This window comes from Diospyros lotus, chromosome 12 (genome assembly GCF_014633365.1).
Source record: "Diospyros lotus cultivar Yz01 chromosome 12, ASM1463336v1, whole genome shotgun sequence".
Taxonomy (NCBI): Eukaryota; Viridiplantae; Streptophyta; class Magnoliopsida; order Ericales; family Ebenaceae; genus Diospyros; species Diospyros lotus.
In genome coordinates this window covers 5579284-5723462 of record NC_068349.1, presented here as the reverse complement: position 1 = coordinate 5723462, position 144179 = coordinate 5579284, and the positions used below count along the sequence as shown (strand labels likewise).

The window sequence follows — 144179 nt, the reverse complement described above, 5'->3', positions numbered from 1 at the left end:
CTATAACTTGGTGTTCCACCTCTATTTGGGTTCCTCCTGAGTTGATGAAATTATCTGTGTCACTATGTTAATTGGATTCATCAATTTTAGATAATTTGCAAGGGAAGACTACTTCATTAAATATAACATCTCGGCTGATGATAATTTTAACACCCTTAGATTGTCTTTCCCATAGCCTATAACCCTTAGTTCCTTCCTGATACCCAATAAAAACACACTTTATGGATCTTGGTTCCAGTTTTCCTTTTGACTGGTGAGCATAGGCTTCATAGCCAAAAGTTTTTAAGTAGTTGAAGTTTAATTTTCTTCTAGTCCACTTTTCTTCAGGGCATTTAAAATTAAGGGCAGTTGAAGGACTTCTATTTACTAGATGTGAAGCTGTTGCTAAGGCCTCTCCCCAAAAGGATTTAGGCAAACCAGATGTGAACAAAAGGCACCTCACTTTTTCAAGGAGGGTTCGGTTCATCCTTTCAGCCACCCCATTTTATTGGGGTGTGTTCCTAACAGTCTTATGCCTATTTATTCCTTGGGAGTTACAATATTCATCAAACTCTTTATTACAGAATTCTAACCCATTGTCTGTTCTAAGAGTTTTGATTTTCCTATCAGCTTGGTTTTCTATTAAGATTTTCCATGTTTTAAACTTCTCTAAGGTTTAATCTTTAATTTTTAACAGAAAAAGCCACACCTTCCTAGTAAAATCATCAATGATAGAGAGAAAATACCTGTTGCCACCATGGGTGGGAACCTGGGAAGGTCCCCAGAGATCTACATGTAAGTACTCAAGGCATGCCTTTGCCAGGTGAGTTCCCTTATGGAAACTGATCATGTGTTGCTTACCTAGCACACATGGTTCACAGAAACCGATTGTCTCAGCAGACACTAGACCAAGGTATCCTTGGTTTGACAGTGCTTGCAAACCTTTCAGGCTCATGTGACCAAGCCTCAAGTGCCATAGATCTGTCTTATTAGTGTTAACATAGCATGCAGAGTTTGATATAACAGAGGAATGAAAGCAACCATTTAAAACATATAAGCCATTTCTCTTTAAACTGGTTAGGATTAACTCTTCTCCTTTAAAAACATTCATAGAACCATTTTCAGCTATGTATGAGAATCCTAATTCATCAAGAGTACCGAGAGAAATTAAATTTCTTTTAAAGTCTGGTACATATGGTACATTAGTGAGTGTTCTTACTTTGTTGTCATGCAACTTAAGAGTTATGTGACATTTACCCTGAACACTACATGAATGGTTGTTTCTCATATATACTATTCCACTTTCTCTGTTATTAAAATTGTGAAACCAGTCAATATTATGACACATATGAAAAGAACAGCCAGAATTCATAATTCATTCATTTTTAACAGAATTAACAGATATATTAAGCACCTCAGCTAAACAATTAGAACTACTAGATGCTACTGTTACATTGCCCCCTTGCTTTTATTTTTTCAAAAAATCATAACAGTATTTCTTTATATGTCCCTCTTTCCCACAGTGGTAATACTTCCATTTTTGTTTTTGCTTTTCCTTCTTATCTTTCTTTTTTCCCTTCTCTGCCCTAACCCATTAAGTTGTTCAGTATTCACAGTATAATTTCTTTTATCAGCATTTTCTTTTATAAACAAATTGTTTCCCGTTTTCTTAGATGTGCTAAGTTCTAGTTCTCTAGCCTTTATACCAGAAATAACAAGTTCCATACTAGGGACTATACTAGTATAACGTAAAGCATGCTTCACTACATCATAATCATTAGGTAGAGAGTTTAACAAAATCATGGCTTTACTAGTATCACCTAAAGCCTGATCAGTACCTCTTATTAACAAAGTAAGTTTAGTAAATTCATCTATGTTTTCATCCATAGATTTAGAGATATTCATCTTAAAGTTAAACGGCATGCCTTTTAAGTAAACCAAATTTGGAGCAGACATAACAGAATATAGAGATTCTAATCTATTCCAAAGATCAAGGGATAGAGATATACTGTCAACCTTATGGATTAGAGAATCACCAAGATGAAGAAATATCAAATTAAACGCCTTTTCTCTGATTTCATCAGTTCGAGCTAGCTGCTCAAGTGACTATTTTCGGTCGTCTGGCTGGAGTGCTATAAGCACTTTGTGATGAGAGAGAAAAATCCTCATCTTCTTTTTCCAACTTCCGAAATCCTATTTTCCATCGAATGTACCGATTTCAAATCAGGTTGTTATCATTTTCATGATGCACGAAAAATACCCAAAAAATAAACCCTAGATTACTGACTGAGACCTGTACAGCAAACTCACTACAAAAAAACTGGCATTTAGCGGCGGTTTTCAAAACTGCCGCTAAATCAGCCGTCGCGGAGCATTTAGCAGCGGTTTTGACCAACCTCTGGAATAACCGCAGCAAATCATATTTTTTGCAGCGATTTTAAAACTGCCGCAAAATTAGTGATTTAGCGGTGATTTTTAAAATATATAGCGGCGGTTTTTCAACCGCAACAAAAATTAAAAAAATAATTAAAATTTTAAATTTTAGCGGCGGTTTTAGAAATCTCCGCTAAAATTAAAAAATTAAAAAAAAATTAAAATTTTTAATTTTAGCGGTTGTTTCTAAAACCGCCGCTAAAATTAAAACAAAATTAAAAATTTTAATTTCTCTCACCCGCCTGCGCCCACTTGGTTGGACCCGCCCACCCGCCTAGCCACGTGGCTGTATGTCCACGCGCCACGTGGTGAGGCCCTTCCCCAATTTCGAACTCACAACTTCCCCTATGCACATACATGCTTGTAACCGCCTGATGTGCCAACCTCCCTTGTTATATAAACACATATATAAATTATATACCACTATTTTTTAGAATTATATTTTATATTTTTTAATTTAGAAAGAAAAATATTAATTAATTAATTATTTTTTAAAAAAGTAAAGGAATAAATTAAAATAAATTAATTGAATTAAATTAACTAAATTAATGTATTAAAAATAAAAAAATTATATATTTTTTAAAATTATTAAAATTTTGTTAAATTTATTTTTATTTTTATTTTTTAAATTAAATTTTTAGTTAACTAGTGGTGAACCCCGTGATATATGGGAGAGTTTAATTTAAAAATAAAAAAATAAATTTATTATTTTAAATAATTTTAACAAAATTGAGAATTATAATTTTTTTAATCTTTAATCATGTTAAAAAAATTTAAGTTTACTTAATTATTCACTATTCAATATGCTAATGGAGAACACTTTTAATTCAATATACTTATAAATTTTTTTTATTATATTTTATTTATTTATAAATAAATATTATAAAATCTATAATATTTCCACTTAATTATGTTTGTTATTTTCTATTTATTATATTATAATTATAAATATAAATTAAAACTCTTAAATATGAGTAAGAATAAGTTTTTTCAATAATAACAAAATTTTTAAAAAATGAATTTTGATTTCTTCCATAGTCTTAAAAATGTGATACCTTAAATATTAATAAGCATTGAAAAACCCTAGTATTTGACAACCTTAAATAATTTTTTATGAATTTGTTAAGACATCACATTTTAAAGACTATAATATAATTACTAAAGTAATTAATAATTAATTAATCACTATATTTGATTTAATGCAAATTTTTTAGGGAAAAAATCCACCATTGATTGGCACTCGGCAAAATACTTTATTTGACTATCATATTTTAATATTATATAAATATACATAGAATAAAGATATAAAAATAATATTTTCAATAAATAGATAATTTTCTATGACTTAATTAATAGTTTAAGTTGTCTATTATTATTTCTCATAAAACTCATACAAATTTAATACAAAACAATTAGCATTGAAAAACTCGTATATTTAAAATTTATTATTAATTTTATAATAATTAGTACATATTATTTCAAAACAATTGAAAGATTTAAATTATTAATGAAATTACAAAATGTAAATTATTAATGCAATAAGTATTAAACGCAAATCATTAATGCAAGTTTTTGGGGAAAATTTTATTACTACTTATTATTTCAAAGCAATTGAAAGATTTAAATTATTAATGCAAATTATAAAATACAAATTCTTAATGCAATCAGTATTAATTGTAAATTATTAATGCAAGTTTTGGAGGAAAATTTCTTTTTTCAAGACTATCTTACTTTTATATATATAAAGATGCAAATTACAAAATGTAAATTATTAGTGCAATAAGTACTAAACGCAAATAATTAATGCAAGTTTTGAGAGAAAATTTTATTACTACTTATTATTTCAAAGCAATTGAAAATTTTAAATTATTAATGCAAATTACAAAATATAAATTATTAATACAATAAGTATTAATTGCAAATCATTAATGCAAGTTTTGGGGAAAATTTCTTTTTCAAAGCTGTCCTACTTTTATATATATAAAGATTTTGTAATTAATTTAAATTAAATTTTAAATTTATTTAAAATATTTTATATTTCTTTTTGTTAATTTAATTCAATTTAATTTTAATTTTAAATTATTTAATTATTTTTGAATTTAGCGGCCATTTTTCAAAATCGCCGTTAAATTAAATTTTTTGATGAATTTTGCAGTGGTTTTCAAAATCGCCGCAAATATTAATTTAATTTTAATTATAAATTATTTAATTATTTTTGAATTTAGCGACGATTTTTCAAAAACCGCTGCTAAATTAAATTTTTTAATGAATTTTGCGGCGGTTTTGAAAAATCGCAGCAAATATTAATGTAATTTTAATTTTAAATTATTTAATTATTTTTGCATTTAGCGGCGATTTTAAAAAACTGCCGTTAGATTAAATTTTTTGATGAATTTTGCAATGGTTTTGAAAATCGCCACAAATATTAATTTAATTTTAATTTTGAATTATTTAATTATTTTTGAATTTAACGGCGGTTTTTCAAAAATCGCCGCTAAATTAAATTTTTTAATAAATTTTGTGACGGTTTCGAAAACCATCGCAAATATTAATTTAATTTTAAATTTTAAATTATTTAATTATTTTTGAATTTAGCGACGATTTTTCAAAAACTGCCGCTAAATTAATTTTTTTAATAAATTTTGTGGGTGTTTCGAAAATCGCCACAAATATTAATTTAATTTTAAATTTTAAATTATTTAATTATTTTTAATTTTGCGACGGTTTTCAAAAAATCGATTTTAAATTTTATTTTATTTTTTAATTATTTAATTATTTTCTAAATTTAGCGGCGATTTTTTGAAAACTGCCACAAAATTGAATGTTTTAATGAATTTTGCGACGATTTTTCAAAATTGTCGCAAAATCTTAAAAAAGCCGCCGCTAAAATAGTATTTTGCGGCGGTTTTAGAAACCGCCACAAAAAAATCGCCGCTAAAAATTAATTTTTTTGTAGTGACTCCCGCTAACAAGGTCTCTTCAGAAAACCCTAGGATTTTTTAAAACAACATCGACACAGAGAAAAGAAATGAAACCCTAGATTTCAAAGAAAAGGAATTGAACACGATTTTGACCCAAAACTTTTGATACGTAAACCAGAGACTCTAATACTACTGTTACAAACAAACAGAGATAGCAAATCTCCACACACACACAATCAAAATCGGCACTGATGAAATTAAAGACATAAACGAAATAGGAGACAAAAGATTTATAGTGGTTCACTCCAAACAGGGGCTACGTCCACTTGAGCTCTAGTGAGAAGAGATCACTCCACTAAATATATTCAATCCGATTACAATAAAATTGAAACCCAAAAACAACCCTGATTTTCTATATAACATACTCAGAATCACTGACAGATTAAGAGCTTACCTTCAATCGAAAACAAAACCAGAGAACACAAAGGGGAAGACGAACTGTACAAGATTTACAAAGAGAGAGAAAGAAAACCCTAAAATGATAACACTCTCGGCCACCCCTTTATTCTTTTGTCTTCACCACCGAATCATCAATCTCGAGACGTGATAAATAATGCGACTGAATGGCTGGGATTGCACACAATAAAGCAGCACAGACGACCTGGATGAGATCGTGCAGAAGGAACGGTTATAGGCTATGTGACAAAAGCCAAAAGCCATAGGGCTTGGGCTGGCCCAAAGGCGGCTACAAATTTGCCCTCTAGTGGGCGCCCAAAAGGAGCAGCCCACGGTTGCTGAAAATGCCCCGCCTTTGGGCCTCATTTGAAGTTTCACAAAAAAAATATAACGCTCAATTTATGGGTTCTTCAATCATCTAGTACTTGAAAGATTATTACTCTCATTTGGAACTTAAGCTACTGATAAGGCTCTATGTTCTGAAGTGTGGTGGCGAATCACATTCCCATTGTCATTCGGCATGCTAAAGTGATCCATATTCCAGGTAGCATTAGACTTCTTGGAACCTACAAAACCAAATATATGACCTGTACTTGGAATAGAAATTATTTTTTATACCTCCAATTCTTGTTTTCCCCTGTTGTAATTTGTATATCAAATATTTATGGAACTGGTTCTGTGGAATATTCCTGAGCTTCAATGCCCGGTTGTGACATGCTCTGCTTACCTTCTACCCAAGTTTTTGGTCTGTTTTATTTGACTTTCTCAACCTCCAATTTTTATTTTAATTTTATATTTTCAGTAGGGATATAGCATGCAAAGTTGGATTAACATCTGTGGAGCAGAAAATTGTTTCAAAAGCTTGATTGAGATATGTCAAATATTAAGTACATCATTATCCTGGTACATGTTTGATTGAGTCATTGAGTTTATTGTCTCTGATACGTTGAACCATTTAATATGGAAAAAAGTGGGTGTACTCAATTTATGACTGCAGTTCACTTTTGGTCTCGTGGAAGTTTTCTGTTTCTTTATCTACGACTAGAGATTCTAACTTCCCTAACAGTCTCCATTTTGTGTTCTCTGTTTGGTGCAAATACAGACAAGAATCCGGAGAGGCAGAATTTTTGCTCATGTTCCATCATCTGAACTGGGAGGCAGCTTTGTGGCTTTCATGCAAATGGGAAAGCATTTCACATTTTTGGCCTTCCATTATATTGTAATTGCTATGTAACATTCTAAATGGCACCCATGATTCGCAGTTTGAGTTTCCTACCTGTAAATTGTTTCTGCTGCTGCTGATATTGTAATCATTTTTCTATAGGCCAAACCAAAATTCGTACCGTGACTATTCTTTTTCCCGTCATAGAGTTGGTTGACTTTTCCTCTTTGGCTGTGGTGTTGTAAGTTGTGCAGATGGGGTGTGTGTGTGAGAGATAGAGAGCACTGTGGGTTAATTGTAACTATGATAAATGGACTGAAGTTGTATTGTGTGAATAAATAGGCAAGGAAACTGTGATAATATCCTTTGGATGATTTAATTTTCGAACTCTCTGGACCTAGTCTAACATGCTGAAGGACAAAGTTTCTAGTATTATCCGTTAAGTTTCGGAGGTAACTGTGCCCGACAAAATTTTGACTTCTTCAGCTGGCCAAATATGTACGATTATGTTATTGGTATTTCTTGAATTGCATTTTAGATCATACAATGTGATAAAAATCTCTCATGCCTCATCACTTTGTCTCACTGTGTTTTACTATTTTTGATGAGTGATATTTTAATTATGTATTTCATCACTTTGGGTGAGAAATATTTTAAATATTTTAGTTATATTGTGTAATTTAAGATGTAAGTTATGATATATCAATAGTATTTTTTACATGCCCGTAACTCTAGATTTATTAAGGTAGGATTTGTTAAAAGGAGTAAGATAAATTTATATCAAGGTAAAATAGAATGTTTTTTAAACTAAGATATAAAATGATCAAGAAATATTTTAAATTTTTTATTAAATTATTTTTAATTTTTTAGAATGTATTAGAGGATATGTGTTTATTTATTTATTTTTTATAAGATCTAAGATAAATATATTTGGAAGTGAATGAGAGGTAAATTTATTTGAAAATTTTAAAATAAAAAATTACGTGATTTTTTTTTTAAGAGTCGTCAAATAAGTTTAATAAATATAATAGAAAACACTTTTATGTAAAATACTTTTTATCTCATTTTTTCTTATCTATGTCTTGATTAATAAATATTACGATGAAAATGAAAACCATAAAAGATAAATGATTAGTTTGGCAAACTTGCATACTTCTTTACGTAAAAATTGTTAGAAATTATAACCCATTATCAAGTAAATCATCTTGTGTCGGTTTGCTTGAATTTTCTTCTCCTATTTTTAGGCTCGTTTTCTTTTCTTTTCCATTTTAAATGATGAGCTAGAATTTATATAATTGATCCTATGCGTTGAAATAAAAACTTGATATATTTGCTATATTTAGTGGGATTCCAATTTGTGTTGCAGAATTTGGGAGAAATGGTGGGAAGGTTTCTTGCACCAAACCCACGATGCAAGTGAAGGTTAGTCAAAAAGAGTCACTTGTGTGGGTTGGGGTGAGCTTGGAGACTAGTTAAGGTGAAAATTCAAGATACTCAGGTTAATCAAAAAAAAAAAAAAGAAAAGAAAAGAAAAAGAAGAGAGCCTTCTGTTCCTTCTTGGTTTGGTTTGGTTAAAGAGGAGTCATGTCTGGGGCAGTGGCCCTTGTTGACAAGTAGTTTGGTTATTTTACCATCTATCCTTGATTAAAATCTACTCTTGCCTTTTGCTGGTTTTCTTTAATTTTCTAGGCTGAGAAGCTTGGCGTATTTGTTGGGATAGAGATGCAGCACAAGGAATTCTTGATGAATCAGAAACCCTAACAGCTAACAGAATTAATGATTTGATGTGGGTGCATATTGTGGTTAAGGGTTCCACCCTTTTATATTTTATAATTAATTATTAATTTTTTATTATTAAACTACTCGGACAATTTTATTTTTAATCGAATCGAGAAATCTTCAAACCGCAAACCTCACGGTTTGAGGATTTCTCAAACCATTTCCCCAAAAAATTGTACAATGTGGTGCAGTTGGTTTTCGCGGTTTGTTAATTTTTTTTAACACCGCTAGTTTAAGTTAATAATGTGTTTGAATACAATTATGTGTTTGGTTTTAAAAGTTAATAAATTATCAGAATTTAATAAAAAAATTAAAATGAAAATAATATAAATAAAATTTATAAAAATACTAATTTTTAACAAAAATGAATTATAAATTGATGTCCATAAAATTTTTATCATTAGATGATAAATTATATATAATTATTAAAAAATATATTAATATAGTATTTTATATTTAAATTTAAGTTTATTCATAAAAAGGTTAAATATATATGTTGAGACATTAAAATATATATATGTTAAATATATATATATATACAAACGCACATATAGAGAAGGGCAGGGAATAGGAGGCGACAACTACGATGGAGGCAATAATGGAGTTGGCAGCCGCAATGGAGATGGAGTCAACAATAATGATAAGGTGACGACGACAACAAACAGAGATGGAGAAGGCAACGATGGAGGCGATGATAATGGGGATGGGGCTAGAGGCAGCGGCTACCATGGGGGGAAAGAGGTGGTGATAATTAAGAAGGAGATAGAGAGAGGCAACAACGAGAAAGAGATGGGGGTAAAGATATTTTTGTAATGTTTTAAGGTTGGAAATAAGATCATTGTTAGAAGATAAAATTGTAAAATATTTAATCAACTAAATAAGTTATGGACAACGTTCTAAGAAAAGAAAATTTTATTTTTATATTTATATTTATATTTATAAAAAATTACCTATTGTATTTAAGATCTATGTATATGACACAACATTATTAGACAAAGACCAATGACACCAGATCACTAAAATGAAGTGCATCATATATTTACATTAGAGAAAATTCTATTTGTAGCCACCCATTTTACTCTTCGCAGCCATCTTTTTTAACATACCTAAAATACCTTTATTTGAAAATTCATTTTTATCCTTTCTATTGCAACCACTTTCCTTCTCAATAAATTGGCCGTCAACTGTCATATGCGGCAACCCATTCATAATGGGGCGAAGATAAAAAAAAAAAAAGAAGAAGATGAAAATACAGCCATAGAATAGAAGGCGATGTATCCAAACACACACATATATATACACAATCAGACACACATATATATATACACATATGCAGACACACACACACGTATATATAGATAAAGAGAGAGACACATACACACACACACATATATATATACATGTGTGTACACACAGACACAAGCACACAATTGGCGGTGACCATACCCACCGATGGCGACCGCCTCTATGCCCTCCCAAGAAGGCCCCCAAATCCCAAGGTTCGAGGGCGCCTCGAAGCACCCTGAACCCTAGGGTTCGGGGGGTCATAATGGGGTACCGCTGGCGAGTAAGGTTGCCGCCATGCCCAATGTTTCTGTGTGTATATATATATATATGTACGTGTGCGTGTATATATATGTGTATCTGTGTGTGTATCTATCGTGATGGGCCGCAATGCTGCCTTGGATTTTGTAGAGGCGGCCCATACCCACACAGCTAGTCTCCAAACACCAACTGACGATTTGAGTTGGTGGGGTTTAAGGATGTGTTTAGGGAGGACTGTGTGTGAATGATTGTGGCTATATGCGATGGTGATAGAAGAGTATAAAAACTCATAATTAAATAGGTATGATTAGTCGTTTGATATCTAAAATAAATTAGGTCACAAGCCAATGCACTAAATTATTATAATTAGGTTTATAAGCTTTTGCATAAGATTGTCAATTTATTGGTTTTTAAATTAACTTTTGGTATTAATCAATATGTTATTTTAGTTATAAATTAAACTGCAAAAAATAAACACAAGTCTGCAGGCCCATGGCCCACTTGACCCATGGGTCGTGTATGGTCGACCATTAACCATTAAAACATGTCCAAAAAAAAAAATTAAATTGGATAACCAAAGTTTAAAATAGTACAGTAGAGCACAAAATTTCTTATCAATGCGTAATCAAGAATGTCAATTTCAACCTCCCCTCTTGGTTTTGTTTGACTTTTAATTTGACCCTTTATTGAATTGAGTGAAATGTTTGGTGAATTTTAATTTAATTCACATTAAATGCGTTAAAAGACTTAAACTCAGCTGGAGTGCTTTAGATGGGTTCACATTAAACAATCATACCTGAAGTTCAATACAATTTGATCAATTTATCAAACAGTTTTATATAATTAAACTGTGATAATATCTGTTAAAGCGTGGGGGCCTTTGTAGGCATCATTAAGTCCATAATATCTGTTACCATTTACCACTTACCACTTACCAGTCAAAACTTACAGCGCACACAGCAGCTAGGAGAAGGCAGCAGAAGGAGAGAGACATGAATTGCTTACATCGCCTTGCTCATTATGCTGTCTGCGCAGCCACTAGGCAGCAGCAACCAATCGGAGTCCAATTCAAAGCTTGCTGCGTGCCCATCCACTTCAAACTTACAATCCGGAGTCACGCTGGCTAAAGCCTTGAAAAACTGCATTATAGCAGCCTGTCTAAAAACAATAGGCCTCGCAGGTTGGTTTTGTTTATTTCACAGCTATGGTATAGATGAAAGGGACACAGAAAAAAAGTAGTCCAAATTACAAAACATAGACTAAGAATTAGTCTCAATACGCTCTACTTTGATGAGAATGTGCTTTCGTTTTTAGGGTTTTGCTTTTACTTCTAAATTACTTCTGTTTGATTACATATATTGTTATTATTATTGCTTTCAGAAGGTTCCAAATTCTTGAAAACACGCGAAACAAACTAAAACAATACATGCAACTAATAAACTAAAACAAAACAATATAAAACAAAGAAAAGGCAAATTAGAGAAAGCACATAAATAAACGTGGTAATAACGAAGAAAAGGCAAGGCTATAAGCAGGTGGGTGAAGCTTATTTAAAGCTTCAACTGTCTTTTGTCTTTCTTTCTTTTTTTGGTTTGGTTGAAGTTATTAACCTAAAGAAACAATATGGGACGGTTAACCTACAAATGAGCTGACCTTTTTGATTTTTACTTTTGGTTGTTTTTTTGACCTTAAACAAATATATTTATGAAAATGTATCCTAATTCCTAAGGTGGTCTGGTTGAGTATGATTTTCGTAGCATAAGGAGGTCCCAATTGTAATTTAAGGGTTGGGGTTGCTCCTTTGTCGTAGCCTTTGTTTGAGGTTTGGCGGCTCCGTCATGCTATTGCTAGCGTCGTCATCAATCCTGTTTTTATTAGGCACGTTGACATACATTTGTGGCCGCACGTAGGTATTTGGTATCTGTTTTCTAATTAAGATCCCAACTTTTTTAACCAATTTTACGTTTAAGTTTTTGGGCACTTATTTAATTAATTACAAGTAATTTATAAATTATCATATGTATCTAAAATTATACTAAAAATGTAATATGATTGGTTATTAAGAACTTTTGAAAGTCGCCCAAATCGTGCACCGATGACAAATAGATACAAAGTCGATACATCCCCAAAATAGTATTTGTTAACTAAAATATAAGATAGAAAAAGTGAAATACGACACATATTTTAGATAAAAATATTTTTTATTATATTTATTAAATTTTTTTAACAGCCCACTAAAAATAAGTCACGTTACTTCATACTTGGGATTGTTCAGATAAATTTAATTTTTTTCTCTCTAAATAAATTTATTTTGAACTTTATAAAAAAAAAATGACCCATATGCCCCCTAATATATTCTAAAAAATTTAACAAATAATCTGATAAAAATTTTAAAATACTTCTCAATCTTATCTTAATTATTTTATATTTTAATTCATAAAATATTTTAACAATTGCCTAATGTAATATTGATCATGAGATAGAGAGGCAGAGAGCATGGATGGGTTCAAGGGCATAGCCAAGCGAGGCTTCCCGGGCCAGATCTTAATTTTTTTATATTATTTTTAATCTAAATTCAACTCTCAAAATTAATCCAAAATTATTGTATTAAAACTTAACTTAAATAGGCCAATGGTTCAAATCCACTAACTCTTTAAGTCTTAATCTGTTTCATTTTTAAATTTATCCAATTTCTTGCTTTCTTTCCCAATTCTCACTCAATTTTCTTTCTTCCGAACACTACTGTTAAGGCGCGTTTGATTGCCTATATTTTTCATGAAAAATGATTGTTTCTATAAATTCTCACTTTTGTAATATTTGATTAGCTAAATTTTCCAGAGAAAGTAAGTTCTAGTTTTCGGTCACGTGATGTAAATTTCTTGCTTTTGCTGGAAATGGTTTTTCAGGGGGGCTAGTTTTACATTTCCAGGGAATTCACTCATCGTGACACAGCACCAGCACCCAAATACATTGCTTGTCCACCTTAATTTCTCTAGAGTTTTCGTCTCTCATTCAAGCAGGCTTCGTCCCATTTTTCTTCGTCTCCATCCATCGCCGAAGTCGAGCCTCAACTCGAGCTTCGTCGCCATCTCCAACTTCCTATAAGTCATCATCCACCGCCGAAGACGAGCTCCGTACTGGGCTTCGTCACCATCTCCACAGAAGACCAGCTCTGACTTCGTTTTCGTGGCCATCTCCGCAGAAGACCATCTCCGATTTCAAGTTTCAGAGTGGTGTATTCACACTGACGGAGCGAGAGAGTGAAATAGCGAGAAAGAGAGAGAGAGACTCATAGTGACGATGGTGCGACAGCATTAGCGGTGGTGAGGACCTCGTCACCGACGGCAACGGTGGAGATGAGCGTGTCGGGGTAGTAGGCGGCAACGTTGCAGCTGACCCAGATGGCGATGGTAAGGTTGGAGGAGCCGATGGCGAGGATCTGGTTATTGGGCACGCTGACGACGACTCGCCGTCGTAGAGTCGGACATCGCTGATCTTCTGCACCTTTAGAAACGCCAAGCAACAGTGATGGCGGGAGAGAAACGCAGGAGGGAGACAAAGCGGTGAGAGAGTGGGTTTGGGTTTATTTTTATTTTATTGCTATTCTTCATCACAAATTAATAAACAGAGGGTGTTTATTGTTATTTTTAATTTTTTGTGATAAATACAAATGTATAGAAATAAAAAATAAAAAATCATAAATCATGTATAAATTAATAAATTTGGAAAATGAAAAAAAAAATTAATTTTGGGGATTTATTTTTTTGAGAAAACGATTTAGTAAACTTAAAATATATTATTATTTTGATTTTTCTATACAAGATTCAGTGCTTTTCAATACATTTTCACTATTGAATTTTATGAAAAATAATACATTTACTATAAAAAATAATGCCTATTAAACACGAAATGCCAAGAAAATAACCAAATTCTATAGAAAATATTATCAATCAAACACAGAAAATGGAAAATAACATCATTTTCTAGGAAGAAAATTATACCAATCAAACACCTTAAAATTTTAATTTCCAAGAATTATTTTCCCTAAAATTTATTTTCTTTCCACCCAAATTTCACCCTTGTAATCAAATGCACCCATATAGTTGAAAGAGTATTTTCTACAATAAACATTATAAAGAATTGATTGCTTAATAGAATTAGAGACCAATAGATGAATGATACCTTAATTGTATATGTTAAAAATAATGTATTTAATAAAATTGAATCATTATCAAACTATGAAAAGTCATAAAAAATTATTATAAAATATTTTTATATTTTAATATTATTATTATTATTTTATTTTTAAAATTATATTTTTTATATTTAAATTGGACCTAACTTAATGACAATTCTGGCCGGACCCATACCATGGGTTGGTGTCCTGGCGAAGTTGACTCATGGGGGAATCCCAGGGAAGCTTCAGTTTGGCCCTTTTTCAATAATTCTGCAATAATTTTCAAACAGAAGCTTGAGATATGATGGTTGATGTCAAAAGAAAAGGCTTCTTATTTTCCTTATTAATTTCAAAAGCATAAGCCTCTCTGGACGCCTCCCGGCCCTCCAACACACATTCTTCATACTTTCTTCCTAATCAATTCCATTCTATCAGGCGCATCAATAGAACAGAACAGAACAGAACCCCTTCCCTTCAGAATTGATGTGCTCTGTCTGAAACTAATAAAGCCTTTCAGCCTCCAAACAAAGACTTTAATTAGCTTCAATCCCACATTTTGCATATCCTGTCCAGGTGAATCTTCATTAGATTTTTTTAATCTTTTTACATATATTCTCTTCATATCTCTAGAGATAGATATTATTATTATTACATGCACGACAGGACAATGACAAGAAACATGACAGGAGGAGGCTTGACGGGTGAGGCTAAATAGGTCACCATATGTAACAGATCGAAGAAAAGCAGCCAAAATGAGGCAATGGAATCCCAGAGAAGTTTGAAAACAAAACAAAAACCAACCCGAATAAGCACAGAAATGGTCAACTGTTGGCAGCTTGTGTGTGTGTGTGTATCTTGAGATCCTCAATGCATTCCAGTACTCATTCATCAACAAGACGTCCAAAAGATTCATATACCATATATATAAATAAATTCGAGACAGCTTAAAATGGAGAAAGAACAAAACCCATCTAAAATATGTCATCAAACTAATATGGCAGCTTTACCCAATTTTTATACCAAAATTATGCCACTTTTACTAATGTAATAGTGAGATTTTCTCAAGTATATATATGAGTTTGGTTGATCCAATGAGTTTTATATCTTTATCTTATAATATATTAAAAAATAATTAACTACCCTTGGTGCAATAGTTCTTGTGATTATAAGATATGTATTTATTTAAAAGTCGTAAATTTCAATCGCACAAGTTTGCCAAAAAAAAGAAAGAAAAAAAGTGCTTAATTATTACCCTTTTGGGATTTGGCATGTACCCACCACTATGCCACCAAATATAGAATGAGATACATTGTTCGACCAGTGGGTTAATTAGCAGAAATGTAAGTAAGCAGGGAACAATCAACATGATTCTTTGATTAAGGTCTTAAGTACATGTTTATCACATGCCTTGTCCAGCTTAATTCTTTTGACTTTAATTTTGCTTGACTCCATTATTATTGACCCCCCATTCCCTCACTATTTATTTAAGTTCATGCATATTGTTCTTTTATCAATTTATTAAGTTAATATATACCCAGTAAAGACAATATTGCTTTTATTATTAACTTATGATTAGAAATCTTATTAGCATGGTAATTATCTTAACAACTTTTTTTTTTTTTGAGTTAGAGTCCTTGGCTCTAAATCCATTCGCAGTGACCTCACCTACGAACCGATCATAAGAACGTTTTGTTTTGTTAGAGATCTTGATAGACTCTCATTCTCCTAATAAATTTAGAAATCATATGATTAGAATCTCGCTAAATTACAAAAGCTAAAATAATAATTATACTAAAAGAAGTTAAAAACTCCATAGTTAATAAGATTTTACTCCAATTAATTACTCATGTTTAAACACTTGATAGATAAATTACATGTTTAAACACTTGATAGATAAATTATAACTACTGTACAAAATTTACTTGATTTAATTACTCATATTTTAAAAAATCATGATTTTTACATAAATAATTTACTGCATTGTCTCGATAAAATTTGATTTCAAGTTAAAATAAAATACAAGTAAATTTGATAAATATTTTTTATAAATTAAGGTGATACATAAAATTAATAATAATTATAATAATCTTATTTAAATTAACAATAGATATTTTATTTTTATTAATTATAAAGAAAATGATTATAAAATTGATCAAATTTATGTGTAAAAATAAAAGTTGGGGATTTCTAGGAGGCAAAGGGTTGATGCAGGAGGGAGGAGAGGGGACAGAGGACGCGTTTGGCGCTGGCGTCCAGCGAGTGGAGTCCGTTTTTAGCGAAAACGTAACTGAACTGGGACCCGGGGGCGGCCTCCTCCTCACGTACCAATTACAGGGGCGTCATCCGCGGTTCATGTCATGTCTTTCACTGCCCATGGGCCATTGCCATCCTCCTCAGTACTCACCACACCATCATCATGCGATGCTCAATCAATCATTTGCTTCACGTCATCCAACGCCTCAACCAGCTTCCTTTCCGTCAATACTCTACATCTAATTACCCGAATGATGAGCCGCTCCCTCGCTCCGCGGGGGGCCTAATTAATTAACCCATACGTACGTACCCATGTTGAATTTGAGAGTAAAAAAATCGTCCTTAAAAACATGGGCCAGCACTTGTTACCACTTCTTACCAACTAAGAAATTGGCGTGAAATGCAAAATGGGTTTGACTTAAAGACAGGACCATGGGTTGATATTTATGTTTACATACTAATTTTAAAAAAAATGAAAATGAAAGATTTATAAATAGAGAATTATGGGGGGGCAAAATGAAAAATCAATTTCAATACAATGACGTTCGCCAACCCTAGAAGAAGTAGGCAATAGTGTCTGCTAATCAACTCAACTCAACTGTATTTTTTTTTTTGTAATTACAGCTCAATTGAAGCCGAATGTCAAAAAAGGGCCGGGCGGGCGGAGGGGCGAGCCACCTCTCCAACCACCCCCCCTCTCTCTCTCTCTCTCTCTCTCTCTCCGTATAGTACCTTTGGTTGGTTGGTGGGTGCTTATATAAATGCGGGAAATGCGAAGAGTTTTTGGCAAGCTCTTGCTCTCATATCTCAACGCTCAACAGCAGCAAGCAATTGTGAAAGAGGTTGCCACCACCTTTCTCTTCACAACAAAGAGCTTCCAGCAAGAATGGCAATCCTCACCGCTGCTCACTTGGCCAGCTTCTTTGGCATTCTAGGTTTCAATTCCTTCCTTCAATATTCATTAATTCATTTCCCTCTCTCTCTCTCTCTCTCTCTCACCCCGCATAATAACCGCAGCTTCTTCTCCTTTTCTCTGAAACTTGGTTTCTTCCTTTTCTTGCAGGGAACATTCTGTCATTTTTGGTGTTCTTGGCCCCAGTGTAAGCTCTCTCTCTCTCTCTCTCTCTCTCTCTCTCTCTCTCTCTCTCTCTCTCTCTCTCTTTATCTCATGCAATGTTAATCATATATGTACATATATGGGTGGCAGGCCAACCTTCTACAAGATCTACAAGAAGAAATCGACAGAAGGGTTCCAATCACTGCCATACTCTGTAGCCCTGTTCAGCGCCTTGCTGCTTCTCTACTATGGCTTTCTCAAGACCAATGGGCTTATGATTATCACCATCAACGGCATTGGCTGCGCCATTGAATCCTTTTATCTCTTCCTCTTCATGATCTACGCTACAAAGGAGGCCAAGGTACGTACCTATCCTCTCTCTCTCTCTCTTTATATATATATATATATATATACCCAAAAAACAAAAACTATCAAAACTTTAAATATTGAATTAATTACTGGGCCTTTTCGTACATTCCTTTTTTCATTAATTAACTTCTCATTTTGTGGGTAACTTTTAATTTCAGATATACACAACGAAGCTGCTTCTCTTGTTCAACGTAGGAGCATTTGGTATCATGTTGCTTTCCACATCCCTGCTCTTTAAAGGCCATCGGCGACTTAGTATTGTGGGGTGGATTTGCGCTGTGTTTTCTGTCTGTGTTTTCGCCGCCCCTCTTAGCATTATGGTAACCAACGAGAGAACCATATATATTCATGGATTTTTTTTTTGTTTACTATAATTAATGACAGCTTTATAACTATTTTAAATTATTCTTCGTAAAAATTCTAGTTATGATTTATATATGAAACATGATAATTGTTTCATCTTATGATGTTTAGAGGAACTGGAAGTTTGTTATATAGAACAGACCATCATCCATACTGTTATGGTTGGGTGTCATCCATTAATAGAAAGCATATGTTGTTTCATGATCAGAACTTTTACGTAAATATCTGAAAATATGAATTGTTTTTTTGTCGCAAAGTGATGAAATACATAATTAAAGTTTACTGCATTGTTTAATTAATCAATACAAAATTATAATCAAATGCTCTTATTTATGTGCAGAGACGAGTGATAAAAACGAAGAGCGTAGAGTACATGCCATTTCCGCTGTCATTTTGCCTGACACTATCTGCCATCATGTGGTTCTTCTATGGATTTTTGATGAAGGACTTCTACATAGCAGTAAGTTTCCAAACCCTCAAAATAATAACCACCCATCTCAAGATGACCATCATTCTTAATTTTCTATCTAATTATTTTCTTAAAAATGATGTTTTCCATCAGCAGATCAACCCATTCCATTTTAAATAAGAACTTCAGTTTTTGTTTTTAATTGGGATCGATTTTGTGCTTGTTTGTCTGCAAATCATTATGCAATATCCTAACTGATATATATCACTGCTTTTTTCTTTGTTATTTCTGTGTGAGCAGACACCAAATATTCTAGGGTTTGTGTTTGGTATAGTACAAATGGTCCTGTACATCATCTACAAGGACAGCAAAAAGGCAGCTGCGCCAGATGCCAAGCTTCAGGATTCAACGACAGTTATAGACTTGCAAGTAGTGGAGATGCAAGAGAACGTCAAGCCAGAAGGAACTAAGGCACTGGTAGCAAATAATGATACAGCCAACAAGCCCATTCAACCAAGTGAAGCCAATGTGTGATACACACATACATATATATAGGAGATATATCTATCAATCTATCTATCTAGATATATATCTATATATATCTATATATTTGTGTGTGTAGGTGGACTGTGGACAAGAAAATTTTGGTTCAATTTAGGGTGGTCACATGTCTACCATGTTTTTTTTTTTTTTTTTGGGTCACTAATGTAACATGTCTTGTCATGTTTTATGATAAATAAATTAACATTCAGGGTAGATTACATATATGTGCTATCTCATTACATGTGAAATAATGCAATGTTGTTAAAGACATATTATAAGTGTTATCGATTATTATCTCTTATTAAGCCGAGATGGTTATTGAATAAATTTGTAATGATATTTTTTAGAAATTGAGATAATAAAATGAGAGAGATATATAGATATTTTGAGTATCTATATAATTGAAATACTTGGCATATCATGTAAATGAAAGTATATAAAATTATTGGTATTTTTAAAATATATTAGATGGCAATTATATTAATTATCAACTAATATCATGAAGAAGTCTTAAATGCACTTTTTTTTTTTTTTTTTTTTTTGGGGGGGGGGGGGGGGGGGCGCTAAGAGAAGAAGAGTTTTAATTGCACAATTTTATTATTGTTATGTTATGGTAAAACCCATTAGAAGAATTTGAGTTTCTTAGAAATAAAAAATAGAATTGTTTTCAATTTGATTAAAATTATTCTAATAAAAAAAATTTTTTAACAAAATTATTTCCTATGAAATAAAAAATTTATAATAATACCAAACATGAGATTAATTTCCTAATGGTGAAGTGAATTTTATAAGAATTCAATTTTGGGAAACTTTAAAAGATTAACCTCAAAAACGTCAGTTTTAGATAAAAACAAGAAACCATTTTCACTAATTTTTGAAATTATTACCATAATGAAAGTGAAAGCTTAAACTTGAAAATTAAAATAGAATTATTTGATTGATAATTTGTGTAAAAATAACCCCTCCACAAATCCCACGAACCCCAACTCCAAAATAAATAAATAACTTGAGCCCCCAAACATAACCAACTTTAGGGTTGGACCCCACTGGTTTGGGTTTTTGATGATGCCTCCAGGCCTTGTAGCCCTGATGTTTGATCGATCTCTCTCTCTCTCTCTCCCCCTCTCCCTAGAGATTTAAGTGGTGTGTGATGGTATTTAATTAATTTTATTTAATTTTTAATTATAAAATATAAAAATTCATAATTAAAGAATATAAAAATGAAATTTATTTAAACACTAAATAAAAATAAATATATAAATAAAATTAATTAGTAAACCCATTTCCATCCTATACCCATCAATCAGCAATAAGAAATTAGGGTTTCGGACAAGAGTAATGGTCACTTCAATTGGGTTGCACCAGTCTAGTCTTACTAATTTCACATCAACGCCATCCCCAAGCACAGAATCCTAAGTAAAAATTGCCGCTATTAAGGTAGATCAAGTGGTTGTTGAATCATGATAAATTAAAATTTATATTAATAAATCATAGGTTCAATTCTTTGTCTTGCGTAATGAGACAAAGTCTTCACCTACGATTTATCTCATCTATTAAAATTGAGAATACAAGTAACGAAAAACAGCATAGAATCCCAATTAAGTAAAAATTGGTGGCACAACTAATGTCTATTTTTTAAATTGCTAAATACATTGACAAATAATGAGATAAAATTTTAACATTATTTTTGTATTAAAATCTTATGAAATAACGGCACAATAAAAGCAATGAATATAATTATGTTTTACCATATGATTAATATTGTGAAATAAATTAACATGTAAAACGTAAAAGCAAGGCTTAATTAGTGCTGCCACACAGAAGCAATTAAATTATATTTGGTTAGAAAGAGAAAGAGAGAAGAGAAGCTGCCCAAGCAACTCCAATGGAATGGGGCAATCAGTTTGTTACAACTTTGCATCACTCACTTCCAGATATTCTCACATCCCAACAAACGGCCTACAGAGTCATCAACATTCAGTGCCCCCCTTGGATATATATATCAAATTTTTGCTGTATATATATATATATATATATATATATTAAAAAATAATAAAGCTAATTTAATTTTTTTAAAAAATCTACGAGTCACCATTAACACCTCCAAAATCTTCGACTCCTGGTAAATCCTCCACAAATATACAGACGTAGTTATCCCTTTCTTTTATAAATGAATAAACACATTGTTTCTATTTTTTAATTATTTCCTAGAACTTAAAAAGTGTTCATAGGACAAATTTGCTCAAAACAAGCTTTCCAGGCCAATTCACAAACGGGATGTCTTCCGCTTCACGCAGATAAGTTCCAAAATAAAAAGGTCAAATAACAACAATAATTTTTAAAATACTAACCAAACAGACCACAATTCTCAATTCAATCCAAGGCTGTGAACTCCATCAAAATTCCAAGGTGTAGGGCATCCATTTCGACAACTTTCACTGATCAGAGAAAAATAATAGCATCCAACCCTGAAATGTTAAAGCTGGCACAGCGTGAAGTAACAAAGTAACGCTCCGCAATTTTTCACTTACAACTAACAACTTCCGAAACAATCAAAACTTTGAATAAGATATACATCTCATTGCAATCCCAATAAAAGAGTGACCTCAATGTTTCCCTACCAGATGAGCTTACTTGTACTTCCTTTGGTGACGATTTCAAAACTAAGAGCTGGTATTTGAAACACAATTTGATTCTGTTGATCGAACCATTTCTTCAAGGCCTGCCATGTCGATTCTCATGTTGTCATCAGCGTCAGCTTCTTCTACTTCCGCCATTACTTCATCCCTGTCGCCTGTTTGATGTTCAACCCCATTCTGTACTGAATCAGAGTTTGCCTGAGGTTCCTCCGCTCTTTCCTGAGGTTCCTCACCTCTTTTGTCAATTTCCTCGGGTTTTTGCATTAATGCAGGTGGATACGGATCAGATGAAATCGTCAGAGTAGATGTCACCAGTAAATTCTACCAAGCAGGGAAGGAACAAGGAATGAGCCATCATCAGTAAAGTTTTTTCCACTTACCAGGTTTTGACATGTTTAAAAAGAATGGTACTTGAAACGCAACTAATTTGAGAGATTTCAATTTGTTCTGTGATCGTGTCACCTTCCCAGGATAGAAAGGTAACCAATTTGGACAGCTAATGCACAATACAACCATTATTTCGGAGAAACTTCAAAACTTGTCATCATGTGATCGTGTAACGAATTCCAGACAAAAATCAAATTGATGCCCATTTTCTAACTGAAATCTCCCTTTCCATAACTCATATGCAACACTTGCAGCTGGGATACAACTTAGGATCCAGTTGGGAATCTGGTAATTAACATCTAACTTAGCCAACACCAATCAACCTTAACCTAGAAACACAATAACCTCAAATTTAATAGAGGATTTGAAACAAGAAAAGAATAAATAGATTTTTTTTAAAATTTAAATTGAACAAGTACAGGTATCCGATGGATATCCAGTATGCAATGGGGATGGGGATGGGGATGGGAATGGGGGTATGGGTATCCATATCAATACGTGTATGGAGGAAGGTGCCTCCAGTCCATACATTCCTAATGTTGGTTATGAGTGCATACATCTAATGCTCCCCTGACTCCATAACAATGGGAGTGCTGTGCACTGACTTGCTCTTTGTCAATCCATGGTTAGCTTTCAGAACTAGTAAGAACGTACACAAAATTAGATCAACTGATGTTTCCACTTACTGTACAATGTAAAGTATTATGCAGTTGACTGCAGTCCCTTTTCAAAGCCGAACATAGACATATATATATATATATATATCTTCGGATACCATTTTAAACGCACTAAAGTAAATTTTACGCTAACATACCTTCTCTAGCGCCAGGGCAAGCTTTGACAGATTTGGATAAATGCTTCTTGCACTCAAAAGTATCTGTTTGAAGAAGGTTTAGTAAAATGTCACAACCATGAAGCATGGCATGGTTAACATAAAAATATCCGGTCGGCATAAATGTATATTTCAACTTAGAGCCAATAAGAAATTGTTCTAGCCAGAACTAGTTCAACATGTAATGACCTTCGGAGTAATGATTCATTCTCTGAGCTGGAAGTTACAATTTCAGAACAAATAAAATAAAATAAAGAGGATTCTGATCTTTAAAAAACGAAGCAAATAGGATCTGAACTAGGTATCAACCAATTTCAGATTGTTAAATTATCATAAAGGGTACAATAAACTCAAAACATAACACACATCATGGACAGATATATCACCTCACAAAGCCTCTGCAGGGTGAATGGAGGACCTTCCACAAAGCTGAGAAGAGCTGTAAAGCAAATTAACATACTATGAATGCATTCAACATGTACATACTAGAGTTTTTAAAATTAGGAAGGAGATACACTGAACTAGTTAAAAATTCCATTGAAGATACAAGATCAGACAATAATCAAATCTCACTAACACATACAATCAATATCTGAAGAGTATGAAGGTATGTAATGCTATTGTGCTCAGTACCGCCAATTTGAGTATAGTTTAGTCATGCATGAATTCAATACATGGTGGCTAACAGATATATTCAAGTAGAAATTTACAAGTGACCAACCCCAATGAACTGGGTTGAGCCCATTTGACTTCAGGAATACAGACTACAATTATTTAAACTAACAAGTAAGCCAAACAACATTTTCCTGTTTCACAAATCTATATAAAGCCCTAGTAAGAACAGATACTAACAGAATGGGCTCATCCCTTTCGTCATGTTCAATGCAATAAGAAAAATCGAAACTAGACAATAAGAAAGTAAAGTAACATCTCCTCATTGTTTCGTGAGGACAAGACAAAATGAACTACTCCTTACTGGACAAAGGGCTGCTCTAGTGCTATTAAAGCATATTTTTGTATGTGATGAAAACTGTGGAAAGCCAAAATTGAATTCTTTCCACTGAAAACTCTGCTGTATAAATTTCCAGATAAGTGAGTTTTTCAATGATATCTCTATGGTGAAGGATAGCTTTGCCTTGAAAAGATGCATTATTCATACAAGAAATAAAAAAAAAATGAATAAAATAGTCTACTAAATTAAAATCTAAACCAGAAAGCTTAATGGCAATATATTAAAAGAGACATTAAAAAGAGCTACATTGCCCTAAAATTTAGGAGATGAGATAAGATATGCTATCTCCTAAATTTTAGGATACCCTATCTCCTAAATTATAGAAGCTAATTAAACTTTAAAATACAAGTTTACAACATCTAATCTACAAGACTTTAAAGTCTTATCATTATCCCAACTTTTGAGCCTCTTCAAACTTTGAATTTCTCTTCCTCGTTCAACAGTCTGCATTATGGTGGTCTATCCAACACTATCATCAATAAACCTTGAGATTCATGGCATAAAAATTTAACAGAGATGATACCATGGTTAGCAAATACCTTCATCCAATCTCTTCACCAAGTCTTGGTAAGTCTCTCCTAATGAAGAAGTTTGTTGCTCACTAGCCATCTTTGTCTCCGGATATTCAGACAAGACCTACAGGTTCAGATTGATCCAAAGGCTGGAATCTTTGAAGTAAAACTTGAACAAGATGTGGGGATACTCAAAAATAAATACGTAAATAAATAAAAGCCATAAACAATTTACAGTATCTTGAGACCCACTCGCAAGCATACCTCACCATACCTGCTTTAGCTGGAAGGACAGCAAGCTCTTCAATTTGTCCCAATCATGCCTGAGGACAACATAAACAATATGACTACTTGACAAACAACAATGGGATGGTATCATCAACCCATACAGAAGATAACCTTCAAGAATAAAAATTTTGGGAATAATTTGGCAATGTAAGCAGCCATACCAAGAAGCTAATATGAATCATACTAGAATATTTTTACACTCAAGTCATTTAAGGATCAACTTTGTATGGGTTTAGGGTTTAGGACCAACTTTGTTGTATGGCACTGACTGTTGGGCAACAAAGTGTCAACATGTACAAAATATGAATGTAAACAAGATGAGTATATTATGATGGATGTACAATTGTACCAAAAATAAAATAAAATTAGAAATAAGGTTATTCAAATAAGGCCGAAGTAGCTCCTATTGTTGATAAGATACATAAAACACGATTAAAATGGTTTAGTTATTTGAAAAGAAAACTAATAAAGGCTCTTTTGAGGAAAGTGGATGGAATGGAACAAGAAACAAAAAGAGGTAGAAAAGGCCAAGAAAAAACTTGATGGGAGATTCTTCGGTATAATATGAGTTATAAGGGTCTCACCGAAAATAAGGTGTCACGATCCCAAGGATCCCCAAGGATATAATAGTAATTATGTATTATATGTATTAGTTAGTTGTTGTACTTTGCTGTTTCAGTGATTGTACCTTTTAGTAGAGTAGCCTATAAATAGGTTTTTAGATCAATTAGAGAATGTCATATAGATGAATAATAATTGAATTTCTGATTTCTCTCTCAACATTTCAGATATCTCCCTCTCGTTTCCCTCTGACTCTCTCTTGTTTTGTTCTGTCTGCATTTCCCCCTCAATTATGTCTGTTATCTCCCTCTTTATGTTCTAATTCTCCCTCCAATCCACTCTATTCTTGGTTCTAACTCCCTCGGATTCTTCCAATTTCCCATCCAAACCCTAGGTAAACCCTAGGAACATGACAACTGGTATCACAGACAGTTGACTCCCGGCTGTGATCTAGCGAGTTGTAGCAGCTGATCAAGGTTCAGGCAAAGCAGTTAATTCCAATCCAACTCTGAAGCTAACAGAGACAGATTGTAACCGAACAGAGCCAACGGTTCTTGGCTGTTGATCCAGACCAGCAGTCCTCGGCTCCTGCAAGGTGTGATTCAGGAAGGCAATCTCAGAATAGGAAGTCAGACAATTGCTGATCAAAAGCGATCCCAGCAAAGCAGATCCAATCGATTCTCAGAAAGCTGTAATTGAGCCACTCAAGTTTAAGGAGGCTGATATTACTGGCTGTAGATCTAGGTGATTCAGATCAGATCGATTTTGTAAGGCAGTGGTTCTGACGAATTCTATGAACTGCAACTGAGCCAATGATTCATGGCTATTGATAGGCGATTAATAGCAGATTGTTTCCGATTCGATTTTGAAGGAATCAAAGACAGATTCCAAGCAGAGCAAATCGGTCTTTGGAAGCTGGTTGCAGGCGATTCTGAAAGCAGTACAGATACAGATCCAGGTGATTGGCAATTGCTGCTTTGTGATATAGGCGATTCCGTGGCACTGATTTGGAGGCAATTATCAAGAGGCTGTACAGAGCCAATTGAGTTAGAGGAAATTGAGGATTAGGTGACTCCTGGAAGCAATTTCTGAGGCAAGCAATGGACACAGGAATCAAGCAACAATTCGCCATCCTCAATCACAAGCTGGACAAATTTTTTATTCTGTTTTCACATTAGTTTCAGGATAGTATCCCAGCTGAATGTTTTTCTAAGGAATGTTCTAATTCCTTAAAAAGAGAAGTTTCGGAAAGAGAGATTCAAGATATCTATCTCGGATGTTCTGATCATGAGTTAATTGATTCAGACATTCAATCATCAGGATTCAAAGATGTTAACAGAGAAGTTCTTGAGATTGAGAAAGAGACATATGATTCTTTTAGAATGGAAACTGATCCCAGTTTTTTACGATTGAGAAAATTGCTCAATCAAATTCTACAAGCAGTGGTGTTGAAATAAATTCAGTTGCAGTTGCCAAGGAACCAGAAGAAGAGCTAATAAATCATAATTGGCATAACAAGAAGTTGCAGGAAAAAATGAGGAATTACCCGATGAAGTGACTGAGAACGCAAAATTCATTGTGTTACCCCTGCTGCCTAGTCCAATGTCTGAAGGACCCGTTGATGTCCAGGATTGTAACCTTAGGAAAGAAGGTCCTAAGGATCAGTATGACAGTCTTGCTGTCATTTCAGGTAATGCAGACCAGTTTCTCATACTGGTGTTAGTAGAGAAGGAACAATCGAAGAGGATAGAACAGAAGAACTGTTATACGGTTCAGAGGAGGAAGGAAGAGCAGGTTGCTTCCGGAATACTTATTTTTAACACTCACTGGTGCAATTACTGCAAAGAAGGTCCAGAAAATTACTGGAACTCACAGATCAATTGGAGAAGTGAGCTTTGTCATGAATCTCTTTTGAGGACTACATTTTTCATTTGCAGGAAAAGCAAAAGAGAAGAAACATAAAAATGAAGAGGAATAGGCCTAGGAGGAGGAAGAAAGAAAGAAGGATAAATCAGAAAGTGAAATCAGGGATAGGATGAAGGACAGGGCCAGTTGCCATAAGTTCTTGGGGACAAGAATGCTCTCAAGGAGGGGGGGAAATATCACGACCCCAAGGATCCCCAAGGATATAATAGTAATTACGTATTCTATATATTAGTTAGTTGTTGTACTTTGCTGGTTCGGTGATTGTACCTTTCAGTAGAGTAGCCTATAAATAAATTAGAGAATGTCATATAGATGAATGATAATTGAATTTCTGACTTCTCTCTCAACATTTCAGATCTCCCCCTTGTTTCCCCTCTGACTCTCTCTTGTTCTGTTATGTCTGCATTTCCCCCTTAATTTTGTCTGTTATCCCTCTTTTTGTTCTAATTCTCTCTCCAATCCTCTCAGTTCTCGGTTCTAACTCCCCCGGATTCTTCCAATTTCCCATCCAAAACCTAGGTAAACCCTAGGAACATGACAAAAGGTTATAGATAGAAATGATTGGCGGGATAAAATTTATATAGGCAGCCTCAAATCGAGGGATTAAGACTAGATATATTGTTGTTCAAGTCATTTAAGATAGTTGGCAAACAAGCAAACATGCTTTGAGTATAGATCAGGGAAAAACAATCAAGTATTACACTGCTTATTTGAAAGCCAAGCAATTAGAGAGACTTGGCCCAACTATTGTCATCAAAGAGTTGTTATGCCAGCCAATGAATAAAACTCTCAACCATCTAACGGACAGACATGGTTAAGGACACCCAGCGACTTCAGAATCTCACTGAAAATAACATCACTGGCAAATTTGAATAAATCCAGTTAGAACAAAAAACAATGAAAAATCATTTTTGGAAGCAACTTCGAAGTTCCCTTTTGTGCATAGGGATGAGGACAATATAATCTTTTACAGAACCCAGGGTCACAACCAGGTCCTGGCACCACATCGAGGTGAAGTTCAAAAGGTTATAGCATTTTTGAGATTTTTAGGAAAAATTATATCTTGGCTCCCAGTCCCATGTCCAAAATTGAGGAATTTTACTCCAGCCCCTCTCAACAAAAGCCACAGGCAGGGCACTGGATATCAAGCCTTAATCTCACTAGATGAGGTCCAATTACATGAATTTCTAGTTCACCAATCTCTATTGCCTAGAATTCACGATGTTTGATCCACTGAGTTATACGTTGGTTATCCACTAAATGAATTTGAGAGCAAAAGGGGCAAAAATGCCATTTGTTTAGATTCAAAACTAGATGCAGATGAACAGTTTTTCCATCTTTCTCTCCCCAAATACTGTATTGCCCACTCCTATCAGGGTCACCAAAGCCTTTGTCCCAAGCCACCATTGCAACAATAGCCTCAAAGCAAGCAATTGTGAGCTCTTTAGAACAGACAAAGCACTACATGGAACAAACTAAAGATGTAATAGGCATAGATGATGTCAATGTTGAATGTGAACAGAGAGGAAGAGAATATGGTGATAAAGCACAATTATACTTTATAACAACCATGAGATAATCTAGAATAAGGGGTCTGCATATGTTGGTTGCTGGAATAGTCGCTGTTGGATGAACATCTTATATTAACTTGTACCTAATCATAGAAGCCCTAGAAACCAAGTTACACATCATTTCCATGCTTTGATCCACACACACAAATAGACAAATGCAAAAGTAAAACCATAAAATAACCAATGAGTGGTAATTTAATTATAAGGTAGAAGCATACCAAAATTTTCCAGTAGAAGAAATAACTTCAAGAATAGTTCTAGCTTCTGCTTCACCAATCTCATGTTCACATTCCATTCCTCTGAAATTTCATGTATAACACAGGTTTAGAAAATCTAATATGGCATAAAGGCCATAAAGGAAATAGAATCAAATGCCCTTGTAAGAACCAATCGGGCACAAAGGCAGAAGCCTTGTTCATTGGGCTACTTTCCATTAATCTAGCACAACTCCAGGCATCAAGGAAGATACTATTAACCAACCCCCTCCCCCAAGTAGGAAAAATCTATATAGTATAGTGCAAACCCGAAAGAAGTAAGAAAAACAAGTAATTGTATTTATTATTCTATTTAACATTTCAAATTAAGAGAATGTGAACTTTCAAATAAACCCGTTAGATTTCTCCCTCCATGACTATGTCATCCCTATATGAATAGGGTTCTTAAAAATGCTAGAACTAACTAATAGAAGATTCACCATATAAATCATCAATCATGTCCCAATAGAAAGACTAATGTTGTTTTATTTAAAATAAAAACTAAATTAAAACAGCATTATATAGGGCAACCATTAGGTTTTCATCCAAGTAGTCCACGAAATTTATGGACATGGGGAAGTGATAGCCACAGCCTTAAAGATGCAAAAATGTTACAATTACAAATGCATGCTTCTGAATATATAAGCACCATGCGAAGGGGAACAAACAGCAAACCTTCATGTTCGGTGAGGTTTGTTCAAGTGCCATTTAAAACTAGAAAACAACTAATCCAGCATTCGTATCACATAAAAACAAAAGCACGTATTCTTAATAGCATGAGGATGAAGGCTGCTCTAGTGCATACTTTTTATAGCTTGAATGAATTATTGCAGGCATTTTAAACATCTACGTGTCCAAAGCTTTACACATATTCAAATATGTGCTTAGATAAAGATGTAACTGCAGAAGAGAAAAGAAAAATCTCAACTGGAGGAAGGGAAAAGAAGAATTTTTCAAATAGTGATGAATATTTGTTTTAACAATTCCAAACTTGGAACAATCCTCAATCTATTAGAGTCAATAATATCACATTGCCTAAAAGAAAGCAAAGATTATTGGCATCTTTGGGACTTTGATATTGACAAAAGCTGCTCAGAGCATTTCAGAAAATGGAAAGGTATGTAAAAAGCACACCTTTTTTTTACAATTTGTTGACAACCAATGTTCAAAATGGATTAGATTACCTTCCGTAAAACAATAATACCAAAGTGAAAACAATGGTTACTCATACTAAGATTTCATCATGTAAAGTGAACAATAAGATGAAGAAGCATGTACCCTTGATTCACAATGTCAGGGGAAGTATTGTTGTGGTGTTGACCAACATCATTGGAAGAAATAGTTGAATTCTGTGAAACATCATCTGCAGAGATCTCCATTAACAGTCCCCTAACTGCAGGAAGTAACAAAGACAGCAATAAGAAATACTGAACCTATAAGTAATACATCTGCAACTAAAATGTCACATACGCAATGTGTAAAACAGCAGTAAAAATGGAAGAACTTACAACAGTCATGTAGCATATTACTTTACAACATATGCAACAATATATACCAGAATCTTATCAACACTCATAAGGAACTTGAAATAAAATATTTATATTGCAGAATATAGATCAGACAAAATAACAACCTTCGCAGCAAGTTAAGTTCCGTCATTAAACTCAAGTGTTTTATTGTTAAATTTTGAGATCAGAAGCAACTTGGTCGAAACCAAATGAGATCCAACCTTATCCTATGAAACATAATAATCAAATTCCAGAGAAAAAGAAATCCAGATATCCAATCAGAGAGAGAGAGAGAGAGAGAGAGAGAGAGAGAGCCCTCCTCAGTCATGAAAAATCCTTAAATTGATACCCAATTATACTCTTCCTTTGCATCTCAACTCCGTCAGCTCAGTTCAATCCCACTAAATTACACAAAAATTGTACTTTTCCTTGCATCTACATTCTCTTCTTCTGTTTTTCTCTGTTTACTGATTCCACAGTTTTCCGCGAACAAGAGAAGGCGTTCTTATAATTTTTCGTTGCAAAACAACTTATCCAAATCCAGAATCTCGTTGTTCTTTTTCTTCTTTCGATTACCGAGTAAGCGTATCCATATCTAAAGGCAAAAGCTAAACTGCTTGAAAGCTCTGTGCACAAATATTAAGTATTCAGCAAGTTACACCATATCTACAATCTGTAAAACCCTAGCTCCGGCATTTATCCCGGAATCTGAGAATAGCTGCTTCGAACAGCACTATTTAAGCAAGAATCTAAAATTCCTTCCTCTTCTTTCCATCGATTTCTCACAATCCAGCTGAAAAAACAATCACGATCAGGACAAAAGGATTCCGAAGTCACAGACAATCGAGTATAGCAAAGAGCAAGAACAGAAGAAAAAAAGAGATATAGTGACAGAGGCAGTTGAAGAGCGGCGGATTCTTACATCAAACAGAGTTCGAATTCGGTTCTCGCGTTGTCGCCTGGATCAGTGATTCATCACTCGTTCGGACATCGGTAATGGTGACGCTCGCTATGGATCTTGCTTCTCTTCCCTTTTCTTTTGAATGCGTTTGACAGCGTCTGGTTAACAGTAAATTCTTCCAAATTCTTCTTCTCCTTCTTCCGTCTTCTTCTTCTCCTTCCTTCCTTCCTTCTCTAGCCTCTAGGTATTTGAGATGCGACCTGCGGTAGATAGAACGGAGACAAGACAGAGTAGGGAATGAAAAGATCCGTTTTCATTCAAAAAGATCCGTTTTCATTCAAAAAGATCCGTTTTCATTCTCGGATCAAAATAAACTCAAGAGGGAGTACAAATTTGTTGCTGAGTCGATTGACCATTATAACATTTTAAATCCTTAAAAAATTGTACCCAGTGACCTTTTTTATTAAATTTTTTTATAGGTTTTCTATAAATATATACATTAATTTCAAATTAGTAGTATCAATGTATTTTATTATTAAATACTAAATACTTTGATTAATTAATAATAAATATATCCTATATCTTGTTAATTAATAAATTTAGTTAAAATTTAAAAGTAAAATATAATAAATACACCCTCAAACCCATTATGAACATCAATCAATAATTTATCAAATAAGGTAAGTAATCTAAAATAATTGATCTAGTAGGTGGGTATCATAGTATTTTTTAATGTAACTTATATTTTATTTGTAGCATAACTTTTAGAAACTATAGATGGACAGTACAATTTATATTATTTCTCCTCCCTCGTGACAAATACAGAGTTGAAAATGGCATAATAATGTATCACATTCCATTATTCACAACTTAAGCTGGAGGCCCATTATTGATCTTAGTATTTGTATTTGTATTTTTATTTTATTATTTTTTTCTTATAATTTTAGGCTGGTCGGGTCCAATAGAGACATTAGAATATTAGTCCCATAGGGAATATTATATTTTTATTTTAAAATTTTAATTTGTTGTCCTTTCTTTCTTTCCGAGGCAAATTGATGTCAGGTAAAAGAAAGGAGTTAATGGAAGAGACAACTTGTGTTACCTTGTAACTCTTTAAAGTCATTTTTTTTTTTTTTTTGTTGAAGTAAAAAGTAAAAACTCGGGCGATTAGGAGACAAACAAATGTACAACCAACGCAGTAAACAGGGTAGACATTTGGAGTTTGGAGATGAAAGGGAATTAAAGAGGGTGGGGTAAGGCAAGGGGAGGGGGGTGGTACAAAGTCAGTTAGTGCACAAAATCAATGAATCCGCCCCCCACTAATAAGAAGAGGACAGAGAGAGTGGGCGTAGTTTTGGGTAAGCAAGTAGCAGTAAGGAAAAGTGAAGAGAAAACGGGTGGCAGGTGATGAAATCAGCAACGAAATCATAAGCAATAACTTTACAAATATGTCACAATAATAATAAATAATAATAATAATGCCACCATAGATATACATATGTAAGTATATAATAATAATAATAATGATAATAAATGCATCAAACGTGTGGGGGCATCATCCTCAGCCTCATCATCATCATCATCATCCAATAAAAAGCTTTCTGTTCGGAAATTGATTGCCATATTCACACATCACAGCCCCCGGAGATTGCAATCTCTTCGCTTTTTTTAATCACTCTCTACTTTCCAGCTAGTGGGTGAGGTGTCTGCCTATGTACTGTTATGTTGTTGTCTGCCTCTCTCTCTGTCCTTCCCGTCTCTCTCTGTTTTTCTTTTTTATATTTTTGGCTAAATTTTAATTCAAAGAGAGACCAGTCATCAGGTGGAGGTGGAGGAGGTGGTGTGGAAAGCAGAGCGCCTAAAAAAGCTGTGACCACTGTGCAATCTCTCACCGAATCTCTCACGTGGCGCGCCAGCCGAGGCGCCAATGCTGGGTGAGAGAAAGTTACAGTTCTTTCAAGGCCCGAGGGAAAAGCTCATTAGTTGTTTCACATCACATGCCATTGCCCCACCTATCATCTATGGGGTTCCCAACTCCTAGCAAAGAAAGAATTTTTAGAGCAAAGTCGTCGTAACAATTAACAAAATCTGAGACAACTTTTTTTTATTTCAAAACAACATATTAGGAAGAGGAGGTAGCATGCGGGCCGGATACAGGAACAACAACGTTTCAAGGTGCAATCAACAAAAGGGTCAAATGCATCAATAGGGGCGTGAAAAGGGTTTTGTTCACAACCAATAGTATACACAGCAAGAACCACAACTCTACTCAATACATGTTTCCTTTAACCTCTTTTATTAATCGCTAATCACTGCTATCCATCCAATGGGGGCACGGTCGAGTGTAAAATACTTTGGATTCGCGCTTGCGCTCTTGGGCCTCTGCACGCTGCTGCTGCAACTATACGAAGCTCCATTAAGTTCAAATGAATGGAATGAAGAAAATGAGTAGCATGACGAGCATGTACCTGCTGGTAACGATTAAGAAGACCAAAAGAAAGACTAACGGGAAAATTCGTCAAGAGAGCCTCAATGCAGCATCTTCGTCCGTAGTCCATACAAAACCAGGCATGTCGAACCTCGGCCCAGCTACTGTCCTGTAGACATAAAGCTTCTCGACAGGACAGCTTTCGGGCCTGGACTCGGGGGGTCCCCTCTCGTCGATTACTTCAACGTTAAGCCTCGGCATCTTCTGACCTAGCAATTTACATGCTCCAAAACTTACTGGGCAAGAAGACATCCAAAGGGATCGCATTGTCTCCAGCTTTGCAGCATTGGCCAAGAGAGCCTTGTGTCCAAAGGGGCAGTCTCTGATCTCCAGTTTCTTCAGGCTGTCACACCCGGACAGCACGTGATGGAGGCCCAAATCACTATCCCCAGCAAAAGCAATAGAGAGCATCTCTAGCTTCTTAGCATGGGTCCCAATGTACTCAAACACTCGATCCGTTAGAAGACCAGATAGAGAAAGACGTCGCAACTCCTTACAATGCTCAACAATGGCTCCAAACCCAGCATCCAGAGGCTCCAAGGTTATGTAATCGGGAGTGCGAGGCTCCAGGATGCAAAGACGGAAACGTGTCAGATTCGGCCGGTTCCTAGCAATGGTAACCAAGGCAGAATTTGACATTTGGCGGCAGAAATACAGGACTGACTGGAGCTTGGGGCAGCCCTCAGAAACAGAGACAAGGCCTCGCTCTGTCAATGACACATTTGGTTCTGGACCAAAGGGATCGGAAGGAAAAACCCTCAGTTCTTGCAGATCCTTGCAAGAAGCAGCAAGGGCATCAAGGCCGGTGTCTTCAATGTAATCCAGTACCTGGGGTTATACCTTTTATCAGTTCAAGAATGCAGGCCAATATTGAGCTTAAAGCAACATTTCAGAAACATAAATATGACTTCTTTCTTCAACGGTGTAAAATTTATAGACTGGATTCCAAGGGAGTCCAAATAGAAACTCACGATATCTAGAAATCCAGGCCATCTATAGAAACTCAGCCATGATTCAACACTGGTCTCAAATAAGAAAGCCTCATATATCAACTAAACATGCAGCATTCCTCTATTGAGCAAATATAGAGATTACTCAAGCATAGTGAATTAGCAATGATGAAATAGTAGACATACCAATAGGCGCTGCAAGCTGTGACACTGGCTAACCAGTTTCACAAGATCAGGGCTCTCAATAGTGGCATAGCTCAGATTCAGAGAAGTAAGCCCAGAGCAGATGGAATAGGCTGCAGGAAGATAAGTGGGAACCACATCCCAAAAACCAGATAAGCCCTTCAGCTTCTTGCACCCTGAAAAAGCTTCAGCTAGGCTTGAGAAAACATCAGAGTGAAGATCAGCTGAGTAGGCACCAGTTCCCAGCTCAATTAGCTGAGGGGCCCGGCGGAGCAGATTAGGGAGCCTCTCGAGGGGTACAGCACGGTTGAGACGAAGTGAGGAAAGGTTGGTACACCTACCCACCAGACGCTCTAAAGCAGATGAACTCACATCAGAACCTAAGCAAGAAATGTTCAAGGAGACAAGTGAGGTAAACGTATCAGGAAAATGGCTCAGCCAGTGTCCACTTAAATCATCCACCTCGCACTCCTGCAAATCCAACACTCTTAAATTCCTGCACAAGCAAATGGGGAATCAATTTTACAAAGAGCAGCCCCTATCATGATAAGAGTTACTAGAATTTGCACAAGGTCTGCAATCATGGTAATTACCTAAAGAAACTTAAAAGGAAAATTTTCACTACATTAAAGAAAATAAATCTGCTAAAATAATGAAGGCTTGATAAAATTTTGTTGTGAAGAATTAGCAATTATTGATTGTCTTTATCATTGAAAAGGACTAGACAATCCTTATCAGAGTAACTTTTCCTGATAGCAACAAATACGAGAAAAGAAAATCAATCATTCCCTACCTGTTTGATGTTCTCAACAAACCATTCTTCACACCAATACAGTTTACATCCCCGAAATATTGAATTATTGCAGCATAAAAACAACATATGCCTGAAAGGTCTGCCCAAGGATTACAAATGGACCACCAAAACTCAATTCAATAGAATCTTAACAAACAACTAAATAAATCCTTGATAATCAAAAGAAAAAAGGTCCATTCATCTTACCATAACAATGTTAAGTAAAAAAGGAAAATGGAATCTTAGACCAGATAGCGCCTACATTGTCCAAGAAGCAAAACCCAAAACTGGAAATAACCTAATTACAATAGCCTATCAAAAACAGAAGAAGAAACTAAAGGCAGTAAGTATCACCCTTGCCTAGATTTGCCATTCTTATGACAAGACTTCCAAGCTCTACCAGAAAGAAAGAGAAAGCCAGCCAAAAGAAGACAAAACCCTTCAAACTGCAGATTCCCCGTTTACAGAACCATAATCTAAAACCTTGATGAAGAAATAACATCCATGTTTCTCCAAAATAAACTCAGGAGAAGGACCAAACAGAATCGAGAGAGAAAGCAACAACACTAAAACTGAAATTCGCAAATTGATGCAAATAATACGGGAATCAACCTGGAGAAAAGAAATTGAGGGCCTACCTTGGCAGAAAATTTGGCAATTTTCGCATTAAAAAGCTGGAAGTATAACTAGGCCCCAAAACGAAGAAGAGAAAGAAAACGAGTCTAAAAGAAGAATATAGCTCTGAATCTTAGAATTTTCCACTAAAAGGATATATTAGAGCACCTCCGTTGACGAAGAACATTTCATCAGTTCATCTAATTACTTAATCCATATAATGTGTAACACTAACAGTCAAAACTCGCTTCCATTCCTAAATCTATCATCAATGAATCAGACACGATAACACCAAAGACACAGTGACCAAGATAAATCAGAAAACGGGAAAAAAAAAAAAAAGGTGAAAAGAAAAAGAGGAATGCGGGCAATCTACCACATTCTTTGCGAATCAACCAAGCACTCAACAGTCAAAAACTTTATTTTCATAGTATATACTCAACGTTAGGTCGAGGAAGGGGTAAGGATATCCGACTCAAGATTCAAACCTCCTTTTGCCTCTTCTTTTTGTGAGTAGAGTGAGAAGGCCTCACCTGCAATTGGCGGCAATGGCGGCGAGTCCATCAGTAGTGAAGCCCTCACAAGACGACATCACAAGGACCTTGAAGTTATTGAACGAACGTGAAATCAGCTCCAAGTTCTCGTCAGTGACGACCATGCGCTTGAGCCGAATCTCCTCCAACCAAGGGTAAGCCCTACCCATGGCCGCGATCCAAGGGTAAACGTACCCACCCCAACCCTCCGGCACCAGATTGTAGTCCGCGAAATGTGGCTTCCCTTTCAGCTCCACGGATCTGACCTCGGGGAACCGCCTGATCATCATCACAGGGCTCACCGCATAGCAGTTCCCGACGAAGATCCGTCGCCTGCACCACCGCTCGATCTCGTACCACGACTTGCAGACCAGAGATACCGCGTTCCGGTCCTTATCGTTCTCTATGAACGAGAACACGTGCTCCAACACCTCCTCCGGAAACGAGTACGCCATTGCCGCTTTCCCCAGAGCTCCGACTACAAACACTCAAATCTCGAAGTACGCAGGCCGAACAGGAACCTCCCAAACAGTACCGGTATTCCGAAGCTTCAGATCTGAGACGCCATTAACGAGCTTGGAGCCAAGTTCTTAGTTGCAGGAGAGAGAGATATAGAGAGGAAGCGAGGGCGAAGTGAGTACCGGAGAGGATAAGGTTTTTATGTTGAGCTCGACGAGGGTAGATTGGTAACCTAAGGTCACATGAGTTTTGTGTGAAATGATGGCAATCAACGGTTTTATCGGCCGACACGTGTAGTGGCCATGATTTAACCGTCGGATCAACGGTGGACCGGCCGCGAGACAAGCCAATCTTATCCGTTCGCGACGAAGCGCAACCGCAGAAAACGGGTGTACATTTTGAGAGGGTCGTATAAAGCCCTACTGTTGTTGCTGCTGCTGCTGCTGCTACTACTACGACGCCGCCGTGGCGAGAAATCGAGACGAATAAATGATATAAATCGCGAGACGTAAATTAAAAAAGGGGCGGGGAGCTGTACTAAAGTGCTATTATTGTATTGTAAACTGGGTTTTAGGGAATCTCATGATTCTCATTGCACGGCTGGATCTGACGGATCTGACTGAGGCGGGGACCACCGGAGCAATCTTAGGGCAACGACGGGGGGGGGAATGATCGGATGTGAAACCTTGATCCATGATGAGATCCCGGCCACCAAATCATGGCCGTCGATCATTCGCCCGAATCCAACGGTCAGAGTTCGTTTCCCGAGATCCACAGTGATAAAACGAAGAAGAAACTCAAACTCAAAAATGGTAAAAAGCAGAAGTGGACCATACGGAGACATAACATAACATCATATAGGGCTGAGAGCTGTTAGATTCTTCCCCGGCTCTCGAATGACGGAGTCGCCCCTGGTTGGGACGAGATATTGCGGGACTTACCCCGCTTCATAAGGCGGCGAAGGGAGGGGCAGCATCGTCAGTGCAATTCGATTTGGGGGGGGTGGAAGTGTCTGAGCATGGACTCCATCGACCTGTCGCTTTTTATGTGTCCGAAAGCTGATGGTCAAAGATCAACGGCCCAGATGGAAGCTGAAAAAGAAGAGATCTGGGCCGTCCGGTGGCGGGCGTCTTCATCAATCGCAACCGAAAGCCTTGTCTTTTCTTCCGCTTGGTATTGACCCGACGATTCAAAAAATAAAATAAATTAAAATGGTTGGAGATCTTAATTAGATATAATAATAATAATAATAATACAATCAAAGGGGTTTACATATATTATATAATAATATTTCTGAGAATCAATTAGATTAATTAATGAGAGGATAAGTTGTTAAGCACGAAAAGTGGGTTGTTTAATGTACGAAAGGGGAGAGGGGAGGGAAGGATTAAATAAAAGCAAGATTTTAAATGAATATGATAATTAAGCCCACGCATGGCTCTCCGGGAATCTCTCTTCCCCCCCCCCCCCCCCCTCGAGTGGGATGGATTGCTCCCAACTCACTTGCCAACTTCAATATGTTTTTCGGGAAGCGAATTTTATATTTATAATTATTAGAGAGGAAATTATTATTTTTCTCGGAGCTTGTAATATTTAATAATTTCGTCCCCCCCCCGGGTAAAAATTCCACAAATTAGCCTTTCGCCCCCCAAAGGTTCAAGGGCGTATTTGAAAGAAACGGGAATCCGAGGGGGGCGAAAAGTGTAATAGGAGGAAAAGTGGTCCATAATAATAAAGTGATGGGAGGAGTGCGTGGAATGAGAAGAGAATGAGTGAGGAGATGGGGGCACGTGACTAGGAAGGAGGGTAATGGAATGGTAATTTGTTGGTAACTGTAGGAGGAGATGGCGCCCCACTGAAGCCAATACGTTTACAATTAATTCTTAATTATTGGTCCCTAAAACATTAATTAGTCTTACCACCCACCCACCCAGCCTCCCTTTGCATCACTTTTTGATGAATTACGCCGTTCTTGCATATTCTCTCTCTCCAAGTTAAAAGATGAAAGAGACTTCCTTAATCACACTGTACAAATGTTTTTTTGCTGAAAATTAGGTGACAATATATATAAGAGATTAAAGGTGGATGATGCATGGATTGATAAGATGGGGTGGGCGGGGGGGGGTGTTTGGAAGAGGACAAAATGGTTTCCCAACAAAAAGTGTAGTTTAGTTCCAAAAGCAACGTGCTACGCTACGCATGCCAATTAAATCTTACTTTTTTGACAAACTATTGTACTTTTCTACTCGGCAGCTATTGCGTTTGGAAATTCGCAGCAAAGTTGATACCAAATATTGCCTAATAATTCCACCACTTATTATTTTTTTATTCTAATTCTAATTATATGTTCTACATCCCTCTGGGATAATTATTATACCCATAAATTTCATATGAAAAAAAACAAAGATTTTGGGTAGGGGGCATCTAAGATCTTATTGACCGTGACAGAGTCCGAGTCCAATTAATTAACAGCAACCCTCAAATTTTTGAAACATTGGTATAATAATAATGATATATATAATTTATGACTGATTTGAACTTTCATGAGTCTAATTAAAGCGAAAATCGATCGGGTCACGTCGTAATTAAGAAACGTAGCAGCGTTAAGAATGATGTATTAATTAATGAAGGACGAAGGGAGGTTTGGTGGGGGCCCATTGGCGAGACCTAACCTAATTTTGATGGGCCCAGGGGCTGTGGGCCAGCAGCCTATTACCGGCCTCGTCGAATTAGCTCTCCCTCCTCGGCTCTCTCTCTCTCTCTCTCTCTAATAAAAGAAGGCTGAAAGTGGTCTGAGACTGAACTTTCCAAAAGTCGGAGCTTTGATACGATGCCCGTCACCGACAAAAGACGCTTCTCTCTCTTGCTTGCGTGTCCGTCGTCCATTGGCCAGGCTCCTCCTCTCCCTTCCAATTATCCAAATTCGTTGACCGCTTGAATTTAACGGCCCTAAATATGAAATGACATGGCATTCACGTTAATGGTCACCCTTTGGTCTTTAAATAACATTTTGGTTTATTTTAACGTAATATATTGTCCCTTGGAAGGAGGATCCACGTGGCGAGGTGCTATTAGCGGATTAAATTGCCTGCCCCCAACGACATAAATAAGGTTTCAAATTCACCGCACGTTATCGCATGTTCGCATGGTCAAACTGGTTGACTATTTCGAGACACCAAGTATGGTCTTTTTTCACGCTAAGAAAAGAGAATCTTTAGTCGCCTCTCTTGTATTTATCATCATTAGTTTTTTTAAATAAAATATAATATATTTTTTTAAAAAAAGTCATATAAAATATATTTTATGTTTATATTTATTTTAATTTTAAATAAAAAAATTATTTAATAAAATATTATGTGTTAGATAAAATTTTAATAAACATCGATGTCTCGTTTATAATGTTATATATCTTTTTTATTAAATTTATAATATTTAAATAATAAATAAATAATAAAACAACACCACTCGTGATAATTTGAATTTGAATTTTTTTTTTTAATTTATAAATTTATTAAATAGACATAATAAGTTAAAAATTAGGTCCACTAGATAAGGACTAGAAATTTGTTTCCCTTCCCCTAAAAAATCTAAACCCTTTAACTTAAAACTAGTAGACTAACCCAAGGGGTAATTATATGTGTCTTTAGTGTGACTTATCATTGGTCTGATAAATTGATCTGCTTTGTTGGATTTGATCTGGAAAAACCTTTTGTTTTGAAGTATCAAAATTTATTGGTTTTAGAAATAAATATTAAATATCTTAGTCCCAAAGTCACTCATCTTATATTATACAACAGTCACTAATAATTTTAAAATTGTGTGCATCATCCAAGAAATACATTTCTACCCAAAAACTATTTAAAGAACTAATATATTGAAAAAAAATGTTAAAAATATATTTATGTGTTAAACTCTTGAATAGTAAAATGTAAACAATATAATTATTCTTAAATGTTAGGCAAAACTATCACCAAACATGATGGCTACACTGCTCTTGAATTAAACTTGATTGATTTAAAAGATAGGGATATGATTGAGGGGCCAATCTGAATTAGGAACAGATGGACGCATGACTTAGCCGCAAAGATGGAAAGAGTTGAAAAATAAAATAAAAAGGCACTTTGTCTTGGCCTTTGTTCGTATTTTACAAAGTGTGCTAACGAGAGCATCTCTTTTTATTTTTATTCAAAATCATTTCATCCATTATTTTAGCCAAATCAATTGCATGTACATGTACACCTCGGCATGCAATATCCGAATAGAAAAGCCCCAAAATTGTGCAATTGTCAACTTAGCTTTTACTTTTCTCTTTTTTAATGGTCATCGTGGTTACAGTACATATATGGTTGCAATCTACTTAGATTTTTAATAAATAAATTTTCACGGGTTACCTGTGATAAATTGACTGTATTAGAGTTTTAAAAATGTTTTTTATTAATAGCGTTAACTCCATTCCTAATCAAAATAATCCTATGTTATCAATAATTCAGATTCCAAAAACTCTATTTACTTGTAATTTGTATTTTTTTAAAGTAAAATAATCAATTTGATTCAAGAATCAAAATATAGTGATTTTTTTTTATACTTCATCTTTTATCTTTTTTTATTTTATTTTATGTGATAAAAATAGAGAGATATGAAATCGCTACCGTATTTGGGCCCTTAATTTTTTTTAATAATGCTAGGAGCCATGTGACGCCTCTTTATTGGAGTTCTCTATCTATCATCTCCTTCAATGAAAATTCAATACATGATTGATGACTCATGACTCGTAACGTTATTTTAATTTTTTTGAGAACTAATTATATGATAAAAATAATAATTCTTTTTTGTATAATTTATAATATTGGATAATTAAGGCTGACATATGTAAAAATGAACATAGTTTAGGTTACAATGTTATGGTAGATGTTGTTATATAACTATAAAAGAAAGAGGTAAAATAAAAAATAATATCATATTAGATTAGCTTGTTAAAGATAAGACGTGGGAGTTTACCTCGACCATGTGTGGGCCCTCCCGGTGGACCATGTGGTTTATTTTGTCAAACAATATATAAAGAGTCACTCTTCTCCTTTGATCCTCTCTATTTAAACATGGCCTAAAATGATTTTGATATGTGATAAAACAATATATATAAAAACTTATATAAGATGTGGATGAAATAGATGAAATTTCAAATTAAGAGAAAGGCAAAAGAAACTTTTGAGTCCCTGAACCAAAAAAAGTGAGCCCAATTCCTCGAATAAAAATAGCATTATCCTTTTTAGGTCTGTCTGACCACAAATATCTGCCTCTTAATTTGCTATAAAAACAAATTGAAAGCCTTTGTGTTTGAACGCTGTTTCCTTTGAAAAAAAAAAAAAAAAATTTGCAAGATTCCAACTATTAATTGATTTAACACATCTATGCTAAAATTTGTCTCATGTTGACACTGTGTTGTGTCTTTTGTTGGGTTCTATTCAAATTATGTGAGGAGAAGGTAGGGTGGGTGGCCCTATTTCTAGGGGTTTTCGTTGGCCCTTTCAAGGAATTGACTCGCAGGAAGACTAACAGAGAGAGATTCACAAGGGAGGGGGAGAGAGAGAGAGGGGGGGGGGGGAAGACATAAATGCATTGAAATGGCGGGCTTGGATTTGCAGAAACAGTTAATGGGTAACATCATTTGCAATAATGTTAAAAGTGAGAAGGGAGGGGGTGGGGCTGGGACCACTGCAGCATTGGCTCTCCATCTCTTTCTCTCTGAGAGATCAATTCCATCTGTAGTATCTGATGGGTTAACTTCATCATGGGCCTCTTCGCTTTTTGGGTTCATTCACTGTGGTCCTCAATTCCAATGGCTGCCATTCCTTTGATTGTTCTCCTTTTGGCCATTAATGGTGGACCACTTCACCCTTTCCTCCGTCCTAACTTGCCCCTCTCCGGGACCAATTTCTCATCCCTCTTTCCCTTTTCCCACCTGTGACTCTCATTCATGCAGATAATATATATATATATATACATGTAATTTTTTCTAATATTTTTGTATATAATTATATCTTCTACAATATTCTTATTAAGTTTCGCGTGATTATTCTAATATTACTCTTTAATTTATACGATGTCACCATCACACTACTCTAAATAACTTCTAATAAGAATGGATTCAAAATATCTTGAGAGATATAAGTACGATAAACTTTTATTAGTCTTATTTATCTACTAAGAAGGAGAAAATTTGTCTCATGTCACAGATCAAGTGATTAGGTCACAATAAGTTGGGATTCTCATTAGTAGGTCGTGAATTCGATTCCTTATCCTACATAATAAAACAAAGTCTTCACTTGTGATTTATTTCTTCTGTTAAAATTAATAACACGAGTGATGAAAACCGTACAAGAACGATCATTTCAAAAAAAAAATAATTAAATTTCTCATAATATTAAAATATTTTTAAAAAATCAAGGTTCTACCTGATGAGATTGGGTGGCGTGGGTATATAATATTTAAAAAAAAAATGGGAATAGGCAATCCTCATTGTGAAATTGATGCATTTGTGCATCATCAGACTCACGTCGCATCTAAAAACTTTACCAAAATTCTTCTAATCCAGTCTATTTCATTTTACTAATTAGTCATTTCATTCCATTTTCGAACTTTTTCTAAAGCATCTTATACACAAACCAAAATGTCACGCATACATTATTCCGATCACATTACTTGCACGAAATTCTGCAAGATATTAATTTGCTATGCATACGTATTTATATGTACACATAGGCATAGACCACTTGTGGGAAGTGGCCCAAGTTAAGATAGGAGCCTGCCATAGGACCCCGAGTTGGGATGCCCTTTGTGGGGTCGCAGATTTGTGGACCTGTTGTTTTGAGTAACAATGACACCTAATCCCAATTGCCCTCTTTCATCCACACATTTCCAACACAATGTCATTGTCCAAACCACAGCACATATCTTCCATCCTGACTACTGAGTACCACTAAACCATCAATCAACATGTTCATCATAGCTCTCAAACACAGAATTAACTAATTGAATCATGATATGATATGATAAGTTAAAATTTGTATCAGTACATTATATGTTTAATATTTAATTTTTTACTCTATATAATAAGATAAATTTTTCATTTATGATTTATTTTTTTTGTTAAAATTGATGACATGAACAATAAAAGACCATGTAAGAACGATAATTCTAAAATACTTATCATCAAATAACCATCTCGATAAAGTCAGTGCATTGGTGAATTTTCAGCATTTCTTGACGAAATATTCAATCAAATCAAAACTCTTTACCTTTAAACTTTATTTTTCTTCTTTAGTACCAATAATTAGTTTTATACCACTTGTGATTAATAAAAGATACCCTAAAATGATATGACAGTGTTATTATTATAATCACAAACCAAAACTCACAGCACTTTAGAAATTGAAATGTGTTACTACCAAATCGTATTGGTAGTATTTTTTTTAACTAAAAATGTTTTAACAATATAATATTTCTTTGAATACCGAGAGTTTGAGTTGCTCAAGATGAACTAGTTTGGCCATCAATCATGATCACGGTCATTGTCATGATATGATCTTTTTTCATTTTGTCGTCGTCTATTAAGATCTCGCCATAATCTATTGATTCTATTCTTTACTTGTAAGCGCCAAACTCCAAAATTCTCCGCCAAAGTCAAATGAATGCTTATCTAAATCAAACTTCGCAATCTCTCCTACTCGTTATCAGTAGATAGATAAATGCGGTAGGGTTTCATCATAATTGATTAAAAGTAGGTGTAGATCTAACCTGGTGATCGCTGGCAGAGGACAGTTGGGAGTTTGAAATTCGCCGACATTTCTGCGTTCTTTCAAGACTTTCCGGCAATCACGAGTCCATCAGTCGTAGAAAATGGAGGCCTCTCTTTCTCTCTCTCTCGATGACAGTCGGCCGAAGTATTCCTTTTATTCGAATCAAACTTTCAGTTCCGGCATTGCTGATAATAGCTGGCTGCCAGAGAGATGACTAGCTGTGTTCATCATCTCGATTCGAAGCTTCGGCTACTCTTGGCTGGTAATTAGGGTTTTTACTTAGTTTTAATCATACATAGCTGACCGAACCTGTTATTTTCGCGTTTGAAACTGAACGTTATCATCCATTCCAATCCATCCTTCGTCATAGATTGGGCCATAGAAGCCCACTCCTGCGTAAACAGCCCATGTTCTTATAAATACTTTTACAAAATTATTTAATAATTTCGCAAAAAATTGAATAACCTCACTTAAATTCTTCACCTCCTCTTCCTATTAGCACCCAGACACATGTTTGATCTTCTAATTTTTTAATGTTATTTGATAAAAAGCAGGTTTTATATTTGGTAACAATATATAACTTTTAACATAAATAAGAAACACACATTTATTAGTTTCCCCTTAAATTATACTTAAATTTGAGTATTGTTGTTGCATGGATACAATAATAAATTTATTGAATGAAAATGTCATCTTCAAGCTGTCTAAACCTACAAAAATAATAAAATAGTCAGAGGGCGCGAAGAGGTCCCCACGCAGACACTCTGACGCTTAAGTTAGACACTGAATATGATAAAAAAAATATATATTGAAATTAGTATCAAATACGTCCTCCTTTTAAGAATGAATGTCTCCTTATTTATAAAGAAATATGGAATGATTTAAAGTATAACAGAATTAGGGTTCTTGTAGATAACGCTTATCTAAATTGATCATAATTTGATTGGGACTAGGATAGTTATAGATAACATCTATCTTGGTATTCTAAAATCTATTAGAATTAAGATATAGATAACTTGTATATTTTACAGATGATATTTGTCGACGTTTGATTTCGGCCGACCGTGATTCGTTTTGGGCCGCGGTGAGTCAATCCAAAAAAATACCGAGAAGGAAGGAAGAAAACCCCCCCCCTCCCCCAAAGTTCCAAGCGTGTACACCAGAATCTTTTACGTGGTTCGGCCAGAACGATGCCTAGTCCACGGCCGCCCTCTGATTATTCTCCCAGAGTGGCGGTATCTGATTATTCTTTTTTCTGTCCCTCCTCTTTGCTCCTCATGGCCCCCTTTATTTCCATTTTTCTTGAGGGACTTTTACAATCTAGATAATATATAAAAATACAGTGTTTGTATAATGGGGGACAAATAGTTCTTACCGCCTTCGCAAGACCGGGAGTGGGATCCTCATTACGAGGGGCATGGGCTGTTACAGATAAAGTGATCGGACCCTACCTCTGACTTCTCAGCAGCTTTGCCGCTCATGCGAGCTGGAGATTTTAGGCGAGCGACCTGGATGGCCCAGCGATCTGGAGGATATTTCAGGAGCTCGTTAGTCGATTGCTCCGAGCTCGTTGGGGGATTACCGGGAGCTCGCCATACGCTCGCTTTACGAGTTCCGGGTCTTTGATGGAGGCTGGACCTTCCTTGACGAGGTCGTCCGGGCCTTCTTGGCCTTGGGTGATTGGGCCGGTCTGTCGGACCGAGTCTGGCCCATGCGGGGAGATGCGGGAAATACATATAACATAAGCCCCCCAGTTCGCGGTACGATCTTCGTGCTGGGAACTGACGCGTGCCAGCTGTTCTTCCATCCCTCCAACTTCTGTCCAATCACCTTAAGTCTCGTCGTTCCACGCAGCACGCTTTGTCGGCAGCGCATTTAATGCGCGCCCCCTCCCCATTTCTGCGCATGATTAAACTCGTGGGACCCACAAGCTGTTGTGCGGCCGCTGGATGCCGAGCATGTGATAAGTCGTCATTCGATCCGACGGTTGGGATGGATCAGGCCGTCAGTATAAATAGTGGGGAGTGTCCACCCGCTTCTTCTTTCACGCTATTTTGAAACTCCCTCAAACTTTTGCCTCCCTGCTTTCTTGTTTTTTTCTCTCTCGAGGCCTCCGTTATCGCCGTGCTTTCAGACGTCTGCCGTTCTCGTCCGGTGCTTGGTACGAGTCCCCATTCAGTCGTCAAGCGCAGCTTTTAGGTAAGTTTGTCATGTCTTTTCTTCTTCTTTTAGTGAGGCCGTCCACCGTTGGTTAGCCGTCGGTGGTTTCTCTGGCTTCGTCGATCGATGTCGTTCTCATTTTTGGAGAAACGGCACGATTCGGTTTGTCGTTTGCTGGGCCTTTGGGTCCAATGACCTTAGGATTAGCTTTTCATGGAACACCGGGCTTGCGGCTGCAGCCCCTCCGCCCTAGGCGGTACCCCTTTTTGCGAAGCGCTCGGCCTGGAAGACCTAGGGGACGTTTTAGGGTTTTTCTTCTAGTTTCTTGAGGTCTGGTTCGCGACTTGCGACCTGACTGTTCTCTCTTTTCCTTTGTAGATGTCCGACCAACACCATGGAAATTCAGGTCAAAAGCGCTGCAATTATATCGTAGGAGAAAACGACACTTCGAGCTCCGAAGATTGTCTCATTATGGAGGGCCAAAATCTTGGGGGTGCGAGCTCGGGGTGCAGGGAGGTCGCCGTCCCGACCTCTCGGGAAACCGAGCTGAAGGTTCAAGATCAGATCGCTGCTGATCTTGCGGTCTTCAAGAGATTCTCGTCCAAGGCCAAGCTTCACGAGGTGATGACTTGTGCTCAGGAGTTTCGTCTCCCCAGGACCTGCCGAGTATACATCCCTGCATCGAGCTCCCATGCAGCCTACCCGCCAGCCAATTTCGTAGCTATTAGCCCCCAACACCTCGAGTCTGGCTTTAGGTTCCCAATAGCCCCGTACCTTATCGCCCTCTTGAACGACGTCAAGCTCGCCCCCTTCCAACTAACACCGAATTCGTATGCCCAACTTACTTCTTTGGCCGTTTTATTCCTTATAAACAAACTTCCTCTCCCTTCCCCAAAACTGATAAGATTTTTATTTTCTTTCAAAAATGCCAAGGACGGGCTGTATTACCTGGCGGCCCGTCCTTCTCCGTACAAGGCCGCCCTTCCTCAGGGTAAAGCAAAGGGGAAGTCCAACGTGGGCGATTACAAGTCCAGTTGGTTCTTCGTGTCTTGCCCTTCCCTTTCTCTACTTAGGAATTGTAGCTTCGCACTGACCCCTGGTAAGAGAAGATGAGCTCTCACGAATCTTTCCTTTGTTCCGAGAGTGCTTGTTTTAACTTGCTCATGTTTTGATGCAGATTTTGGGGGAAAGAAACCGATTTTATCGGCCGAGGAGACTGATATCCTTGGCAAACTTGTGGCTGCGGAGTCGAGCTCGGAGATTCTTGAGCTTTCGGACGAGCTACTTCGCGAATACGAGCTCGCCCCTCCTCTTGGCACCGAGACTGTCGAGGGAGATCATTTCAGGGACTTGGGTGCGGAGGTTCTCTCTTCCGGCTTACAGCTCGCTGAGACGAACAGTTCAAGAGGGGAAGCCGACCAAGACGATAATATGGTTGATCTCGAGCTCCTCCAACCGAAGCGTCATAGGGCGAGGTCGAGCACTACGTCTTCCATAACCCCGAGCTATAGCTCGCGGGATGGCAGGTCGGAGCAGCCGCAGCCGCAGTCACGCCCCCAGCAGCAGCAAACCCAGCAGTCGCGGGGGGGGGCAGCAGGAGCAGCGGCAAAGAACACTGCCCCGTCAGCCCCAACAATCAAAGCAAGCTCATCTGCAGTTGGGGCATCGGCCACCTGCCTCCCGAGACCATGGTTCGAGTGGAGCCCGTGGGAAGGAGGTTGCGGTGGAGGTTCGAGACGCTCCTGCTGCCAGCTCGAAACGGAGATCGGACCAGCTGCAACAGGGGGAGGATATCAGGGCCAAACGGGTCAGGGTCCGTGAGAAGGAGCTGGCCGTGGAGGCCCTGCCAGGAGGGGTCTTTGTTGGTCCCCTCCTGGATTCCGTGCCCGATTTCCTGGGTCCGAACTCCAAGCCCCTTGACGACCCGAAGTTAAAGGGAATCCCCCTTTGTGATTTTGTCGCCCGTCACAGCCTGGTGGTAAGTAGGAATTCTTCGTACCTTGGTTTCTTAACCTACCCCTTTGGTTTTTTAATGAGCTAACATTTCTTCTTTTGCAGACTTCTCTTGCTGCCGTGAAGCTCCGAGCTCAGTACAAAGATTTTGAGGAGCAGCTTCAGTCGGTGAGCACGTCCCGTCAGGCCGAAATCGCGAAGCTTGAGGACGAGAAGAACGCCCAAAAGGCCGAAATAACGAAGCTCTCGGACGAGAAGAAAGATCTCCAGGTCGAGCTTCTTGCCACTCAAAAGGAGGTGGAGGGTTGCTTGACGCGTCTGAGGATGGAGATCCAGAAGAATAAAGATCTCGACGAGGAGCTTCGCAGATCGAAGAACATGTGGGAGCAAGCCAACTCCGGGCTCACCGGCGAGCTAAATGGAGCGAAGGCGGAGTTGCGGAGGGCTGAGGAGCGACTCAGATCAACCGAGGCCGAGCTTAGGGAGGCGAAGGAGGAGCGGACACGGGCGGATGATCGTGCCGTCCGATGCGAGGAGCTTGCCAAGAGGACCATTGACGATATAAGGGCGGAGGTCGGAGAGCGGATGGACGCGGCTCGTAGGGAGACCAGATCCGACACCTGCTCGGCATTTCTGTACACCCTTTGGGTGAACCATCCTGAGATGGATTTCTCCTTTTTCGGTGCGCAGGCTGTCGAGGAGGTGGCTCGGTATGCTGCCGAGGCCGCGGAAGATGCTGATGATGCCAATACCCTTGACTCGTTTTTGGTCGCAGCGCAAGCTCCTCAGGTCGGGGCCGAGCTATCCGGGGTCGCCGCGGCTCAACCTGGTGAGACTGCCAAGGAGCCTCCTGTGGAGGTTGCCGAGGTTTTCCCAGCCGGGATTGTCGAGGTCGATCTCCAGCCGACCATACCTACTGAAGCTCGCCCTGTCGAGGTTGATTCTGCAGAACCAAACGCCCCTCTTAGCTAGGATTCCCACATGTATATATATTTTTTTTTTATTTTTTTTTTTGTAATGTGACCTTCATCTCATAATAAAAAATTGGCATTTTGTGCACGTTGCCTCAGATTTCCTCGCGAATTCAAGTTATCTCTGATGACGATTCTTGAATCGTGACTTGAAAGTAACTTCTTCACGGTATAACTTGAAATTTCTTCAACAAAGCCCCCGTATTTTTGAAAGGTCCACTGATAAGGAACTTTTGAGTATGTAACTTGATAATAAACTGTTCGAAAATAGGTCCAGGTAGATCCGGAGTTTTATCAGCTCGTAAACTAACGCTCTTTAACCAGCTCGTTGATGATAGTTGTAATAATCAGCGCGAACACTCATACCTAGGCAATTTCCAGGAAACCCCGTTCGGCATGTTTTGACGAAATAACGAGAGCCTTCCCGAGATATATGTAAAGTCGGACGGCCTTGTGATCTTGTCTAACATGCGGTGGCTGAGAAGCTCGTTATAGGGCGTGTGCCTGATAGGTCGCGAATGCTTTATTTTTAGCCAAGTTAAGACGGACCTCAGCTGATAGGGTCCAATACGCAAAGTTTGCTAGGGTATGAGCTTATGCCATGGCCTCGGCCGGCATGTTGAGGCTTTAATAAGTTTTCAATAAATTGGGAGCGAACACTCAGGTAGGTCGCAGACCATGGCTTTAAGCCAAGATAGGAGGACCCCAGCTAGTGAAAGCGCAGCCTGTAGCACCAAGTTATATGTTCAGGCGGGTCATAGAGTGACCCCAGCTAACACACCATGGCTTGTTATTTCGTTTGACTTGTACGGCCGGGATATGTGTCCAGGTAGGTCGCGTTACGTCCTCAGCTAACACCCAGTGGCTTCTACAAGTTTTATTTGAACTGAGAGAGAACACCCAGGTAGGTCGCAGACCATGGCTTTAAGCCAAGATAAAAGGACCTCGGCTAGCGAACCCAAGCTCGGGGTTACTTGTGGAAGTGGTTGCTCAGTAGGTTCCGAACCATGACATAAAGTCAAGATGACTGGTTCTCAGCTCGCAAACCACGACCTGATGGAGGGACCGAGGTAAATGCTCGGTTAAGCCGTTGACCGTAGCGCCGTGGCTAGGTTATTTAGGCATCAGCTCGCAAACCATGGCTTCTCGACCCCTCGTTACAGGGGCATTCAATCGAATACCAATAAGAATAAAGTGTAATGAAAGTTCATAAATTCTGACCAGAATCATGAAAGTCATTCGTAATGAAAAAGACGGAGCATAGGCAAGAACGATTACATTTATCTGAAGTAAGGACGAAGATGTTCTGCGTTCCAAGCTCGTGGGAGAGGGAGACCGTCCATGTTTGCCAGATGGTATGCTCCGTTATTCAAATTTTCTTTGATGATAAATGGACCTTCCCAGTTAGGCCCTAAGGTGCCATCGCTTGCCGCCCGTGCTCCTGGTAGTACTAGGCGTAGTACCGGATCTCCGACGTTGTAACGTCGGATTCGGACCTTCCTGTTATAGTATCGTGCCACTCTTTGTTGATAAATTGCGATCCTCACGCGAGCTACATCTCTTGATTCCTCGAGCAGGTCCAGATTAGCCGCCAGTAGCTCGTTATTGCGATCTGAGCTGAAGGTGGCCCTTCGGTGGCTGGCCACTTTATTCTCAGCGGGGATCATAGCCTCCGACCCATACGCCATTGAGAATGGGGTTTCTCCAGTGCTGCTTCGGGCTGTTGTTCGATAGGTCCATAGCACTGTTTGCAGTTCATCCACCCAGGCCCCCTTTCTAGCCTCAAGCTTTGTCTTCAGGGTCTGCTTGATTATTTTGTTGACTGCTTCGACCTGCCCATTGGCCTGGGGGTGATCAACGGCGGTGAAACTCTTTTGAATCCCCATTGACTCGCAGAATTGGATGAATTGCTCGCTGGTAAATTGGGTTCCGTTGTCCGTTACTATTTGCTGTGGCACTCCAAATCTGCAGATTATGTTATCCCATGTAAAAGCTTGTGTCTTCGCACTGGTGATCTGTGCGAGCTCTTTGGCCTCTGCCCATTTGGTGAAGTAGTCAACTGCCACTATGGCATGTTTGCATCCTCCGCGAGCCGTGGGCAGCGGCCCGATTAGATCCATGCCCCAAATGGCAAAGGGCCAAGGGCTGCTCATCTGCTGCAGGTAGGCCGGCGGAGCTCGCGGAACCTTGGCGAACCTTTGGCACTTCTCGCATTTCTTGACCGTCTCTATGGCATCTTGCTTCACGGTGGGCCAATAAAACCCTTGTCGGAGGGTCTTTTGTGCCAGAGAGAGTGCCCCTGCATGATTACCGCAGTGGCCTGCATGAATTTCTTCTAGCACAGACTGGCAATCGGTGCCGTCAATGCACCTCAGGAGTGGGGCTGAGAATCCCCTCTTGTACAGTCTTTCATCGTAGATGCAATATCGGGCGGCTTGAGCTCGTAGGCGACGTGCTTCCAGCTTGTCTTCCGGTAGTTTCCCGTCTTGCAGATATTCCAAGATGGGGGTCATCCATGAGTTTTGGGGCACCGTGATCAGTAGCGTTTCATCTCGTTGTTCTGTGCTCGGGGTGGCCAAAAAATCGACAGGTATGTCCCCCAAGAATTCTGCGTCCCGGGCAGTTGCTAGGCGAGCCAGAGCGTCCGCATGAGAGTTCTGGGAACGGGGGATTTGATGCATTTCATATTTTTCGAAAGTGGCTAAAAGTTCGCGTGCCTTCTGTAAGTATGCTGCCATCTTCGTGTCTCTGGCCTGGTATTCTCCCCGCACCTGGTTGACAACTAGTTGAGAGTCGCTGAAGATCTCCAAGAATTCAGCTCGTATTTCCTTTGCCAGGCGGAGTCCTGCTAGTAAGGCTTCATACTCGGATTCATTATTGGTGGCTAAAAAACCGAACCTCAGGGCGCAGAGGATTTTGTGACCTTCGGGGCTTATTAGCATAACCCCGGCTCCCGCTCCTTGTTCGTTCGATGATCCATCGACGTATAGTTCCCAGGACGGTCCTTTCAGGTTTTCCGGCTCTTCGTCAATTGGCCCAGTAAACTCGGCAATGAAGTCTGCCAACGCTTGACCCTTTATCGCCGTCCTTGGTTTGTACTTTATGTCGAACTGAGCGAGCTCAATAGACCATTTTAGTAAACGACCTGAGGTATCCGGTTTTTGGAGGATTTGTTTCAATGGGTATTTGGTCAGGACTTCGATCTCATGAGCTTGAAAATAGGGTCGCAGCTTCCTCGACGCCACTATTAGACAGTAAGCTAATTTTTCGATTGGTGCGTACCTTGTTTCTGCATCGATTAGGCTTTTGGAGACGTAATAAATGGGGTGCTGCACCCCTTCTTCCCCCCGAACGAGGGCCGCGCTGAGAGCCTGTTGGGATACTCCTAAGTACAAGGTCAACCTCTCTCCCTCCTTAGGTTTGGCGAGCAGCGGGGCCCGTCCCATGTACTCCTTTAGTTGTTGGAATGCGAACTCGCATTCTTCTGTCCATCTGAAGTCTTTCTCCTTTTTTAGAAGCTCGAAGAAAGGGGCACACTTGTCAGTTGCCTTTGAAATGAAACGGCTCAGAGCCGCGACCTGACCATTGAGGCTTTGCACCTCCTTCTTTCTTATAGGCGACCTCATGTCGAGCAGAGCCTTAATTTTGTCTGGGTTGGCTTCAATGCCTCTGTTGTTTACCATAAACCCAAGAAATTTTCCAGAGGCTACACCGAAGGCGCACTTGAGCGGGTTGAGCTTCATCTGATATTTCCTGAGGACTCCAAACGTTTCTCTTAGATCGGAAACGTGGTCCGTCACTTGCTCGGATTTTACCAGCATGTCGTCAACGTATACTTCCATGGTTTTTCCGATCAGTGTTTCGAACATCGTATTGACCAGCCTCTGGTAGGTCGCGCCAGCATTCTTCAATCCAAAGGGCATGACCTTGTAACAATAGAGCCCCCGGTCGGTTATGAACGAGGTGTGCTCTTGGTCCGTTGGGTTCATGGGGATTTGGTTGTAGCCTGAATAGGCATCCATGAAACTGAGGAGGCGGTGACCAGCCGTTGCATCTACGAGTTGATCGATTCTGGGGAGGGGAAAGCTGTCTTTAGGACAGGCCTTGTTCAGGTCGGTGAAGTCGATGCAGGTCCTCCACTTCCCGTTTTTCTTTTTTACTAGGACCGGGTTGGCCACCCAGACCGGATAGTGGGCTTCCTTGATGAAATTATTCGCCAAGAGTTTGTCCACTTCTTCTTTAAGAGCGGTATAACGCTCCGGAGTCATTGGCCTCCTCTTCTGGCGTACTGGCCTGTAGCCTGGATCTACGTTGAGCCTGTGTGACATGACTTCTGGGGCGATTCCCACCATATCTTCGTGGTTCCATGCGAATACATCAAGGTTAGCTTTAAGGAAATCTGTAAGTTGGGATTTTACCTCGGGGGCTAGACTCTTGCCTAGCTTGAGGTGCCTTTCCTCGTCTGCCTCGCCGACTGAGATATCTTCGAGCTCTTCCATGGGACCGGTGGGCTTTTCGCAGTCGACCTCGCGTGGATCCAGGTCCTCCCATCGGCCGGTTGATCGCGGGCCGACTTTTGCGATGATATTTACTTTCTTTCCCTTTGCTCCCATTTTCAGGGCGTCCTCATAGCAACGTCTTGCGAGGTGCTGCTCGCCTCGTACACACCCTACACCGTCGGGGGTCGGGAATTTCACCGTAAGCGACCTGGTTGAGGTCACTAGATCCAGGTCGTTCATCGCCGGCCTTCCGAGTACGACGTTGTATGCTGAGGGGCAGTCAATTATGAGGAATTCTGCCAAAGTAGTGGCCTGGCGGTTCGCATCCCCGATGGTGAGGGGAAGGCTGATCCGACCGACGGGAATCACTGCGTCTCCCGTGAACCCATAGAGTGGCTCTGGGGACGAACCCAACTGTTCCGGTCCCAAACCCATCTGATCGAAGCATGCTCTGTACATTACATTTACCGAGCTGCCCATGTCCACCATTATCCTCCGCACTTCGGAGTTGCCGACCTGGGCTCGTATAACGAGTGCGTCGTTGTGCGGCCAATGGACGTCTCTGGCGTCTTCTTCCGAGAAAAACATCTTATCTGGGATTGGGTTACCCCTAGGCCGCTTCGCGGGAACCGGCTGTTCGCCCGATCTCGCTAGCAAGACATGGTTGGCCTCTCGTATGTATTTGTCGCGGGATTTGTGGGAGGAACCAGCGAGGTGGGGCCCGCCATGGATCGTGTAGATGGTTCGTACAGCCGGTGCTTGGTCGTCGTCGGTGGGAGGCTGCTGCTGTACCGGCGGCTGGCTTGGTTGATTAGTCGGCCGCACCACGTAATCTTTCAAGCGACCTCTTCTTATCAGATCTTCGATGGCGTCCCTTAGGGCCCAGCATTCCGAGGTGTTGTGACCCGCCTCGTTGTGGTACGCGCAAAATTTTTCTTTGTTTCGGAATTTGTTTGGGGTTCTTAACGGGTTGGGCTTCCCGAATTCCTCTTTGTTCCTTTCGATGGCGAAGATCCTTTCTTGGGGGTCTGACAGGGCACAGTAGCTGTCAAAGCGCTGTGATCTATGAGGTCGCTCATCTCCCTCTGCCTTCCGAGCTCGCTTGAACACTTCATTGCTCGAGCGCTCCCCCCGAGCTTCTCTTCCGGCGTCTCCGTTGTGCCTTTTCTTACTCTGGCTGGAGCCCCCAACTTCTTCTCTCGACCCGACGGGCTTCTTCGTCCCGAAGGCGTCTTCCCATCGGATTTCCTTGGAAGCTCGTTCATAGAATTCCCCCAGGTCTTTGACCGGGGTTCGGTAGATGCTCTCGTAGAGCTTTCCGTCTTTTCGGAGGCCGGCGGAGATCGCCGTTAGGATACTTTCATCCGAGGGATCCTCGACGTTGCTCACCTCGCGCCTGAACCTGTCGATGTAATCCCTTAATGGTTCGTTTGCTTTCTGGAATACGGTGGCGAGGTGGCAAGGTGGCGCGAGCTGCCTCCTTAGAGCCCTGTATTGGTTAAGGAACCTCTGTTGGCACTCCTCCCAGCTGTTGATGCTACGAGGCGGAAGGCTCCTGAACCAAGCTCGGGGGATGTCTCCTAAGATTGCTGGGAAGGCGCGACATTTAGCCAGCGAGCTGGTTGTCTGTAGATCCATTTGCACGTTGTACGCATCCAGGTAATCATAGGGGTCGCTGTCCCCATGATATTGTGGCATGCTCGGGACCTTAAACCTCCGGGGCAGGGGTTCAAGCTCAATTTCTCTGGCGAACGGCGTCCTATCTCCACGGCCATTATTCTGGCTGCGGACTCCTTGTCGTTCCTCCAGCTGTCGCACCCTCTGATACAGCTCTTCCACAGTTGAGTCCGGTCCTACTGGTTGCTGGGCTTGCGATCGCCTGCTTCTTTCTCGGACTGGGGAGCGGTGAATTGGGGACGGGTAGTTATCCCCGATATCTTCTTCCGCGGGTGGGTGTCTCTCCTCCCGCGGTTGGCGGACCCTGCGAGGCGACGCCGGTGGGTCGTGGACAGCCCGTGCTTGAGCTTGGGCCAGAATTCTGACCGCGTCAGCGAGTTGCATTACCGTATTCTCCAATGCTTCCTGGCGCTGTTGCCAGTCCCGGATCGTCCCTGTCCCGGTGATTTGGACAGTAGGCTGGACAGGGATCCGTGGTGGTATGCCGGGAGCGTCTCCGGCGGGCGGCGGCAAAGGAGTATCGGCTGTCGGGGCAATGGGTCCTCCATTTGGTGGTAAGTCTCGTGGTCGGTCGTGGTGATTTTCAGGCGGGTCTACCGCCGCCTCGGAACTTCTAGTATTCCTTCCTCTAGCCATGGCTATTGATCAGAGCGGCCCCTTCCTCTAGCGCCAAAATGTCGACGTTTGATTTCGGCCGACCGTGATTCGTTTTGGGCCGCGGTGAGTCAATCCAAAAAAATACCGAGAAGGAAGGAAGAAAACCCCCCCCTCCCCCAAAGTTCCAAGCGTGTACACCAGAATCTTTTACGTGGTTCGGCCAGAACGATGCCTAGTCCACGGCCGCCCTCTGATTATTCTCCCAGAGTGGCGGTATCTGATTATTCTTTTTTCTGTCCCTCCTCTTTGCTCCTCATGGCCCCCTTTATTTCCATTTTTCTTGAGGGACTTTTACAATCTAGATAATATATAAAAATACAGTGTTTGTATAATGGGGGACAAATAGTTCTTACCGCCTTCGCAAGACCGGGAGTGGGATCCTCATTACGAGGGGCATGGGCTGTTACAGATAAAGTGATCGGACCCTACCTCTGACTTCTCAGCAGCTTTGCCGCTCATGCGAGCTGGAGATTTTAGGCGAGCGACCTGGATGGCCCAGCGATCTGGAGGATATTTCAGGAGCTCGTTAGTCGATTGCTCCGAGCTCGTTGGGGGATTACCGGGAGCTCGCCATACGCTCGCTTTACGAGTTCCGGGTCTTTGATGGAGGCTGGACCTTCCTTGACGAGGTCGTCCGGGCCTTCTTGGCCTTGGGTGATTGGGCCGGTCTGTCGAACCGAGTCTGGCCCATGCGGGGAGATGCGGGAAATACATATAACAATATTTATCTTACCCTTTTTAGGGATGAAATTTATTAGGAATGATGCTTATCCAAATATTTCATAATCATTTTAGAATTAGAATTTGCTATGGATAATTATCTGTCACTTTTTTGGAATATTCAAAAGGATTTTTAAATGTTAAACTTATCGTGTTTGCGTGTTTTGTATGGAACCTCCCCTGGTACATAGAAAATTTATGCCTTTTAGTCCAAAAAGATATTCTAAGCTTTTGAGTTTTTTTTTTTTTTTTTTTGCCTTTCAATGAACTTTTACCTATGACACAACAATTGCTCTCCACTCTTGTCTTTGGCTGTAAAGCAAAGGGAAGAGTATACTGATTATGTCTCGTCGTTATCAAACTACTTGCAGGACAGTGGTCTTATACCTTCAGGTTGTCAAACTACTTGCGGGACAACAATTTTATTTTCTCTTCATTGATGGGCTATGTGTAGGATAATGGGCCTTTTGTTTTTCCCTCGTTATCGGGCTATATATAAACAGATTAACAGATTTGTTTTTCCCTTGTTGTCGAGCTATGAGCGGGGCAATGGGTTTTGTTTTCTCATCATTACCAAGCCATGTACGGGGTAACAGGTTTGTTGACTTCCTCGTTGCCGGGTTATGAGCAGGGCAACGGAACTTTTGTTTTTCCTTCGTTGCTGAGCTATGCGCGGGGCAATAGGCTTAGTTTTCTCCTCGTTGTCGAGCCATATGCGGGGCAACGAATTTGTTATCTTCCTCATTGCCGAGGTATGAGCAGGGCAACAGGACTTTTGTTTTTTTGCCATAATGTCGTGGCTCCCTAATTTCGTGTGTATATGCTTGCTGGAATTGTGGGCGACATTTGCAATTAGAAAGAATATCAATATTTTGTTTTCACGGTTCAGCATGACGCCTACGTTCGTAATTAAATAATATTTATATTTTATTTTCGCAGTTCGGTGAATGCCTACGTCTGCACTTAGAGAGAATACAATATTTTATTTTCACGATTCGGCATAGCGTTTACGACCGCAATCCAAAAGAATATCAATATTTTGTTTTCCCAGTTCAGCATACCGCATACGTCCCCAATCAAAGAATAACAATATTTTATTTTCGTGGTTTGACATAACGTCTACATCCGTAATTAAAGAATAACAATATTTCATTTTCGCGATTTGTTCAAGTAATATAATGATGAATAGAGTATCGTTCCCACGAGGATTAGCTTTCAATCCTTACTTTAACCACTATTAACTTTAATAAGTCACACACAATCAAAATAATACTCAATGGAAGTTCTATATTAACTAAAACCAACTCACTAAATGTAAAACACAAAATAATTCTTTAGGTTTTAAATGTAGAAATCTAATGCACTAGAGTTTATGAATCCACCGTAGTTCTTTAATTGATTTAATCTTTCAGTGATCGGGTTTTATAATTCTTGCTTGAAGCTAAAAATCAATGATCCTAAGTTAATCAAAAGCCTCTCTCGGTGGTCGATTGAATCTATGTTTACATATGAGATTAATTATCTCTAATTAATCTGTAAATATACAAACATGCATTTATCCACAATGATCATCAAAATAAGATTTCACAAGGCATAACGGTATCTCTACCTATTATTGAACCTTATGTCGTTTATTACCAAGTAATCTATATTGAATCTCTCAAAAGTAATATAAATCACAAACACGTTCTAATGGCGGCCAAGCATCAAAACGGAATTAGTGCATAACAAACGATCAACCCGAAAGACAAGAATATAATAAAACCCAAATACTTTTAGTTAAATCATCATTGAACTAGGTTTCATCAATCACTCTAGCAACAAAGTACTTAGCCTATCATAGTTTCAACCAATGAAAGAATAATAAAAACAAAGTTCATGATGTTGGAGAGAAGAAAGAATGGAAAAAATACATCCAAACCGAAGATCTTCAAGAAAATCTCCCTCTTCTTCCTAGACTTGTCGTCTTCTCCTCCTCCAAAAGCTCCTCAATCTATTAAGAATCCTTCCTTATATAGTGTTTTTTAGGTCTTCAAAGTCGTGCCCCTTGAGAGAGCCCATCTCCACTTGATTTGAAAGGAAACGGGCTCAAAACGGCCTTTTTACGAAACTTAGAGCCTTACCGCGGCCTTACCACGGAATGCATTCCGCGGTGAGGTTGTGAGCCACAGAATGAAAATCTTGTCACGGGCTTACCACAGAATGCTTTCCGTGGTAAGGTCGTGAGCCACAGAATACTTCTTCAACCACGGTTTTATCACGAAATGCTTTCCGCGATAAGACCGTGAGCCACAGAAAACAATTCTTACCACAACCCTACCACACAATGTTTTGCGTGACAACACCGTGAGCCGTTTCTCTTTGATTTCCAACACTTCACCAATGACGTCATTCATCCGACGCTTTGCGACATCATCATCCTCGACCCCGAATGGACTTTTTACCTTGCTTTTACTGCCATTTTAGCTCCAAAAATGCGACATTATCATCACTTTGTGCTCCTATTGTCTTCAACACATGCTCCATATCTACATGTCCATATATAGAACCAAATCAAGTAGAAATCATGCTCATTGAATGTATAAATGCTAAGTTTATAGACCAAAATAAGTGTATAAAAGACACTTATCATTTGACATAACGCTTACATCCATAATTTGAAAGAATATCAATATTTTATTTTCGCGTTTGGCATGACACCTAAGTCCGTAATTAAAAAATAACAATATTTTATTTTCGTGGTTCGGTATAACACCTACTTTCGCAATTTGAAAAATTATCAATATTTTGTTTTTGCGATTCGGCGTAACGTCTACATCTGTAATTAAAAAATAACAATATTTTATTTTCGTAGTTCGGCATGACGCCTACGCCCGCAATCAGAGAAAATATCCATATATATGTATTTTAACCCATATCCGTTTTTAGCAATTTAGATCTGTTTCTTCAGCAACCTAGATCTATTCCAGATTTGGGTACCTGTTTCAATCCATGCGCTTTTTGAGTATGTTTTTTAGTCTCTAGAGTTCGTGGAATAGATTCTTGAGGCATGCTTTCGCCACTCGAATTTGATTTCCTAGTGATCTTCTTCTCGTGATTTTTTGTTGTCTTTGTTAGCATTCTCCTAGAGGTTGCCAAATAATTTCCCAAAGAACTCCAGCCTTCGTCCTTGCATTATGCCCAATCGTTTTCTTGCAAATTTTTTTTTCATTGTTTCGAGCTTCCTTTGACTTTTGTTACTTCGTCTCTCCAAAACCTCACGGTTATTTGCTTAGGCCAAGATGTGTGGTCCACCACTACTGCTTGTGCTCTCTCTTAGAGTAGTGTGATGTGTTCATTGTAGAAGGCACTAACTAAAATTTGATCTTCGGAGGGGTCGTCGCAGTAGCTTGTTGATGTCCGTCATCATCGTTTGTTTGGATCCTCCACCGCCATCGTTGTTTTCCATAATCATCATACGTTATCGACCGTCATTGCCGTCTACGGTGCTTGTGCCATCGCTGTCTTCATTTCTACTGCCATCATTGACACTTAACATGGTCGTCATCTGCTACTTCTTCCTTCCTTGGCTTTCTGGGTTTACACCATTTTTTCAAGGGAAAAGCTTCCTTAGAAGCTCTCATAATAATAATATAATATGTATATTTATGTAATATAACATGCAAAGACATCTGTTCCCTAGTTTCCATGAAAAGCTTTATAATGTCTCTTTATTTTTATTTTTTTATTTTCTTTTTCTACCAAAGTTCTACACAAAACTTCTTCATACAAGACGTATATATATAGAGAGATAGATTTCTCTGTCTTTTTCTCAATTATTTTTATTTTTGAATAAAATAATAATTGAAAACCAAAATGACAACATATACAAAAATATTAACTGAAGGAACATACCATTAATGCGATTATCACATACATGTAATGCATTCTTTTTCAATTAATTTGATTTGGCTTCATGCAACTTGGTATTGTGTGAAAGCCGTTATATTATTAATAGACTTTTTGGACGCTTCTCACATATGGTGTCAATTATTGTTGCATTGATACAATAATAAATTTGTTGAATGAAAACGTCGTCTGAGCTTACAAAAATAAGAAAATAGTCAAAAGATGTAGAAAGATCCCCATACAAACACTCCGACGTTTAAATTAAATTAGACACTGAATATGATAAAAGAAATTATCTTAAAATTAGAATCAAAGACATCCTCTTATCAAGAATAAATGTCTCTTTATTTATAAAAAAATATTAAGTAATTTAAAATATAACAGAATTATGATTTTCATAAATAACGTTTACCTCGATTGATCCTAATCTGATTAAGACTAAGATAAGTATAGATAACATCTATCTTTGTATTCTAAAACTTATTAAAATTAAAATACAATATATTTTATAAATAATATTTACCTTACCCCACAATAGAATTTATTAAGAATAATATTTATTCAAATGTTTTATAATTATTTTAAAATTAAAACTCGTTATGAATAATTACCTATATTTTCTTAAAATATTCAAAAAAATTAAATATCCAACTTATTATATGAATAATTACCTATATTTTCTTAAAATATTCAAAAAAATTAAATATCCAACTTATTATATTTGCACGCTTGTGTGGGTTGTACATGAAATTTTTTTTGACTTTTAATTCAAAAAGATATTCTGAGCTTTTGAATTTTTTTTTTTTTAGAACTTTTATCTATGACACAACATGTACATTCATGAATAACACAATTATAATTATTCTCAAGAAAAAAGGTACGGAAGAATTTAAGATCATCTTATCAAAGCTCATTTTACAGCAAGTCAGAAACCCAATTCACGGAACACAATCCTGAACCGATCCCGAGCTTTTGTACACAGTTCATGCAGTCGAGGCCCAACACAACATAGCCCACTGACATATGACAACGCCAGGCAATTACAAATTGGCAAAGCTGGGAATCACATGATAAAAGCAAGAGAGCAAGGAAGCCAGCAGGTGCAAAGGAAAGAGATAAAATAAAATGACCTGAACCAGTAAGGTCAGACCGCAATTCAGGCTCATATAGGGTATAACTAGGTTAAAGCATGTCAACAAAGAACCAAAATGGCCATCCATGATACAGACAATTCTTATGTACAACAAGGCAGAAAAGAAAAGAAGGAAAAAGAAAAGAGGACTAGCACAAGCTACTCGTACAGCAATTAGGGGGAATGGTGCAAGTCTCCAACTCCCAACAAGCCTTTTGCACAGTACCCACATACCAGAAACCACAACCACCTTCCGGGACAATTTTTTGTTACACACAGCAAGATCTGCAATGTAAATTTGAAGCTTTAACAGCTAGAAGGAATCAAGATGCTATCATGTAAGGCTAGTGAAGATTTTTTATCAGATGCTTTTGATTCCTCAATAGTCTCTTATGTGGCCCACAATTATGCAAGATAGCATTGAAATCAACTTAGGTAGGGAATTATTTGGTGAGAAGTTTTTTGCCATCATTAGGACATGAATCTTGGCATTGATGAACTCTTACGGTTCTGGACAGTATAAAGACACATAAGGTCATCAAATAATTATAAAAGCAGACACTCGACATTAACATTGAGTGATGACTTGGAAAACTAAGATGCTTTGACAGATAAGGTCTATGAGAGATGGAATTTTAAATTTGAAGAAATATCATTTCAAATGTTTAAAGTAGGAAATGATTAATTTACCTGTTATCTGTAGGCACAATGGAAGCTGGCAACCAGACCTGCTTGCCAATCATTCACAAGCAATCTTGGTGTCAAAGCTGCTGAGGCAGATCCCAAACGCCTGGAATGCTGAGATTGGGTACTGATAGTCCATGGTGAACACGTCCTTTCCCACCTTCCCAAACTGGAGAATGACATTCTCTTGCTCCTGCACAGCTGCTCCCTCTTCCACTGAGGCAACGAGCTGAAAGTTCTTTACAGATGCAACAGTCACCCGTCCATTAAAGTTCAAGCACCAGCACTGGAGTTGCTCATGCCATCTAGGAGCCTTATTCTTCAAGACCAGCATATCATCTTTCTGGGTGGACAAGGGTCCACAGTGGAAATTCTCCATGCGAGTTGATTTTGATCTAAAAAATGGAAGGGATGGAGGAGTTTCCACGTTACCAAGAAGGAATTCAGTTTGAGTGGGGGCTATACCACCTGGGTTAATAGCAGAAGCAGGAATGGCATCCATAACACAGTGCATCCTTCTTGGACCCCTACTTTTCAGAATATGTCAATATCCACTGTCAAGCATACTGACATAATAACTTAACACTAACATCTCCAAACTGGTAAAAAGTAGATAGAGAAAATCCATTACAAAGTCTAAGCTGTAAATAAAACGATGTCATCTGTCTTTTCCATAAAAGGAAGGATGATATTAAGGAATTCATCTCTTACCTGGAGCCCAAGACATTCAGATCATATGAAATGTGGGCCACAGGATAGTTGCCACCTGAGAAACTGGGGGAGACTTGTTTTGTGCCAAGGAGCCTGGTTGAGTGACATTTAGAAACTTTGGCTCCAGCATTTGGAGGCTGTGCATCATAGATTGTGAACTTGGTCCCTAGAAAATTTGACCTGTCAGAGAGAAACAAAAATTGAATTAGTTTAGACTTGAAACTAGAAGAAGCAATAATACCACATACCAGCTGACCTCACCTCAACTTTCCAATATAGGTGCTGCTCCCCCTGGATACAATTTCAGGATTTAAGGAGATGATGTAGTCTGTGCATGTTGGACGACGACATTTCCGAGCAGCTAGGAGGAATTTGCCATCATCATTTGAAGCTGTGCAGAGATCAGATAAGAAGGGTGAATAATAGTTAGACTGCAACCTCTCAAACAAAAAGCTCGATTATTTTCCCAAAACCCCAGCTTGAATGCTATCAATGGTGAAATTTAAGTCTCCACTGTCATTTAGATACTAAAAAAGTTACAGAAAACAAGAACAGCGTAATGCAGAACAAAAGGTGAAACCAAGGATACAAATATGTAATGAAAAGACACGAGAATTGGTATCCTGAAACAAAAGTTTATCACCTTGACTTAAATTGAGGAAAAGGTGATATGTTTGGGAGCCCCGATTCCGTTTTATATAACATTGGATGAGGGTGTCTCTCGGGCCAGGCTGCAGGGAAAGGATACAATATAATAATTAGTTTTACTACAAGCTAGAAGAAACGACAAAGTTTTGGTGACTTATATGTTAATTTTCAAACAATCCAAAATAAGATACAAAAAAATATCACTTTAGTTTTGATGTTCCCCAAATTTAATTCACATAGTATCTCATAAAATAGAAAAGAAGAGTTTGAAGAACAAAAATAGGAAATCCACGACTGAAATAAGATAGACCCGTGAACACCATAGTTATTGGTTGTGTTCTCTGCCAGTTGTTGTAACCCTGAATATACCATTTCAGTAAATACACATACAACAGAATCTAATTTCCTTCCCAGTTAGATTTCTGGTCAATGCCAATATTTTCTGCTCATCTTGTTCAGTTTGGGTGTTTCCAAACAGTTGTCTAGATGCTAACATCAAATGTGGTATATAGAATGCGTAATTTAGACTGAATGGAAGGTCGCTATCATGGCAAAAAGGGGTACACTTATCAATCAAGACCTCCATCAAATTTTCTAGGTATTTTTAACAATATAGTCTTATTTAAAATTTCTAAATTTGAAGTATTTTGATTTGATAATTCCTAAGTCCCATAATGGGCATCCCTAGTACACGAGGCACCCTAATTTGCAAGGGTCGAGGGTGAGTAATTATTACACAGTCTTCCCCTTGCATTTTTCTGCAAAGAGGCTGTTTAAACGACTTGAACCTGTGATCTCCCGGTCACAAAAGAGCAACCTTGCCATTCCTAAGTCCTACATCTAGTTAAAATTACAGTTCAATGACATTGCACCACCAGACAAGCAACATATAAATGCTTTTAAAAAATTTTGACATGAGATTGTCTAAAAAAAAATAGAATTATTCAGAAGGATAACGAAAGGAAATTAATGGTACTTCTTTGTTGAGGGTGTGGACAAAAAACAAACGACAAATAGTAGAAAACAGCAATAATATTAACAAGGAGAACTATTTGGAAGGATAACAAAAACAAATTAGTTGAATTTATTTGCTGAGGATAAGAATGAAAAACAAACAAGGGTTATATTCCCCACATTCAGAATTAAGTAACCCCCTAATTACTATTTCTAAATAAGAGTCGCAAGTGCTTAGAATCACAACTAACAAGCCACTCTTAACTAACTAGGTAAAGATCATTGATATATGATTGTAACTTGATTGAATTTTTCTTCAGAAAAAGAAAAAAAAAATATCATTGATATCCATTACTATCCCTATTCCCCGTTCAAAGGGCATGCAGAAGCAAATTAGATGACTACAAGCATATACAATATAAATGAATCTTCAAATCAACAAGATAACATTTTTCTTTTCTTTTGATGGATAACTTAACAGGGACTCAAAACTTGAGCCTCTTTATTGGAGCAATGCATCTTAAGCTGCTGATGTCCCGAGTGACAAGAGCAAACCAATTCATGAAGAATGATTACTAAATCTTAATATCATTTCTATTTGTAACAGCTACATTAAGACATAAGTCAGTCAAATGAATTTCTCTAGATAAGCAGGTCAGTTAAATGGTCAAGAATAAATTTAACTCCAGAAAGAAACATACAATGCCAGAGTATAAGGCAACAACAATGACTAAATCAAAAAAGTACAAAAAATGCAGCTTGCATAGGCGTTACATAACTGACCTGCTTCAGGGAGATTGGGAAGGTCAACTTGCCCGAGACTTCTGGAGTGCTGACAATTTCCTTCATGATTTCTCTCCAACTCCGACAAACGCCAGCACAAGCAACCACATTCTTCCTAAGGGGCCAAGTAAACTCTGACTTCTCAATCCTCATCAAGACATCCCTCAAAAGCTCAGGGGGCATATTGGCCCAACAGCTTTGCTTCAAAGCATCAACAGCCACTGAACTATCCTGAACCACCCGGTGCGACCTCGACCTCAGCCCATACCCAAACTTCACATCAAACCCTTTTCTCCCAAACTCTCCCTTCATATCCTGAATCATACTTTTAAACGACATCCTAAAACCTCCTTTCAGTCTATGCACAAAAACTACACCCAATGCATTTACAACAATCCAGTTTTCTGTCAAACCATAGCTCACTAAACATCAAATTAATTACATGTCTATGAATAATTTCTAACAACCACCAATCAGAAACACCCCGAAACTTCCATATCCTCGGGCCGAAATTGAAACGAAATCACATCAACTTACCAAATCTCGGACACACACAGCATGAGACCAATCCACATACCTAACAATCAAGAATCGGAAACAAAATAATACACTCCAATTGAACAGAAACGCTAGAAATCCAAGATCCAAATACAACCGAATAAGCATCGTGTAACCGCTCACCGTGATTGAAATCTGCGGATCAACAGGCCTCCATTAAAGAGGTGGGGCCGATTGACGAAGAAACAAACTAGTGTTCTGAGATTAAGGTGGCAAAGCCATCTGCAATCAGAAGAAGATTTCGAGCTCGGTGGGCAGCGAAATGCGGTGTGGAGATTAGGGTTTGATCCGTGCGTGGCTTTTTGCTCACTGATGGGGCTTCAGTGCTGGGTGGGGGTCACTTGTGTAATAAATAAATATTAGTAGTTTAATAGTAATCTTATCTGCTTTGGTGTCTCCCTGAGCTGTCAAGTCGGCCGGGCCGGTCTGAGATCCGGGTTTTGGGGGCACCGCTCCATAATCGATGTCAAGTCCTTTGCCCTTTTGAAATCTACACACACCAACCCTAAGTGTGGCACCATTTAGGTTAAATTAAAATAATTGAATTGAATTAAAATACTTGAAATTGTCGGTTCACTAAGCTATAAGTCAGTTTGGTTCTTATTTTAAATTTAATAAATTTAATTATTTTGATTCAATTTAATTTTCATATTGAACAAAAACTAAAATAATCCAACCAATCAAAATATCAAATAACATCATTTTTTTACCAACAACTCATAAGAATAAAGAAATAAAATAAGTTATTCAACTTTCAAGTTTTAATCATTCCACCTTCCCATTTGGGCCTTCCTCTACAATCTAAGTTTCTGACAAACCCTAATCATTTTTCTTTATCTTTGTTTCGATCGGCAACCAATCCCGACCTCTTCATTTCTTTTTCTTATTTGCTACGATGAACTTCGACATTTCCCCTTCATCTTTGCCTCTGCTTTTCGATTATGACTAATAGATTGCCAACGACAACCCTAACTTTTTCTTCTTTACTTTGGTCAACCTTGACCTTTCATTTTCTTCTTTGCTCCAACGACCTCGACCTTTCCATTTCCTTTTTACTCTAACCGTCGTCCACGATACCTAACACCATTGTCGATCATTATCTTCTTCAATTTTTCATCATTTTCCCTTTACAACTCATAGCCATTAACCAACTTGGCCACATCTAGCTTTATCCCTCTTATTTGTAATTCAACGCTGATGAACTCTTATATGCAAATTATCTTCTTCATCCGTATTTAGCTTCAACTTTCAAACATATGTGAGTTTATAAGTCTTTGTCTTCTTCAATTTCAAATAGTTTTCAAATCGGCTTCTTTGGTTTTTTTTTTTTTTTGGGGGGGGGGGGGTGGTTTGGCCAGTTAGGTTTTTTCATGTTTTTATTTTTTTAGTTTGAGCATCTATTCAGTCTGTTTGGTTCAATTTTTAACACAAATTCAGTCAATTCATTTTGAGCAATTCAGTAAGTTTAGTAACCGAATTGAGAGAATGCTCCTCCCTAATTAAAAGATGACTATTGTGTTGTTTTACCTTTGATGATATTTTAATGATAAAAAAATTTATATATTTGATATTTGAAAATGAATTATATTTTATCTTTGAAAATGGAAAATAATAAATTCAATCAATACCAAATGATATATATATGATTTTAATGTTTACAAAATCCTCAATATTTATTTTGAAATCAAATTTTGGTATTTGTTTTGATCTCAAATGTGGTTAAAATATTTTCCTCATTATGAACACTCTATTTGAAGCCAAAAATGTTGACCATGTTAGTGGAATTGTTAACCGTTTTGGGCTTTTGATTTTTTGGTTGTTAAGCAAGGCTTTTGATGCATTTGTCGACTATTTTAAGGATTTTAGGAAAAACAGTTGACAGTCTCTATGAATTGTCGACATGCATTTTTTATGCTATCTATTGTTTTGATTTTAGTTCATTTTTAGTTGACCGTGATCATATAGTGTCAACCTTTTTAAAAAATTGTCGACTTGTTTAAAACAGTTGATCGTTTTGTTAAAGAAGTCTATCTCTTTTGTAAAAGAGTTAGACCATTTACCCAAACCCAAATGAGCTTCAAAATTGTCAATGAAAACTGTCAATCGATCTAATGAAATTGTTAACTATTTTCTTTACTAACATTATGTAATGACTAGTTTTTGTAGCCTCCAACAATTAATAACAACTAGTTTTTCAACATTTGAAGAATCTTATAAATACGACCCAAGGAAGCACGAAGAAGACTAATGGATGAGAATAAAGTAAATTGAGCTTGTAATTGTATATATATTTCTTACTAGTGCTTGAACTTTTATTTTCCTCTCAAAAAGCTAATAGATATCGTTGGTATTATATTGTTCTTAACCTTTGTTTATATATTTGAGAGCCATTGTAACTGAGAGTGTTAACTCTCAGATCTTATCGTTTGTATTTATCATTGTAGTTTCTACCTTGTGTGCTAAATAGCCTATCCAATTTGGTATGATAATTGTATTTCTAGCGGTTTATGCTATAGGGCCTAATTGATAAAGTATGAGGTTTTAGTGGATTTGAAAATTCTTAATGGAGAACTAAGATGGAGTAAGTTGAGTTCAATTAAACCACTATAAATCTCTTATGTCATTTTTTTATTCTTGTTTTATATCTTTTAAGCATTGCATTTGGTATTTTATATTTTTTATTTTAACTTACTAAAACCTCATTTAAAGTAAAGATTTTCATATTTAAAGTAATTTTTTAAAACACCCAATTCACTCCCCTCTTAAGTGTGTGGTGCCTTACATGTACTAACCCAATATAGTGTTCTCAATTCCTTAGTATGTATTATTAAAGTTTCATCGGTATAAAAGCAATATATTAGATAACTTCTAAATATATGATATTTGAATATTCTTCTTTATTATTGTTTTTATACAATTAATAACTTATTTAGTTTCTTTTCAGTTTTGTTTGGCTTTAGTATTGAATGGACTATTGAATGAGCCATGGGATAGTTCTTCGTGGTGATCATAAGCAGCCACGATTTCCAAATCCTTCATTTTAAAAATCGAAGGTCTCTTGGTTGCTTTAGGTCTTTATTCAATTATTATTAGCAATATTTGTATATGTTATTGCCAAATACAAAAATAATTTTTTTAGTGCGAAAGATCGTGTCAATCTAAGCGTTGGTGACTTGATTTTGAGTGACCAACATGTGGATAACTTGTTAGGAATAAATTAGTTAGAGGCGTAAGTGAGTGTTCTGTATAGATCCTCCGATGTTTAAGTTAGTCTCTAAATGAGTAAGTAGAATGCAAAAAAAGTAAAATTATAATATAAATATGATTTAAATGTACTTTTTACTAGAGAATGAGTCTCTTATTTATTGGGAAGATATGATTGACAAGTGGCCGCATTCTTTAACAAGTATATCAGACTGTTCCAAGATTTATAGGTGAGCATGAAGAAGGTAGGTTTGACCTATTTTTAAATATCTCATGTCTACCAGGTCTCAAGATTTATAGTATCTTATAAAAGTTTCTCTCATGGCCTGGAAATAAGCTTCCAAGCTTAGATGGCCCACTATAGCCTTATGTGCATCTTCTAGTGGCGAGTAACCTATGAAGTACTTTGGAAAAGTTTCTCGACAGTATCTCAAGAAATGCTTCTAGAGAGTCACCCAGCAAGGTCAATCATTTAACCTTAACTTTTTTATTCTCTTGCATAGTTAGTCGACTAACTTAGATAGGTTAATCGACTAATCCTCCCATTTACTCAATTAATCTTAGTTAGTCACTCAATTAACTTCATCTTTTATTCACTCAATTAACATTTCACTTACCCAGTAGTCTATCGACTAGTCCCTTGACAGACTCATGTTCCAATTTGCAGGAGACTTTTTTGGTCTTTATTATGCGATTTCTGAGAGACCGATGGTTAGTCTCTAGGAAACCTTTTTTGGTCTCCCATTATGCGGTCCTTGAGAGACTTCTCAGTCTCTAGATGACTCAAATGTCGATGCAAATTTTTCTGTTACTCAACTAACCTTTGAGGTTAGTTAATTAACATTTGTTTCTTAAACTTAGGCTTATTATCAGGTATAATAGTATCATTAACAATTTTGATATACTTTTATTTAACATATGTGATTTTGTCGTGAGTTGGTTGCATGCGTTTAAAAAATAATATGGCTAATCATAAAAATAATTTAATCTTTTTTGCGAATTTATAATTTTATCAATTTTTTTTTAATTTGGACAATTATATCCAAATCTGCTTAATTAGTTACAATTTTATCTAATTGATTTAAAGGAAATGTGTTCATTTTATTAGTTGCAATTTTATCTAATCGATTTAAAGGAAGTGTATTCATACTAACTTGGTATAACATGTGTCATATAATAATATTTGTGGGGATCTATATATATACATAAATAAAAAAATATAACATGCAAAAAAAATATAAATAAATTACGTATAATAAGTTATATATATTTTACTTATATGTATATGGGTCTCACTAATATTATTATTATACAACACCTGAAATGTTAATTTAGTATGAACACACTTCATCTAAATCAATTTTACATATTGGATAAAATTACACTTCACTACAACAAATTTTGTATTGAGAGGCATTTAAAAATGCCTTAATAGATAGTTTATTGAGGCATTTTAACTATTAGGGCATTAATAATAATGCCTCATGTAACTGTGTCCCAAAAACATATTGAGGCACTTACAAATGCCTCAAAACAACTATAAATTTAAGTTTGTTGCGACACTTAAAAATATCTCAAAAATCATTATAAATTTATTTTTCATATCCCCCACAAGGCCATCTCTTAACTCTAACTTACTTCTCCTTCAGCTCAAACCCTGAACCTTTCCTTCTTCTTGCACACGCTTGACCACCTAATCTACACATTATCTTATTAATATATGTGCCTATGTTTATTTTATAGTATATCTAAGTTTTATTAGAATTATTCTATTGAGGCACTTAAGATTTGTTTATTAAGGCACTTTATTAGAGTGTCTTGTTATAATTATTTTAATGGGGCATTTCAAAAATTATACCCTATTAGATTTATCTAATAAGACACTTATATTTGTCTATTAGGGCATTTCATTGTCGTGTCTCGTTAGAGTTGTTTTATTGGGGCACTTATTTAAATTGTGACTTAAAATGATATTTTATAGGGCATTTAATTGTTATGCCTCATTAAAGTTATTGTATTGAGGTACTTTTTTAGATTATGCCTTAAAATGGTATTTTAGAGAACACTTTCTAAAAAATACCTTAAAAAAGATGCCTCAACAAATCATTTTTGTTGTAGTGCTTAATTGAGTCAATTTAAACCTAATTATCAAAATTGAAAGAATTAGATAAAATTATAAATTTGTGAAAAGAATTGAATTATTTACATAAAAACTTCAAGTATTATTTACACAAAAACAACTATAAGCGCTCAAAGTAAATTTTTTCCCCCTTTATATGGGCTAATAGGAAGAGAACCTGCATATTATTTTAGTAAGTTCATAATTATTTTATTTAGATCCACGAGATCTTTGTGATAAAAATAAATAAATAATTAAAGACAAATTTTAAATTTTTTTATTGATAAATTTATATGAATATGGAGACCCATTTATAAGTCTCATTGATGAAGAAGATTGAAACCCAAATTAATTTGGATTTACAATTCAGTCACTTCAAATTTAAATTGAAATTAAAAAAATAATTGGAATTGCATCTGAATTAGGAGACCTAATACATATTAGCCAACACAACCTTGTAACTTGGTCACATCTTTTAATATATTAAATAAGTGCAATCCATCAACAACTATATTATAGATGCCTATTTATATAGGCAACAACTTCAAGAGTTGAATTTTCTATAGATATCCAAATCCCATTGAGTTTTATCTGACAAGCTTGATATTTATCAAAATAAAATTTAAAAAATTATCTAATTGGTAATGTTGCCAAATCCCGTGAAAAGTATCCCTAATTTCCTAAGAGCCATTGGATACTTGGGATTTTGCAAAGGTTTGGAGAGCTACTTCAATTGTTAAGGTCTTACTTTTGGCATATCTTACAAAAATCACTAAGGCCACCCAATATGTGCTTGAGAATACTTTTAAATGCACAAGTAAAAAAAAAAAAAAAAGGTAATATTTTTGTAAGAAAAAGTCATTTACATCAATTTGTGGCATATTATGTCTCTTTTGTTATTGTCGTTATTATAATTGCTAGTTAAATTTTTTTTTAACGGTCAATAAGATAAGTGTCCTACTAAAAAGTGAAAAGTTGTTACTTATATGATATATTAAAGTTGGCTACAAATATATCCATTAAAGTTGATTAATTCAATATGGTTATAACTTAATTCATGTGTGACTAAAATATCACTTATTGTTGACAAAATACAACAATAAATTTATTTAACAGGAAATCTCGTCTTCAAGTCATTTGAACCTACAAGAAAGAAAACTGTTAGAGAGTGTGGAGAGATTATCGGATAAACACTTTGATATTTAAATTAGATACTGAAAATAATGAAAATTATATCAAAACTCGATAAAAAATATTTGCACTAGTATTAGAGATGTATATTTTTTAGAATGAATGTTTGCCTGTTCGTAAAGGGATATGAAATAATTCAAATTAATCCAAAATTATGATTTTTATAAATAGTATATATCTTAGCATTTTGAAACTTATTAGAATTATGATTATTACAAATGACCTATATTTTGATTTTTCTTGACTTTGCTAAGATTAGGATTTTCTTTTGAATAACGTTTATTTTCTTGAAAAAGTTTTGAATGTTAAAATTATTTAATTTGCGTATTGTGTGAGACTAGAAAAATTTTATATCTTTTAACCTAAAAATTATTTTGAATTTTTAAAATTTTAATGCGCTTTTGCCACACAAAATATCACCTAATATTATATAATTAACAAGCAATTTTTACTCATAAGAGGGTAAAGGAAATCAAATTAAGAATAAAATATGCAAAATATAATTAAAATAATTAACACATATAATAAGAAAATAAATAGCCACCCATGTACAAGGGCTCGAGTAAGACGATATTATAAAAAGTTGTTGATACGAGGTGTGGATTTATTTAGCAAAATCCAATCATAATCCTTTGGTAGGACTGACATGCTGGGTTCGCGGTCCACGTGGCAGCGGCGCATGCAAGGGCGTAGAATCTACAACTGAAAGGTCACGCACTGGATACAGTTCTTGACCACCGCCACGCTCACTCGCCGCCGTTCTGCAGCCCCGACACGTCAGCTTCGATCAGGTCTAGGACTCCTAGACTAGGAGCCAGTTTGATTATAGACGGCGAGGATGCCGCGGTGTTGCTTGTCTTCCAAGCACCGCCATCACACGTCGGTACCGCCACCTTCACAGTCCTTTTTGGGGGTCCGTCAGGCACTTCCCTCCTCCCTCCCTCTCTCTCTCTCTCTCTCTGGGGCTCTCTCTTTTTTCCCAATCCCAGTTTCCAGAACAGTAAGTGTACGGCATTACGGCATTGAATGTTTTTGCTGATTTCTCTAAAGTCGAATGGACCTTGGTACTGAGTTTTCTCCGAGGATATTATTGCGTCACCGGCGTGGAACTTCTTTTCTTCTGCCGGCGACGGAGGAGAATTTTAAAAGTCCGATACATGTATTGGCGCTTTTATCCGCCGTCCGGTTTGAAAAGTCGGTGGAAATTGCCGAAATATCAATTTACCTGATCGGCGTAGATTAACTTGATTTAGAAACTCAGCCAAGTAGGTTTCGACTCTCCGGGGAAGAAAGCCCTCTAGTTTACTCTGAACAGCCAAACACAGAAAACAAACTGTAGAGATTACTGTCAGAAAACAAACTGCAGTGGTTTTCGACTCTCCGGCGAAGAAAGCCCTTTCGTTTACTCAGAACAACCAAACACAGAGAACGAACTCTAGAGATAACTGTCTTTCTCGTCGTAGTTAGTGTGACTGAGCTTAGGGCATACCTTTTTGGTTATTTTTATTTTCTGTTTTTCCTGCATTTTATTTTATGTTTTTGGTTTTGTTCTGGATAATGTAATGCGGGGTCTGTTCAGCGTCTGAAACTCTGCTATATGTTGAATGGAAACTCCATAATTTCAGAGGTATTGTAGTTTGTATCGATGCATCGAACTATTTTTTTTGGGGGTGTGAATTCTCATTCTGTTGGTTAATTTGCTGGAAAATTGGCAAGACGGATTTAAGATTGGGCTCTGTTTCTACGAAATTGGGAACGATGTTAACCGACACTGATCAAGTTACTGTGAATTCCATAAGCTTATTCGTGGTTCTGCTCTGTGCATGCGTTGTGATCGGCCATCTTCTTGAGGAAAACCGATGGTTTAATGAGTCAATCACTGCCCTTCTCATTGTGAGTCCCCTCAGATTATTAATCTTAACCTGAAAATTACTCTCATATTCTTACTATTGCTAATATTATGCCCACTTTTTCTTTTCTTGTGGCACATTTTGAATTGGAGTACATAATGCAAACAATTGATAGTGTGGGGGTTGGTAATTTATTGCAGGGTTTGGGTACTGGTACCATTATTCTGCTTACTTCTGGGTGGAAAAACTCTCGCCTATTAGTATTTGATGAAGAACTTTTCTTTATATACCTTCTTCCGCCTATCATATTTAATGCTGGGTAAATTCCTGTTTCCTCTGCGATTATTACGTATGATGCTTGCATGGTTATGTATATCTAGTCCCTCATGGATGTTTCTCTTAGATTTTTCTTGCTTTTTCCAGTTAAAATGATAGTTGCTTCCTAGCAATTTGTAAGATTTTGTTGTTTCTATTAAACCTTTGGCACATCCACAGCATCACCCAGTTGACATGGGGTGCATGGGGTCCAGTTGGTCTGCTATTAACACTCACTTGATAGTTCACTTGTATGGTGCATGGGCTTGAGAATTATTTGGGCAAGTAATCCTTTTTAATTATGTGTGAATCATTAAGATCTATAGTAGTTTAGTTATTAATCAGCCAATTAATTAGTAATTGCATTAATTAATTACCAAAATTAATTGTAGGTGGAGGTGCATTAAGTAGTTTGAATAATTAGAGTTATTCACATGCAAAGATCAAGGTAGGTTGTTGTACCTTGTGCTTTTTGTTACTTATCAGAAGAAAGGGAGCACAAATCATGATGCTCTGTGAAGTTTCAGTAATTGTGAGAAATTCAGCTCAAGCAAACCCAATGAGATGATGTAATAAATTTTGGAGATTAGCTAAATGACATGCCAAGAAAAAGGAAATCCAACATGGGGCACTACTCTTATCACTTGAGCTCGGTGAAAGTTGTACAATATGTATGAAGCTATTTTAGAGGTGTAGATGTTGCTCCAATTCGATAGCCACTTTTTACCCTTACTTGAACAATGTTTTTTACACAGCAAAATATAGGACAGCTTGAGAGTTTATCATGAACAAAATCTAGATCTTGGCCGGAACTTAATTAATAAATATAAACATGAGAGAACTTCTCCTTTTCCAATTAATTGAAGCACAAGAAAAACTACTTGAGGCAATTTTATGTCGTGCTTGGGTGTGGGCAGAGCAACTTAGCAGTATTTCTCATAGCATGAGTACCTGTTCTTTTCAAAGGCTAGGGAGAAGTCTTCTTTTGAGGATTAAGCACATACTTGTGGTAGGGGGTTAACTAATATTATGAGCCAGCTAGGCATATAACAACACTGTAGTTTCCAGATGATGATAAACACACATCTGCGCATACACCAAAAAATGAAGAAATAAAAAAGAAACCCGCTGTGGTTGCAATAATAGTTGTCAATACTGTATCTGTATTAGACGAGGTACAAGATGGTATGGTATGATACCACTACCAGATGGTATCAAGGCACCATTTTGGATTTATAATGACATAAAATATAAAAATATATAACTGAATATGTATGTATGTATATATTGTTTAAATAACATAAATTACCTATTCAAAATAAACAATTTTGCTTAAAGAGTCAAAAATAAAAATTAAACCCAAACAAATTGATAACAGTGGCATCTACGTAACTTCTCATAAATGCTATTTCTACAACTTTTCAATGTCTTACAGAAAATGAAACATGAAATGATGATTAGATGGGCCACAGTATTGTCTGCATGGTGCATGCAATCATCCCCACGAGGTAGAAAGGGCCCCACTTGTTTGGTTACCCTGGAAAAATGTTGTCGATGCAGGGTCTCCTCTGTCCGTCAATTTATTAGATAATATACCATAATGTGGATCCATGGACGCATAGATACCCTGCGAGGTATATTTGTTGATTGATTATTGATATTGGTTTCTTGATATAATGCTTGATTATTATGTTGACATCATTGAACATGTAGATTATTAGATACAATGTTGCTAAACCATTATATGAGAAATTTGAAATCCAACTTGTGCTTTTACTTATCTTACATATGGAAAATATTTATGTTCTAGCTATATGATACTTAATATAGAATAATTATATCTTGAGTTGTGAGCTTGCCACTCTACCAGACATTTTCAAGTAATCAAGAGTAATCACAGAATCAAACTCAAAATGGGGACTATGGGGACACTACCTTCTAGGATTGTGAACTATTTAGACATTTATGGATTCTCTTTTGATGGAGAGGATTTTTATCTGTCAAAGATGGTTACATTTGCTTGGATACTTCTGATGGATGGTATGGAATTTTCATAATATGGTTTTGGAGTATGTCACTTAGCTTCTGCCGAATGATTCAGACATCATGTTCCCTCGGGGTTCATGGTTGGTCACAGTTCCAAGGGGATGTATGTGATGGGGCTAGCCTCCTAAATTGGAGCTTCACATCTTGGGGAATTAGATTCCTGAAATCATAGATCTCTTCTAGAGGCAAACAGTGGAGCAAAAAGTTGGCTTGCTGTGTTTTAGCAGCCTTAGGAGCCTACTAAAACCCCTTTGCCTATGCTTGATTTCTTTTAATTGGGTGTGCAGGTGATGTTGGCCTTTTAAGGGTATCCCTTGTGTTGTATTTGAAGGATGGTTCAGCTCTCACTATTTATAGTCCCTTGGTTATTTCCTTTCTTGAAATAAAACCACAAAGGGGGAAACAAAGAAAAATGAAATGACAGAGAACATATACACAACTGTTATCTTTTAGAAATTTTAATTGCTCAAAATGATTGCAATTTAGGATGTATTGGTCAAATATATTTTAGCTTCATATTTATCAAACACATATGCACATATATTTGGGTTCATTTTGTGGAAGTAAGAGTAAGAAAGCTTTAAGGTCTGAGGTTCTTTTTATCTGATTTCTTAGTTCTATCCGCTTTGCTTCTGTTATTCCTTGCCTTATGATTTTGTGGGTTTTTCTGTATTGTTCCAAGCATCAACCACCATCAGTATGGCTTCATGCAGGTCACCATGAACCCTCTCTTTGAGGGTCAATCATAATTCCTTCCATGTTGGATGTCTGGCCAAATTTCTTTACTGTAAATATGGGTATCTGTTGATGAATAGGTTACAGGATACAGTCTACCTTTCGCTGTCCCAACTCTGATTCTCTGCCACCTGCTTTCCTCCCTCTCTGAATTGCTTTAACCTTTTCGCTTTCTCCCTCCAACAGTTTTGAGCAACTAATCACCCGCCGTAATTTTTAGAAGGCCATTGAATCAAGCTCAGCCTACTTGACACAATTGCTCACAGATTTCATACAAATAAGCAAAAAATTCTTCTTCCTCTCTTTTCCTCCTTTTCTTGTTCCCCATTAATATTCCCTCCAACAAATGGGATCCAAGAGAAAGAATCTTTTTATTTTTTTCCATTTTAAAATAGCATAATTTTTGTTGCAAGGAGGTACTTAAGGCTTTAGTTCTCAATTTGATTTAGTAAAATAAAAAATTCCTTATTGGTTTTTGATTTGATATGCTGAAAACTCCCAATTGACAGTTGATACCTGAACTCCTATTCCCCATTTAATGTTTCCTTGTTATGACAACATGGCCTGCATGTTTATTGTATTTTTCCCTTTTAAGTTGTATTTGTAAGCATGAATGACTGTTCCACCCAGACTTAAGTATGCCATTACCCCTCCATTTAGTTCAGCAATGGGAATCCTTTTCTTTTGAATATGTGGTACTTTGACCTTAATTTGGGTTTAAGTTGTTTACCAAAAATGTTCTGTATGCTATCATGTTAAGCTTTATTTTCTTCAAAATTTATTTCCTACGTTCTCTATCATGCACTAGCTTGCCCGTACTGGAAGTTTTCTATTTCAACTCAGTCTTATCAGCATCGCCACTAAGTTGAGCAGGGGTACCTTGTACTAAACAACTAATGGTATTTGCTTAAAAATATATTGCTTTTGTCGAGGTTGGTTTCTCATTCTTTCTTCAACTAGACAAACTGGTTTTTGTATTATTTTTCTGGAGTGTTGGTCTACAAAGAAAAATTAATAGAGCTTTACTTTATAAATTGTGGTGCGATGCATGTTTGGTGCTACTCCTCTTTATGAATAAGTTCATAACTTCTTTTAGCTAGAGGAGTGTACTAGTCACCGGAACATGCATTTTTCTGCTTCAAGTTTACCACACATTTGGTGGTTTGATGTAACAACTGTTGTGTTAGATGCATATATGACTTGACATTCATGCATGGTTCTCTTAAGTATGCCATGTTTGGCTACCACTGGGTCACCGAAACTTAAGTAGTCTCTTTTAACTTTGTTAAGGGTATCTTATGTGTGGTATATGCTTGGTCATGACAAACCTAAATGGTAGAAACACCCTTTTACCAGGACATCTAGTACTACAATTACTCTTGGAAATTTTCCCCCTAGTTAATTTCTTCACGGGTGTTTCAGCATAGTGGCCAGTTCATAACTACTACTAGTTTTTTTTCCCCATATAGAAGGCACCTCTAAATTGCTTAAAACTTAATTTTCGTTATTTACACATACATGTGTGAATGCTTAGGTGTTTGTGATTTAGATTTCTGAACATCTCGAGTTACAAATTAATGTTTCGACTATTTATCTTACCAGGTTTCAGGTCAAAAAGAAGCAATTTTTCCAGAACTTTCTTACTATCATATTATTTGGTGCTATTGGGACATTGATATCATCTGCCTTCATTGCAATTGGTATGTTTGAGAAACTTCTAGAAGCCTATGTTATAGGGAAAACTACTTATTATTCTTCTATGCTTTCTTTTTTCCTTTTTTTTTTCTTCATTTTCTGATGAGTACTATTAATTGAAGTCATGCAAAAGGCATGCGAGTTGTCCGCAACCATGAAAGATTAAATTTAGAGTGAAGATAGTGTAAAATACCCCTTGTTTTTTTGAAAAATCATGCGACACTCTTCTTGAATCTATTTTTGCATTTATTTTTTCATGTGGGTCCAAATTGTTGCATTTGGCCTCTACAAAATCAGTAAACCCTCCTTTTACAGCCATGGCGATTCACTTTGTTTAATCATTGAGGGGTGGTGGCACATCATTCGTGGACATTGACAATTGATGGTGGTGTTTATCTAAGGCAACATTATTGCACTTGCTTGTAGTGTGAGTGATAGTAGTAATTGGGATTTTAGATGATTGTTCAACTATCTACCTTGGTTATCATGATAGATCTTATGTTGAGGGAGAGAGATTGGTAATAAGTAACGAGAAAAAATGGAGGAGATATTGGAGGTAAAGGACCTTGTGATAGAACAATGTATCTTTCCCCATCATAGTTGAATAGTATGTACAACCTTTATATACATGAACTTAGACTACTAAAAATGGAAATAATATATCCTACATATATTCTTTATTTCTCAAGATATATGGTTACTATATTGTAGAAATATTATATACAAATCATATCTTAACAAGATATATGGTTACCATATTATAGAGATACTATATACAAATCAAATCTTAACACTCCCACTTAAGTTGGAGCACAGATGTCGAACATGCCTAGCTTGGTGCATATGTAGCTCACACGAGGACCTTTGAGAGATGTAATATCCTCAAATTTTGGAAATAATAATAAAAGAATAAACTAAATTAATTTAAATTAAATTAATTAATTTGTTCAATTTGTGTGGCGGTGCGCGTGTGCTGGAGAACAAGCATAAAAAAAAAATTCTGATAGTTTCCTCTCACATTGAGAGTTGTGGCCATGAAGCAGAGGAGAAAAAGAGAGAGTGAGAGTTGGAGAGGGAGAGCTCGTGAGGGAGCTGGGGGCTGAGAGATCGAGATTGAGAGAGAGGGAGAGAGATAGAAGGAGAGAGAGAAAGAGCTCGAGAGGGAGAGAGGCTGGCCGAGTGAAGCTCGGCCATGGCAGTCGAGTTCCGCAATTGAGCAAGGGAGGGAGCGACGCGAGGAAGGCCATGGCTGACGCGGAAGCAGCTCGCGTCGGAGGCAGCCATTGATGGCGGCCTTGTAGCGACGTGGAGCGGCGGTTTGCAGTGGCGCGAGGTAACAGCCAGGAGCTTCGACGATGGCTATGGCGGTTGCAGCAGGCACGGTGGAGGAAGCCAGGCGTGGTGGCGACTCTCGGCCAGCGGTTGCGGAGCATCAGGGGTGGCCGGAGGCGAGGAGCTGGCCGGAACGACAGCCGACGAGCTGGAGCTAGGCGGCGGTGACCGGCCGCTGGTGCTAGTGCGTGCGCAGGGGAGAGCCGCGGTGAAGAAGAAGAAGAATACGAAGAAAAGGAGGAGAAAAGAAAATAAAAAAAGAAAGAAAATAAAATAAAAGAAAAAGAAGGAAATATGGGAAAAATGGGGCGATTTCGGGATGGTTTTGGCACGAAAAGTGACCAGGTACGTGGGTAAAATTTATTAGAAGTGTTCTATGTTTAAGAATTTTATTCGGCTAAATTAATTATATTACACGGTAGATTTATTTAATTAAAGCTGCGATTTTATTTATTGCCAGCAAACGTTTTACTTCGCAGCGGGAATGCAAGAAAGGCAAGAAACGGCCGTGTAAAGGCAAGCTCCTAACCCTCGCCTTATGATCTTTAATTCCCGTGAAAGACTCCGTGATTTCCTATATTTTATCACCTCCCTTACTTTAATTCAGCGCCTAACCTTATTTGTTGAATTATTATTCATTTGTTTTAATTTAAATTAAATCCGTGACTTCTAGAATTCTATTCGTTGTGAGCCTATGGGGGTTTGTACCACCCCCACTCCTTTTGGGAATGATGTTGAACCAGTCTGGGGACTAGGTTCCTAGACGTGCGGGTTTATTTACGATTTTTCTCGGATTTATTTATGGTTCGGTTAGAGCTATCGAGCAGTAGGGCAGGAGTCGGTTGTTAGTGACGTTGGGGTAGACTATTGTACGGCCCTGAAGTGGACTGTCGGGTGGACACTCCTAGTCACTGGCCGTTGACCGGTGCCGGGCATTGCTGACTAGCTCTGCCAGTATGTGATTTACTGCACGTCTAAATTCATTATATTACTGTTCATGATTTGATATGCACATGGGTACGAGTTGCATGTTGGGTTTATCATGATTTGGTTATACTTGGTCACGGACATTCTAGTTTGGTTATGCTGCATCCAGTACGGGTATATGCATCGCGTGTGATTTACTATATGAGCGGAGCATGGCCTGATGCCTGGATGTACGGGCGCCTTGTATCACGTTGATGCACACTACGCCATTGCATTATTATGTGCATTGCATGGTTACTGGTAGTATTTAGTTCTCGGACGGGAGTACCGTTCCGAGGGAGTCTCTGGCTCGGGTGTCGGGAGTACCGACATGGACGGGTGCCGGGAGTACCGACCCGGGATGGCGCGCGCAGGTTTGTTTGAGATTCATGTTGCCTTTCAGGGCAGCGGTAGGTTGGTATGGGATTTGGGTGCCGTGTGTCTTGTGTGGGCCCCAGGGACCGGTATATGCTTTTATTACGCTATGCTATTGTGTTATAGCGTCTCATGACTTATGTGAACCTGGGGGTTTATTCTGGGGAGAGTTTATTGGATCTATACAGCCTTAAGCCTTTATTTCCTTATGCTTGCTGAGTCTCTCGACTCATTTTGCTTTCCATCATTCCAGGTAGTGGTAGCGTGGGCCATGGAAAGGGAGTTAGCTTTTGGCGGTAGAGTCGGTATGGTGTATAGACAGTCCCGTCAATCCCCGTCAACTCTGATGTCTGAGTAGGATTTACTCTATTATTTTTAATGTGCCAAGTCATTCCTCGAGTCTCGTGTATGTCGGCATAGGAGTTGGTATTTATTTATTTATCTTGCAACCGCGGTGCTAGTGGTGTTCCCGTAGTGCATGCATGTATATAGCTTTCTCTTCCGTTGTTTTAATTCTTGTGTATGCATGCCAGGGTGGTTCTTGTCTCGTGTTTCATTCTTTTTCCCTTCCGTAGGCGCTCCCGTTCGGGTAGTCCGGGTGTTTGGGGATATCCAGGCGGGGGTGCTTACAATAGATTTAGTGAACATATCAGCTAACTAGTCATGAGAACCCACAAATGCTATAATAATATCTCCAAAAAACAATTTTCCTCTGATAAATTGATTGTTAATTTCAATGTGCTTGATTCTTTCATGGAACATGGGGTTAGAGGCAATATATATTTCAGCATGATTGGCACACATTAACGGCATAGACTTGATCTAAATTACTCCCAATTCCCCAACTAGTTGTTTCAACCATATCAGCTCACATGTTGCTATGATCTATATTTAGACTCTGCACTAGATTTGCGACAATGCTTTGTTTCTTGCTTTTCCAAGAGACTAGGTTGCCACCAACAAATACACAATGTCTAGATGTGGACTGCCTATCATTGGGAGAGCTTGCCTAATTAGTGTCGGTGTATTCCACAATCTGACATGACCATGATCCTTATACAATATACCATGACGAAGGGCACCTTTAATATACCAAAGGATACTACTCATTGCGTCTTGGTGGCTGTCACAAGGCGAATCCAAAAATGAAATATCAAGATGAGTGATTGTAAGGTAGTTAAGCTCGCTAATTAACTGATGATGGTGCTTAGGGTAAAAAATAGGCTCCCTTGGTCTTGGTAAACATTTGATATTTGGATCCATAAGAGTATCTAATGGCTTGCATCCGAGCATCCTTGTTTCTTTAGGTATATCCAACGCATTTTTTCTCCGAGAGAGATAGATACTAGTCTTTGATTATGCCACTTAAATACCCAAAATATATTTCAGGTGACCCAAATCCTTGGCTTGAAAGTGTTGTTAGAGATGTGTTTTCAACTCAATGATGCCCACATCATCATCGTCCCTTTTCTTTTTCCGTTTTCTCTCTCTTTACATAAACCATTTCCTAGGTATCCTGGTTCTCACTCTTATACTTTTCTATCTCATCACCACATGAACCTATAGACCTATTCATTGGAATGCTTAACCTTTATCAACATTTACTTGTTTTTGTCCTCCCATACACTATAAAAATACACAAATTTCTTTCCGAAACTTTTTACATGACCATTATTTATCTCTACATCACATCCAAAGTATTTTATACGAATGCCCACCATAAGTTTTGCTTACAACACATGCACGTGCGCACATATATATAACCATCACATGGTTGATGGTACCAAAATAAATGAACTACATGGCCATGCATCCCACATGGGCCGGCCTCTAAACAAGTAAAACTTCTTGATGGTACTACTCTCTGACCACGTCATCTGTATGGTTAACATAATATGGATGAGCTATGGGAGCTCAGTAAGACCACATGTACACACAAGCTATGCAATGAAATTAGATCATTTTTCTGTCAACCAAGTACCCCATAGCTGCAAGGTTATCATCAATCATCGTGTCTCTCCATTCCCCTAGTTGAACAAACCAACACTTTGGGCAGCTCTTTCAACTTTAATTCTAATTCACTAGGATGAGCATCTCACAAACCATAGAAACATTATTGATCACCGTACAACTCCATTCCGCTAGTTGGACAAATTAAGACTTGGGCAGCTCTCTCAGTTTTAAGTCCATCTCACGAGGATGAGTTTGCAAAACCTTAGCACCATGTACATAGCCAGATTGTTTGCATACTCATATCAATGCACCACACAGTAAAACAATTTACAACACATCACATATTCACAATGCTACATACCACAAGCAAACGAGCATCATGCTCATGCTATGCACATGTAAATTGAGGGAAGGTCTGGAACGCTCCCTGCAAGCTCCTCACTACCTTTCACAGAATGCCTCCTCTTATATTGGTACACAGTAAGGTATCACCCCCACTAGCTCTCTGCAGAAAGATTCCCCACCCCACTCTCACAACCATGAGCACTACATGCACAATATCCTCATGCAAAAAACTTCAAAAAGTCCTTGTTTGGCCTTTTATAGGCGTCAACTGTGTTGGATAAAAATAGACCATTTTAACCCTCATTTAAGGTACCCCATGGTGTCACCACTCCTCTTGAGTACACTGCAGGCTGCCTCACATGCATATAGACCTGTTCAAATATTTCATTTTCTCTTATTGTCAATTTCTACAACCTCAGAAATATGATTTCCATGGCCATGCTCATTTAATGCCTTCTATGCATGTCTTTTATCCTTCCTATTCAAAAGGCTTTCGTGTTACATGCATATACTTATTCCTGTACTCTCTCTCTCTCTCTCATGTGTGCACCTACACACACACAGCACACTATAAACCTTTATGTACCAATGCAAGACCCCTACACAAGCGTCATCACCCCATCCACTTATCACCCACACACATGAACACCCTCAAATATCTATATACTAAATCTAAGACAAAATGTCCACATTTGCTGCTTTTAAGTTCCCTATTATATTTCCTCCTCAACCAAATTTTCTTATTTCTACACCACCACAATTTGATTTTTTTTCCCATTTTTATTATAATGTCATGTCATCCCTAATTTTCATTGATTAGTGTCCAAATTAAGTTTATTTATTCTAACTCGAAAAGTAGGTTTTTTGACGCCTTTGGAGCTTCAAGAATTCTAACTCTCCCAATTTTTCTAGACACCTGCCTTGGTATTCTCCTTTGAGCTTAATTTGCCAACACTGACATAAAGATTAACTGGTCTTTCAGAGTTACTGCCAATTTTAATTTAACCTTATACATCCATGTGCTAGGTAGTCTTGATCACACAAAAACTGAAATATCACTATTTACTCCATCCTTTCTAAGTTCCACGAGTGACATCAACTCCATTCTCCATTTGTATAGTTTCAATCTTGTAGCATCCCCATTCCTACCTTCTTTTTTCTTCTCATATGCTAATTATTCTTATTTTTGGATTTATGTTACCTTTCTGATACATGAATAACTTAAATATTCACTATGATAAACTAGTTGTTGAAGAGAGTAGTGATGTTCACAGGTTAGTCTTGCCCAATCATACACTTGAGTTTCTCAGACTTGTATTTATCCTTGTATATTAGCAGGATTGACTTTATTCAAATATATTGTCTTCATGTGCTTCTGCTTCTTGAAAACCTGTTTACAAGTTCAATTTTAGAGTGTGATTTTTGATTTATTGCACTAATAGAATATAAATCTTGATCCAGGTGCATCACAATTACTAAAGAAACTGGATATTGGTTTTCTGGCAATGGGCGATTATCTTGGTATTTTCATCTTCTTCCCTAAAAAATTGTTGTTATTTTTACACCATTTGTTGTCATTGTTCCTTCTTAGCTATTCTTCTTAATGTTCTCAAGTACTACTTTTTTTTTTTTTTGGCATTGGTAGGTAAGGTTATCTTTAAGTTTGTTAAAGATTGTGATTTATAGCAGCATTACCGCTAGTTTCAAAACTATGATTTTGGGTGCAATGTAATACCATATATTCTGAAGAAAACGAAATTGTGCCACCATATACAAAACTGCCTTTATATGGGAAACTGGGTTTCTACCTTGTATGTTTTCAGAGTTGCAACAATGCCATTGCTTTTAAAAATTGTGATTTCAATGCAATGAAGCACAGTTTATCTCACTCCTATTTTCTTTGTTTGGTTAAAATTCTCATCATTCATTGTGCTTTGTCCAGCAACACTGCCCCAGCCTTTTAGCTAATTAAAGCATAAAAAGAGCGGAAAGTTCAATCTCTAGGGTTCTTTTGGTCCACCTTTCCCTATCTCTTGACTTTGTTTAAGTTTGAAACTTCTATGCTTGCAGCAATTGGAGCAATTTTGTCAGCAACTGATTCTGTTTGCACCTTGCAGGTATCAATTGTCTTTTCATTTCTGTGTTTCTTTATCAAAAGAGGGGGAAAATGAAATTTGCAACTGATGTTTTGTCAATGGCAGGTGCTTAATCAGGATGAAACACCTTTTCTGTACAGTCTAGTCTTTGGAGAAGGAGTGGTAAATGATGCCACGTCTATTGTACTTTTTAATACAATCCAGAAGCTTGATGTCTCTCATGTGAAGTCAGGCATTGTCTTGCAGTTCATTGGCAATTTTTTGACTTTATTTATCACAAGTACCTTGTTAGGGATTTTAGTAAGTCTCTCTCTCTCTCTCTCCCTCTTCCTCCCTCCCACCCTCCCTTTTGTGTGCATGTACTTGGAGGAGTGGCTCACAAACAAATTAATACTACCTTCATTCAGTTCTGACTGTGCATTTTTCTGTCTTTTATTTTCTTCTCTATTGATTAAATATCTGATTCAATGTGATTATGCTGACATTCCACTCTCCTAGAGTAAGAATGTATTAAAAATTGGTGACAAAATCCTCAAGAATTCTGCTGCAATTCTTAACCATGCCTAGGGATGGCAATGAGTACCCTACCCTGTGGGGGTATCAAAAAATACCCATGGGGAGGGTATGAGTAAGGTATTTAAAATACCTACTAGGTACAGGTAGGGTGGCTGGGATAATGTATCCTACCTTAATATAATTATATATACACATTATTTTATATAATTGTATATTATAATTCATAAATCCAGAGAAACTCAAATCGGACATATTCTCACAAACTCAAAACCTAACTTAGTTATGATGTCTCGTCTCTCAACCTTGCCATCGACAAACTAACGTGGTATTTTTTTATTATTTAATATATTGGAACAATTTAAAATTATTGCAGTTGTTGCTTTTTAGCTTTTTGCTCTGATGTTAGATTTCTTTGTTATCAAATTGTTATGAAGATATTTAAACTATGAATATGAATTTGTTAGAATGATATATATTGGGTATATGGGTACCCATCAGGTACTCATTACCCTATGGGTATGGGGAGGAGGGGTTAAAAAACATACCTTGAAGGTACGGGTATGGGTACAGGGGCAAGAATGGAGATCTGGGTATGAGGATAGGTAGAGGGTTCCCTACCCATACCCTCCCCATTGCCATCCCTAACCATGACATCAAATGTCTGCCAAGTGCATAGAAGGCCGTAAAGAATCTGGAGATGCCTATTTTTATGACAATGCGGAAGATGTAGAATTCAAAGCAAGTTTAAGGAAAATTAGTAGAAGCATGAGAAGTTGAGCATAAGTAAATCCATCTGGATGGTGAATTTGTAGTCTGAAGTGCTGTTATCACTAGATCCTGTGTGAAAGTTCTAGACTGCAGGAAACGCTTGCTTTCCTTTCATTTTTTGACCATAATGCTGTAGCTCAGTGCTTTCATGGACAGGACCCAAAACCCTCCACTAGATGCTCTACAATTTGTTAGATTACATCAATCATTGTCTATTGAACTTTAAATGGTTGTGTATTTGTTAAATTTTGCCCTAAATATGAAACAAATTAGTTTGCAACAGGATTAGATAAATTGGTTTGCTGTAGGATTAGATGGATTTGGATCTTTAAAAGAATGATTAGGAAAAAAGGTCTTATGAATTTCAAGTGGTGTCTCAGATTTTGATATTATCTTTCAATTAGCATTACCTAGGCAGTGTGTGTAGACTGAGCTTTCCTTTTAACATACATTAAGAGTTTTTGCAGCAAATTAGCTGTCCTCTCTGCTACACTATTTGTTAAAAATTAAATTAAATTAAACAATATTTATGTTCTTTACTCCAAGTGTTGTATATTATGCCTCCCATCATCTTTTGGTTTATATATTCCAGGTCTGCCTAGTGACTTACCATAAGTACGAATAGTAGTTGCTAGACATATATTTAAGTTTAGTTTCTAATGATTCCCGTATTTCTAATTGTCCTATCCTTCTATTGGACACCTTTAACACTCACACGACTCTGTTTTAGTCTCCTGGCAAAGATAATTGAATGAGACCAATTTCAGTATCATTTGACAGATAGCTTCACAGCCACAATGATGGCGGTGAGGAAAAAGTTCTATGAATGGTGAATTATAGAAATTTTGTGCCAAAAATGGGTATGAGCTTTAAAAGTCTGTATTTGCATGAAAATGATGTCAGAGCTATAGAGATCAGCCAAAAAAGAAAAAAAGAAAAAAAATGTCAGAGCTATTCTAGGTTCTTGAATAGAGAGAAAAAAAAACTTCTCAAATTTGTAATATTTTTAAGTTAGAGTTGGAACTTTGAGTTGGCTAGTGTACCCATAGCACTCTCTCTGTCACTCTTAGTTTGAATTAATCTTAGCCTCCCTGTCTGTTGAGAACAATCAACACAAACCTTAGGGTATTCATTGAATACGTTCAATCATAGACTCACGATAGTCAAGACAAAAAGCATAAAACATACATACATAAATAGAAACAAAAAGGAAACGAAGAACGAAAAGAGGCGAAGATTTTTATTGTGGTTCACCTCCAAAAGAGGTTATGTCCACGTTGAGCTCTGGTGAGAAGAGCTCACTGCACTAAAATGATGAATCGGAGATTACACCCTCAAACCCTCACAAAATACTCTCTGTATAATGATGGTTCGCTAACAAAATTGCCCCAATAATCACAAATACAAATTAGAGGCGTATCCTATCGAACTAGAGAACACAACAAATCTATACAGAGCATTTACAGAGTATGAGAAAGAGAAAACCCACCAGAAAACCCTAACCCGAAGACTAGACGGAAACCCCCCAATCTCTCAATCTTTCTTCTTGCCTTTTCGTCTCAGTTCATTGTCCGACTGTTCATATCCCAAGGAGAGATTAATAGTGTCGATGGATGGCTGGGATTGCATCTCATAAAGCTTGGATGAGCGGTTGAGATCCGATCGTGCAACACGATCGATTATTCCAACAGAAAGGCAGACGGGCAGGGAAAGCATTTGGGTAAAGGACAATCGAGCGCTTTCAAGGAGCAGCAGATGGTTGCCGCGTGTTACCATCTAGCAGGTGCCACATGGAAGCCTGCGGTTGCCACACGCGGCCTTCCAATCTGCTAAGTCCAACGACACCGTTTGGTGCTTCAACACCATCAATCTCCATCTTGAAGCATCAAACCATAGGTGAACCCAAATTCTCACAAAGTGCAGTATGCTACAATTCTCACCTTCACAGCTCTGGCTGATTTGATCAACCAATACCCACATGCAACAGGTCTAAGCAATGCTTGAACTTTGTTGCAGTCAACACTTTTGTACCCATATCTACTGGGTTGTTTTCTGTAGTCACCTTCAGTATAATTACAGTGCCATTAGCCACCAAATCTCTTACATAGTGATACCTGACATCCACGTGTTTTGTGCGTTCATGATAGACTGGATTCTTGGACAAATGAATCACATTTTGATTGTTTGAATACACCACCACCTTGCTCTGAAGCAGGTGGATCTCCTGAATAAGGCCTTGAAGCCACACAGCCTCTTTAAAGCATCGGTCATTGCTACATACTCAGCCTCAATGAAAGATAGTGCAACCAGAGGCTACAACTGTGATTTCTAGCTAATGCAGTTTCCACCCAAGGTGAAAAACAGAGCAGTAGTGAACTTTCGAGTGTCTTTTTCACCTGCAAAGTCAGAATCTACATACCCAACAAGATCAAGAGTATTATATATTTTCTTGTAGCTCGGTCCAACATTTACAGAACCATTTATATTTCTTAGTAAATATTTCAGTGCATCCCAATGAGGTTTACCAGGATTTGACATGAATCTACTAAGGGAGGAAATAACATAAGCTAGATCAGGCCTGGTACTTATCATTGTGTACATGATGGTTCCAATTGCATTAGCATATGGAACATTTTCCATTTTAACAATTTCTGAGTTAGACGATGGACTTTGAGATTTGGTCAGGACAAAATATCTAGCTAATGGAACACTTACTGGCTTGCAATTGTGCATGCTAAATTTTTTAACAGCTTTCATTAAATAGTCATTTTGATGAACCTTTAAGTTGAAGTTGTCTCTATCTCTCTCTATTGTCATCCCTAGAATTTTCTTAACTGACCCTAAGTCTTTCATATCAAAGTTTGAATTGAGCATTTGTTTTAATTCACTGATCTTAGACTTACTTGCTAATTATCAAAGTTTGAGCTGAGCATTTGTTTTAATTCATTGATCTTAGACTTAGACTTGCTAATTAACAGGATATTGATAGGAACCAGAAAAGGAAACACTAGAACTTCTATTCAATTCACCAACTCAATCCAATTACAAGAAGAAAACTGGGCATTCGAGAGGCCCTTAACTCTCCCAAGAACTTAATACCAAAATCCCCCCCCCCCCCAATATTCTCCTAGCCTCTCTTATTTATAGTTTGTTATCCAACTTCACTCCCCTCCAACGGCCTCAGCTATCAGTCATGCTCTCTTGGCTGCTCTTCCTCTTTTTGCCCTTCAACTGTTTTTTGTCACTTTCCCCCTCTCTCAATATCCTATTCTGCCCCCTGCTTCTTCCCTCCTATTTCTTTGCTGGTACATGTGACTAACAAGGGTCCTATCATTACTTCCGCCCATGAAACTCACCTTGTCCTCAAGGTGAGACTCCACCAAATTACCAGCTCTTTCATATTTTTGTTGGCCCATATTTTTAAGATCAGAAGCAAATGGTGCCCCACTCATCGGTAAGATGCCCTCCTTAGACGTTACTAGATCTGCCGTCCTTGACATCAGATTCTTGATCTTCTTCCTCGGCTGCTTCAATGCCTTGGCCGCTTCCCGTCTCGTCTTGACCTGGTCGAAGATGACTTTGCAGTCCTCAATCTCGCCGTCCGACTCGAAGGCAGACACTAAAGTTTCTCGAGTCGTGTCCCGCGCGAGGCCGTAGACGACGAGCTTGCAACGAGATTTGTCGCGATCCACGGCATCGCAGAAGCGAGTGAATAGGAAAGCGTCGGGCATGGCGGCGCCGACAAGGAAGTTAATACGCTGGTACTTGGTGTAGGGCTCGAGAAGTTTCTGGATCTTCTTGAGCTTGGTCTCACCGGAGGAGGAATCATTGTTGGCGTCCGAATCAGATTGAATTGGCATCGCGGTGTCTTTGGTTGGGATTGGAGCTTGGTATTTCCGAAGCTTCTTCTTCTTCTTGCGCTTTTGCCGTCACCTTGTGGTTGTCTAGTCACCGGCTTCTTCTTCTTCGCCTTCCCCTTCTTCACCATTGCTTGAGCAGAGACGCGATGGCGGCACCCTATGGCTTCGTCTTTCAGGTTTGCTTTCTTATCCACACGAATCTCTCTTCGTCTCCTTCGCTCCCACCGGGACCACAAAATGGCCCCTCCTTCGAAACCTAGAGTCGTGGACTCCCGTTTCTCTGCTTTTGTCACCCCTTGGCCCACTCCAACTCCAGGCGTCACCTCGGAATCCTGGGTAAATTCCGAAGGTCTATCTCCCTTCTTCACTTTGATCTTCCTCTCCCGTTCTTGATCCTCCCCTCTTATGGCGTCGCATCCCCTTCATCTTTTCCGCATCGGACAACTTGTTCACAACGAAGTAGCGCTCAGCCCTAAAGACCCAGCCATTTGAATCATCTCCCTCGAAAATGGGTATTTCCAGACATCTCCCACGGTACTCCTGCCTTTCGACACAATCGACCCCTTCGCCACTTCTCGCTCCAGCTACCGGCGTTCCCTCCCTTGTCAAGGGAGAACCCGCAGGTGGGTCTTCCTCATCTCGCTTCCCCTTCCTCTCTCTCTCTTGCTCCTCCCGTCTCTCCTTGTTCTTCCTCTCCCGATCCTGCTCTTCCCATCTCATTCTCATCCAAGTAAACTGTAACGGCCCGCCTCCCGGAGCCCCCGTGCACTAAGGGGATCCGTGAGAGGGTTATTACTAAAATGATACCGAACAATACACAACTACAACTCATGCAAAATCCTTATTAAAATCATATTCTTTTTATCATTTCACATCTCATAATCATTTTTACAAAATCATTCATCACTTAGGCCCACCTGGGCTTACATAACATACGACAATCTCAAAACGTAAACATTAATCTTAACATACGCACAGCGACACCCAGGATCTAGATTTGGGAGAGCTCTGCACTTATTACCATGACATGACGGCCTGGACCCAAACTTTGCTGAACGCACCTGCGATCTCAGAACACTCTCTTACCTGGAATGATGTAAAAACAACATGAGTCGCGAGACTTAGCAAGCTCAAAAAAAGAAAGGCTGAGGGTTTAGGATATGACTCTTCCCATGACATCCCATGCAATTCATGCCAATGCAACCACACCATGTCATGATCCACATGTACCTTACTTCTACATGCATAACATAAAGTTATCTGCACATAAGGAACTAGGGGCCCATATAAGTCACACATTGGCACCCAGGTCCCACATACAAACCTGTTGTAGCCTAACATAGGCTACCATTTCATCATTCTCTTGGACCAGCATTTTCCTGACATGATCGGCTTTTCCTGACATTCAACATTGGTCTTTTCCTGATACTTGTTACATGCTCTTCCTGATACTCATCATACTCTCATGTGTTCTTCATGTCATACATCACATAATCATATACTTCTGCGATCTTGGTCTTCCCTCGGGCCAACCCCGAGCTAATATCTAAGCCGAGCTGAAGCTCACATGAGTCGGTACTCCCGACACCTGGCATGGTACTCCCGTCTAGAATAACAGTAACAATAAAACCATGCAATGCAACATATAGAAAATGCAGTGGCCTTTGTAGCATAAACGTGATGACAAGACCCCCATAAACCAAGCATCAGGCTCTGCTATGCCTCACATAGGAATACACACATGCAGCATGCTCTAAATGCATATGCGCACCTAGGATACCCAAATTGGCTCTTAGACCAACCGGGTCATGCAAATGCTCATACATCCATCACACACAAAGCATGTCCCCACGTGAATGCAACCCAGCCCCTTGTAGCACACACATCATGAAATGCACAACCAAGGCGGGAATCTGGAGTACCAGCTCTTCTGGCCGTCTAGCGCTTATCGTAACAACCGATGACTGACGCCCATACATCCAGCCATCAACTGCCACGACCCACGGTCGACAATCAGTGACTTTGTACCCTACCCTTAGACACACTTACTGACACCATTAACTTTATATTCTCTAAACTTAACATTACACGACATTTCTCCATAACCCTTCATGTACATAATCACATAACATCATGATACCATTCTCATTCTTTCTCATTCACATAAAACCATCTCAACATACATAATAAATTATTAATAAAACCCCATTAAACCATAAACAACTTTTCTAAGAACCTAGCCCAACGGGTACGGCATCATTCCCAAGGAAAAATGGAGCAATACGAAGCTCCGTAACGGTCAAAATGAAAGACACCAAGATATCTTTACTAAATTTATTCCATCAACAATAACCTCATTAATAAAATATAAATCATAGGCCCTAGGGTGGTTGCCACGCGGAGTAATATTATTAATGTGTGGAACCGAATTAAGGTGAGGGAGGGTTTAGAGTATAAGAAACCTCGAAGACTTTCACGGGAAATAAATAACGCGAGGAGAGGGTTAGGAGCTTGCTTGAAAACGACTGATTTCAGCCTCTCTTGTGCTCCCGTTGCGAAATAAAATATTTCCTAGCAGTTAACACACCCGTAACTTAAATTAATTAATTCTAACCGCATAAACTGTATAATTTAACCGTATAAAAGCTGTAATTTGAACATATAACACTAATATTAATTTTTACCCACTTACCTGAAAATTTTAGACACCAATTAATTCCAAAATCCCCCTGATTTCCCTCATTTCCTTCCATTTTCCACTGTCGCGCGCCTCTTCTTTCTTCTTCAATTCTTCTCTCCTTCCTCTCCCTCTTTTCCTTTCTGATTTGGAAGAAAAATGTGGCCGAAGTGGCCACTGGAATGGCCTTAAATTGCCTCCAATGCTTGCTGCCCAAGCTTTGCCTTTTATATATCAACTTAAGTGGCTTTTAAGCCACAAAATGAAATGGCTAAGGATGGGCCACGCACTCACACATACAAATATCTATCTATATATATATTAATTAATTCAATTTAATTTGATTTGATTAACTTTATTATTATTATTATTATTATTATAAATACTTTCAATTAATTTAATTAATCACCTTAATTTCCTATTTCTTCAAAATATCACAAATAAGTATTTTTTTTCAAAAATCTCCAAATATTCTAAAATATCCTCGAACACCCAAATTAATTATTTTTACTTGTCTCCAAATTTTTGGGATGTTACATAAACTGTTCCAGTAAGCTCGCTACCTTCTTCTCCACCGCTTGAACACTCCGTTGCATGCCTTCCACCCTCATCTCCAAGTCACTCACTTGATCGGTCAGGTTCACCATTAGGATCGGAGATACTCTGATACCAAATTGATAGGAACTAGAAAAGGAAACATTAGAACTTCTATTCAATTCACCAACTCAATTCAATTACAAGAAGAAAACTGGGCATTCGAGAGGTCCTTAACTCTCCCAAGAACTTAATACCAAAATCCCCTCCCAATATTCTCCTAGCCTCTCTTATTTATAGTTTGTTATCCAGCGACACTCCCCTCCAACGGCCTCAGCTATCAGTCATGCTCCCTTGGTTGCTCTTCCCCTTTTTGCCCTTCACTTGTTTTTGTCACTTTCCCCCTCTCCCAATATCCTATTCTGCCCCCTGCTTCTTCCCTCCTATTTCTTTGCTGGTACATGTGACTAACAAGGGTCCTATAAGATATCATCCACATATAACAATAGGTAAACAGGGACATTAGAGAGAATGAAATAAAAATAGTTATCATATTGACTCCTAATAAATCCAATCCCTAGAACAAAATTGTCAAATTTTTTATACCATTGTCTTGGGGATTGCTTTAAACCATACAAGGATTTTTTCAGCAAACAAACATGCTCTGGCTTATCTGAGTCAATATATCCAGTAGGTTGAACCATATAAATTTTCTCCTCTAAGTCTCCATGCAAGAATGTTGTTTTAACATCTAATTGTTCTAGTTCAAGATCAAATTGAACAACAACTGCAAGCATCATGTGGATAGTTTTAAATTTAACTACAAAGGAGAAAATTTTAGTGTAGTCTATGCCCTCCCTCTGAGTGAATCCCTTAGCCACTAATCTTGCTTTATACCTAATTGGGTCAGTAGGAGACATACCTTCTTTTAATTTGTACAACCATTTACACTGGATCAGTTTTTGTTTCTGTGGTCGAGGGACTAATTCCCAGGTACCATTGGCTTTGAGTGAGGTCATTTCCTCATCCATGGCTTGGTGCCATTTGGTGCATTCCTTGGAGCTGACAGCCTCCTCATAAGTGGAAGGCTCACCACTCCTTAATTCTATCTTACTACTAGGGCACCGTAGACCAGGTCTGAATAGGCATACCTTGCAGGAGGTCTGATAACCCTCCTGCTCCTATCATGGGCTAGCTAATAGTCACTGAGGTTTTGAGGTGAGTCATGGTGCTCCACCTCAATCTCAGGGTCTTCTTGTTCCTCTTAATCATCATCATGATCAGAGGTGTGGTTCTCATTAGACCCAGGCAAGGGCACACCTTTTAGGTCAAGTTCTATTCCAGTGGGAACAGCTGGCAGGTTGTTATTTCCTGCAGTTTGCTCCACCTCAATTTGAGACCCTCCTAAGATAACATAATCATCTGGTTTTCTCAGAATGTTGGTTTCTTCTGTGTTTTGAATTTTATAAGGGAAAATGGCTTCATTAAATATGACATCTCTATTGATAATGATTTTTACACCACCAGATTGTCTTTCCCATAGTCTAAAGCCTTTGGTCCCTTCTTGGTAACCAACAAACACACACTTTGTGGACCTAGGTTCTAATTTACTTTATGACTTGTGAGCATAAGCTTCACAACCAAACACTCTAAGGTAATTAAGATTTAATTTCCTATCGGTCCATTTTTCCTCAGGGCATTTTAAATTTAGGGCAGTTGAAGGACTTCTGTTTACTAAATGGGTAGCAGTTGAAAGGGCCTCTCCCCAAAAAGACTTAGGCATGGTAGAAGTGAATAGGAGGCACCTAACTTTTTCAAGTAGGATTCGATTCATTCTTTCAGCTACCCTATTTTGCTGGGATGTATACCTAACAGTTCTATGCCTAAGTATTCCTTGAGAATTGCAAAATTCATCAAATTCTTTATTACAGAATTCCAAGCCATTATCAGTTCTTAAGATTTTGATCTTTCTATCTATTTGATTTTCTACCATAGTCTTCCAAGTTTTAAACTTCTCTAGAGTTTGATCTTTAGATTTTAATAGAAAAACCCAGACCTTCCTAGTAAAATCATGTATTATAGATAGAAAATACCTGTTGCCTCCGTGAGTAGGGACCTATGAAGGCCCCCACAAATCTGCATGAAGATATTCTAGGCATGCCTTCGCCAGGTGAGTTCTTTTATGGAAACTCAGCCTGTGTTGCTTGCCCAGAACACATGGCTCACAAAAATTGAGGGACCCAACAAGCACTGATCCAAGGTAGCATTGGTTTGACAGCACCTGAAGACCTTTCAAGCTCATATGACCAAGCCTCAGGTGCCATAATTCTGTCTTATCAGTTTTAGCAATGCATGCAGAATACATATTAACAGAGGGAAAATAACAACCATTCAAAACATATAATCCATTTTTCTTAGCACCAGTTAGGATTAATTCATCTCCTTTAAACACATGCATAGATCCATTTTCTGCTCTATAAGAAAACCCTAGCTCATCTAAAGTGCCAAGAGATATCAAGTTTCTTTTCAAGCCAGGAACATATCTTACATCAGTTAGAATTCTAGTTTTGTTGTCATGCAATTTAAGTGATATGTTACCTATGCCTTTAACACTACATGAATGGTTGTTACTCATGTACACAGTTCCAATTTCTTTGTTGTTAAAATTTTGAAACCAATCAATGTTAGGACACATATGAAAAGAGCAACCGGAGTCCATAATCCATTCATTATCAATAGAGAAATCAGAAACAGTGAGTACTTCAGCCAAGCAATTTGAGTTATTAGCATTTGTATTAGTATTTTCCCCTTGTTTTTGTTTTCTGATAAAATCATAGTAGTACTTTTTAATGTGCCCCTCTTTTCCACAGTGATAGCATTTCCATTTTTGTTTACCCTTCTTGTCTTTCTTTTTACCCTTTTGCCCTGACCCACTAGATTGATCAGTGTTACTTATGAAGTGTTTTTTTCTCATTCTTACCCTTTACAAATAGGTTATTTCCTGATTTCTTAGATGTACTTAACTTCAGTTCCCTAGCCTTAATGCCTGAAATGACAAGATCCAGACTAGGTACAATGCCAGTATATCTCAATGCATGCTTAACAACATCATAGTCATTAGGTAATGAATTTAACAGAATCATAGCTTCACTAGTGTCACCTAATGCTTGATCAGTACCTCTCAATAATAATGCAAGCCTAGTAAATTCGCCTATGTTCTCATTTATTGACTTAGATGTATTTATTTTAAAGTTAAACAACATGCCTTTCAAGTAAACTAAATTAGGTGCAGTCATAACAGAAAACAATGAATCTAATTTATGATAGGCCACCAGTGTACCGGACCTACCAAAGACACCACAAACACAGCATCATGCATGAAGGTTAGAATAGGGAATTAATACATGCAAGTTGTTACAACCAGTATGTGTGCATGGGGGGTAGTTTTGTAATCCACATACTGAGGGGATAATCTGCATGTGCAAGGGAATTTGGTTAGAAAGGCGGGAGATGAGAGGTATAAATAGCTGAGAAGAAGAGTGAGAGAGTGGCTAGTTTTTTATAGAAGAATTGGGAGAGTAAGGGCCTCTCGAATGCCCTAGATTGTTCTTGTTTTCTTGCTGAAAAGTATTGATAGCTATTGATATTTGATTGTTGTTTGGATTTCTATCGAGGTTCCTATCAATTGGTATCAGAGCATCATCGATCCTAATGGTCAACTTGACGGATCGAGTAGGGGAATTGGAAGGGAGGATGGAAAGCATGCAATGGGGAATGGATGCCCTGAGGAGTGAGGTTCAATCGGTGGGGAAGAAGGTAGTGAGCTTGCTGGAACAATTCGCTTGGATGAGAGCAAAGTGGGAAGAGTAGGAACGGGAAAGGAAGAACGAGGAGAGACGGGAGGTGCTAGAGAAAAAGAGGAAGGGGAAGCGAGATGTGGAAAACCTGCGGGTTCGCCTATGTTAAGGGAGGGAACAGTGGTAGCTGGAGGGAGAAGTGGCGAAGGAGGTGACTGGGTCGATGGTGTCGGGAGGTAGGAGTACCGTGGGAGATGCCTGGAAATACCCATCTTCGAGGGAGATGATCCAGATGGCTGGGTCTTTAGGGCTGAGCGCTACTTCATTGTGAATCAGTTGTCTGATGCGGAGAAGTTGGAGACAACGACCTTATGCTTTGAAGGAGCAACTTTGTAGTGGTTCCAATGGGAGCGAAGGAGACGAAGAGAGATTCGTGTGGGTAAGAAAGCAAACCTGAAAGTCAAAGCCATAAGGCGTCGCCATCGCATCTTTGCTCAAGCAATGGCGAAGAAGAAAAAGCCGGTGACTAGACAACCACAAGGTGACATCAAAAGCATCAAGAAGAAATGCAGGAAGAAAAAGAAGCTTCAGAAATACCAAGCTCCAGTCCCAACCAAAGACACCGCGATGCCAATTCAGTTCGATTCGGACACCTATAATGATTCCTCCTCCGGTGAGACCGAGCCCGAGAAGATTCAGAAACTTCTCGAGCCTTACACCAAGTACTAGCAGATTAACTTCCTTGTCGGTGCCGCCGTGCCCGACGCTTTCCTCTTCACTCGCCTCCGCGATGCTGCGAATCGCGACATATCTCGTTGCAAGCTCGTCGTCTACGGCCTCGCGTGGGACACGACACGAGAACCCTTAGTCTCTGCCTTCGAGTCATACTGCGAGATTGAGGACTGCAACGTCATCTTCGACCGGGTCATGAACAAGACCAAGGGCTACAGCTTTGTTCAGTGCGAGCAACGGAGACGAAGAGTGAGAAGTTGGGAAATGCTGAAGGGGCTGTTGAGGAATTGTCTAGGGTCTACGCAAGAAGGCGCGGTGGAGAAGTTGGGCGAGCTGCATATTGAAGGGGGGTTGGCAGTTGAGCAGAACATGGTGTCACGAGGCATAGTGACTACCGACAACAATGGTGTTGGGGTGTTCTCCGGCGAGGCAGAAGGGTGGCTGACGATCGGTCCATTTAAAATGCCACGGACGACTGATCCGGTGACAGCCAAGGAGAGCATCTTGTTGAGGAAGGGAGCGCCATCAACGGTCCATGTTGTCTGGGAAGCTGGTTTGACTCTTAGTCAAGGTTCTCAGAAATTTTACAATGGGTTGGTTGATAATGGAGGGCCCCTCATGTATTCTTACCATCATGAGGGGGTGGGTGCCTTGTCCAAGTAGGTCATGATGGTGGAAGGACAGCATGTTTCTAGAAGTTTAGGGCTCAATTTGTATTCTCTTGTGGAGCCCAATGGTATAGACCCAAAGATCTTAAATATTGATGGGAATTTGGGCATGAAAGTTATCTACAGAGGATTGGTTGTTATTGTTCTAAGAAACTTGAAGATGACAATTATACCACGCACTGCTCAGGGGCATGGTTGGCTAAGACCTGCAATTGGTGTTCTTGAGCTTTCTCAAGCTATTATCCAGGCTGTTCCTCTCAGTGCAAGGAAGGCAGTTGGGGGATCTAGCGAAGGCATTGCACCTTTTCTGCAGCTGCCTCATTTTAGTGAGGCTATCATGAAAAAGCTAGGTTGCAAGAAGGTGCGGACATTTCAGGAGCTACAGGATATGACTCTTGAAGAATGGTCTGAGTTGCTTATTCAAGTAGCTGGTTTCCCTGTGGCTGAAGTGCAAGATGTGGAGAAGGTTCTTGAAATGATGCCTGCCTTGACACTTGAAGTTACATGCTAGACTGAAGGGGAGGAGGGCATACAAGAGGGTGATATTGTCACAATTCATGCTTGGGTGACGCTGAAACATTCCAATGGCTTGATTAGTGCCCTCCCTCATGCCCCTTACTAACCATTTTCCAAGGAAGAAAGTTTTTGGTTTCTGCTTGCAGACCCCAACTCAAATAATGTCTGGTTTTCCCAGAAGTTTGGGTTCATGGACGAAACTACAGCTATAATTGCTTCTTCGAAAGCAATAGAGGTGCTCATGCAATGGAAGGGGTTACCTCCATTGGAAGCTACTTGGGAGCCTTACCTTTTGATCTAGCAATAATTTCCTACTTTTCACCTTGAGGACAAGGTGAAAGTGCGGGAGGGGAGTAATGATAGGCCACCAGTGTACCAGGCCTACCAAAGACGCCACAAACACAGCAACATGCATGAAGGTTAGAATAGGGAATTAATTCATGCAGGTTGTTACAACCAGCATGTGCGCATGAGGGGTAGTTTTGTAATCCACATGCTGAGGGGACTATCTGCATGTGCAAGGGAATTCGGTTAGAAAAGGGGGGAGAGGAGAGGTATAAATAGCTGAGAAGAAGAGGGAGAGGGTGGTTGGTTTTTGATAGAAGAATTGGGAGAGTAAGGGCCTCTTGAATGCCTTAGATTGTTCTTGTTTTCTTGCTGAAAAGTATTGATAGCTATTGATATTTGATTGTTGTTTGGATTTCTATCGGGGTTCCTATCACAACCAACATGTGTTAATTCCCTATTCTAACCTTCATGCATGCTGCTGTGTTTGTGGCGTCTTTGGTAGGTTCGGTACACTGGTGGCCTATCAATTTATTCCAGAGGTCTAAAGGATTAATCATACCATTTACCTTCCGGATTACATTGTCACCCAAATGGAGGAAGATCAGATTAGAGGCTTCCTCTTTGATCTCATCAATTCTCGCAAGTTGATCAACGGACCATTTCCGATCATCCGCCTCAAGTGCTATCAGCACTTTATATACTGATTTTAAATCGGGTAGACGCCATCTTCGCCTTGCACGAAGGTAACCTAAGGGGCTCTAGACACTGACGGAGACCAACACAACAAACACTCGCTGACAAGGACTCTCAGAAACCCTAGAACACCCACAAACTGATGACAACCCAAGATTTGAAAGAAAAATCAATTGAACTTACAAGACCCTAAAAACCGATCTTAACACGGCTCTGATACCACTGTTGAGAACAATCAACACAAACCTTAGGGTATTCACTGAATACGTTCAATCACAGACTCACGATAGCCATGACAGAGAGCATAAAACATACATACATAAACAAAAACGAAAAGGAAACGAAGAACGGAAAGAGGCGAAGATTTTTACCTTGGTTCACCTCCAAAAGAGGCTACGTTCACATTGAGCTCTGGTGAGAAGCGCTCACTGCACTAAAATGATGAATCGGAGATTATACCCTCAAACCCTCACAAAATACTCTCTGTACAACAATGGTTCGCTAACAAAATTGCCCCAATAATCACAAATACAGATTAGAGGCGTATCTTGTCGAACCAGAGAACACAACAAATCTATACAGAGCATTTACAGAGTATGAAAAAGAGAAAACCCACCAGAAAACCGTAGCCCGAAGACCAAACGGAAACCCCCCAATCTCTCAATCTTTCTTCTCGTCTTTTCCTCTCAGTTCATCGTCCGACTGTTCATATCCTGAGGAGAGATTAATAGTGTCAATGGATGGCTGGGATTGCATCTCATAAAGTTTGGATGAGCGACTGAGATCCGACCGTACAACATGATCGATTATTCCAACAGAAAGGCAGACGGGCAGGGAGAGCAATCAGGTAAAGGACAATCGGGCGCCGTCAAGGAGCAGCAGATGGTTGCCGCGTGTTACCATCCAGCAGGTGCCACATGGCAGCCTGCGGTTGCCACACGCGGCCTTCCAATCTGTTAAGTCCAACGACACCGTTTGGTACTTCAACACCATCACTGTCAATATACATTTTATGATGTTCTTTTCTTGATTTTGTTTTTCCTTTTTCTTCATTTCTTTGAGTTCATCAAATTATAACATTTTGCCATATGATTCTAGAATCTTTCTTTCCACGAATCATTGTTGATTGAGTATCTAACAGTTAGGGTGAGTATATGTCTCGAAAATGATTACAGCAGTAAAAATAAAAATCCCTCCACGAGGTACCTGCACTTCTTCTTTCTAATGGAGCTTATAGGAAAATAGTAAAAAGAAGAGTCTTTCAAAAGACAAGTTTTTGTATTTCATGTATGATTTTTGATCATCATGTCACATATTTCTAGTAGTCTAAGCCCTTATCAAGCACATCTTAACTTATTACAGGGCAGGGAAAGTTTTCTTTACGGCTGTTATGGTGCTCTCGAGAGGTCTTAGGTGTGCCCATAAAGTTGTTGTGGCTTCTGCTCCACTCAATAATTCTAGTTTGCTGATTATAAGTCCTGTTCTTGTTAGAAGTCATTTATATTGGCATAACACTTCTCTTACACTTGCAGATTGGATTGCTAAGTGCATACATCATTAAAAAGTTGTACTTTGTCAGGTATGTAGTTGTTAGTCTTTCCATTTGCCTTGTCTTGTTTGATTTGTTTCTTGAAACATCAAGTTTTCATTTTTGATTTATTTATCCATTTAATCGTTAAGTTTCCACAGGCAATTACTTTTGCCGTATTCTTTTATTCAAGTCATCAAATTAAATTTTCTTAGGTGTGAGAGAAAATACACAACAAAAACAACACTTAGCCTTAATCCTGGCTACATGGATTAGCAGATATGAGAGAACATATGGATTCAGAATCCTTATAAGAGTTTCACAGTTAGAATCTGTGTTGCTGTCTTTTAGACATGCAGCACAAGAAAACTTAATTGCAGATCAGTTATTGTGTGCCAATCTTACTTATTAACTTGCTGCTTCTTGAGTTTTTTGGTCCTTGTCTTTTTGCTTCCAAGCTCTTAACTTGTGTGGTCCTTGTCTTCTCCTCCACATGTTCTGACATTTGTCTCTACTCTATGATATATATGTCCTTAATAACTTGTATATAGACAATTTGAACTCCTTTATTTTCAAAAACCCTCCATAATGCTTCTCTAGGAACTTTGTGATAAGCTTTTTCTAGGTCTATAAACACCATAAGTAAATCCTTTTGTCTATCTCTACACCTTTCCATCCTACAAACTGATAGGATATAAATGAAATTATGATAGCAGGCAAAAGTGAAAATGTAATTGTACAATAGGGTAGAAAATTGTATGGTCGTTTTATTATAGGCAGTAGATATCTGTTAGAGATATGGGGAAATAAAATATGAAACTACCACAGATTCCTTATTTGCTTAAAGTTGGACGATGAATTTTATCTTGGTGAAGAAACAAGACATGAAAAGTGTATTCAACTTTGATTTGCCCCTACAAAATTATAAAAGCTAATATTAGCCTGTATTTCTGCATGCATGATGTGTATGTCTTTGATAGGACCCTTGTTAGTCACATGTACCAGCAAAGAAATAGGAAGGAAGAAGCAGGGGGCAGAATAGGATATTGGGAGAGGGGGAAAGTGACAAAAACAGTTGAAGGGCAAAAAAGGGAAGAGCAGCCAAGGGAACATGGCTGATAGCTGAGGCCGTTGGAGGGGAGTGTCGCTGGATAACAAACTATAAATAAGAGAGGCTAGGAGAATATTGGGGGGATGATTTTGGTGTTGAGTCTTAGGGAGAGTTAAGGGCCTCTCGAATGCCCTATTGTTCTTATTTTTCCTTGCTGCAAATTATTGGAAACCATTGATATTCGATTGCTGTTGAATTTGCTAACTGGTATCCTATCAGTCTTATGACCATTATGTACTAAAATTTCAGGCGCCCTACAGATCGTGAAATTGCTCTTATGATTCTCATGGCTTACTTTTCATATGTAATGGCTGAAGTAAGTTTTGCTTAGCCTTTTAAGCAAGTTGATTTTACTTAAACATTGATAATACTTTATGTTTACACCAATAGTTGTCTTTGCATTCCAGCTGTTTCACTTGAGTGGGATTCTCACTGTATTCTTTTGTGGGATTGTCATGTCTCACTACACCTGGCATAATGTGACTGAAAGTTCAAGAGTAACTACAGGGTATATAGAATTTTCCAGAACACTTTCATAAAAGTTTGTGTATCTTGTTTTGCAAATAATAATGCTCCCTAAACAGCAGGTTTAGTTCTCATGCCAGCTTATATGTGGCTTCATTTTCTATTTGTGCAGGCATGCCTTTGCAACATTGTCATACGTTGCAGAGGTCTTCATCTTTGTTTATGTTGGTATGGATGCCCTTGACATTGAAAAATGGAGTTTTACAAGTAAATGGTAGGTCCATTAATCTGGCAGAGGCAGTTGATTACCACATAATCTATGCATTGCCCCTTGTTTCTATGAGCTTGCTTTTTTTTTTTTTTTTCCTGTAAATTTCTATGAGCTTGCTTTGCTGTTGTTGGAGTTGAACGAACTGTTTTTCTTCTTTACTAATAGGGGACTCCTTACAATGTAAATTTTCTTGTTGCTTATGTTTGTTTAATTTGGTTATTTGAACTTCTCAAGCCCTGGAAAATTGATTGGGCTGAGTTCAGCACTGCTTGGCATGGTTCTGGTTGGAAGAGCAGCTTTTGTTTTCCCGCTATCTTTCTTAACCAATTTAACCAAGAGGTCTGACAATGAGAAGATCAATTTCAAGCAGCAGGTATGTTTATTAGGAATTGCTTTAGGTTATGAGTGAATTTTTCTTTGTTCAATAAAAACTGAGAAGTGGGTATTTATGCAGGTTACAATTTGGTGGGCTGGTCTAATTCGAGGGGCTGTGTCTATGGCGCTTGCTTATAATCAGGTAACAAATGCTTAATATACAGTTTACAGGTGCTTGCTTGTAGCTCAGTAAAAAATGTGGATGGCATGATTGATCACAGCGCAGGCCAAGGCAAAGCATTTAAATGATTATAACATTTCTAAATGAAAATTTGTGCAACCAACCCTTCTTGCGTAGTTAGACAGCATGATTATATGGAGAGTTTAATTTCTTAAACAAATTAGAGCATTTTGTACAAAGATTGTAAGATATCCTTGTTCATTTCCATATTTAGCTGGGCTGTACCATTAGGAGGCAATAATATATATAAAAAGAAGAATTGACAAGGCCTGTCATAAGTTGGGTAACCAACCTCTCCATGTGCACACAGTATGGCACCATACTTTTCCGATATGCTGTTGGACCTCCTATCCTTGATATAGAGACCCAGTAAGGGAAAAAAGATTTTGTTAATAGAAGAAAGCACTGCTATTTTTTCATGCGATGGTATCTGGATTCTATATGGATGAATATTGTGCTGATGCATTTAATAACTGTTAACATTGTTGCACCAGTTGGTTTCCTTGAAGTTATTTGCTTGAGAACATACTTGTTTGTTTTACAACAAAATGAATAATTTCTTCCTATATTATTATGGTAGTGTATTGCATGTAGAAGCTTGATTCTATTGCACCTGCAGTTTACAAGCTCCGGTCATACTCAGCTACCAGGAAATGCAATCATGATCACCAGCACTATTACTGTTGTTCTTTTCAGCACTCTGGTATGTCCTTTGGATCAAACAGACATTTCTTTTTGTCTAACGTTATGGAGGTCTTCCTGTCAAGTCAAATTTTCTCTGTTTTTCATATTCTATATGGTGGTTGCAGTGCCATGATCTTGAGTTATAAGCCCATTAAAGCTGCTTGATAATGAATACTAGACATTTTTATTTTAATAGATCTGCATATCAGGATGGCCCGTGTCCTCTTGTTCCAATGGCCATGATATTACAACCAGGGTGCAGAAAAATGCCTGCCTTCTCTCTTGTATTAGTTAGTAGGTTGCATGTTTATCTTGGGGAATTCTACTGGGGGATCCATGCAAATGGTAAGGTCATGCCATTCATTTTTGGGAGATAATGAGAAGACGATTACATCTCAGTAGCTAGGAGGATGGGCTTTAGGTATGCCTAGATTTTTGTTATGAGGCATAGAATGTTGGGAGTTAAGCACTGACATGTATAAACTCGATTTATGCTTCCTTTGTTTTACAACTACTCTTTCAATTTGTTATCGACACATTGGTGAATTGTGCGTGTTATTGATCTTTGCTCCTTTTTTCTTAGGTTTTTGGGATAGTGACCAAGCCTCTTATAAGGTTCCTGCTGCCTCTACCGAGGCACTGGAACGACACACTCTCCGACATGTCCAGCCAAAAATCCCTGATATTGCCGCTTCTCCACAGCAAGCAAAACCATACCTTGCAGAGGCAGCCTGCGCATGCTCCTCACCACCCCGACTCACACCATACACCATTACTGGAGAAAATTTGACGATGCTTTCATGCGCCCGGTGTTTCGCGGCAGGGGATTTGTGCCATATGTTCGTGGCTCACCCACTGAAAGGAGCCTGTCCTAATGCCTTTCATGTAGACGAAGAAAGGCAGGAGCTAGTCTATGGAGTTTTCTTGCCTTTGAGGCGCCGTTTTGAATTAAGTTTTAGCTACCCCATCATATGTTGGGTGAATGTACATAAACGCATGCATATAGTGTTTATGATTGTGCAGTTTGTGGCAGGAATATGACTTGCAAAAAATGGCAAGGAGATGGCTAGTGCGAGAGCCTCCTGCAAATGTTATCATGCATTTGAACAGAGTAAATATGAGAGCATTCTACAGATGTGATCTGTTTTCTGTAAGAAAGTCAAATGGGTCGGGTTTGAATCGGGTAGTCATTCTTATCCTTGTTCTAGCATTCTGCTGTTGTGGATAATGGATACTCATTGAATGCTCATTACATGAACAATTTATTTTATTTATAGAACTTATTTTGTATGGGAACCTTTTTATTCCAACGAGTGTGGTCATTGTGCATTAATCACACGGTGAATAAGAATTTCTGACAATTTTGTAACTTCAGCTATATCTTAGGGAGTTCATGGTAATAAAATAATAGAAAATAATTAAACACAATAAAGTAATTTGTAAATTCAGAAATAAAAATGAAACGTGATATATAAAGTATGGTATGATCAACAATGTGCCTTTTTTATACTTAATTTTTATCTCTAATGTTGTTTATTATAATAAATACATTTGTGTTAAACATTGAACTAATAAAAAGATTTATTCTTAAAAATGATTTATAATATTACACATTATCTATAAACGATATGTGTATAATATTTTTAATTATTGTCCTAAACACAATGATTAATATTATCTTATATATTTATATACAATATTATATTATACATATCCTTTCATCAGCTACAGAGTGGGAGGAGGTGAACCAAACAGAGCTCATTAAATTCCCTCAGAGTGGCTTTCACGGGTGTAAAAAAGCAGCAAAAGCACTTAGAAAAACAAAGGGACCAACACCTAACATTCATGTGTTCCTACACAAAATTCCAAACGCCAATCTTGTCCCTTTGCATAACCTGCCAAGCTGTGTCTCCAGACCCCTCCTCCAATACCCTCTTGCCACCTGTTATTCCAATACCCACTCCCCCCCCCCCCCCCCCCCCCCCCTCCTTCCAATTCTCTCTTTACTTTAAGCTTCAGCCTTGAATTCAATTATCACCACTCTCATTTTCCTTATTCATTGCCATCTCCATCTCTCCAAATCCTAGTAAAGAGCATTCATTCATTTCATCATCATTAATGGCTGCCCCCATATGGCCACAATTGGCAATGCTATCAGTAATAGTTGTCATAGGAAGCTCATTCTCAGCTTCACTGGCCTTGCCAGAATCTAAGTCAAGTTTACCAATCTCCACCATTTCAGCTTCTCCAGCAGTTCTTCCAGGTCCCCCCATGGCCTCTCCTCCAGCCCTTTCTCCAGACATTACTCCTCTGTTTCCAACCCCTGGTGGGGCTGCTCCAGTTCCATCCCAGTCCTCTCTCCCAACAATCCCTTCCAGCCCCAGCCCGCCCAATCCCGACGAAATGGAGGCGCCGGGGCCAAGCTCGGAGGTTTCACCATCTGGGTCTTTGCCAGTTCCATTATCAGAGGTTCCGGGCTTAGTTGGGTATTCAAATTCAGTGGTGTTTCTGGGCTTGATGGCCTTGTGGTTAGTGCAGCTTTCTGGTATGTAAAGGTGGTTCTTTTAGCTTGATGGGATGGGAGAAAATGCGTTGGTGGGGAGGTTCAATTATTCTAGGGTACCACTTTCTCTCGCCTTTTACATGTATTTATCTAATTTTCCTTGCATATGAAGGCTCTGAGATGTATGGCATTCTTCAATTGTGATAATGATTGTCTCATTAAAGACAGTTAAGGATGAGTAAAGGGGAACTGTTCTTTTATTGAGCAGATATTCTCAATTTCACATCCTTCATTTATAATTTGTGATAATGATTGTCCATTTGGTTCGTCAGTTTGCAAAAAGCAGAAAAAGCGGTGGAATTTGGATCACTACAAATACTCATCTACAAATTAATATTGTACAAAATAGAATACTCTCTAATTTTCAAGCTTTACCCTATATATTTATAGAATGATGGAACTGTGTTTTCTACTGGCTGGCTTGCTACATCAACTAATCTAGAGAACAACTCTAGGGCTGCGATTTTGGAGACCCATTGAACAACTTCCCAAGAAACATCAACTTCAATTTGCGCAACTCAGACGGGCTGCTTTTCTTGGGGGATTCTTTAGCAATACATTTCCTCAGCTTAAGATTCTCCTCCCTGAGCATATCCATTGCCAGACTGAGCTGTCTTATGACCTCTCTTTTCTCTTCATCTTTCTCCGCTAGTTTATCGTTCTGAATTTTGTTTTCTTCTTTGAGCATTTCAATTTCTTCCCTGAGCTTCACCATTTCATCACTGACAACCGTGCTTGAAACTTCCTTGAGCTGCTCGATGATCTTTCCTTTCTCTTCTTCTTTCTCTGCTAGTTTATCGCTTTGAATTTTGTTTTCTTCTTTGAGCCTTTCAATTTTTTCCCTGAGCTTCACCATTTCATCACTGGCAACTGTGCTTGAAACTTTCTTGAGCTGCCCGATGATCTTTCCTTTCAATTCATCTTTCTCCTCTAGTTGTTTCTTTTGAATCATGTTTTCTTCTTTGAGTCTCTCAATTTCTTCACTTAGTTTCACCATTTCATTGACAGCCTCCCTTGAGACTTCCGTGGGCTGTCTTATTCTCTCTCTTTTCTCTTCATCTTTCTCCTCTATTTGTTTCTTTTGACTCTTGCTCTCTTCTTTGAGCCTCTCAATTTGCTCGGTGAGCTTCATCACTTCACATTTGACAAGCACGCTTGAAACTTCCTCTTTCTCCATTTCTTTGTTAACTGGATCTTCTTCTGGCTCAGGATCATCAACCTCAGATTCACCAGATTCCATAGGATCGTAGGTCTCGGAGAAGCTGTCATATGATTTCTCAGTGCAGGTCATCAGCTTCTCTACTCCATATTTAAAAGACAACGGGGATGCCCATGGTGCAGTGAGACGAAATCCAGCATCAGACTTGAGTTGATCGTATCCCTCTGCTAATGAACGATGGGCCCGATAGAACTGCTCAACAATACTAATGAGCTCTGGCCGCTTCCTGTAATACATCTCCGCGCGTTGGGCAAAAGACTCTGCATCTGCCTCTATTATCCTCAGCATAGCCTCTGTCTTCACATCAAGCTCTGTTTTGAGGTCAGAAGGGCGTCGAACTTAGCAAATTTTTAACGACGTTAGAAATTCAATGTGCTGAGAATTAAGAAACTAGAAAATGAGGACAGATTAACTTAACCCAATAAAATTCTTACTGTGGAAAGTGAGATGAGATAAGAATGCAGAATAGGGGTAATATAAATTTAGTAGGAAACAAGCTAGCTAATCAAGATTTCCAAGTACAGTGCATATATTTCCTACAGTCCCCTGGCATTCAGGCTATTGATTCCCCTCTTAATCATTACTGCAATCAAAACTTAGGATGAGCGATCATTGAATTTTCATGTCATAAAGCATATTAAGGTCACTCATCAACCCAAAGAATTATCCCAAGTAATCAATTACAGGTCCCATGCAGGAAATAGAATATAAAGTGAAGAAACTTTTATCCTATCTCCAAAATCTCTTAGGGTGGCTACTTTAGTGTTCTAACTAATTTAATGAGGGTCCCCTGAATTATTAGCTCATAAAGATTGCTTTAGGGTATTAAAAATGATCGTAAAAGATAATCATACGGACAATTGATGCTCTGTCTATGAAACTCAAAGGCCCTTATAGATTGAACCGTCTAATGATTACACCAATTCCCAAGCAGCCCCACCATCTCACGGTTGTCACCAAATACATCATTCAAGGATCGTATACAAGCCATAATAATGATACCAAGAAAATAAGATGAAAACCCCTGTCCAAATTAAACCCGCAGCTTATCTGTCAGTTCCCATACTAGTTGATCCTAGTTCGCCAGTATGGTACATTGCATATGGTTCCCAATATGCTGAAATTGAGTATTTTCTTGATGGCCATGCTTAAAAACCACCAATTTTCCAGCTGTCACATTTGACACAAATACAACAAGCCATTCCAATTCCAATTCCAATTCCCTTTTCTTCTTCTTCTCTCCCTCCCCCCCTCTTTTTTTTTTCCAGTTCTAATTCGAGCAAAAGATTTCTTCTAATAGAAAAGCTCAAAAAATACCCTTTTCAGCAAATTGGGTATATGACCGTTACTCATTGTAATCATGTTGTATGTACAATTTCAAATTTCTTTTGCAGCTTCGGCGTTGACTTTTAGTTTATTCATCCATCTGGGCCATATACAACAAATAAATAGTCCTACAAGTTCCAAATTTTCTTTCACAGACAGATTCAGGAACTGTTGGCAATTTAGTCCTCGTGAAAGCATGGTCTTTGAACATGAATACACTAGAAGAGGTAAAAAAAATAAAAATAGCGTGTCCGTTACCTGAAAGGGTGGATTGGAGCCATGGCGAGCGTTTTGGGGTGGTGGGGGAGGTGGCGCTGAGATTGTCCAACCACCACCAATGCGACGATGCCTCCGTCTTCTTCGTCTCCATTCCGCCACTTACCTGAAACACAGCCGTCAAATTTTCAGTTGTACGGTACAGCATCATACTTCTAGTCAACTAAATTTAAGCCTTATAATAGGGGATAAATTTGGTTCTCTCAAGCTAATTCAATTTTTTAAAAAGAAAAGAAAACAAAAAAGAACAACCACAATCTCAACAAACAATTCGTCAAATAACGAAAACCAAGTCTTTAAATAAATAACATGAAATATAACAATCAAACGCTAACACTATTTGCGAAGGAATCAGTTCCATACCACTTGATGCAAAACAAACAAATTAAACAAAAATAACAATAACAATGAACACCATTGCACAATCTACTTGAAGAACTCGATTCAGCGACTGTCGCTTGACAGTTCTTCGTGATAATCGATATTTACTAAGAGAACCTTCAAAGATTGTCGTTCCATGGATCGCCGTTGAGCACCTGTAGATTGCCCGATCTAAGAAGATACAGAGAATCAGAGATATATAAGTGGACGTATGTACCTGAGAGAGAGAGAGAGAGAGAGATTGTATGTATCTCCGGGGCAATAAGAAATAGCGTAGATCTTCTCTTCTCCTCTCTCTCACTCTCTATGTCCGGCTCCCCCAATCTGAGTGGGATACGGACTACAATCAGAGAAGGAAGTGTTTGTATTGTAATTTGAAAAACATCGCCGAATACGGCCGCCATCTCTTAAGAGTTTCGAATCCAATCCTATCAGGGCCTGCCACGTGTTTCTAGAAACCCTCGTCGCCAGCACGGGCTTTATCTTGGAATTCTCACTTTTACCGTATTTCCCCCCGGCGGGGCCCACTGTTTCGATCCCAATTGCCCCTGGTCTCGGGCCGTTGTGTAATTTCCCTTTTCGTTTTTTTATTAATACCTTCTGTATGATAATATTATATATATAGATATAACAAAGAAGGGAAGGGACAGGTTTGAAAGGGAAGAATTTAGTTTTGGCTGTATTAAGGAGAGGAGCGTCTTCTTCTGTACTGCCAGGCCAGGCCACGTCCCTAAAAGGGACCAAATTACTGTTGGATTTGCGACAACGGTCGAAATATTCCGACGTCACATATTCCCTTTTTTTTAACAGAGAAATTATTTAAATTATGTACGAGTAAAATAAAATTTAAATGGAAATTAATTAAATAATATTTGATAAATATATTTTATATTTTAATTTTTTAATATAAAATTTAAGTAAAAAAATCCGTCCATGAACCATCTAGACAAGTTTCTCAAAAAAAAGAAAAAAAGAAAAAAACCATCTAGGCAAGTAGTAGGTAGCGATTTTGGGCTATCTCATGAGGCCCAATCATATTTGAGGCATAGTAGTGCTGGGCCCAAATATGCAGGATACTAAACATCAGTTCCTAGATTATATATAGAAAAGTTAAAAACTCAATCCCAATATTGGGTCCGGTCTGGGCCTAAATCCTTCCATAATACTAACTGGGCCTGAACTTATTGGGCCGAAAACCTCAACTGCAGACATTTAAAAGGAAAGTGCCTGTTATGTTTAGGGCTCAGAGCGTCAGACAATGAATTGTGGGTTTGAATTTTTTTTTTTTTAGTAAATTGTTTTTAGATTTTTCCTGATTTAAAAGTTATTTGTACGTTAATTTTTTTATAATTTAAAAATATTTTTTAAAAATTATCAATTTATTTTTTTAATTAACATAATTTGTAATAGATGGAGTATTTGAGTAAAAAATAAACCAGAAAAACTTTTAGATTGCATTTACGTAGAGATATTTGAAATAATGTTATTAGAAATTCTAAGTTTAAAATTTAAGTGTTTGGATAATTTCATAAATAAAAATTTCAAAATTCAATCATTCTAAAATATATACGTATAATATATAATATATACACACACATGTATAATATGTATATGTATGTATGCATCACACACACAGATATATACATATATATATATTATATACAATAACAAAATTAGTTAAAAATTTTTATTTATGTATAAAATTAGAGGAATAATTTGTCTTTATGTTTGTGTGAAAAAAATTAAAAAAGCTTTAAATAAAAGTTTAGTGGATTACAGTAATAATTATTATTTGGAGTTTATGAATTCAAATCGTTTAGAAATTATATAAATAGGAACAATTTATATAGAAAAAAAATAGTCTCATGATGGTTTTATATTTGTTTTATAAGCAAAAAATTTAATAAAAATAGAAAAATAATATACGAAGATAAGTTTTCAAGAGATTTAGTATGGTTATTGTCATGCTAGACTTAATCCCACACTAAGACGTGGAACACCTAGTCGATGTCATCTGATCGAACGAGACTAGGTTAGCCTTTCTCACACTTACACAACTGAGTTGAAAGAATGAAGGAATATTAAAATTCACAATTCTAGAGGGAGAATCACTCATTGAGAGAGCAGCTCTTAGTTAAGATTCATAGAAGATCTAATTATGATCTAATGAAGATCTTTGGATCTCTAATAATAGGGGTGAATTCAAGAATTTAGAACGTAAGAGTTGGAAATTAAAAAAATCAATGTAATAAATTCATATATATAACAAAAGTCATTTTTATTTAATTTGAAGTTATTTTCAATGAGATTTTGAAACATAAAATTTATCTACAATAGAATCTAGATCTATTTTCTCAGCAAATTCATGTTCGATGTTGAGTATCATACAATTAGCAAGAAAATCATCCTTTATTTTGCTACTAAGTTTCGTCTTCACAAAATGCTCGCTCAGTAGTCGTAGTAGAAACATGTAAAGTTAATATAAAATGAATCAAGTTAGTCACCATAATATAAGTTTTCAATCTTTCACTCTCAATCAAAATACGTCATAACTCAACAAGTGTAGATACTTGAAAATGAGGATCACTTTTCATATTTAGCTCATAATGTTCAGCTTGTATTCCAAAGCACAAATGTCTTGCCGTGAAAAATTTGTAGGATAGATTTTTCTACAAATGTACAAATATCATGACAGTTAAATGATTCAAATGAGTTTATGGGATCTAAAGCTGCACCGAGAGAGAGAGAGAGAAACTCTACAGATGTATCATTAAATCTTGTATTTAACTCAATCAATACAAAATCTATTGTTTCATTCAAAACATCAAAGTGATAATGATCCATTGTAATCTAATCACGAGAACGACAAGGACCAATCTTATAGAAGCTATCTAGATCAGATATGTCAACTTTAGGATGTTCAGCTCGTATTCCAAAGCATAAATGTCTTGCCGTGAAAAATTTTCAGGATAGAATTTTTCTACAGATGTACAAATATCATGACCGTCAAATGATTCAAATGAGTTTATGGGATCTAAAGCTGCACTGAGAGAGAGAGAAACTCTACAGATGCATCATTAAATCTTGTATTTAACTCAATCAATACAAAATCTATTGTTTCATTCAAAACATCAAAGTGATAATGATCAATTGTAATCTAATCACGAGAACGACAAGGACCAATCTTATAGAAGCTATCTAGATTAGATATGTCAACTTCATATCACTTTCTAAAGAAATTCTTCCCAGTCATCATCTCTCAATTTTTGAAGAAGTGTTTGTTGTAGAAAATTTTTTATCGTGGCCAAGATATCTTAAGATTTCATTTGAAGTGTTTGACAAAGAACATCAGTAATTCTCATAATGCTATGCATTATATGCAAGTTGAACACAAAATTAAAACTTTTCAATTATTTGTAAGCACAAATAGTTTCATAATAAGTACTTCAACACCTTACAAGTTGCATTGTACACATCGATCAAGCTCTTTGTAGTGTCATAATGAGGACTCCAATGACAAGCTCTAGATCATTGCAAATTATCCACTTGATTGACTCCACTTCTTGACTTGTGCTCTCCAATAACCAACATACACTCAACTTCTTCTTTTCGAGCAGCTTGCAACTCAATAACGCGCTTAAGAAAAGAAGTGGTAATATTGATAACATTGTCCAAATGAGAAAAGAATTGTCAAATAACATCAACATCTCTCGCTACATACACTAATGTCAACTATAATCAATGGCAAAGCAATGAACATAATATGCATCGGGACAATCTCTAAGAAATAATGCCTGAAGTTTATTATAAGCGCCACGCATGTTAATAGTAATAGAGATGTAACCTAGGAGTCAATCATAAGAGTTGTGAGTTGGTTGTGTCTCTTATAAATTTTAGACATATTTTGATTAATAAAAGTATTTTTTTCTTTTAATACTTGATAATGCGTTCATCTTAATGTTTTCTTATCTAAATGAAGCCCAAAGAATATAGCAATGTCAATCGGGTTATGATGAGATCATACTAATGAGACCGAATGACTGATGCTTTATTCTTAAATTATTTTCAGTCATAAAACTATAGAGTGAAGCCTTTATAGTACTGTCAAGACAAGTACACACTATGCATACTCGTAAAAAGGGTAATTGATATCATTGGCTATTTGTGTAGTGACACTAATACAAGTATGTAGGTTCTCATTAGTGAATAGGTTCACTGAATGACCTAACCCCGAGAACATTGTTGAGACAACTTGCTCATGTTAATTTAGTTTTGATAATTAACAAAAAGAGAATTTTCAATATACAAAATATAGTATTTTTAGTGATTAACAAAAAGAGTATTTTTCTTGAAAATATTAATTGTAGTACCTAATTATTTTTAATTAATTTATAAAATATATTTTTCATAGCATATGTATTATTAAAAATATTATTTCCTATTAAAAATATTTTTAAATATTTTTTAGATTAATTTGTAAAATATTTTTCATAGTTTATGTATTACCAAAAATATTATTTTCTATTAAAAATATTTTTTAAATATATTTTTAATATTAATTTATTAAATATTTTTTATAGCATATATATTATCAAAAATATTATTTTCTATTAACAATATTTTTTTAATATATTTTAAATTAATTTATAAAGTATTTTTTAGCTATGTATAACAAAAAGAATTTGACAAAACCAAATGCATGCCCCATGGTGATCCTAGCACCTCAAGATTGTCCTTACCTTCCCTTATCAGCTGATCTACAAGTCATCTTGGTTATTTTAGTACACATATTAATTTTAAATTATACTAAGTTTTTCTACTGTAACGGTTATATTTTTTACCGTTGAAAAAGTGGTTAAAATGCCTATAAATAGCCCCTAAAACTCATTTTTTGAGTATTCAAGTGCTTCCATTACATATCCAAAGCACCTGAAATCTCTCAAATGCTCTCAAGCAAAACATTCAAATAATCTGAAACTTTCAAAGCATTATTGCACATCAAAGAATCATAAGGTAAGAGGAGAAAAGTTCTTCATGTCTTCTACGACAAATCTGAACTTCTCCATTTGAGGTTATAAATTTATTTATTTATTTAAATATTATTACCTTGTCTAATTTGTTATTAATTTCTTATTTGTGTCAAAGTGTGGACAAATTATTTGTAATATTTAAATTATCATTGTGGATTGTATAGGTTTTCTAGAACTATTAAAATCTAGATGAATCTAGTTTTCAAGGTAATTAAGTTAGGAAGAAAACTTTGGTGTAATAGTTGTCTAGAACCCGTTATAATCTAGGTGTGTATCTAGTTTTCAAAGTGAGTTAGTGTGAAAATCTTGGTGAAATTATTTTAGTGGAACCCCAAAGGAGGTTATTTTTGTTATATCTTGGGAGAGTGGACTAGGTGTGTGTAAAGATCCCGAATCACTATAAATTGTGTTATGCCTCATTGTATTTATTTTTGTTATATCTTGTAGGTTACATTTATTATTAATCTCAAATATAATTTATTATATTTATTAAATATATATTTTTAATAAAATCATTAATCAATAATATTTATTAAAATTGAAAAAAAATTTAATCACTCAATTCACCTCCCTTCTTGAGTGGCCAAACCTTGAGGGACTAGCAAACACCCAAATGGTAACTCTTACTAAATGTCAATTGGGAGTTCTATGTAACGATAGGTGCTAGTAATCTCTTTTCCTGAGATATCATGGTTATCTTGTATGAGGAGCATCATGCTTTGATGCCACTGTTCGGGGTCTAGTAAGATAAGTCTCTAATAGGGTGGTTATTGGATATGAACCAAATCATACGGAAGTATGTGAGTATGCAAGATGAAATCTATCGACCTTAGTAAGAATCATAAAAGGTATATGCTCTATGTGAATGATGAAGCCAAAAAATCAAGAAGTCGTTGGCCAACGCGAATAGTTGAGAATTAATAAGAGTTATTAATTCAATTACAAAAGTTGTGGATTTAGCATTCGTACACATAGTGTCGGTTATTGAAAGTTTGACATTTCACCATACTTCTAGACCGTATTAAGACATTAAGATAGAGTGATTGAATAGCATTGTAACTCATCGTGGAAAGGTTCATTTGAAGTGTCATTTGTATTTTATTATGATATGAGGGCATGATACATTGTTAAACGTTAATCTTGGTCTAAGCTCAAAATGGTAATTTTGTTATGAGATGACATAAATTATCAATCATAATTAAAGAGTTTAATTATGAGTAGGATTCTATAAATTGTCCTTTGCCATCTTCATAGTGAACCTACAAGGTCACATACAAACAAAGAGGAGTTTTATGAAAAAATTCAATGGGATTGAAAAAGTGTTTTGCGCCCGAATGAGTTTGTGAGTTTTTTTGGCAAGCTAGCACTTGTGGAAAACACTACAAAAAATTTAGCATTTAGTGACGAAAAATTCCATCGCTAAATGTTAAATTTTGGTAGTTGATCAGTGAGCGACGAAATTATATTCCGTTGCTGAATTTAATGCGTCCGCAAAATCAAACATCACGACCTTCCTGCACGCGTGGCCCCTCCCCCCTCATGTGCCCCATGTGGCCACGCCTTTGCTCACCACATGGCAGCGTTAGGATATTACTCCCAGCTATTATCTCAAACTCTCTATCGGATTCGAACCCCCAATTTCTCATGACCAAGTTCCGCGCGTAGCCGGCTAATATGGAAGTTTTGTTGTTTATTGATGTGTATAAAATATATTTATAATATTCTCTTCAAAACTTTTCAGAATTATATTTACATTTCAAAATTTTTAAAAATTATTTAATTAATGTTAGTAGAGGGAAATGAATATTAATTTTAATTTTATTTTTTATTAATTCAAATAAAAAATTATAAATTATTATATTAGTAGTGAAAAATTATGTTCTTATTTTGATTTTAATTGTAATATGTTTAAACAATTATTAATTTAATTTTTACTTAGTAAATTATGATATGTTTAAATGTAATTTTTAGTTATTTTAGAGTATCATAAAAGTTATATTTATATTTGTTTAAATAATTTAAATTTAAATTTCTTAAATAATTTATTTTTTTAATTATTTAGTGACTGAATATTCCGTCACTAAATAAATTTAATTAATTTATTTTTTAATTTTTTAATGACGGATGTGATCTCGTCGTTAAATTTTAATTTTTTATTTAATTTATTTTAATTTTTTAGCGACGGGGTGATCCTATCTCTAAATTTTACATTTTTTATTTAATTTTTTTAGCGACGGGGTTTTTATTTATTTTATTTATTTTTTAGCGACGGGGTGATCCTGTAGCTAAATTTTATATTTTTTATTTAATTTATTTTTTTTTTTTAGTGACGGGTGTGACCTCGTCACTAAATTTTATATTTTTTATTTAATTATTTTTAGTTTTTAGTGACAGGGGACATGCCATAGCTAAATTTTACATTTTTTATTTTTTAGCGACAGGATTTTCGTCGCTAAATTTAGTGACGGGTGTATCTGTCACTAATTTCATCGCTAAATTAAAAAAATATTTAAAAATATTAACGATTGAATTTCCGTCGCTAATTAGTGACGGAATAATTCTGTCGCTAAAAGCTGTTTTTCTTGTAGTGAATGTCCACAAGATGTTAATAAGGGGCAAGAGAAATTGGGGGAGAAAATGACAATGGGTCGCGTTCGGCATGGCCTGAGGCCTGCCCGCGTGCAGCCCAATAGGTGCCCGACATGGCCTGGAGGTAGCCATGGGCGCTCGCGCAGGCTAAGGGGGCAGATGGGCCACGCATGGCCTATCGGCTGCCAGGTGTGAGCGGTGGGCAAGGCTCGCCACCCTGCCTACGCGATTAGCCTACTAATGGGCTGTCGCGACCCAACACGTCCTAAACATGCTGGACTTGATTCCAAACCCTAGTTAGACTAGGGTTTGGACTCATTCTCTATAAATAAGCCATTAATGCCTTTGCATCTTAACGAAAAAATAACTTTTGAGAAAAGTTTAAGAAAGAAACTCGATATTTTCAAAAGATTGGGTTAAATCTTGCGTTCTTGGCGCAAGAAGTCTCAAGAGGCATGCTCGTTGACATTCATAAATCTTCTCTTTAATGCGAATCACTTATAGATGGTGGGTGACACCTCACAGCATGAAGATTCGATCTTCTCGCATTGAAGAATCAAAAGGTTGGTTTTTATTTTTTACTCTTTATTCTTGAAAAGATTATATATTTGCAAACTAGATCTGGTCTTTTGGGTTTTATGATTGGCCAAAGAGTTTGGTTGATCGAAAAAAATTTAAATTTCATTGCGTTATGTTCTTTGAAACCAACAACCAGCACCATCATACCCTTGCCCTCTCATTTTTTTTTTTCACCTGAAGCTTGTGTTGAACAAGAACATCAGATATGTCATTGCTTAGATTTGTTGATGTGGTATTACTAGCGCTTTTGATATGAAATAAGCGTTTTGTCAAAATACCCTGACAATTCACAAACCTCTAGATTATTCCCATTTGCTCTCGGTTAGATGCATCTTGCGCTTCATCAACATGAATACAAATGCATTCATCCCCAACTTCTTCCTGAATCATCCTTCATACTCTACTCTCCATAATGTGCAACATCTCTTTTTGAATACTTGGAGCAATGTATTACGCATTTTGTGGAGCATTTTGCAATACAACTTTATCAATTTCTGGATTTGATTCTACCGTAAATTATACCATCTCAATAAAATTCCCATGAATCAATGAAGATGGAGATTCATCATGACCTCTAAAGGCACAACCTTGAAATGCTAGCCAACGAACACTTTGAAATGAAGTCTCCACATGCAACCAACGTCTCTCAACTTCTTTCATCGTCACAACATGCTTCACCTTGTCAATATGTTGAGACGGTTTCATCAAATCTTTCATTTTTCTCTCACACATATAATGATTTGATTAATCACCATGAGTAAGAAAAACACATTTTGGTCCATCATTAACCATCTTACATTTGTTATATCTAGTAGTGATCAATGTTGAACTGTTGGACGCATTACCATCAATTTGAAAAAGAAAGCAATAGAAACAATAGGCCTTATCCGTCATAGACGAATACTCCAACCAAGGAAACTAAATGAACCATTTTTTCTGAATATACGACAAGCTTGAGTTTTTCCTTCTGTCCTCGAATACTCCATAAGTTTTGATTGATAAGGCCCAACTTTTAGATATGCCATTCTAATCTCATCTCGTAGATTAACAGGATGTTCATATAACTATTTTCTTTTTTCTGAATCTCGTTATGGTTGTAATTCAGGTCTTGAGGATGAAAGATGTTTAATTTATGGAGATGAAATTAAAGGAATTTGCTCAGTAGGAATTGAAGGTTGATCCTCAGTCAATCCATCAATAGTTGCAATTTCATTAAATTGATCTATCTTTGAAAAGAATGAATACAAGTTCCTACTTTTCTTGGGAGAGGGTAGACCTTTCGTTTGTAAATTCTAAAAACCAAAAACAAAAAGTAACAATCCATCAATAACACAAGAAGTAAAAAACAATCCAAAATTCTAAAAACATGTCAAAAATCATTCATTAATTTGCTGATAAGGCAAAAACAATTAATTAACTTGTGACAAGGCAATAACAATACTTTAATCTGTCAACAAGTCAACAACAATCCAAAAACAAGCGCATAAAACTGACAAGGCCATAAAAATACATTAATTTGCTAGCAAAACAACAAGTGTCAACTAGTAAGACGAGCGCGCTAACCGTACTATTAAAATGAGGGAAAGATATTGTACTTTGGTCTTTTTCTTTGTTGCTTCTTCTTCCAGAGTTGAGAATCACTACCCAATTTTTCTAAAGGCAAAATATATATAAAGAAAAGAATAATTAAATCCATATACTATATTAATCTATCAAAACAAGAAAAAGGAACAATATCCATTACTTGATATAAATTCATAGAAAGTAAAAAAATATTAAGAAAAATCATCTAACTTCTAACTTTATAAGAAATAAGAATGTAAAGAAAATTAATTCAAAAAATCAGCTATAAATATTCAAAACTTAAAGCACATATTATAATCTATAGAAATAATAAAACATGGTTCCATTACATAATCTAAAAAATTAAAATATGAAAATTATTGATGTGAGATTTATGCACAATTGATTCAGGCAATGTACTTTAGACAAATACATATGTAGTGATAAAAGGAATGTTGATTCCACAAGAACTAAATCACAATATAAAATCAATTTTAACTTAGCTTTAGTTGAATTAATTAATTAATTGAATGAATAAAAAAAGTTAAATGAAAAACTAAATTCTTTTATGAGAAAAACTAATAAATGAATGCAACTAGGGTTTAGATTTCATTTAATTTAGATTATGTAATTATCTATTCAATCCAATTTAAAGCCAAAAATACCCTTACAGTATTTTAAAATTATTTGCATGTGATAGTGGATTTCTTTCAATTAATTAATAAATTTTTTCAAGTCATATTAATCCTTTATTAATTCAATTTTATCGTCAAATTTTTAAGCCAATATCAAAAAGAACAAATAAACATTAAGTTCATTGAAAACCTCTAATCTCATAAGGGGATTTGACTTACCAAACTTCTTTAATTTTAACACATGAGCTAATCATCTTTCGATATTATAGTGTTATATGTAATTTATATTGACTATGGATCTAATTTATAACAATCATTTAGTCAGTTATACATAAATCATATAATCACTAAAAAGTTGCCAATCTTTTAAAATATTAAATACAATAATATAAATTTCTTATGCAAATACTAATATAGTTTTGAATCAAATTAAACAAATAATAAAATAACCCTAAGAATAAAATCCATCCAAACCCTAGTTAAAACAATTTAACTAGATATAATTAAAATAAAAATATAAGTTGAATGGAAAAGAGAATGCTTGTTGTCCAGATCTAGATCAGATAGATCTGGATCGCGCCCCCGCCTTCCTACTGCTCACTTGCATTTCTGCTAATGCTACGTGAGGCCATGGCTATTACACCTTGGCCATGGCCTTACGGCTTTGCCATGCACCTTGGCTTACGGCTTTGCCATGCACCTTGGCTTTCTTTTCCCAGAATTGGTTCTTCCTCATTACTTTATAGTATTATACATACATGTACGCATGACAACTTTAGTTTTTCTCCAATTCCAATTCTCCTTTACCATAGCCTGTCGCTGCTCTTTTTTTTTAATTTTTTAATATTAATTTATTAATTGATATTATAAATTAATCAAAAATATATTTTTAAAGCTCAATTTCATGAATTTATTTCCTTTGTTTAATTCCTACAAAAATAGATTTAAATTATATAAAATTTATATAAACACACATTTTAAGTAAGAAAAATCACATAAAGTTAAACTCGAAATTAAATAAAAATATATATAAAATTAAGACATCGATTATTTTTAGAGATTCTTAGTAATTTTTAGAATGCTTTTAACATTAAGAAAAATAAAATAAAATACTCAATCTTATTCTTACCTGCCATAGGAGCATTGAAATTAGAAGTTAGGGTTTATACATAGATTGAGAACCCTTGCTAGTCGCTCGTGCCTTTAGAGAGACGAGAATTTGGGTGAAATTGATGATTGAAATTTGGGGCAAATGATAAAGAATGATAAATTGAGAAGAAATGGAGACGGTAAAGGTGTGAACTGTGAAGCGTGAATGAAGTTAGGAACGGTGTCGATGGACGTGAAGGAATAGAGAAAGAGAAAAGATCTAATGGATTTAAGTATTGGGTTAATTCAAAAAAAAATTAATTTGGGCTAGATTATGGGTTTAGCTTTAGACATCATATTTGAATTGGGGTTGAGAAACACAGACTGGTTAAAAGGAATACGAGTTGATAATTGAAAAACTAAAAAAAAAATTAATTTGCATGGATTCAAGCTAAGGTTGTCATTGGTTGAAATCCAATTCAGCCCTCTCTTAGATGTGTCTCTATTTAATAGTGTTTTTCTTTAGAATTGTGGTTCTCCAAGTTAAAGTGTTAAGGCCTGCTCCTGGATTACCCGTTAGCATAGGAATTCCGAGAGAATGTCCATTCAAGATGGATATAGATACAGACATCACTTAACATTTTGCCAAAAAATTATTTTCATATTTGCTCACTATCAACAGGAGCCAACATAAACATTATACATCATTCCTTACATCATAAACTCAGGTTTACAATCCATACATTTAAAAAAAAAATGGAAGGGCATCAAGGTTTTAAATACAAAATGAAACCCTCTAATCATGCCCTCAAACTACACCCATAGATCTTTGAGGTTGGGACATCTCTATACACATTTAAGAAGAACTCGCCCCAAATAATTATCTTCCATTTACTTAGAATAACAAAAGAAGTAAGGGTGAGTTACAAGACTTAGCAAGTATATATATAGCAAAAGGGAAGGAACAACAAGCTCAATATATGAAGGCATGAATAATAAAGAGCCAAGGGAAACTCACAACCCAACCACTAAACCTCAATTGAGTTCATGCCTTCCACACTTTACAATATCATCTCCTAGAAATTATAATTCATTTTTCAAAGTGAGCCACAAGACTCGACAAGTGTCTAAAACAACAAAAACTGGATATGACCAGACATACCCAAGCATCAAGCATAAATGACACATATGGACACTTACCAATCTCCATAAACATGGATGATACACAAGTCATGCCTTCTCACTAACCATGATTCAATTTGTATATATATATATATATATATACCGTGTTTTCTTTTCTTACCACAATTCACACACTTTACCATCATAGAAGAATACATTCACCCACTTATACCATGGCACAAAGCCATTTTATTAACATAGCTTATATCACAAAAATAATGTGGACACACTGCCCTATTGCGGATACACCGCCTTTTGCAATATGATTACGCAATGCAATGCAACACAACCGCAAGCACAATTACAATAAGTAACACGCACACACTTGACTCCATAGTGCAACACACTTAATCAGCATAATCCATAACATGAGAAAATACATGATGCACACATATACGCAAATGCAGACGAGTTGCCTTGGTAGGATATCCCCATTTCTTTCTTTCATGCGGACGGGCCACCTTTTTTCACATTTCTTTCTTTGTGGACGAACCACCTTTCTTGCCATGACATGCCTTGGGGATATCCAGTTACTTTCTTCCGTGCAAAATAATAGGTGCGCAAAGGAAATATATATATACATACACACATATGCGATGCATACACATCCCACAACTTCACAACAACATGCCTAAAATCACCCACTAAGATTCTAGGCCACATCACATCATGATCATGCATATGACTTCATTCACATTCATTTATGGAAACCACATAAATGAAGGGCAATTATTTATATAGTATTAGCAATGCATCACCCATGAGACTACATGGACATACCAACCAAAAACATTTCATAACAACCTCCCAATGATTTTTATTATTCTTCCTCATGCAAGAAAATTATATTTTTATCTCATGAACCCCATGTATTTAAGGATATATATATTCAAACACATCTTATTATTTTAAAGGATTGAGAGGTATCGGATGAAGCATTTAAAACACTTTACTTTGATAATTTTACTTGATTTGGTATAATAAAAGCCTTAACCAACTCAAATCACAACCAAAATTTATGATATCATATATCAAATCGAATCCCCTTAAGTCTAGTTTATGACGCTTCAAACAGATCACAATTCTGAATTCTACATCAAAAGTTATGGACAAAACAGCGAGACATGCGCAGAGTAGTCAAGTTGTGACCGAGTCGACTCGGCGGAAATCCGAGTCGACTCTCCCGAAACCGAGTCGACTTGACCTCCTGGACAAGTTGACTTGGTTGAGAACGAATAAAAAAAGCCAAAAATACTCAAAATGGCTACCAAACCCTCCAAAACTCCCATTCTAGCTTCCTAACCCACCAAAGTCATTCCTTAAAGGAAGAATGGGGTGATCAAACCCCAACGAAACCATCAACAGGACCCAACAAAGACTTGACACAACTCGAGATTTGAACAAAAATGAAGACAACATCTTCCATCAATACGAAAAATCATTTTAACATCAAAGGATGTAATACCAATATATATCTTCGATAATACAACCAAAAGAGAGAAAGAACTTGCACAATATAGGGAAAAAAAGTGCAAGAGGAATTTGCCTTGTTGAAGAAAACTGAAGAGAAGAAAAGCTTCCCGATGAAGTCAACATCCCTCCTTCTTGAAGCTCCAAGCTCACCAAAAATCATGTAAAAAGAGGAAGAAGAAGAAGAAGAAGAAGATGATGGAAAAAGAAGGAGAAGATGAAACAGCCATTGGGAGAAGGAAAAAATTGAAGAAGGGACAAGAAATGATGGGGAGAAAAGGGGAAGAGTGGGCTTCCAACCACCCTCTTAAGAAATTACCAATCTGCCCCTACCTCATACACACACACACAAAGAAATCCAAACCCCTTTTAGACTTTTTCCATCTTCTATTTTTTTTTCCCATTTTTTTTATTCAAGCCCATTATGAAATTCCCTAATTGCCCTCACATTTTTCAATAAAGCAAGGACCATTTAGTCACTTTGCATTTTATATATTTTTTTCTTTTCTTTTAATCCACATAATACACAAAATATATATATATATAACTCCATTTATTTAAAAACAAACATCATGCACATGGGCCCAAGCCCAAATCAATAGCCCAACACATTCTTAGGCCCAATGGACACTCTTTCAACTTGGGACACAACCCATTCCATTTCAATTCAATTAAACATATCACAATATATATGGGCTTAGGCTCAATTAAATAAAATGACCCACTTCCATTTTAGGTCCAAATAAAACAACACACAAACATATTTAATTCATTTTAAGTCCAATGGCTTCAACCCAAATCATTTCTAAATCTTTCATCATTCTCTTACTCTATCACATAATAATAACTTAATAAAGATAAAATTCTAATGCCTGAAATAAAATATCAATAACGCTTTGTCATTACACAAAATGTACAGTGTAAAGAAGGATGGTCCAGTTTTATATGATTAAGTGATATTGAATGGTGTTGCACATTTTAGCAGAAGAATAAAATATGTTGCATAGTTTTGGTTCATAACTATGCAAATATAAAATATTATATACATGCACACCCACTATTAGGTATTTTATAGAAGAACTAATTTTTCATTTTGTTTTGTTTTTTATCGAACTTTGAGTAAGAAAAAAGTATCTTTTTCTCTGCCATTCCTATTATTTGACCACAATTCCTAATTTGTCTGACGTCTTCAATCGTGAGGAGCTATTACTTGACAATTCCATAAACTTGGCTGAGTAATTGTAGAAGCCTTAAGAAGTTTGCTTTCCTAGGGATTGCTAGTTGAAATCTCCAAAAAAAAATTCCCTCCCTCCCTGGGTATTCACAAAGTGGGTCATTGTGTGCGTTGATGAAGAGCATTGATTCTATTGGTTTATCACTAAACTTTAAATTTTGTATAAGGATTAAGTAAGATGCTGAAACAAATTGACTATAATAGATTGTTATTTAACAAATGCACCCTTCAAAAAAAAATGGGGATTTGATGTCACAAGGGATGGAGCAATATTAATCCAACATTATCACACTTTGACCTCATTTTCTCATGATGATCATCCGGATCTCAATCTCTTTAATTTCGAGATGGCCGCATAGACACGAGTGAAGAATGATGGATTCCAAATGCCTCATTGATCCCATATCATATGACACCTCGTTTCCTTAGCATTGCATTGCATTCTCTAATAGAATGTTGGTGAATTAATTGTGTTTTTTGGAGTTAAAGCTTAATTAATTTACCATGTCTTCATCAGTTTTGGTTGTTTTAGGTTTTTGCTTAACAACAACAACGGAGTTTATATTGGTTTGGTTGTTTGTGACAAATTTCAGGGCCTGGTGCTGCCATGAGTTTAATGGGTTTGTTTGCTTTGTTTCTATTATTGCTAGGGTGGCATTGTATCAATTGTAAACCTTGGTGGCTTGGTCTTGCCATCATGTTGTTCTTATTACTAAAACATCACCACCACGAACGGTGCATTCTATCGGCTAATGATGGTGTAATGTTTTAAGACTTCTCAAATGGGTGGTCCATATATAATATATTTTTTATATTATAAAATACATTTTTTCACATTATATAGAACAATTTTCGTAATATACTAGTTATTGGTGCCTTTAAGTACTATTGAATTTTTTTATTATTTTTAGGGCAATAATTAAGGAACATTAAATATATATATATTTAGATAATATATATTTATAATATATCATTCAGAACATTAAATTAGTTAACATTTAAACAAAAATATTTATTACAATAAAATCAACCAATAACATATGTTTAAAACTAAAAAATAAAAATAATAAATTTACATCATAAAAAAGTATATATTTTATATATACTCTTTAACCATTGCTTTGAAAGATACTGTTATTTAGACACAGTTTTTGTACATAATCATTTTCTTTTTAAGTGAATATTTATGTATTAAGAAGAAACAAAGCTGATAAAAATAAATTACAAAACATTGTTACTATACTGGTAATAACAGGCAAGTATAAGTTTTTTTTACTGAATTTCATATTGGTAATGACATGCAAATGCAAATGCAAATTCTAAATGAAAATTGTTTTTCTAAATTATATTATATGCCAACTAATAATGCACGTTAAATTAGACCAATTAAGCAGCAAACACTACTACGTGAAAAAATGATTTAAGTAAAATATTTTTCACATGGCAATATTTAGAAGGCCTTGTTAGAGCTCTTGGGCTCTCAACAAGGCCCAATCATATATGAGGCATGGAAGTGCCCAGTCCAAATATATAGGACACTAATCATCGGTTCCAGAACATGAAAGAAAAAGCCTATCAATTTCAAGACTGGGCCTGTCCTGGCCCCTGGGCAGATTCTTTTGTTAGTTCTCCCATTTTAATTTTTAAATTTAGTGAGATCTAATCGTTATATCATCTTGATTTTTAAGGATTGTGGGTCAGAAGATCAGGATGATTTCAATGGTCCGTTTGATTGTCGAAATTTACTATGGATGGTGGCAGGCAATTCCCTTTCAAAAATTGGTTATTTTTAAAAAAATTAATTTTTAAATCTAATAAGATGCAACCATTGGATAATTTTAGCTTCTAAGTATATTGGTTACAAGACTAAGATTATTTCGATAATTGGTTTCAATTATCGAAATCTGTTATGGACGGTGGTTGGTGAAATCATTTCAAAATAAGTAGATTTTTTAAAAAATATTAATTTTTAGATATATTGAGATTCAACTATTGAATCATTTTAATTTTTAAATATATGAGCCACAAGACTAAGGCCATTTTAGTGTTTAGTTACAATCATCAGAATCTATTATGGCCAGTCAATTATTTTCATGTGAAAAAAGATAAAAAATATGTATAATTTTAAAGTAATAATATATATGATAATTTATTTATGATTTTTTAGCATTCTAATTTTTAAAATTATCATAACTGAAAAAAAATTCAACAGAGAAAGCAACTTAATTACATATGTTTAAATATGGATTAGAGCTGATGTTATATTTTTTCATAAATAGAAAAGAATTAATTTTTTTCTGTCAAAGTGCGTCAATCCTGCCGGCCGTGCCGTGGAGCACAGTCTCCCTTTATCTTTTTTCTATGCATCAAGGGGCCTCATGTGAGTGCGATTTTGTGCACCTTCTTTAACGAAGGTGCACGTTACCTTCGTCAATTTGAAGGGTGAATTTGTCAATTTGGCAGCTTTCACGTTAACCCCTTGAAAAATTCTATTGGTAACCGTACACAACTCATTTTTAATATTTTTAAAATATTTTGAGATAAAAAATTATATTTACCCTTTATTTAAATATTTAACGCTCAATCACTATTATTACTCTTCAAGTACGTACACTCACTTTCTCGACTACCATCGCCACAACCACTTTACTCACCCACAACTGAATATCACACAATCACTATTATTCAATACCGAGCATTACACAGTCACTATTATTTAACATCAAACATTGCTCAGCCCAATTTTCCTTGCCATAGCCAATTACTAGTTACTATCAATAGTTACTATCAGCGATGGAAGATTATTATCCGCAAATGTTTACGTAGAGTTTGACGAAAAAGATAATAAATATTCCTGTTTCGACGAGAAACAATACAATTTACAACATCTATCACTAGTTCAATCACATAATTTACATATATATACACGACGGATGAATTAAAAATATAAGATTAATTTAAAAATAAAAAATACCCCGGTGCCTTGAAACCCCGAACTCCGGGATTCGAGCGATTTAGGGTTCCCCAAACCTCGGGGTTCGGGGCTTGGGGGATGCCCCGAACCCCGAGGTTCGGGGGCTAGTGGATGCGGGTTGGGGGATGCCCCGAACTCTAATTTTTTGGGTGTTCAGGGAATCCCGAACCTCAGGGTTCGGTAAGCACCTCGAATCAGAATCTATGGATTTGAGAAAAATCAATTCTCCTGAACTCATGAGTTTGGGAAAAATTATTTTTCCTGAATCCATAAATAAATTCGGGAGAATGGATAATATATAACATATTATATACTATTATATAACATAATAGTATATAATAGTATAAACATCATATAATATTTTATATAATTGAATTAGGGAGAATGCAATTCTTCGAAATATATATAATATATTATATACTATTATATATATAATGATTTTGTATATAAATTATTCTGAATCATGGTGACCAAAATTTTTGGATTAATATTATATTTAGTTTTTCTTGAATTAATGTTGCTTTAATTTTAATTTTTTTTAGTAAATACAGATCATAATAAAATTATGTTTATTTTTGTCGATGTTCAATTTCAACCTACCGTGATTCGTTTTGGGCCGCGGTGAGTGAGTCCAAAATGCCCAGAGGAAGAAAACAAATATTCCAAATATGAGTCAACACAAGAATTTTCACGTGGTTCAACCAGAATGATCCCTACTCCACAACTGCACTCTGATTATTCTTTCAGAATGGTGGTGTCTGATTATTCTCTTTATACCCCTCATGACATCTCTGACTCCTATTTATAATGAGGGGCCTTTACAATTTGGATAACATATAGAAATATAAAGATGATATAACGGGGGACAAACAATCATTATCATCTGTACATAATAGGTAGGGAGTGAGATCCTCATTACGAGGAACATGGGCTGTTGTAGATAAAGTAAATGGACCTTATCTCTGATTTCTTAACAACTTTGTCACTTATGCGAGTTGAAGATTTTAGGCCAACGATCTAGATGATCTAGCGAACTGGGGTTTCTACTGGGAGCTCGTTAGTTGATCGTTGAGAGCTCGCTAGGGAATTTACCGAGAGCTCGCTTTATGAGCTGCGAATTTTGATGGTATATGAGTTTTTTTTGATGAGGTCGCCTGAACCTTCTAGATTTTGGGTGATTGGGCCGGCCCATTGGACTGAGCCCGGCACATAAGGAGTGATGCGAGAAATGCCTATAGCAATTTTTATTTCTTTAAAATTTATATTAAATTTATGACATTTTATCATAATAAAATAAAATAAAATCTAACAACAAATATTAAAATAAAATATTATTATAAATAACTTAATATATGTTCAAAAGTTATAATTATAATAATACAACAAATAATTCTACTGGTCAGAAAAAAATAAAAGAGGGTTTTGATGTGCGTGTGATGTTTTTTTTGAGGAATGGTGTTTAGAGGATATGTTTAGATATAAATAATTATAAAAAATAATAAATATGATTATAAATAATAAAATTTAATATTTTATTTATACTGCAAAAAACAGAAAGAAAATATGGTTGTGAATACAATTTCCTCGCTCCTTCTCTCAATTTTCGGACAAATAAAATGGTTTAATTTCACGCGGCCGAATGTTTGCCCGCCCGCCCAGCCACTCACGCACCCAGTTTCTTCTTCCTCGTTCATTCTCTCTCTCACTTTCTCACGACCGTCTCTCTCTCTCTCTCTTGCGCGCGTGCGCACAGTGCGTGACCGGCCGCCCGTTCCTCCACGCCTGGAGACGCGGCGCCCCTTCTTCCTCATTATTCTCTCTCTCTCTGAAACCCTCTCTCTCTCTCCAGCTGTGGCTTTCCACCTCCGGCCGTCTCTCTCTTTCCCACCCGTGCGACGGCGTCTCCGAGGTCCCTGCGGCTTTGTCTGCAAATGGGTTAGTTGTTGAGCCTTTGCCTTTGTCTGCAAATCGAGTAAATTTGTTGGTCTCCATTGTTGTTGCAGGTATGGAAATCGTATCGACAAAGGTCCCTTGCAGGATTATACCAGGAATGTACTGAGATTTTGTATGGGTTTAGACTTGTGTTTAAGCAGGGTGGGATGGGAGTGATTTAAAACTTGATTTTTGTTTTTTTGGTTGGTTGAAAACATGGAGCACACTTTCCCTTTCTCTTTTTTCTATGTACCAAGTGGTCTCATGTGGCACACTTTCCCTACCCCTCCTCCTTTCTCTTTTTCCTATGTATCGAGTGGTCTCGTGTGCCGTGGAGCACACTTTCCCTAGGCTTTGCCTCTCTTTTTCCTTTATCCATAGACGGTCAAGACTTAAAAGAGCATTATTTTTTAATCTAAAGTATTTTTATTAGCTTGATGAGGTGTCTTGAATTTAAAAATTATGTATAATAGATATATTTCATTTAAAAATAAAATATATTTATTAATTTTTATCTTATATCTATAAAATACAATATAGAAGTTTTTTTTTTTTTTTCTATAACCTCGTCTTCAATCTAATCTTTTGTTAAAAGAGCGGAACAAGGAGAGTTAGGTCGGGACTTTCCCCTCCCGCTCTCTTTTTCTTCATGTAGATGTATTGAAAAACATATATGATTTCCTTAGAAAAAAAAATGAAAAACATATATAATTTTAAAGTCATGATATATATGATAATTTATTTATATATATTTGAATTTTTAAAATTATAATAAATAAAAAATTTCAACAGAGATAAAACAACTTAATTACATGTTTAATTATGAATTAAAATTGATGATCGCCCCCAACTTAATTACTAGTCTGTCAACAAAATTCTACTCATTTATAACATTTTGTATGATAATATAATATATAATAAAAGATTTCATCCTTCCTTTCCAATGCGGCAAACAACAACAATGTTATTTTAATTCGATCCACGGAGCTTCGCAGAGGTTGCCGCAGTGGTTGAAAGGCAACCTCCACGAAGCTTCGCAGTGGTTTGAAAGGACATTAAAAGCTGGCCCCACCTCACAGTAATTCAACACCATGACGTGATTTGAAATTGCTTGGAATTGAGATTGGGATTTGCCCCTTCCATTTATCATTCTCTTCAGTCCTCCGCACCACCACTTTTCCATTTATCATCCTCTTCAGGCCTCCGCACCACTACTGTAATCAGATCAAACTATTGGAAGCCAGTTTTGCAAGTTTGTTTTAGTTTTATTTATTTTCTTAAATATTGTGGAACTTATGCTGATTCTTATATTATTATAATTGATTGATGATGCATTATAATAATCTTACCAAATTAGAGTATAACTAATTAACGCAGTGTTTTGTAATTCTTCTTCCTGCTGAATTGTGTTTTGAACTTCATTTCATGTGTATATATGTTTGGTTTTGTACTCATCGTCTTCATTTTATTCATGTTTAGGCTTGTCCATGGCTGCTTCATCGTCATCTCTCATCCCACCACCACAGCGGGAATACAATGTCTTCTTGAATTTTAGCGGTCTTGACACCCGCGAGTCCATTATTAGTCATCTACGAGTTGATTTGGAGCGAAACGGCTTTCACACATTTAGAGACGACGAAAACTTGGATAGAGGACAGAGTATTGGGCCAGGACTATTGGAAGCAATTGAGGATTCATCAATGTCTCTTGTTGTGTTCTCAAAGAACTACTTTGCATCGACATGGTGTTTGCGCGAACTTAAGAAGATTATGGAGTGTAAAAAGAACTCAGAACATTTTGTTTTGCCCATATTTTATAAGATAGAACCGTCTGATATACGACACTTAAACGAGAGTACTGCAGAAATCTTGGCCAAAACCTTGGCCAAACACGAAGAAGAACATCCCAAGATGGAGAATTGGAGAACAATTCTAACTGAAGTTGCCAATTTAAGTGGTATCATCTCCAATCACTATAGGTATACTTTTCTTCTTTTTTATGATAATCACTTAATTTTGATTATTGAAATGCTTGCAGAATTAGTGTTTTTCTTTTTTTTTTTAATTCGATCATTTTGGATGAATTAATAGGGATGAAGCAAGCTTGGTTAAGGATATTGTTAAAGAGGTTCAAAGAAAATTAAATTTGCGCATAGATTTAAATGTTGCAACCCATCCAGTTGGAATAGAGCCTCGTTTACAAAAGCTACTCAAGGAGTTGTGCTTGGAGTCATCTGATGATGTTCGTATTATAGCAATATGGGGAGTTGGTGGACTAGGTAAGACAACAATTGCCAAAGCTGCGTATAATCATATTCGTAGCAGGTTTGAAGGTTGCAGCTTTGTCGACAATGTTAGAGAAACATGGGAGCAATCAAATAGGGGCTTGCTTGCTTTGCAAAATCAAATTCGATCTGATATCTCGAAGAATAAAAATTATAAAATTAGAAACTCTCACGAGGGGGTTGAATTCTTAAAACATAGAGCTTTCAACGGAAGAAAAGTGCTCCTAGTTCTTGATGATGTAAATAGTGTGGAACAGCTGACTGCACTAGCCATCGATCCAAGGTTCCTCTATCGTGGGAGTAGAATTATTGTAACTACTAGAGATATTTCTTCCTTGAACTCGCTTCGACCAGTGCTTACCAAATATGAGCTTGAGCTTTTGAATAAGGATGAATCTCTTCGACTCTTTAATTTGCATGCCTTCAACCAACATAATCCTCTAGAGGGCTTTATGGAGTTTTCAAAAACAGTGGTGGATTATGCAGGGGGTATTCCATTAGTTCTTCAAGTTTTGGGTTGCTATTTGAATGGCAAAAACGATCAATCTGTATGGAGAAGTGCAATTACAAAATTGGAAAATATTCCTCATAATGACGTTCAAAGAAAACTAAGGATAAGTTTTGATTCACTAGATGAAAAACAACAAAAGTTGTTCCTAGATATAGCATTCTTCTTTGTTGGAAAGAGTAAAAATTTTACCATTCAAGCATTGCAAGACAATGAGATTTTCCCAGAAGATGGATTTCAACGCTTGGTGGATCTATGTCTCCTAAAATGTGATCAGGGACTTGTGATTGTAATGCATGATGTTTTCAAGCAGATGGGTAGGGAGATCGTTCGACAAGAGAATGTTGATTATCCAGGAAAACGCAGTAGATTATGGGATTACAAGGATGCCCTTAAAGTGCTGAAAAATTGTGAGGTGAGATCCACGCTGGCTAACTTCTCATTAACATTTGATGTTTTCTTTCTTCTTTTTTTTTTCTCAACGAGAAAAATAGAGAAAACAAGGAGATGACAAACAAAAGAAATTAGAACAAAAATGTACCAAAAATTTGTTGTTGTTAATATAGCTTTTGATGTGTAATTGTTGCATGAATGTCAAAATGCATATGCATATGCACATTCTCAGTCCTATTTTTTTCCACCAATGTAATTAATTTTTTCCTTTGGTATGTGATGTGTGGTAGGGAACTGAAGCAGTTGAGGGCCTTATCCTGTTGCACAATGGAAAAGATATTAAAGTGAAAGCAAAAGCATTTCAAAAGATGACAAAACTGAGGGTGCTTCATCTCGATCACGTTCTTCTTAGTACTGGCTACAAGCTTTTGTTCAGAAATTCTGGCCACAAGCATTTGTCCAGAAATTTAGTATGGCTACGTTGGCATCACTTTGATCTCAGTGTTTTGCCATCGCAATTATACTTGGAGAATTTGGTTGCTCTTGACCTAAGTTACAGCAACATAAAACGAGTTTGGAGGGGAACTAAGGTGAATACCTTTATTTCTTATATATTTCTCTTTTTCAAACACTGATATAAATCACATGGATGCACATTTACCATATTATATCATATCATATGAGACCTGATCTTTGATTGATATTTTCAACAGGTTTTAAAGAAACTACAAGTTCTTAACTTAAGGTCTTGTCACAACTTAACCACACTTCCTAATCTCTCTGAGCTCTCCAATCTCGAGAGGCTGGATCTTTCGGAGTGTGTAAGATTGCAAGAGGTGGATAAGTCTATTGGACATCTCCATAGATTATATTTTCTAAGCCTCTATGATTGCCACAGCCTTAGGAAGCTTCCGTCGGAGATGGCCAACTTGAAATCTCTTGAAGTATTATGGATCTCCCAGATCCCGAGCAAGTGTCAAACATTGACAAAAAAGAGTACAAGTTCTCTTGGGTTGTCACTAAACTTTATACAGGGCTTAAGGTCCTTACGTCTATTGGATATTAGTGGCCGCTCTTTCACTCAATTACCTGATAAATTATGGTGTATGACCTCCTTAGCCTATTTATGTATTTCGGGATTTAAAATTGCTTGCTTGCCAGAGAGTATATGCAACCTTACAAAATTGGAGACTTTAGATTGTTCATATTGCCGTATGTCAAATCTGCCAAGTGAACTTGGGAGATTGAACCGATTGCTTGAGTTGAATCTTCAGGGAAATAACTTTTGTAGTCTGCCAGAGAGCATCGGTGACCTCACTAACTTAGAGAGTCTCGATTTGCGTGATTGTGAAAGACTCCAATCACTCCCCAAGCTTTCAAGTTGTGGAGATTTCATCGATGTTTCCAATTGCACATCATTAGAAAGCATATCACTCGAATCAATGATGAACTATAGCGATTTGTCTTGTTACAATTGTCCTAAACTATACGAGAAGTATTCTGTCGACAAAATTGGAACAAGTTTTCTCGATTACAAGGTATGTATTAGCTCTCTTTCTTTTACATCTACTACTATATATATAGTCGAAACAGATCAAAATGGTTCATTATTTTTTTTTTGTGTTATTAAACAATGATTATGATACTAATTTGAGCTAATTATTTTGCAGTTTATACACCTTAGCATGAGGAATCAAAATTTGGAATGTACTAACACATGACATGATTTATGCTTATATGCAGGGTGCACGTTCATTCAGAATTATGAGTCATTCATGGGGCATGTTTCCTGATTGGTTGCAGCATGAGACCACAAACTCATATTATGCTTTCAAGGTGCCTCCTCTTGGAGTCGGAAATAAATATTTTATTCGATGTATTTTTTATGTTGTCCTGATCATGCTTGACAAAAACTATTCGAGTTGGTTGGATTCCAAATTGCACAACAAAACCAAAGATTGCCACTATAGTATTGGTTGCAACTATTATAGGGACGCATCGCTGGCAGATCTGTTCACTTTTTATTATATTTCTTTTCATGTGGATGAGTTGGACTTGGAAGAAGGCGATGAAATAGAAATTTCTTGGACACATAACAAGAATGCGGCTTTGAAGAAATGGGGAATTCATGTCAGTTATTACACAATGGATGACACAAGATTGAAGATTGATTGAATCAAGAAGTTGATGAAATCTATTGTAATTTGTAGCATATATAAATATATATATATATAACCATTTAGTCATGTTTTTTAAATTTTTATTTTCCATTCGTTAGCTGCTGGCATGTGATAAAATATATTTTGCAAGCTTTTATAATAAATATTAGCAGGGTTAATGTCACATGATCAATTTATACATTACATGTTTGACATGATAGGATATGTACACAGTAAATTCTCAAATACATGAATCAAGTAAATATAAAAAATATGTGTGTGATTTTGTCTAAATTCTTTTAAAATTATGAATTCAATTTAAGAGTTTGAAAATAGTAAAGATTATGAGTTTAAATTCTAATTTTACAAACAAATGCAGAATTTAATGTGAAACTCAAATTGAAAAAAATTATGAATAATAATAATAATAATAATAATAATAATAATAATAATAATAATATATCTATAATAATTTTAAAATATGAGTTACTAATTTATAAATCTATTATTTATTTATAGATGTATATAAAAAGGGATGTAAATAAATTTATATTTTTGGTAAAAAAATGAGTGAAGATATAAATTTAATGAGTCTTGAAAAAAATAAATTTTTAATTATAAATTATCTTAATTACAGTCAAATTTAAAATCTCAATTATAGTTAAATTTAAATCTTAATTCATAATTATAACAAATCATACTTTGACACAAAATTAAAATATGAAATTATTTATAATTCTTTCTAAAAATAAAATTACGGAGAATTAATCTTCTTTATAAATACCAACTAAATCTACACAAATCTCATTGAAGATAATGGTGGAGATTTGTCAAAAATTGATAGTTTTATCCAACAACTCTAATACCATTTTTTTTTTATAATTTTGGATAAAAAATAAATCACTATTAAACTATTAACCACACAATGAACATAAAATTTAATTAAAAAATTTAAATCGATAAAAAGAATGGGTAGAAAAAATAAAATATCACTAAATTAATATTGATATAATAATAGTAATATAAATGTAACTAATTTCAAAGTATTGAAATACTATTTATAGATATATCATTCATTTATAGATATTTACAAGAAAATTAAAATAAATAAGTTAATAGCCTGATTTATTTAGTCATCATTCTACTGTAACATTGATGCCAATTTTATTCTCAATCAATCAGATATATGACCAAGCTTATGTGGCAGCTGAGCTGGCGTATTAATATATTTAATAATTAACACATTAACAAAACGTAGTCGTTTTAGTTTGTTCTACCTAACCTTATTAGCCTCATCCTCTTCCTTCTCTACGAAGAAGCTTTCTCCAGGCCCACCCTCTGTTCCGGTCATCGGCAGCTTTCTACTTCTCCGCAAATCATTCTTGGAGCTTGAGCCCGTCCTCCGTCGCCTCCGTGACCAGCACGACCCTATTGTCACCCTTCGTATCGGGTCCCGTCCAGCCATCTTCATCAGCGCCCACTCCACAGCCCATGCCGCCCTCTTCCAGAATGGCTCCATCTTCTCCGACCGACCCAAGGCCCTCACACCAGCCGTCTCATCACCAGTAACCAGCACAACATTAAGTCCGAGGCCTACGACCCTACCTGGCGCCTCCTCTGTCGCAATCTCACTTCCAAGATCCTGCACCCGTCTTGCGTCAGTCCTACTCCCGCGCCCTGAAGTGTATGCTCTCCATCCTCATCCATCGCATCCTCGACTTCTGCGGCGACACTGTCAAGGTGGTGGACCATTTCCAGTATGCCATGTTCTGTCTTCTAGTGCTTATGTGCTTGGGGGACAAGCTGAACGAGAAGCAAATCAACGAAATCGAGGCCATTCAACGCGACTTGCTGTTGAGTTTCAACCGTTTCAACGTTCTCAATTTTTGGCCCAGGTTAGGGGAAGATTGTGTTCTGCCGTCGCTGGAACGAGCTGATTCCAATTCACTGGAATCAAGACAACTCCTCCTCCTGTTTATTCTTACTTGGGGTTTCAAAATGTACAGTGTAAAACCCGTCGTGTTGATGATATGTACATCAGCACACCCTCTTAGCCACCACATAAAGTAGGCTACAAGTCTGGATGATCGAGGATAAAATTGTGCCAAGCAACCAACAACCCACTCATTTGATATATGGCATGTTTGTTGCAGCTTAAAAGTTGTAACTTTTAGTTTTTAGTTTTAAAAAGTTGAGATGTAGTATTTGTTTTAACTTATAGAATTCTAACTTATAGCTTTTATTAGCTTTTAGAAGGGATAAAATTTGACTTTTTCAAAATTGGGGTACCCCAATTTTTATAACTTCTGCTTAAATGATTACAGTTTTATGACAAATTTGTCCTTATTTTTAACAAAAAATTACCCTTTTGTCTATGCAATCATGAGTTTTTTTTCTCCATCGTCATCTCCATTCTCAGATCTCTTCCTCTCTCTCGTCATCTTCCTCTTTTTCTATACTTTAATTAATTTTTTTATAACACTTGAAACTTATACATATACACTAATTAATTTTTAAATTATCATTCTATAACTACTAAGGGTATTATGAATAATTATACAAAAATAAATTATTTTACACCTTATGGTATCAAACACCACAACTACTTAACTACAATTTCTAAGAAGCTGTAACAAACAGGTTCACAACTTATTCTAAGTTTTAAAAGTTATAATCTAAGAAACTAAAAACTATAATTTCTTTAATTAAACTGCAACAAACGGGGCCATAGACTTGTAGAGTGAAGCAGCGAAGGAAGTTTTGTGTGTTGTTTCAATTCATGGAGAAAACATTCATTCTAAAATTCAAATTTGTTAAAAATGAGCAAATATTATGTGTTGAAAATGTTAATGCATGATGACTTATTCTTGTTAAATTACAATATCACAATCAAAATCATGGTTGAATTGAAGTTCCATCCTTGTTGAAATGAAATGGACGGCAACCACTGTTTTTCCTTTTTTAAATTTTCAAAATCTTTATTTTCCAAAAAAGTATTTCAAAATCTTTAATCACTTCACCATGTCAAATGGTGTCATCACCTTTTCATTTCCCTTTTATAAATTATAAATTATAAATTAAAAATTAAAAATTAAAATGTTTTGATAGGAACCTAATAAAGGACAGGTAATTATTTTACCCAACATTTTATGAAAATTTTTCACGTTATGTTGTCTATACTTATAATGTAACGGCCCGCCTCCCGGAGCCCCTACCGCGGATAGAGGATCTATGAGAGGGTCATTATTTAAATGATATCGAACAATGACGCATTTACAACTCACACACAATCTCTATTAAAATCATAATCTCTTTTTATTATAACATCTCATAAACATCTTTACAAAATCATTCATCTCTTGGGCCCACCTGAGCTTACACAACATACAACAATCTCAAAAAAACGTAAACATTAACCTTAACAGAAGTGCAACGACACCTATGATCTAGTTTCGGGAAAGCTCTGCACTTACTATCATGACACGACGGTCTGGACCCAAACCCCGATGAACGTACCTGGAATGATGTAAAACAACATGAGTCGTGAGACTCAGCAAGCTCATGAAAGAAAGGCTAAGGGTTTAGGATAGGACTCTTCCCATAACACTCCATGCAATTCATGCCAATGCAATCACGCCATGTCATGAGCTATAGGTACCTTACTTCTACATGCATAACATAAAATTAACTGCACATAAGGAACCAGGGGCCCACATAAGCCACACATTGACACTCGGGTCCCACATACAAACCTGTTGTAGCCTAACATAGGCTATCATTTCATTATCCATAAAGGCCCACCTTTTCTTGACATGGTCGGCTTTTCCTGACATTCAACATATGATCCTTCCTGATATTTGTTACATCCTGACATGAGTCGGTACTCCTGACGCCTGGCACGGTACTCCCGTCCAGAGAAACAATAAGAATAAAATCATGCAATGCAACACATAAGAAATGCAATGGCCGTTGTAGCATAAACGTGATGACAAGACCCCCATAAACCAAGCATCAGGCCCTACTACGCCTCACATAGGAATACACACATACAGGATGCTCTAAATGCATATGCTCACCTAGGATACCCAAATTGGCTCTTAGACCAACCGGGTCATGCAAATGCTCATACATCCCATCACACACAAAGCATGTCCTCACGTGAATGCAACCCAGCCCTTTATAGCACACACATCATGAAATGCACAAACCAATGCGAGAATTTGGAGTACCAGCTCTTCTGGCCGTCTAGCGCTTATCGTAACAACCGATGACTGGCGCCCATACATCCAGCCATCAACTGCCACGACCCACGATCGACAATCAGTGGCCTTGTACCCATACCCTTAGACACACTTACTGACACTATTAACTTTATATCCTCTAAACTTAACATTATACAACATTTCTCCATAACTTTTCATGTACATAACCACATAGCATCATGGTACCATTTTCATTTCCTTCTCATTCGCAGAAAAAACCATCTCAACTTACATAATAGACTTTTAACATATTTCCATAATATCATATCATTTTCTAATAACCTATCCCCAGTAGGTTCAGCATCATTCCCAAGGAAAATGGAGCGATACAAAGCTCTGTAACGGTCAAAATGAAAGACACCAAGATAACTTTGCTTAACTTATTCCATCAACAATAACCTCATTAATAAAATATAAATTATAAGGTGGTTGTCACGCGGATTATTATTATTAAAGCGTGGAACCGAGTCGGTGAGGGAGGGTTTAGAATACAAGAAACCTCGAACACTTTCACGGGAAATAAATAACGCGATGAGAGGGTTAGGAGCTTGCCTTTATTTGGCTGATTCTTGCATTTTTGCGCTCCCGATGCGAAGTAATATATTTTCTAGTAGTTAACACAATCGTGGCTTAAATTAATTAATTCTAACCACGTAAACTGTATAATTTAACCGTATAAAATCCATGATTTAAACATATAACACTTATATCAATTTTACCCACTTACCTGAATATTTTAAACACCAATTAATCACCAAAATTCCTTGATTTTCCTCACTTTTTCTTCCATTTCCATGGCTGCTCGTATCCTTCTTCTTCTCCCATTAATTCCTCTCAATTCCTTCTCTATTTTGGCAGCAAAAGTGGCCGAATTGGCCTTATAAATGACACAGCTAGGAGCTTGGAGGCCAAGGCAATTTCAGCGGCCCTTAGCGCTCCACGCTTTGGCTGCACTCCCACCCTGCAATTAAAACACAAAACAAAACACAATAAAAA

At 37.0% G+C, this 144179-nt stretch overlaps 9 protein-coding genes and 1 pseudogene across 17 annotated transcripts in view; 5 read left to right on the top strand and 5 right to left on the bottom strand.

The window, feature by feature from the left end:
- LOC127814163 (membrane-anchored ubiquitin-fold protein 3-like) overlaps positions 1–7177 on the top strand; it is an 81463-nt gene extending 74286 nt beyond the window's left edge. For both annotated transcript variants that reach the window (XM_052355455.1, XM_052355460.1), the window contains one exon: positions 6892–7177. In XM_052355455.1, the coding sequence (XP_052211415.1) occupies positions 6892–6938 (47 nt within the window). In that variant the 3' untranslated portion in view covers positions 6939–7177. The remainder of the gene's footprint in view (positions 1–6891) is intronic.
- Positions 7178–17510: 10333 nt separating this feature from the next.
- LOC127814160 (bidirectional sugar transporter SWEET9-like) lies at positions 17511–19675 on the top strand. Its single transcript, XM_052355451.1, has 6 exons — positions 17511–17640; positions 17769–17805; positions 17913–18123; positions 18290–18451; positions 18835–18954; positions 19204–19675. Exons 1-6 carry the CDS (start codon positions 17592–17594, stop codon positions 19435–19437), a joined length of 813 nt encoding a protein of 270 aa, XP_052211411.1. The 5' UTR covers positions 17511–17591; the 3' UTR covers positions 19438–19675.
- Positions 19676–21838: 2163 nt separating this feature from the next.
- Positions 21839–32150, bottom strand: LOC127787213 (uncharacterized). 2 transcript variants are annotated; one of them, XM_052315143.1, is made up of 9 exons: positions 31859–32150; positions 31286–31729; positions 30707–30821; positions 29393–29473; positions 25103–25151; positions 24856–24952; positions 23691–23743; positions 23287–23349; positions 21839–22406 (listed from the first exon to the last, which is right to left on the bottom strand). In XM_052315143.1, exons 3-9 carry the CDS (start codon positions 30805–30807, stop codon positions 22110–22112), a joined length of 741 nt encoding a protein of 246 aa, XP_052171103.1. In that variant the 5' UTR covers positions 30808–30821; positions 31286–31729; positions 31859–32150; the 3' UTR covers positions 21839–22109. The 2 variants fall into 2 exon arrangements, with proteins under 2 accessions (XP_052171103.1, XP_052171102.1); XM_052315142.1 differs by lacking the exon at positions 31286–31729 and having other exon boundaries at positions 31859–32147.
- A 1765-nt stretch (positions 32151–33915) lies between these two features.
- On the bottom strand, positions 33916–38259 carry LOC127786843 (protein TRANSPORT INHIBITOR RESPONSE 1-like). 4 transcript variants are annotated; one of them, XR_008020058.1, is made up of 4 exons: positions 37400–38259; positions 35462–35954; positions 34306–35153; positions 33916–34229 (listed from the first exon to the last, which is right to left on the bottom strand). XR_008020058.1 is itself a non-coding variant. In XM_052314536.1 (3 exons), exons 1-3 carry the CDS (start codon positions 37852–37854, stop codon positions 34356–34358), a joined length of 1746 nt encoding a protein of 581 aa, XP_052170496.1. In that variant the 5' UTR covers positions 37855–38258; the 3' UTR covers positions 33916–34355. The 4 variants fall into 4 exon arrangements, 1 of the variants encoding a protein (XP_052170496.1); XR_008020056.1 differs by having other exon boundaries at positions 33916–34238; positions 37400–38258; XR_008020057.1 differs by having other exon boundaries at positions 33916–34232; positions 37400–38258.
- A 25036-nt stretch (positions 38260–63295) lies between these two features.
- On the bottom strand, positions 63296–67991 carry LOC127787257 (tubby-like F-box protein 3). Its single transcript, XM_052315219.1, has 7 exons — positions 67773–67991; positions 67092–67668; positions 65350–65437; positions 64968–65097; positions 64707–64886; positions 64002–64522; positions 63296–63596 (listed from the first exon to the last, which is right to left on the bottom strand). Exons 2-6 carry the CDS (start codon positions 67428–67430, stop codon positions 64051–64053), a joined length of 1209 nt encoding a protein of 402 aa, XP_052171179.1. The 5' UTR covers positions 67431–67668; positions 67773–67991; the 3' UTR covers positions 63296–63596; positions 64002–64050.
- A 6896-nt stretch (positions 67992–74887) lies between these two features.
- LOC127786478 (sodium/hydrogen exchanger 1-like) lies at positions 74888–108843 on the top strand (annotated as a pseudogene).
- On the top strand, positions 100796–102582 carry LOC127786480 (dnaJ protein ERDJ2A-like). The gene has a single exon (XM_052313902.1). The coding sequence runs from the start codon at positions 101422–101424 to the stop codon at positions 101932–101934; it is 513 nt and encodes a 170-aa protein (XP_052169862.1). The 5' UTR covers positions 100796–101421; the 3' UTR covers positions 101935–102582.
- Positions 108844–109540: 697 nt separating the features above from the next.
- Positions 109541–110331, bottom strand: LOC127786802 (uncharacterized). Its single transcript, XM_052314464.1, has 2 exons — positions 110323–110331; positions 109541–110096 (listed from the first exon to the last, which is right to left on the bottom strand). Exons 1-2 carry the CDS (start codon positions 110329–110331, stop codon positions 109563–109565), a joined length of 543 nt encoding a protein of 180 aa, XP_052170424.1. The 3' UTR covers positions 109541–109562.
- A 48-nt stretch (positions 110332–110379) lies between these two features.
- Positions 110380–113684, bottom strand: LOC127786479 (protein NETWORKED 3A-like). Of its 4 annotated transcripts, none has more exons than XM_052313899.1 (3): positions 113518–113684; positions 112902–113025; positions 110380–111655 (listed from the first exon to the last, which is right to left on the bottom strand). In XM_052313899.1, the coding sequence occupies exons 2-3, from the start codon at positions 113011–113013 to the stop codon at positions 110550–110552; spliced, it is 1218 nt and encodes a 405-aa protein (XP_052169859.1). In that variant the 5' UTR covers positions 113014–113025; positions 113518–113684; the 3' UTR covers positions 110380–110549. The 4 variants fall into 4 exon arrangements, with proteins under 4 accessions (XP_052169859.1, XP_052169861.1, XP_052169857.1 ...); XM_052313901.1 differs by having other exon boundaries at positions 110380–111628; XM_052313897.1 differs by having other exon boundaries at positions 113418–113680.
- Positions 113685–133299: 19615 nt separating this feature from the next.
- LOC127814157 (disease resistance protein RPV1-like) lies at positions 133300–139105 on the top strand. Its single transcript, XM_052355447.1, has 6 exons — positions 133300–133580; positions 135057–135555; positions 135668–136784; positions 137053–137352; positions 137476–138300; positions 138506–139105. Exons 1-6 carry the CDS (start codon positions 133577–133579, stop codon positions 138935–138937), a joined length of 3177 nt encoding a protein of 1058 aa, XP_052211407.1. The 5' UTR covers positions 133300–133576; the 3' UTR covers positions 138938–139105.
- The last annotated feature ends 5074 nt before the right edge of the window (positions 139106–144179 follow it).

Excerpts from the sequence above, each read along its gene's own strand:
- LOC127814160 (XM_052355451.1), top strand. The coding sequence starts at position 17,592 with ATGGCAATCCTCACCGCTGCTCACTTGGCCAGCTTCTTTGGCATTCTA. Across the intron at positions 17,641-17,768 it reads CAGCTTCTTTGGCATTCTAG|GGAACATTCTGTCATTTTTG; the intron begins GTTTCAATTCCT and ends CTTTTCTTGCAG. Across the intron at positions 18,452-18,834 it reads CCGCCCCTCTTAGCATTATG|AGACGAGTGATAAAAACGAA; the intron begins GTAACCAACGAG and ends ATTTATGTGCAG.
- LOC127787213 (XM_052315143.1), bottom strand. The coding sequence starts at position 30,807 with ATGGAGATCTCTGCAGATGATGTTTCACAGAATTCAACTATTTCTTCC. Across the intron at positions 29,474-30,706 it reads CCTGACATTGTGAATCAAGG|AGGAATGGAATGTGAACATG; the intron begins GTACATGCTTCT and ends ATGAAATTTCAG. Across the intron at positions 22,407-23,286 it reads TTGCCCTGGCGCTAGAGAAG|AATTTACTGGTGACATCTAC; the intron begins GTATGTTAGCGT and ends CCTGCTTGGTAG.
- LOC127786843 (XM_052314536.1), bottom strand. The coding sequence starts at position 37,854 with ATGGCGTACTCGTTTCCGGAGGAGGTGTTGGAGCACGTGTTCTCGTTC. Across the intron at positions 35,955-37,399 it reads GCCATTGCCGCCAATTGCAG|GAATTTAAGAGTGTTGGATT; the intron begins GTGAGGCCTTCT and ends TTGCTTGTGCAG. Across the intron at positions 35,154-35,461 it reads ACAGCTTGCAGCGCCTATTG|GTACTGGATTACATTGAAGA; the intron begins GTATGTCTACTA and ends GTATAACCCCAG.
- LOC127786480 (XM_052313902.1), top strand. The coding sequence starts at position 101,422 with ATGATGGTGGAAGGACAGCATGTTTCTAGAAGTTTAGGGCTCAATTTG.
- LOC127787257 (XM_052315219.1), bottom strand. The coding sequence starts at position 67,430 with ATGTCGTTTAAAAGTATGATTCAGGATATGAAGGGAGAGTTTGGGAGA. Across the intron at positions 65,098-65,349 it reads TTTCCTCAATTTAAGTCAAG|CTTCAAATGATGATGGCAAA; the intron begins GTGATAAACTTT and ends ATCTCTGCACAG. Across the intron at positions 64,887-64,967 it reads ACCTATATTGGAAAGTTGAG|GTCAAATTTTCTAGGGACCA; the intron begins GTGAGGTCAGCT and ends TCTCTCTGACAG.
- LOC127786479 (XM_052313897.1), bottom strand. The coding sequence starts at position 113,438 with ATGGAACGACAATCTTTGAAG. Across the intron at positions 113,026-113,417 it reads TGGAACGACAATCTTTGAAG|GTAAGTGGCGGAATGGAGAC; the intron begins GTTCTCTTAGTA and ends GCTGTGTTTCAG. Across the intron at positions 111,656-112,901 it reads GCTCCAATCCACCCTTTCAG|TTCGACGCCCTTCTGACCTC; the intron begins GTAACGGACACG and ends AAATTTGCTAAG.
- LOC127814157 (XM_052355447.1), top strand. Across the intron at positions 136,785-137,052 it reads AAGTGCTGAAAAATTGTGAG|GGAACTGAAGCAGTTGAGGG; the intron begins GTGAGATCCACG and ends GATGTGTGGTAG. Across the intron at positions 137,353-137,475 it reads GAGTTTGGAGGGGAACTAAG|GTTTTAAAGAAACTACAAGT; the intron begins GTGAATACCTTT and ends TATTTTCAACAG.